This window comes from Bos indicus x Bos taurus, chromosome 1, assembly GCF_003369695.1.
Source record: "Bos indicus x Bos taurus breed Angus x Brahman F1 hybrid chromosome 1, Bos_hybrid_MaternalHap_v2.0, whole genome shotgun sequence".
Classification (NCBI taxonomy): domain Eukaryota; kingdom Metazoa; phylum Chordata; class Mammalia; order Artiodactyla; family Bovidae; genus Bos; species Bos indicus x Bos taurus.
Window position 1 is genome coordinate 143,283,746 of NC_040076.1, and position 128,721 is coordinate 143,412,466.

At 51.4% G+C, this 128,721-nt stretch overlaps 1 protein-coding gene and 1 long non-coding RNA gene across 4 annotated transcripts; one reads left to right on the forward strand and one right to left on the reverse strand.

Moving 5' to 3' along the window:
- Positions 1-27,416: 27,416 nt before the first annotated feature.
- LOC113895738 lies at positions 27,417-32,073 on the reverse strand. The gene is made up of 2 exons (XR_003511920.1): positions 31,848-32,073; positions 27,417-27,614 (listed from the first exon to the last, which is right to left on the reverse strand). It is a non-coding gene; the product is annotated as an uncharacterized LOC113895738 (long non-coding RNA).
- A 237-nt stretch (positions 32,074-32,310) lies between these two features.
- Positions 32,311-121,353, forward strand: AGPAT3 (1-acylglycerol-3-phosphate O-acyltransferase 3). Of its 3 annotated transcripts, none has more exons than XM_027547252.1 (10): positions 32,311-32,427; positions 56,859-56,920; positions 99,640-99,866; positions 105,301-105,470; positions 106,078-106,239; positions 107,142-107,295; positions 107,773-107,875; positions 110,510-110,585; positions 115,342-115,540; positions 116,136-121,353. In XM_027547252.1, the coding sequence occupies exons 3-10, from the start codon at positions 99,689-99,691 to the stop codon at positions 116,222-116,224; spliced, it is 1,131 nt and encodes a 376-aa protein (XP_027403053.1). In that variant the 5' UTR covers positions 32,311-32,427; positions 56,859-56,920; positions 99,640-99,688; the 3' UTR covers positions 116,225-121,353. The 3 variants fall into 3 exon arrangements, with proteins under 3 accessions (XP_027403053.1, XP_027403062.1, XP_027403072.1); XM_027547261.1 differs by lacking the exon at positions 32,311-32,427 and adding an exon at positions 32,858-32,882; XM_027547271.1 differs by lacking the exons at positions 32,311-32,427; positions 56,859-56,920 and adding an exon at positions 87,870-87,947.
- Positions 121,354-128,721: the final 7,368 nt, after the last annotated feature.

The window sequence follows — 128,721 nt, forward strand, 5'->3', positions numbered from 1 at the left end:
ATCAGCATCACAGAGACTGTGTTGGAAAAGGAAAAAAATCTTTGTTGGCCTGCAACCTCAAGAAGTCAGTAATTCTCACACAGGTAATGCTATTTTCTGGTGATCTGATGACTAGCTTTAGTGCTATGTTTTGATTTGTTTTTCTTTTCCGTGTGTGTTTCTATTGTAGATTTTCAGTGTGTGGTTGCCATGAAGTTTCAATACTGCACCCTGTATATAGACAAGATTCTTTAAGTTTCTGGTCCTTTAATTTCAAATGCGTTTCCAGCATCCTGCCTTTGCATTCTCTCCATCTCACGATTGCTGGTTTCGACACCACACTTGTGTGGACGATTTCCTAGCTTTACTGAGTATTTGCCTTTACCGGTGAGCTTTTCCACTCATAATGTTCTTGTTTCTAGTCGTAGCCTTTTATTTTCCACTTAGAGAAGTTCCTTTAGTGTTTGGTGCAAAGCTGGTCTCGTTGGTGCTGTATTCTCTCAGCTTTTGCTTGTTGGTAAAGCTTTTGATTTCTCCGTGGAATCTGAATGAGAGCCTTGCTGGGTAGAGCATTCTTGGTTGTAGGTTCTTTCCTTCCATCACTTTAAATACAGTGTCACTCAGGTAATTCTAAAATGTGTGTTGATATAAGTAGAATCTGGGAGGTCATATACAAAAATGAGAATAGTGTTACGTTAAGATAGCATCATTTTCTTTTTTAATGTTGTTACAGCACTTTTTCAATAAGAGAATTTTTTTAAGTAAATATAAAGGCCAAACAAAAAGCTATACAAGAAAAATATAATTAAAGTACACACTAATTTAATTCCCTGATGGCCCAGTGGTTAGGACTCCGTGTTAAATTCCTGGGCTTCCAATTCCTGGTCAAGGAACTAAAGATTCTACAAGCTTCAGGGGGTGGCCTGAAAAAAATACGTTACACCCTAATAGTGTTCTTTTCTTTAATATTTTTGTTTACTGATCTGTCTGGGTTGGGTCTTAGTTGTGGCATGTGGGATCTAGCTCCCTGACCAGGGATTGAACTCGGGCCCCGTGCCTTGAGAGTGCCAAGTCTTAGCCACTGGATCACCAGGGAAGTCCCAGTGTACCCGTCTTGGCTTGGCTTCTCTCTGTGGGTAGTTTTTAAAAAATTACTAATTCATTATCTTTACTTGCATTGACATTTTCTATTTCTTCCTGAGTCAGTGCTGGTACTTTGTGCCTTTTTAGTAATTGTCCACTTCCTCTAAGTTATCCAGTTTGTGGCATACAATTGTTCATGCATTTCATAAATCTCTTTTATCAGGTCTACAAGGTCAGTAGCAATATCTCCTCTTTCATTCCTTATTCTAGTAATTTGAATCTTCTCTCTCTTTCTAGCTAAAAATTTATAAAAATGTTCGTCTTTCCAAAGAATCAACTTTGGGCTTTGTTAATTTTCTCTACATTTTTTTCCATTCCATACTATTTCATCTATCTCTGCTCTAATCTTATTTTTTTCCTTCTTTTTGCTTTGGTTTACTCTTTTTAGGGTGGAAGGTTAGGTTATTGATTTAAGATTTTCTTTCTAAGGTATGTATTTAAAGCTATAAACTTCCTCTAAGCACTACTTCACTCCATCTCATAAGTTTTAGTATTTTCATTTTCATTCATCTCAAAACATTTTCTAGTTCATTTCGTGGTGTCTTATTTTACCAGCTGGTGATTTAGAAGTGAGCTTTTTAATTTCCACCTATTTATGAATCTCCTAAATATCCTTCTATTGAAAAATCTGAGATGAAAAGTGTTTAGCCATGTCTGACTCTTTGTGATCCCATGGACTGTAGTCTACCAGGCTTCTCTATCCGTGGAATTTTCCAGGCAAGAGTACTGGAGTGGGTTGCCATTTCCTTCTCCAGGGGATCTTCCTGACCAGGGATCGAACCCAGGTCTCCTGCATTGCAGGCAGATGCTTTACCCTCTGAGCCACCAAGGAAGCACCAATCCTTCTATTAGTGACATTTAATTTCTACATTCCCCAGACTCTACCAGAGCCTTTCAAAGTGCCCTGCGGACATCTCATTCTCAGACTTTTCCTTCTATGTTTTGGTTGACTTCTTGTTTGCCTCAACTGCAAACAGTGTCTCAGACAGCTGCCATATTAAACAATTGCCACTAACTGTTTCAAGCAATCAGTGGGTTTTCCAGGGTCTACCACACGGGGCAACCAATGACACATCAGGAGATGGACTTTTGGTGAGCCCCAAACACAATCTGTCCCCTCCAAGGGGTGCTAGGCTTCTGCCTTTCATGGCTACTTAAATTTTGAAGGTGTTGGTCTTTGAACTACTGCAGAGATGAGTGGGGGAATGGGACTGGGGCAAGCTAAAGCGCCACGAAGCTCACTGTTCTCTCTGAGCTTCAGCTGTTTTCTTGAATAAATGTTTCTCAAATTGTTGCAAGCCTTTGGTTAATTTCCACAGTTCTGAAAAAGTTCATTTTCATAATTTTTTTGGCCAGTGTTCTCACTGATTTTATGGAGGACCAGTTTTTTGGAAGTCCTTACTCAGCCATTCTGAAAGCAGCTATTTCTGCTAAAATATTCCCTGTCTCTGATTTTGATGCATGGCAGCTCTCCCTGTCGATAGCCCAGAACTGCTGCTGGGCGCCAGCTCTCAGCTCTATCGATAGTGGCTGGCCCAGTGGAGTTGGGGGAAGGGACCTGGGCAAGGCGATGGTCCTTAGACACACGGCTGTGTGTCTAGAGGTTGTTGGTCTTTCTGGCACCTCCTGGCCATGCTGTCTTCTCGCTGGTGGATGGATGATGGTCATGCTGGGAGCCCATGAGAGTGTAGCTGGGCCATCATGCTGCCAGTTTGGTGACTGTGTGAGGGTCTGTCTGTAAGGTACCCTTTTCTGACTCCTTTAATGAAATCAAACCCTGGTGCTCAAGGCTGCTTGGGAAGGAACATATGCCCAGGAGGTCCATCTCTTGCACCCCAAGTGCACCCTGTCCTTTGGGAGAAGGATATACCAAAACTTAGCCCACAACAAGCAAAACAAAGGCAGCTGCTAGTTTTGGTGTTTTTTTTTTTTTTTTTTTTAATTAATGACAATGAGGGAAACCCATCACCAACCTGGGAGTGAGAGACCATCATTTCATTAAGGAAGCCAGTAGATTTCCATCTTATTCAGAGTGGGCTAAAAGCTGGAGCACAGCAGTGGTGTTTTCACCACTTTCTTTTTATGTGGAATGTGTCCCAAAGGACCTGCCATTCATTTTACGTTCAGATCAATTAATCCAAGATGAATTTTTCATGGGGTGTTTTTTTCCTCCCTACAGTCATATGTAAGGCTTGAATCTGGACTCTAGTTTATTCACTAGCACCAAAGAATTTGTTTTTTTCAGAAGTGGTTATGAACCAAAGCTGCTTGTTAGGAGACCTCTGGCTCTGCCATGGCTTGTGGGATGGAGCTATGGTTGGTGCTGGGGGAAGCCGCAGAGGTGCAGAGAGCCAGGCCGTACTCTGGGGTCCCCTCTCCTTCCTCTGTTTCACTCTTCCTGGACGCCCGCCCTCGTATCCTCCAAGCTGCCGTGTGTACACTCTGTATATCTTTAACTCACACATTCCACCTTCCAATGTTTCTATTCTACTTCCCCTGTACTGTAAGAACCCTACGACAGTCCCTTTCCCCTCCCTGTTTACAGGAAGCCAGAAGTGCAATCCTATCGCATGTTCCCTCCCAGAGGGAAAATGGAGATGCTTGGCAGGTAGCGCCAAAGACGCACACAGAAAAGAAGCAGTATTTGGAAAACGTCTTAAGGATTGAAGCCAACGCCAAGGCCCAGGAGTCACAAGACAGGCATGTAACCAGTAAATGTACAGCAAACCACAGCTCAGACTCCCTGCCAATAAGATACACGTCTATGGAGACTGCATCACCCCATCTGTTTATTTTCTGTGTCCGATGCTTTGTCACGTTGGGGCCTTGCTGACTCTGGAGGGATGGCCCTGCCCAGGTCAACTAATTCCTAGAGACAGTGAACCACTTACCTTCCAGTGCTTCTTTCATATGTAGATAAACCAATCAGAGAGCTCACACCCCACCCCCTCCTCTACGGGACCCATCACTCTGGGCCACTGTCCCTTGTCACCCAGGGCAGGTACCCAATACCTGGGAACAGCCACTGGGCCTAGAGCCTGCTGGAATGACTCAGGCCAGCTAGTCCCAAGCCTGCTGACCCCGCCTTGCCAGCTCCTTCCTGTGGAAAACACCCTGTAACTAGCTCTTGCCCACATTCTCCTCTTACTCCTTCTATCTCCTGATGACCCTGGTGCCTGTCCATGGGGCCCTGCCTGCTCTGACATGTCTCCTGATTCCAGGGAGCTGTGTGTATAAACCTCTTCCTTCCTGGCATCATTTCTGTGTGTGTGTGTCTTAACATCCCTCATTAAAACAAATCCCGAATCGCCTTCAAACAAAGGCAGCGGTGACCACAGATGTCCGAGCACGATGCCCAGTGTTTGTCATGCCGGGCACTGGGGCATGGAATGAGCTGGAAGCACAGTCCCCACTGCTGTGGGAGTCGTACTCCACGGGAGCACAGCTGATGAGTGAGAGGACGCTGAACACAGTAACTGCAGGCCCTCGGTGCCACGGAGCTCCCTGAAACCAGGGCTTCCTCCACTGCAGACCTCTGTCCTCACGGAAGGATGTGGAAGGACCCATCTCAGGTCCTTACAGGGGACATTCACAGCCTCCAGGGGAGGTTAGAACAGACCTGCTCTAGGCCTGTCACTTCTCACCGTGGCAGAACTGCTCTCCAGGATTAGAGGCAAATCTGGTCTGGTTACATATAAACTGCAGCCTCCTTGTCCTGTTTAGGACTTAGCAAGTGGGCATCAGGCTTTGCTCCAGGGCATGAGCTCCTGGCATTTGAGCTGGGCTTTAATTTCCTCCTGGGTACCTTCCTGTCTACCTTCCGTTTGATTTTTACCAGCACAACTGTGAGGTGGATGGAGGATTAATCACTGAGGCTATATTAATAACTGCGTTTCCTATTTAATGGTACATAATTATCATCCTTTCATTGTGGACCCAGAACCACCCATGCATGTCACTGCAATTATGGATGGAAGCTAATTTCATCATGTGTTAGGAGCTGCCTCTCAGAAACAGGGTAACTGCCACAGAAACATATTTTTAGATTAAAAAATAAAATTTTAATTGAATAAAGTTGGAGACATTCAGAAAACTAAAAAAAAGAAGTAGATCAGTCTGACCACATAAAGACAATAATTCTGAGTATTTGGGCTGATACTCCTTCAATCTTTTCCCCAAATATGTAGAACTCTTTTTGTATTGTTGTAAGAAATTATTGTGGTGCTAGAGAAGACTCTTGAGAGTCCCTTGGACAGCAAGGAGATCAAACCAGTCAATCCTAAAGGAAATCAACCCTGAATATTCCTTAGAAGGACTGATGCTGAAACTAAAACTCCAACACTTTGGCTACCTGATGTGTAGAGCTGACTCATTGGAAAAGACCCTGATGCTGGGAAGACTGAAGGCAGGAGAAGGGGACAACAGAGGATTAGATGGTTGGGTGGCATCACTGGCTCAATGGACATGAGTTTGAAAACAAACTCCAAGAGATAGTGAAGGACAGGGAAGCCTGGCATGCTGCAGTCCATGGGGGTCACAAGGAGTTGGGCACAACATAACAACTGAATAACAACAACACAAGCAATTATATTTATAAATTTTAGCCTTCTTTTATCGTTTGAGATTTTATGGTAAGCACATCAATATTAATAATTCTAATGACTATATATTTTATTAAATTGATGAAACTATTCCTTTTTGATGTTCTGTTTACAATTTAAATTCCCTGATGAACATCTTTGTGTACAAATATTTTTTGGAGATACTGATAATTACCTCCAGGAAGAATCGCAGTTGAATTTGCTCAGACAGTCCAGCTTTGGCTGCCTGGCCTGCTCCAGACATTCCCTCCAGAAGCCTGTCTGCCAACCCTGGGCCCTGGGCCTGATGCTAGAGCTCTGTGGTCTGCTACTGGCAGCCTGCCTGCTGCATTCCAGCTATTTGACCTTGAGTCCCCTTGCTACTGTGGTACCTGAGTGAGGACCTCCCTCCAGGGAGTGTCTTCTGCCTCTCTGTCCCTCATGCCCATTTGTCACAGCTGTGGATGGTCTGAGGCTCGGGACTTCCCCATTGGTGCCAGCTTTGCCCCCAGACTCCAGCATCTACTGGGATTGTCTTGTTCATCCCTGGTCCCTGAACTTGTCCATGCTGAGAACAGAGCTTGCTAAGCAAATCTGCAGAGTGAATAAATGTTTCAGACAGTAAAAGTGGGGTTAGTGATTTGGAGAGAGAGGGCAGGTCAGAGTGATGTCCAGGGTTTGGTACACAAGCTCCTTGAGGACCAGGCACTAGAGAGATGGTGGAGGACCTGGGACTGATCGAGTCACTGCCCCGCCTAAACAAACCTAGTCCCAAAGCCCATCACACTGTGGGGTATTTGACCTCCTGTCTAATTGTGAGAGTCCGGAAGATATGGGAAGAGAACAAAAGATCTGAGCTGAGAGGAGCAGACTGTCTCCCTAAAGGGGAGAGTCCAGAGCTGGCCATGGTGCTGAAGTCAGGGCTCCAGGCCACCAAAGGGGAGCGTGGAGTGGAGTCTGCAGTAGGACTACCCTGGGACCAGGCCTGGACAGGGCAAAGAGAAGCTACATCTGAGGTTCTGGCCCCAAGGAAGTGTTGATAATTGAACTCTTCTGCTTTCCCCTGACATCCTGGTAGGCTTACCTGTTTACTTACATCCCAGGCACCAGCACCAAACCTCACTACAGGAAAACCCAGAAACTAAGAGACAATTAAATTTAATGGCAGCCTGCTGGAGCAGGTACTGTTCACAGCTGCCTTTTCAGATAAGGATAAAAATTAAAGCTTGGATTTAAATAGCACGTTCCCAGCTACCCTTGAAGGAGCATCACATGGAATTAACAAACTAGTTAAACTTTTCTGAGCCACACAGGAATTTGAGGGAACAGCTTAGAAGCACCCCCGTGTTTCTGACATCTGATCTTCCAAATAGCTGCCCTATTATAGGAGATGGAATAAAAATGGAAGATCCGGGTTAAAGAATCCACCAAATCTCTTCTATCCACCAGGATCATCCCAATGTCACTTGAACCTCAGGAGAGCCTATAGACCCCCAGCCACCACAGGAGCGAAGTTCTTCTGTGGGATCTCCCAGGACAGAGAGCACTGCCCAGTGCCTTGTGGTTTGTCCTGAGCCGGGCACCTTGGGACGGGCCTGGCCTGGACTCTGGCCCTCAGTCAGGACCACAGTTGAGGGAGAGATGGAATGTCACAGTGCATCTGAGGAGCTTGTTATCTGCCCCCGGCGGGGCCTCGGTAGACCTCCAGCTGACCTCCGTCTGCTGCTGCCAAGGGCTGGCAGGTACTGTGGGCTCAGGGCTGGGGTGGGGACATAACGACTGGTCTGATCTGTCCTCCTCCTTGTCACTTCTTATGGGCTGGAGTTAGGACACATGATGCAGGAAGCCACTTCGGGTGTAAAACAAGCAAGTGGAGGATTCGAGGCCTATGGCTCAGACCAGCCTGCATGGTTCTGCACAGCCCAGTCTCGTAGCATCCTGTGGACATGAGGACCCAGGTGCTTTAGCCCCAAGCCCCGGTTGCAGGGGCCCAGCAGACGTGCTGCAAAAGCCCTGGGCAGTCATCCTCAGAGGCTGGATGGACCCGCACCCCGAATTAAGTTCTGAGGTGGAGACTAAAGATGCCACAGCTGCATCTGAGGTGGGGGAAGTTTTGTTCCTCACATGCTCGGGTTTCGTTCCTCGCAGGACCAGGTTTTCCAAGCAGAACAGAGCAGAGTCCCTAGCTGGTAGGAACACAGCTCAGAACCAGGAAGGCGCTGGCTGGGGTTTACTGCAGGTGAGGGTGGGGCTGGGGGAGGTCTTGCTTGTGTGTGGACAGGGGCTTGCATGATTTCTACCTCCTGCGTGCAGGGAGAGAGCCCCTGCTTGCCCAGACGTGGGGCCTCCAGGGCAGAGGAGGGGTAGGTGTGAACACCAGCCACAGCCGGAGCCCAGGGACTGTGGCTTGGCCCTGTAGGATCTGAGGGACTGGTTTCCCTTATGTGTTTCAGGCCAAACAATTCACTTCCTGCTGTCTCATTTCCTTTTTAAAGATCTTTCGAAACATGTTAGCAGAAATGAATCACAGCTCCTGTGGGAAACAGTATGGCAGTTCCTCAAAAAATTAAACATAGAAATACCATATGATCCAGCAATTCCACTTCTGGGTAGAACCCAGGAGAAGTGAGTGGAGCCTCAGACAGATATTTGCCTACCCATGTGCACAGCAGCCCTACTCTCAACAGCCAAGCAGGGGACACAGCCAGTGTCCATCAGGGGACAGATGGACAGAGAGATGTGGTCCACAAGGGAACAGTCTCCACTGTAAAAAGGAAGGAGGTTCTGACATCTGCTACCCAAGGGTGAACCTTGAGGACACAATGCTCAGTGACATAGGCCGGACACAAAAGGAGAAGTACTGTGTGGTCCACTTACCTGAGGTCCCTGGAGGAGTCAGAGTCCTAGAGACAGGAAGCAGGATGGTGGGTGCCAGGGGCTGGGGGTGGGATGGGGAATCACTGTTTCATGGGGGCAGAGTGTCTGTTGGGGAAGAGCTGGACAGTGGTGATGGTCACAGGACAACGTAAATGGACTTAATGCCGCTGGCCTGGACACACCTCTGAGCAGACAGCATGGTAAAAAAGTGTTAGGTTGTTTTACCACAATAATAAAGAAGAAACAAACCCAATAGCAGGTGCGGGGAGCGGTTTCAGACTTTCAGGGCTCCCACGTGGGGGAGGCCTGGGAGCCCCGACTCCTGCCCTCGGTCACACTAGCCATGGAGATGACGCCAAACCTCAGATGCAGGCTGTCTGAGGAAGAAGAGGTCAAAGTGCAGACTTGTACCCTGGCCCTGCCAGCAGGACCGTGGTGTCCTTTGGATGGAATTGACTCTGGGACCCCCTGGAACTGGCTTCCTGGGGTGGAACCAATCTGAGTCCCATTTGGATTACAACCGAGGTACAAGGACTGACTCTTGCCTAAACAGTGGCAGTGAAAATAGAACTCCTTTTTTAAAAATATTATTTTATTTCTGTTGTCCTGCCATAATTTTGGCAAGGAGGGAGCTGCACCTTGACTCATGTGGGATCTTAATTCCCAGACCAGATCGAACCTGCATCCCTTGCCGTGCAAGCGCAGAGTCTTAAACACTGGACCAACAGGAACATCCTGAAAGTAGAACTTTCGATTTCTCACAGCCGTGCCTCCACTCCATCAATTTAAGGTTCAGAAAGTGCTTTCCCGCCCGGCACCAGCCCTTCTTCCCTGTCCCCAGGCCCTGAGCACACAGCCCCCTGTGCTCGAGCCTTCCTGGGCGTGAGTGACACGCAGCGCCTGAAGTTTTGGGCAGGAGGAAGGGGGCCACTGGCTGTCTTCTCACCCGGAGCCTGGCCTTCTTCCCAGCTCACACGGCTGACGAGGAATTCAGCTCCTCTCGGGCTGGCTGTCGAGTTCTCCGCCAAGTGGTCCTCTCTCTTCAAAGACAGACACAGAGCATCTGGCCCTCCTCAAACCCCTCGCACTTGTCCATCTCTACTCCTCTCCTCTGGTCTCTGCATCCGATTCAAAGGCCCTTGAGCTCAGGTCAGGCCCACTGGGTGGATAAGCCGTCTCCCACCTTACATCCCCGGATGTCAGGTGGGCAAAGCTGGGGTCCCTGGATGTGAGATGGCAGAGGCCGCAGGCTGGGGCTCCTTGGCTCCTAGTACCGGAAGTTCCAGTGCATTCAGATGCAGCTGGTTTGAGGTAGGACCCGGGCATTGGTATCCAGGAAATCCTCAGGGGCCTGGAGAGCCATGCTGGCCTTGAGGACTGTGGGCATGAAACAGACGGGTAAGCACATCAGCTGGCCCTGGCTGCTGCAGCAGAGCACACAGCTGGACAGCTCTAACAGTGGACGCTTATTTCTCACTGTCCAAGAGGCCAGAAGTCCAAGATCAGGGCTCTGCCTGGTGGGTGACCGACTTCTGTGTTTTCACTGGAGGAAGGGGCAGGGGCCTCTCGGGGTCTCTTTTATAAGGGCCCTGACCCCATTCCTGAGAGCTCCACCCTCCTGACCTGGTTACCCCCAGAGGCCCCACTGTGACACCACCACACTGGGCCTCTGGGTTAGCCTGTGAATCTGGGGGCGCACAGACCTCCAGCCTGTAGCCCTGCCCAGGAGAGGAGAGCGGGGGAGAGGTGGCTGGTCTCAGCGCTTTGGCCCGTCGGGGCTTTTAATGAGGATTGGGTATGGGGTCTGTGAGACGCTGCCTGCCCAGCTTAGACAGGGGTCTGAGATGTGCAGGATCTGGGCCGAGGTGGCTGGAAAACGACTGGACTCCGGGCGGCAGTCACTGGGCCTTGATAATTGAGAGCGGGAAGAGGTTACCTTGGGGCTTCTGTGGGGCCATGGAATCAGGTTTATTTTTGTTTATTTATTTTTAAAAATATTTATCTATTTGATTGAGCCAGGTCTTAGTTATGCCACACGGGATCTTCAGTTTCTGCATGTGGGATCTTAGTTCCTGGACCAGGCATGGAACCCATGTCCCCTGCACTGAGAGCATGAAGTCTTAGCCACTGGACCTCCAGGGAGGCCCCAGAATCAAGGTTTAAATGCCCTTATCCTTTGACCTGAAAATTCTAGAAGGCTTGATGATGTTGGGAGCCACAAAGCGAGTGCTGAGAGACATGGATGGGTGTCTGGCTGTCCCCATCAGAGGAAGGTGGACCTTCTTCGTGTTGTCACCAAGATCCCGGGGCTTCGTCAGCCCAGAGGTCAGTCCTGTCCCCAACATCGTCATGACACACGTGGTCAGACAAGATCCCACGTGGTCTCTAGGTATCTGCCCCGTAGCTGAGCCCCTCGGCTCTGGGGTCAGCACTGGCCAGTCTTGGGCTGGCTCTCTGCTGACATCCGGACCTCAGTCCAGGTGCCACATGCCCTGTGTGCTCCCAGCCAGCAGCCTCGCCAGGACCACTCAGGCATCGGACCAGGTTAGCAGCAGTGATGCCCTGGAGGAACCAAGGGGCACAGGGTGTGGCCCAGACTCGGCCCTGCCGCAGCTTCTCTGACCCGGGAGCGATGAACCTGCCTTGTCCGGCTCAGTCCCTGGACGGGCTCTGCTGCCCCTGGGCCCAGGCTCTCCTGCGTCCTCTTGCAGGCGGGAAAGGCCTTCCCCTCAAGAGGGGCTGCCTGGCTCCACCTTCCAGAGAATGGCTGTAAAAGGTTCAGCCACATGGACACAACCACAGCAAACCAGCGAGTCTCCATTCGCAGGTCTTGGTCCATATCATGGGGTATTCAGATAGGAATATTCCTTGCTGGCCACAGGCATTGCCATTGAAAATCCACAGGGTATTGTCACACCTACACACAAATCCTGGAGGTTCCAGGATACAATAGCACACGCAAAACTTCACTTAAAAGGTCTGAGGGCTCAGTATCAAGATTATATTTTATATCGGTCATATATAGGGGCTGATTTTGGGGTGACTCATGTTATTTTACAAAATTCTACCTTCCTAGAGTCGAGAGAGGTAAGAACTCTTGGCAAGAGCCATCCAGTCAAAGCAGGCACTAAAGCCCTCGCCCCTGCTGATGGCCACATCCAGACTGCCACCCTGCCCCCGCAACCCCTGAACAGCTTGGCTTTCACGAAAGCTCGTGGGGTCCCTGCACTTCTTTCTCCGTAAGACAAAGCCGCCCCAGGGACCTCACCAGCCTTTGCACCTGAGAGCCTTGCCCGTGGGTGTGGACTGGCTCCTGGAGGACTGCCTGCAGCTGCCCCTGGGGCTCTCCCTGGGGCGCAGAATGTCTTCTTCTGTCACCTGCGGGATTCTGGTCGCTGGTGTGGACCGCCCCCCGTGAACTGGCCCAGGTCTAGACACAGCCGTGAGGACCCGCCTTCCTGCATCTCCAGTCTGACGGAGGTGGGGTGGCCGTGGGGGGAGGTTGACCCCCAGGGGCTGCGTGTTTACAAGGGCCCCAAGAACACAGGAGAGAGGCATGTGGGTGTGTGTCCTTGTGGAAAATGTACTCTGGGAAGAGCACAGAGCCCTGGCATCAGAGGCCTGGGCTCAAAGGATCCCCGTGTTGGCACTCACTAGCTTCAAGAGGTTAGGCAACTTGTGTCCATGCTTCGGTCTCCATTTCCTCGGCTGTCAGATGGGAGTATGAGAGTAATCACTAAGTAATAGCTACTCACAGAGCTTCTGTGAGAGGCGTGTGCTCACGTCCACCCTGCTTGGTGTGTCTGGATCTACGGTCCTGTCCTCACGTGCGGCAGGCCCTGAGCTGTGGGAGGGACCCCAGTCCCCCTCCCCAGCCTCCTGCTGTCACAGGTTAGAGCACGTGGGGCCGAGGGAGCAGCTTGTCACAGGCACTGGTGGAGAGGGGGTCCTCGGCGTGTTGTACAGGCGGGACTGAGGTCCGCCGGCGTCACGTCCATCTTTCCTCCAAGGACCCTCAAGATAAATTCCTGCTGATCCAACTCCAGGAGAGGATTTTTTTCTCATTAGATGTACCTTTTCCCCTTATGAAGTTAGGAAGCAGAATCCACGCAGCTGTTGGCGTTTCTCTTCCTGTCTTAGCTGCCAGGAAAGGCCCAGCCAAGGAAAATGCCCAATTACTTCAGCTCAGGTCTCCTAGGCTTTCTTTACTAGAAACACTTCCCTTACATGCTTTTTCTAGCACTTTTTCTTTTTGTTTTTACAGTTGTTGTAGCATTTTCACTGTTGGAAATGATGTGACTTTTTCAAAAAAAGTAATTTTTTTTTTATTACCCAAGTGGTATAGACATTTGTTCTCCTTATAAAAGTTTACAAGTGAACAATGGCAGATCAGGGAGAGACTGGGTTGTCTCCGTGGGCACAGAACTCCACGCTCAGGGCACTCAGACCTCGTCCAGTGTTTCTTCATCTGGATACTTCTTTGTGCCCTTTGTAATAAGGTTACAACGAAGGCTGAGCGCTGAAGAATTGATAGTTTGAATTGTGGTGCTGAAGGAGACTGTTGAGAGTCCCTTGGACAGCAAGGAGATCAAACCAGTCCATCCTAAAGGAAATCAATCCTGAATATTCATTGGAAGGACTGATGCTGAAGGTGAAGGCTCCAATATTTTGGCCATCTGATGACAAGAGCCGACTCATTGGACAAGACTCTGATGCTGGGAAAGATTGAGGGCAGGAGGAGGAGGGGACGACAGAGGATGAGATGGTTGGATGGCATCACCGACTCAATGGACATGAGTTTGAGCAAACTCCAGGAGATGGTGAAGGACCTGGTGTGCTGCAGACCATGGGCTCAAAAAGAGTCAGACACAACTTAGCAACTGAACAGCAACAACGATAAGGTGAGAAAAATGAAGAAACCCCAACAGTTACAAAACAGAGTTCTAGTTCTTCGATCGGCCCCCAGTCCTGGTCTCTCCACCCCATTATTTGAGAGCTTGGGTGTAGTTTCCAGGTCTTTCTCTCAGAGTTGACATAAAGATGGGATACATAGAGTACATACAGTATTCTACAGGCTGACTTTTTTCACCCATAAATGGCACTGTATAACACCTATCATTTGGATTTTTTTTTTTCCTATTTAACTCCGTTCTTGGAGATCTCTTAAACTGTCAAATACCAAATGATATCTGAAGTGACGCCGACAGATTCAGCCCAGAGTCGAGCTCTCTTCTGACTTTCTGCTGCTCCGTCCCTGCGCACGTGCATGGATGTGTCTCTAGGGCGATGTCACCCAGCCAGCGTTTCTGTTTGTCTGTTGCCCTGTGTGCATTCCTGTGGGATCGTACTCTGAGGGCCAGCACTGTCCCTAAATGCAAGAGCTTTCCTTGAACCTAAAAGAGACGTTCGAGGGAAACAAGCATTGGGAGGAGGGTGACGTGCTCGGCGAACTTTAAGCTGAACTTGAGGGCCTCCGTGGTTCCCGAGGAGTGAACACGGGTCCACATCCCGCTGCGGGGGTCCCTCCTGGGGCCCCGAGTCAGGTGCTGCCGGGTAAGCGCCTGCTGGCCAGCTCTGCGCACCTAACCTGTGTCTCAGGGTGACCCGGGAGGCCCAGACTCTGGGGACTGTGAGCAGACAGGCGGTGCCCAGGGACTGACACTCGCCATGGTGGGGACCTGGGGGCTGGAGTCAGAGACCTGACGGCTGAGGAGCCCTCCGAGAGTGTAGGATGCAGGTGAAGGGGCTGGACCAGGAGAGGGCAGGGGGGAACCTCTCACCCCAGGGAGGCAGTGCTGGGGGAGGTCAGCGGGGATAAGAGGAAGACTGGGACTGGGTGTGAGAACCACTCTCTCCAGGGACACTCAGCACACCCCGTCCTGGGGGCCGGGGGCCTGTGTGTCTTTACTCTGCATCCCTGTGCTGGGACATGTGGAGAAGGGTCTGAATCGCTGGGCCACAGCCAGCCCTGCCCCCGGCCGAGGATTGCTTCAGCTGCTTGGCCAGACATCTGGGCCAGAGGGATTGCTGACTAATGGCCTCGCAGGCTGTCCCCCTGGGGCTCTGGGTACTGTGTGTGCTTGTTGTCACCTATGAGCACAGACGTGCCCTGGAGGCCCTGGAAGCCTAGGCCTGTTCTGAGGCTCACGTGGTGAGGCATGTACCACTTGTCAGGTGCTAAAGGTTGAACTGTGAGCCTGAGAAGGTGGGTCCTGACCCCACAGGTGGGTCCTGTGGCCTTATTTGGAAACTGGGCCATTGCAGGCATGTTAGCTAAGATGAGGGGCGGAGGCAGGGTGGGCCCTGATCCAAGATGAACCTCCTTAAAGGGTTGTGAGAAGATGTGGACCCAGAGGGAGGCCACGTGACGATGCAGGTGAGCCTGGGAGCGATGCAGCCATGAGCCATGGGATGCCCAGAGCCCCTGCACTTGGAGGGCCCCTGGTGGATTTCAGCCCTGTGACACAGTGGCTCCAAACTTTGGTCCCGGAACTGGGCAGAATGATCCTAAGCCCCAGCTACTGGTATTTGCTGCAGCCGCCCCAGGGGATTCAGACCTCAGGTGATCAGCCTCAAGGGAAAGGCTTTTCTGGCATTTCCTGAGCTGTCCCTGGGCCCTGAACATTCCGGGAATGTTGAAGCACCTGATGGGCTTATCCTTCAAGCCTGTCCTGTTACCTTAAGGACACCAGAGTCGGAAGAGGCTGAACTGGAGACAGCCAAGGAAACAGGCAACTGGCGGTGTAGACTTGGACTCATGTCCAAAAGAACCCACCTGCAGAGGCCTCCTTCCTGCCTTGCCAGCTAGGCTCCACTGGGCCCCTGGTTGGCGACCTTCTCCATCCTCAGCGGGCCTGGACCCTGCAGACTCAGGGCCCCTACTTCCGCTACCTTGCAGGCTGGTGCTGTATGGCTGAGTCTAGCGGAGGGGACAAGCCCTTTGTCTACAGGGAGCAGGGGGTGGGTCCTGATCCCCAGCACCAACCTGGGTCACAGGTGTGTTGTCAGGAAACTCCTCGGCCTTGAGGGGAGCGTGCTTTGGGCCCATGTCACCCCAAATTGGCTGGGGACTGCAGAGATGGGGGGTCTGAGGGCCCAGGTGGACTGCCAGCGTGGGAGGGGAGGCAGCGTCCACCTGGGGCTGAGACAAGCGGGCCTGTGCCAGGAGCTGCATCCTAGTTGAGGGGGCACCCTGGCCCTGGACAGGGGAAGGGGTTTACTTACTGTCTCCCCTGTGAGCCTGGAACCCTAGCCTCTTCCTTCCTGACATAGACCACATGTGCAACACACAACTCAACTCCCCTTGGGGCTTAGGTGAGACCAGAGGACCATGACCCCAACATGGCCCCAGGATATCTGAGCTGCTCTGACCTTGAAGGGGCATCGGGCCCGTCACCCTAGGACATGAGCCCTCACTCCCTCCAGACACTGTCCTTCCAGCAGCTCATGTCCACAGATGCCCTGGTGCACACACGCACACATATGCATGCACACACACACACATGCACGCCCCTCCTCATGCACACACGCACAGACACACACAGACACACACACACGGAGGTGAGAGGGGGCCTCTTCGCTTTATCCAGCCTGAGTGTGGTGCAGCTGTAGAGAAAATTTGCACCACAACCTCTCTGTATCGAGTTCTTCTCTGGTTTCACAAGCAGCATTAATTACTTTAAACACAAGGATGTTTGTGAGAGCAGGTTTCTAGCAGAGATCTGTCTTTTTATTTAGTTAAAAGCCATTTGTAAGTCATTTGTGTTGTAAGTTCTATAAAACAAACACCATTTCCACATTGGATTCTGTAACAAAATGAGACAAACACCTCCACAGGCGACACCCACGTGAAGCTTTGAGGCAAGAAGCCGGGGCCGATCAGCTCCGACTCAGGGAACAGCCCACAGGGCAGGCGAGCTGTTCCCTCCTCACAGGAGAACCAGGTGCGCACTGAGCTCAGGTCGCTCTCAGGTGGTGTACCTGCGCAGGGCCGAGGGGGTGCCAAGCCCAGCTCGGGCCCCAGACCCAGGAGCAAAGCCCTTTCTCAACAGGCAGCTCCTCATATTCAGCTCCAGGGGCAGAAAGTCTAAACAAGCAGCCTCTGATCCCTCCTGCAAATCAGAATCCTGGAAACTCACTCGTAAAATAATAGACACCTGTGCGTGGTCTCCGTCTCAACACCAGTCTGAAGGGTGGGTTCTACTGGGAGTTATTGGTTGAACTGTGTCCTTCAACAACTCACATGCTAAAGTTCTGACTCCCAGTACCTCACAAGGTGACCTTTGGAAATAGGGTCATTGCAGACGTAAGGAGTTAATGTGAGGTCAGGCTGGGGTAGGTGACTCTGATCTAACATGACTGGTGTCTTTATAAAAGAGGGGAATTTGGACAGAGATAGAAGTGCACACACAGACAAGCCAAGGAGCCCCAAGAATTGCCAGCAACCTCCAGAAGCTAAGAGAGCTTGGGACAGGTCCTTCCCCAGAAACTCCAGAGGAGGCCAACCCTGCTGACACCTTGACCTGGGACTCCAGCATGCCGACTGTGAGAGTAACCTTCTGCTGTCTCTGGGCCCTGTCCAGGGAACTCGGACAGGGCCACCGCAGGACACGTACCCTGGGATGCAGGCTCAGGCTCAAAGTGAGGCTGAGTGTGGGTATCTGTGATAATATAGAAATCATCATGTTTAGTGTAGGAAGAGAAAGGACAGACATTTCTGTTTTCTTGTGTGACCTAGGTTACTGAATTTATTTATATTTACTTTTGAATATACAGCCTTAATAGCAGCAGCTCTCAGAACTTAGGCTTGCACCAGATTCCCTGGAAGGCTTGTTGGAACAGAGATGGCAAGGTCCCACCCCAGAGTCTCTGCTTCAGTGGGGCCGGGACCACGTCAGAGACTTGCTCAGTGCCCCGGTCTAGCTGTCGGGGCTGGGGCCCGGGGTCCACCTTTTCAGAATGATCAATGCACAAATTATTCAAATCACACAAATAATTTCTGGGGGCTTCCCTGGTGGCTCAGGGGTTAAGAATCTGTCTGCCAGTGCAGGGGACATGGGTTTGATCCTTGATCTGGGACAGTCCCACATGCTGCAGAGCAACCAAGCCGGTGTACCCCAGCTTCTGAACCCGTGCCCTAGAGCCTGCAGGCTTCAACCACTGAGTCCATGTGCTGACACTACTGAAGCCCATGTGCCTAGAGTCTCTGCTCCACAGCAAGAGAAGCCGCTGCAATGAGAAGCCCAAGCACCACAACCGAAGAATCGCCCCTCCCTTGTCACAACTAGAGAAAAGCCCACGTGGCAACGAAGACCCAGTGCGGCCAAAAATAAAGAAATAAATATTTAAAAAGTGACCCATGAACTTTCCACAATGAATGGAGGTGGGAAGGGCAGATACGGCCATCAGCCCCACCCCGAGCCTGGTCCACACAGCTAATTTTGTGCAGCGCTTACCCCTTGCCAGGCACTGTGCAAGGCCCTATTGCCTGATGTTTCTAATCTTCACAATGTTCCTACAAGGCTGGTACTTTTATTATCCCCATCTGAAATGAGAACACTAAGGTGCAGAGAGTTTAAGAAACTGTCTAAGGTCACAGAGCTGTAAGTTACCAAGTCAGGATGCAAACCCAAGAAACTGGTCCAGACAGGGCAGAAGCAGGTTATTCAAGCTCTCGGGAGCACATTTCAGAGGTGGTGAAAGTTAGTTCTCCCTGGAGCCAGGAGAGAGGAGAGGACAGAGGGCAGAGGTAGCTGGGAGGGGCGGGAAGAAGTCTGAGTTTGAGGCCGGCTCACCCCTTGGCCAGGTGGCTGGAGAGTGCCATGTTCTTTTTCCAGATGCCAAGAGAAGCTCAGACCAGTATAATAGTGTTGATTATCTTAGTAAATAGATCATAATTATTTATAATTAACATTTAAATTTCTGTGAGAAGATTGCTTCTAAATTGCTTCAAAATAGTCCTCGAATATTTTAGACATTCCTTCAGCAGTTTTATTTACTCTATTAATCTATTAATTTGCAGTACTCTGCAAGAAGTACATAAAAGTGTGTATAAAGTAGAAGTAATCAGCCCAATACCCCAGTGAATGATAACAAGACCCCCAGTCTTCAGCCTGGACCATTGGCGCTGAGTCCATGAACAGGAAAGGGCTGTGCTCAGCTGCTGGGGGCATTTGGGGCTGACCCACGGGTCAGTGGGTGAACAGTGCACCTGCAGTGCAGGATGCGGGTTCGATCCCTGAGTCAGGAAGATCCCCTGGAGCAGGAAATGGCAACCCACTCCAGTATTCTTGCCTGGGAAATCCCATGGACAGAGGAGCCTAGTGGGCTACAGTCCAAAGTATCGCAGATTCAGACACAACTGAGCGACTAAGCACATAGCATTCAGGTCACAGAACGAGGATCCGGGAGGGCAGGCCTGGGCCTGTCCCTCTCCCTACCCTGTACTGGGGTTCTGGCCTTACCTGCTCAGCCCCTGTGCAGGGTTCAGTCCACTGTGGATGCTCAGCAGAGAAATGGGGGGGCAGGCCGAGGGCATTGCCCACTGACCACAGTGAGGGGCAGTGGGCTGCCTGCCAGGCTGGGGACAGGGAGGGTGTGGAGGCGGACTGCCTGGCCAAGGACCACAGCCTGGAGACCAAGACAGTCAACACTTATTGTCTCATAGTCTGGAGGCTGGAAGTGTGAGATCCAGGGGTTGCAGGGTTGTTCCCCTTGAAGCCTCTCTCCTGGCTGCATGAATGGCCATCCCCTCTCTGTGTCCTGGCACGGTCATCCCTCTGTATGCCTGTGTCCCTATTTCCTCTTGTCCCCAATCTGGGCCAGGCTGGCCATGCTCACCTCTAATTCCACAGGCCAGGGGCCACTGAGGGCTTTTGTGAGTGGAGGGAACCAGCCTTCACCTTGTGAAGATGAACCCAGCAGCAGAGGACACTAACATGCTGAAATGGAAGCTACAGGAGGCCCCATGACCATCACAGGACCAGGCAGGAGCGACAGCCACAAGAGGGGACGGGGGAAAGGGGGGACGACACTCTGGAGGGAAGTGTCCTGTGATGGATCTGAAGCAGACCCAAGGGGTGCATTTAACTCAGACCTGCTTCCAGCTGGGCTGCCCAGCCGTCCTCGTGGGCCATGCCCTATCTGCCCATGTCCTCTGTGGCAGAAAACACATCGCTGTGTCTTGGGGAGAAGTGATTGGCCCAGTGAGAGCTTATCTGTGGATAAAGTTCAAGCAGATCAAAGCTCTCACGACGCGCCTCCTTGTGAGCAGCAGTTGTACATTTGAACCTGGCTCTGACTGTAGTGCCCATGTGGTGGGAGACGTAGGGTGGCCCTGTGGTCTGTGGGTGGTTCCTGGAGCCACACTCCGTCGTGGGTCCTTCTCAGGGGAGGCGCCTGGCCTCCTCCATCCCAGGCTCCAGGGGTCGAGTGCTGTGTGGTCCAGGCATGGAGCCCTGCCTGCCAGGGGAGGCTGGCTCAGGCCATGATGGCCGTGGGACTCAGGCCGAGCTCCTGAAGCCTGAGAGGATCACGTGAGCCACGTGGGAAGCAGATGGCAGCCCTGACTCTCTTTCATTCCTATGGGGTTGGCCCAGTAGGTGGGGGCAAGTGCCCTCCTGCAGACATGCCCCCTTCCCAGGAATGAAGGGGATGGAAGTGTCCCCAGCTCAGAGCTGAGCCTGAGATTTCAGATGCAAAACAGAGGCTGCGGTTTGTATGAAACGTCTGGAATAGGCAAATCTATGGAGCCGGAAAGTGGGTGAGAGGTTGCCTAGGCAGCGGTGGCTGAGGGGGACCAACGTGGTCGATAATCAGTGGGCAAGAAGGATGCTCCCGGGGTGAGGGGACAGTTACATACCTCGCTTGTGAAGGTCACCTGCCTCGGGAGGTTTATTAAAAAGCCCCTGAGTTACACATTTGAAATGGGGCAAGTTGTGTGATACATAACATATGTTTTAAATTTATAATTTTAATAAAATTATGTAATAATTTTTAAAATGAGGCTCATCAGTGCCATCTTTGTAGATTCCACATATATGTTAATATACAATATTGTCTTCCTCTTTCTGACTTACTTCACTCTGTATAATCAGCTCTAGGTTCATTCACTCCACTAGGACTCACTCAAATGTGCTTTTTTATGGCTGAGTAATATTCCATTGCGTGTACGTACCACAATCTCTGTGTCCATTCATCTGTCAGTGGACACCCAGGTTGTCTCCATGTCCTAGCTATTGTAAAAAGTGCTGCAGTGAGCACGGGGGTACATGCGTCTTTTGAAATTATGGCCCTGTGGCAACCTAGAGGGCTGGGATGCAGGAAGATGGGAGAGGGGTTCAGGATGTGGGGGACACATGTATACCTGTGGCTGATTCAGGTTGATGTATGGCAGAAACCATCACAATATTGTAAAACAATTATCCTCCAATCTTAAAAAAAATCAGAAAACAAAAATGAGGCCACAGGTTTCAGTTCCAAACTCTCAGTAAAAGGGGCTGGACTCAGGGGCACAATGTTTCCTCTACTTCCTTCTTCATCTGAGAGTTGACTCCACGTGAAGCTTCACACCCAGTTCTTTAGCTGTAAGGACAGGAGCCTGCCTGTCAGCCTCTGCTGGTCTTAAACTTTCCTCACCTGGGAAATGGGATTAGTGATATGGTCCTCATAGTCTCATGAAAATGGACGTGATGCAGGCAGGGCAGGGCTGGCCTGGCTCCCAGGACCTGGCAGTCTCAGCAGCTCTGGGAACAGCAGCTGTTGCTGGTGGTGTGAGCATCAGTGTGGTGGGAGGATCCCACCTGGATGCGGTCTGGGGCTCTGGTTCCTTGGATGTCCCTGGTCCCCACTGTGAGAGCAGCATGTGTGTGTGTGTGGTGGAGGGCGGTGTGCATGGGTAAGGGGAGCCAGACAGCTGGGGCCAGGGTGGTGGATGGAGAGGCCCTGAGTTGGCCACCCTTTGCTCCTGGCTTATTTCCAGCCATGCTTCGCGGCCCTCTTACAGGCCACCTTCCCAAAAAGACAAGACCTTCTCTGCGCTGTGGACGGGGTCCACCTCTCCCTGCCCTGCTCTGTGACTCCTCTGTGCCCCCTTCTTCACACTCCCTGTGCGGATGGATGGTGCATGTGCCCTGGATGGAACGGCACCCTCCATGGGGCAGAACGCAGGTTGAGCTTGCCTCTTACAACCCCTGGCTCAGTGCTGGGCAGCCAGCACACGACCATGAGGGAGTGCTCCATCCATCTCACCGAGCGGGGGCTGTGCAGGCAGGATTCTGTCTCCCGCCGGTGGGGGAGGAGGCAGTGTGGGCTGGCAGGGAGTCTGGGGCCCAGCTACTTTTATAGGAACTAGAAACCCCATCCCGATTCCCCATGTTGTTCTCACTGGTACACTGCTATAAGGGAGTTATGGTCATTTAGCTCCGTGAGTTCTGAAAATCTAGCCCAGTTGGGTGTTTCTTACATTATCTTCCATAAAACTGCAATCCTCAAAGTGAGGACTCAGGCAGCCTCCTGGTGGAGTTAAGATAAATGAACACCACTGGTTTTCATGTCCTTTTAGATCAACGTCATGGGAACTCAGATGCTTAGAGCTCTTTGAAATACATCAGCTCATCACAGCTGTAAAGTAACAAGGAAACATAAGCAGTAGTTATATCTTCTCCATTTATTTTGGAAGGAGAGTGTGCTGAGACCTCTCTGACGTGAGCTAGTAGAAATAGGGTGATAAGCTGGTTATCGATTAGCTACAGCCGTGTAACAAACCACCACAAAATCTCACGGCTTAACCATTTATTTAGCCCATGATTCTGTGGGTTGGCAGTTAGTCTAGGCTCAGCTGGGCGGTTCTCCTGCCGGTTTTGGCTGAGTTTCACCAGCATCTGAAGCCAGCTGATGGTCAGTGGACTCGTGACTGGTGTTGGCTGGTGGTCGCTTGGGGGGATGGGAGTGACTTGGCTGCATGTGCCTCAGCACCCACAGGTCAGCGTTGATGTGATGAGACCACAGAGATGCCAAGAGAAGCAAGACAGACAGCCGCACGAGCAGGTCCTCTTAAAGCCATTTAAAAAAATGTTATCCCTTTTCAGTTGTGCTAAAACACACATAACATTAATTTTATTTTAGCCTCTTTAAGTTTTGGCTCAGTGGCATTGTTTAGAGACAGTTACCTTGCATGCCTTTGCTGTAGTCCTGCTGCCAAAGCAGATCTCAAGAGCAACCCAGGTTTAAGGTTGTGAGGTCATGGAGGAGCTGAACCTTACAGGAGCTCTTGGTGCCAAGGGTCACAACGGGGCCACGGCAGTGCTAAGCGGGGCAGTGCAGGCAGTTCCCAAGGGGGTGGGTGGGCCAGGGAGCTGAGGGTCACTTTTGAGGAAAGGTGGCTCAGCATGGCTCTTGTGTCTGATAGAGACAGGGCAACAGGGACCCTGGGGAGTGGCAGTAGATGGCAGGTGCTTGGCTCCAGTGGCTGGAGGCATGGACCCTGGTCCAGTGTCCCAGGGAATAGGCCTAGCGAAGCAGGTGGTCAGGGTGTCACTGGCTGGCCTGACACTGGCAGGGTGCGCCAGCCTGGCTGTGAGTAGTGGCTTCACTTGGTAAACACCAGCCACAGAGTAGGGCAAAGCCGTCACGTGCTGGGGTGAATGGAAGGGGGAGGGGGCAGAGGCAGCCACCAGGCAAAGACCCACCAGGGTGCCCAGGCAAGGGTCAGAGTGTGGGATGAGGGTACCCACCCTGGGGGCAGGAGTCCTACCTCTGGGCAGGCTCTGTGTTCCCTGGTCTGGGGGAGCCGGCAGATGCACAGGCATTTGGTGAGTGCAGGCAGCTGGGCCACAGGGGATCTTACACTCCAGACCTAATCTTCGTGAAGGCCACCTGCACCTTGCCCCCCACCACACACACACAGGCTGTAGAACAAAGGACCGCAGGGCTTGCTGAGAGATGGCTGGACTCTTGGCTGGTGTTGACGCGGCCCTGGCAAGGTTGGCGTTCAGTGTGACAGTCATTCACGCCTGGGACTGCTGGTCTCCCGAGGGTCTGCCTCTGCAGACAGCCTGGCCCGGGTAGGGCTGCTATTTGTTGGGGTTTCTGGGCAGTGACAGCACAGGATGCTCCCAGTGTTTTTCACCCTCACGACCACTCCGACCCTGCGTTCCCCCAAAGGTCAAACACTCCCAGCTGTGAAATGGGGGTCCTGGCATGGGGGGAAGGGCAGAGACCTGTGCCTAGGAGAGACGGGGGTGACAGATCCGCACCCCATCCCCGCAGGCATCCTGCTTGCCGACCAGACACCAGCTCTGTCTGGAGCTGTGGGGCTGAGAGGGCCGTCAAGACATCCAGGCTGACCCCCCACCCCCCAATGGCTAGGGCTTCTATTCCTGTCCCCTCTGCTTCTCTGCCTGAAGTCTCTGTGATCAGCAAGTGGCCGGCCAGCTCTAACTGGGGGACGTTTTTCTGTCAAGGGTTGGAGGCTCTGTCCCTTCTCCTTTCATTCAAATTATCCACCAGGGGTTGAGCACACAAGCTCTCCAGCCAAGGGGACCTGGTTTCGACACTAGCAGCTGTGTGACCTCAGGCAAGTTACGCAGCCGCTCTGTGCCTCACCTTCCTCACATGAAAACAGAGAACGACAACAGTCCCTGCCTCATAGTGATGCTGGGGACAAAGGGAGAGCACGTACCACAGTGCTGCACGCGAGGCCTGCATCAGCATCATCGTTGCTATCACGACACAGCTCTGATTCCTCTCGGCCCTGACTCTGACTAGCTGGGCCGGAGGGGCTGGGACTCCTGCTGTTGAGGGTGATCCCTGGAGAGTGTCGGAGTCATGCCCTTGGACTCAAACCATCTTTACTCATGTTCCTGTCTTCTCTTTCCTTCCAGATTCTGAACTCCCTCCGGATTCTGCTCCCCAGAGGGTAGCGGCCCCAGCTGGGTCTGGCTGCAGTGGACCGTGGGGAGGCCGTGATGGAGCGGAGGCAAGACCTGACCTGGCTGCAAGCATCTCTGTTTCTCCTGGAGAGCCGCTTCTGCTTTCACAACACCAGCTCCAGGTCCAGCTTATCGCCTCTCAGCATCTCTGATCGGGTAAGACATGGGTTACTTTTAAATGCCTTTCTGCATTATATAAGTGATACATGTTTATGCAGAAAATAAAAATAAAGCAAGAGAGGACATTTATATTTTGGGCTGAGTGTTTGAGGGGGCTATGTCACACCCAAATTCATACATTGAAGGCATGTTTTCAACACATGCTGAATGTGACGGTCTGGGGTCTCTGAAGGGGTGATTCGGGTAGAAAGAGGTCACGAGGGTGGGCCTTATCCAGTATGACAGGGGTCCCATGAGGACAGGAGAGGAAGACACAGACACGCATGGAGGGACGACCACGTGGGGACATGGGGTGGAAACAGCCATCCACATGACAAGGAGACAGGCCTCGGGAAGAACTGGCCTGCCCACACCTGACCTCCAGCCTCTCATTTACGGAATCCCGAGAAGACACATTTTTGTCGTTTGCGCCACCGAGGCTGTGGTGTGTCGCTGCAGCGCTAGCAAACCCAGGCGAGATGTGAAGTGAACAGAACGCTTTTCCCCATGGACCCCCCTCTTGAGGTCTCCGGAGAGGGCCTGCTGCGCAGCCATCCAAGTGCAAAGCAGGTTCGCAGCTGTTCGCACAGACCAGGCCCAGATGGTGGCTGGAGCTGGGCCCTGGCCCCCAGCTGAGCCGTCCCTGTGACAGCAGACTCAGGGTCCTCCCGGGACCACCACACCCTTCCCCACTGGTTCTGACAGAGGCCACTCCATTTTACAGGTCAGGGCACCTGAGGACTCAGTGCCCCCCACCCCGCCCCCCACCACCTAAAGCCTCCCATCCCTGGAGCCAAAGAACATAAACTGATGGATTGTGCAACTACTCGGTTCCCAGGGGGGGATGTGGACCATCTTCAAATTATTTATTGAATTTGCTACAATATAGCTTTTGTTTTATGTTTTGTTTTTTGGCCTTGATGTATGTAGATCTTAACTTCCTCCTCAGGGATCTAACCCACACCCCCTGTGTTGGAAGGGGAGGTCTTAGCCACTGGACCCCAGGGAAGTCCCTGCGCTTATTTTTCGCTGAGATGTTGTGACCGATGACGTTAGCAAGTCAGCCAAAAGGGCACTTCCTCCCATGCGTTTCCAGGAAGCGACCCTGAGCTTGTCCTCAATGCGCTGGGTGCTGCAGAGACCAGCTCCTTTCCTGGGGCTCAGGGCACTATCCACGCCTCTCTTCTTATTTCCAAAAACAATTCTTTGGTTATTCTGAATATCTGGGTTTTTAGACTGTTTTGTTCCCAGTCACATCATGCCATGATCTTACTTCTGTGCCTAAACCTCTGTGCAGAAGGCATTCCACGCCCCCAAACCCCTCCAGGTTCCCTTCCCCTTATACTAAGACAGTGGATGGCTTTTTTCTGGAAGCATTTCCTTGAACCCACTCAAAACATTACTCAAGTGGCTCATTCCCTCACTCCTCAGGAATCAGGTGGCATACTGGGCCTGTGAGATGAGTTAGTTTCCCTGTGTATGTTAGAAACACACAATCTGAACAGGTGAATTTTTAGAAACAGCGTGAACTTTTAAAAAACAAAACAAAACCTCAGAGAACAAATTGGAAAACAATTTGATGCAAAGAAAAAAAATGAGAATTTTTGATTGAGGCTGTGTATCTGGGTAAGGGTGGGTGTGAAGGGCAGACTGACCTTCCTTGGAGAGGCCCTGCCCACCCACTGTGTGGACAAGCCTGCCCAAGGCAGCAGCTCCCACCTTCACAAGGAGCCCCCAGCTCTGTGTGGATCTGGAGGCCCGTGGCTGCAGGTCAGGAGGACGTGAGTGTGCACAGGACATCCCCTTTGTCTTGGTCTCAAAAAAAAAAAATCAATAATCTGTGTGGCCAATAGGCACATCTACATCACTAATTACTAGAGAAATGCAAATCAAAACTGCAGTGAGGTACCACCTCACACAGGTCAGGACGGCCATCATCAAAATGTCTACAAACAACAAATGCTGGAGAGGGTGTGAGAAAATGCAACCCTCCCGCGCTGTTTGTGGGAATGAAAACTGTGCAGCCACTATGGAGATCAGCACAGAGGTTCCTTAAAAACTAAAAACAGAGCCACCATTTGATCCTGCAATCCCGCTCCTGGGCATATATCCAGAGAAAATGAAAATTCGAAAAGATATATGCAACCCAATGTTCATAGAAGCACTATTTACAATAGCCAAGACACAGAAGCAACCTAAGTGCCCATCAACAGATGAATGGATAAAGAAGATGTAGTGTATATACACAATGGAATATTACTCAGCCATAAAAAAGAATGAAGTAATGTCATTTCCAGCAACATGGATGGGCCTAGAGATTATCACACTAAGCAAAGTTAGACAGAATAAGACAAATATATGATATCACTTTTACGTAAAATCTAAAAATAATACAAATGAATCCGTATACAATACAGAAACAGACTCACAGGCATGGAAAATGAACTTATTACCGAAGGGGAAAAGAGGGGGAGGGATAAATTAGGAGCATGGGATTAACACAAATGCACTAAATATATAAAATGGATAAGCAATCAGGATTTCCTGTATAGCACAGTGAACTCTGCTCAATATCTTGTAATAAGCTATAATGGGAAAGAATCTTGAAAAGCATATAGATATTCTTATGTGTGTGTGTGCATCTGAATTACTTTGCTGTATACCTGAAACAAACATAATATTATAAATCAGATATAGTTCAGTAAAATTAAAACATAATAAAAATAAATGATAGCTCCACAAAAATAAGCAGTTTATAATAAGAATGGAAGAGGGTTTAATTCAAGTCAAGAATTCTAGCCTGGGAGTGTAACCTCCACCGAGGAAGAAAGCATAGCTTCAGGACTTCATGTGGTCCAGTGGCTAAGATTCTGTGCTCCCAACACAAGGGTCCTGGATTCAATCCCTGGTCAGAGAACTAGATGCCATATGCTGCAACAAAGAGATCCTGTGTGCCAAAATAAATAAATACATAAAAGCACAGTCTTTGGCAGCATTAGATTTTGTAAGAACAGAGAACACACATCAAACATGACAGGGATGGCTTAGTGGTAAAGAATCTGCCTGCCAATGCAGGAGACACGAGTTCAATCCCTCATCCAGGAATATACTCCTTCAAGGTTTCAAAGGAAACACAGTAGCATACACAGAGCAAGTCAGCACAGCTTTGGCAACTGAATGGGAACCTTATCTTCAAATGAGGATCAGCTTTTATCCCCATCTTCAAAGTGGACATTCTTTCTTCTAGGTAATGCGTTGTTTTCTTTAATGATTGAGGCAGGTGTAAGGCAGGTTGGAAAGGCCATAAACAGGTGTTCCAGCTCACGTAAAGTCCAGGCCAAGTTCTGTGTCAGCCAGATGGCTCCCCCACCCCCCAATTAGTCTGCAGAGCTGGAGTGCAGGCCCTGAGGGTGCCCCAGGTACGAAGCACTTCTAGGCAAAATGTGCAGGCAAGGTCTACGTATCGGGTGGGGCCTCCAAGCAGAACACAGAGAAGGGTTAGGGTGCAAGGGGCTTGGGGGCCGTTGTAATGCCTGTGAAAATACCTGAGGTCTGAGGGATGGAGCCTCAGACCTCAGAGCTGCTGACTGAGGCTTGGATGGCCTGTTTGGGGTGTCTGGCCACCGGCAGACCTGCCCCAGCACCCCGGCTGCTCCCACTGACTCTCTGGCCCAGCTGCCCTCCGTCTGGTGCACTGACTCTCCCGTGGGACTTGCTACAAGGATGCCCATGACAGTCCATGGCAGGCAGCTCAGCAGGTCCTGTGCTCAAGTCCTCAGGACAAGCGCCTCAGTCCCCAGGACAGAATGACCACACACAGCAGCCAGTCGGCCCCGCTTGGCTGAGTAGCTAGTACAAGGTGAGACCAGATTCAACCCTGGGGCTTCACCACTGCAGCCAGCTTCCCTGTATGCTGGAGGTTTGCCTGAGGTCTGTCCTGGGCTGGGCACTGGCTTCACCACTCTTGTGACCTCGACTTTGACTTGTGGGCTGATCAGGCCAGGTTTCTCCCTGGAGTCCCTCTGCCTTGCGTTCCCCACTTGTCAACACTCTTCATTTAAAAAATAAATTATGTATTTATTTTTGACAGTGCTGGGTCTTCGTTGCTTCAGACGTTTCTCTAGTTGCAGCGAGCAGGGGCTGCTCTTAGTTGCAGCGCTCAGGATACTCACTGTGGTGGTTTCTCATTGCAGAGTATGCACTGTAGGGCATGCAGGTTTCAGTAGTTATGGCACGTGGGCTCAATAGTTGGGGCACGTGGCCTCTAGAGCACAAGTTCAGTGGTTGTGGCACGTGGGCTTAGTTGCTCCGTGGCAGGTGAGATCTTCCTACACCAGGGATCGGACCTGTGTCTTCTGCACTGGCAGGCAGATTCTTTAGCACTGAGCCACCAGGGAAGCCCAAACACTCTTTTTTAATATTTACGTTTAATTTTATTTATTCAGCTGCACTGGATCTGAGTTGCAGCATGTGGGATCTAGTTCCCCGACCAGGAATTGAACCCAGGCCCCCTGCGTTGAGACCTCAGAGTCTTAGCCACTGAACCACCAGGGAAGTCCTTTGCCTTACAGACTTTCAAAAGCGCTTGAATTAGCCCCAGGGCTTGTGGCTCTCCTGGCACACTCTTGGGATCATGGAAGTCCAGGTGTGGATCTCCTGGTTTTACAGAGAAAGAATACTAAGAGTCCAGACCTCGGCTCTCAGTTCTGTGGCGGTTTGTCCAGCTACTTTAGGAGACACCTGTCAGGCGGTATCGCCCATCTCCAGACCTGCCTGGCCCCTCACCTTTGGTCCCAGCTCCTGAGATGGTCTTGACAGGAATGGTCCCGATGAGACTGTCTCAGAGCTGGAAAGATCCCTTCTGGGCCTGGGGTGAGCAGCTGTCTGCCATTTGATTTGGGATCACCTCTCAGGCTCTAGTTTCCTTTTTTGTGACATAGTATGCCAGCAAGTCCGTTCTAAGAATTAGAGCAGATAATGACCAGGACAGGCCTTCTCCTACAGCCTGGCTCATACCCATTTTCAGTGCTCAGCCCCCACTTTCTTTTGGCTTATTCATGGCGAAAATCCACCCTCCTCTTGCTACATACCTGTGCCAAATAATATTCTAGGTGAGACTTATCCTTTCCCCATTTTAATTCAGTAGGCTGGGGACCTGAGTTTCTTTCCTAGCAAGATAGCATCCTTACTGCGCTCTTGAGAAGCTCCATCCCTGTGGGTGGGTTGGGGCCTGGAGCCAGGCTGCTGGCTCTGCTGCTGGCTGTGTACCCGTGGAAAAGCTGTGCAGCTTTGCTGGGCCTCAGTTTTGTAATTGTAAAATGGGACGATAACAGTGGCCTTGTTGTGATAAGGAGGTGAAATAACAGCTCTCAGTAAACCCTCGTGGTGACCACATCTCCTGGTGACACAAGCAGGAGCTCAGGTCTGCTCCGCTCACTTTCAAGTTCCTTTTGTATGTTTGCTCTGTTCATGTGTTCAGCCGAGCTTTTCCAGAGGCAAATTTCTGCTCAGCTGGGGCCTGAGTGATCATAGATTCCCACTGAATATAGATTAGATTGCTGACAATTTATGCTGTTGAGACAAATACAGTGTTTTGAGTTGATCTAAAATCTCAGAGTAACTATTAAGGGGGCATTAAATGTCTAAGGGCTTCCCAGGTGGCCCTAGTGGTAAAGAACCTGCCTGCCAATGCAGGGGACATAAGAGATGTGGCTTTGAGCCCTGGGTTGGGAAGATCCCCTGGAGGAGGGCGTGGCAACCCACTCAAGTATTCTTGCCTGGAGAATACCATGAACAGCAGAGCCTGGCAGGCTACGGTCCATAGGGTTGCCCCAGACTGAAGCAACTTAGCACACATATGCGCAAATGTCCAAATGATGAGGTACATTTTATTCAGTTTTTAAAAAGTAATTATAAAGTGTGTGGGTATGATATATTTAAACTTTACTACCTAGTTCACTGCAGCACAGCCGACGACAGTCTGTTTATCCTTCCAGAAGTTTTCTGGGTGTGTATATTCATCCATTGCTTTTGATACAGAAAAGGGATGGTCAGATACTCAATGCTCTGGATTTTGCCTAAATCTCAGAGATTATGTACTATCAGCACGTATAGAATCAGTTACAATTTGAATGTTTTAGAAGAAAAATATTGCTAAATGAACATTCCAGAGTTTTTTTTTTTTTTTAAATGAGGTGTCTTGTTGGTTGTTTCAGGTTTATTTTTATTTTTTTGTAAATATATGCTGTGTCACACATGCTCCTGGACACACACCTTCAGGTGCCTGTGGAGCTTCAACTGTCGTGTCCAGGCGGCAGTGCAAGGACCCAGGCTTCACAGGTATTAAATTCGCATGAACGTTGCAAACATATCTCCTTTTTCAAGGATAAGGGACTGTGAGTAGAACAGGTGCAGGTCTGTTTATTTTATTTTAGTTGGTGTTTTCTGAAATAATTTGAGGAGGCTTAAAATAAGGCACAGCAGACAGCAACAGCACCTGGTATTGTAAGTAGTTTTCAAATGAAGCTCCTCCAAGCTCAGGAGGTCCACCTTGGACGCGGGGACTCAAGCAGAGGGCAGGCCACACGGAGGTATGGAGCGGGGAGGACACAGCGGTAATGACCCTCTACCTCTGTGCAGCCTGGCCGCTCCCTTGGGCCAGGTGCCTGAGGGGACGCAGGCAGCCCTGTCCAACTGCTCAGGAGAGGACAGTGTCAGTGACCACAGTGGAAGGGTTGGGCTAGCAAGGCCGGTCTGAGGTCCCCCTGGCAAACCCCACCCCCATTCGGGGAAGCTTGCTCCATTGTCAAAAGCCGATACAAGGATACAAGGTTGCCAGCCGGGAGCCAACTGTAAATAAGTCAAAGGGGCTCCACTTGGGTCTGAATCCAATGGGAACGGTGGTTCCCAGGACGTTTCCCACTGCAGCCCCCGTGACCCGCCCCGCACGGCGGTAACCTTGGACGGGGGAGAGGGGCGCGGGGGGATTTAATTCTTGGTAACACCCCCGTGCCCTCGCCGGGCCCCTGGGGGAGGGGGTGTCCACGCGATCAGCACGGTCCGTGGTACTGTCTCCCCGACCCCGTGTGCCCCGCCCCCACCGTGCAGGCCCCCCCCGACCCGAGGCCCACCCTGCACGCATGCCCTGTGTGCCCCCCACGGGTCCCCGCCCTCCACCCACCTCGCTGGTTCCGCATCCACGTGCTCCGCCGCCCCAAGACCGCCGGGTCCTCCAGCCGAGTCCGTTACTGGACCCCGGCCGTCCCTTCACAGCCGGCGTCCGGCCAGGCCGCCAACCCCATGTCGTCCTGTCTCCCTCTGCGTCCCGTGTTCCGCCCGCTGTCCCCTGGTACCTCCCTGTCCCCTTGGCTTACCCCCCCGTGTCCCCCCGCGTGTCCCCGCTCCCCTCCCCCCTCGTATTCCCTCCCCGCTCTCCCGAGTACTCCCGCGGCCCCCTGGCCGGTCTCCGCCCTGTGTCCCCTCCGCAGGTCCCATGTCCCCTCCCCGCGTGTCCCCGCCGCCCCGCGCGCCGGCGGAACTGTGGGATCGCCGCGCACAGGAAGTGGCGGGGCGGCGCGGCCGAGGGCGGAGGGCGGCGGGCCGGGCGGGGCGGGATGGGGGCCGGGGGCGGCGGGCGCCGCACTCGCTGAGGCCCGACGCAGGGCCGGGCGCGCCCAGGGCCGGAGCGCAGCGACCGAGCGGCCCGGAGCGGAGGCGACGCCGGGGCCACGCGCGCGAGGAGCAGGTGGCGGCGGCTGCAGGTGAGCGGCGCGTCCCCGAGGTCGGCCCCCTCCCCGCCGCCCGAGATCGGCCCCCCTTGCCTCCCCAGATCGCCCCCACCCGGGCCCCGCGGCGCAGCAGGCCGGCTGCGCTCCGCCGGGCGCGGGGCCTGCGGGAGGACTGGAGGACCGGGACTGGGGACGGCGGGCCGTGGGTTCCCTCCCAGCCTCCGGGGCCTCGGCCGGCCAGGCCCAAGCCTGGCCCCGTCCTCGCCGGCCGGCCTGGGGCGCTGCAGCCGGGCGCGCGGCTGGGGCCGGGGCGCCCTAGGAGGGGCGGGCTGCCGGGCTGGGCTAGGGAACGACACCCCTGCCCCTCGCCCCGCGGACTTCCTTGGGCCCCTCTGCTCCGGGTGGACGCCACGCGCCCCCGCCGGGTTTCGGGGAGCTGGCAGCGGGGACCCCGCGCGCGCCCCCGACCCTGCGCGCTGCGGCCACGGGTTAGTTTCACTTTTTGCTCTGCCGGGAGGGGAGGGCTGCAGGTGGGACCGCAGGCTGTGGTGGGGCTGAGCGTTCCGATTTGACTTTGGCGTTTGGACCAAAGGCCGACTGTGCTTTTCCACGGTTCCAGTCAGGTGATGGGGCCGGTCAATGATCCAAGAGCCGTTTGGGAGGAAAACCACCTTCACCCCCAGGGCCGGCCAGAGGGCCCAGGGACGCCTGATGCTGCCCTGCCAGGGTCTCAGGAAGGGAGGATGACTAGCAGATGAAGCTGCCTGCAAATAATGGGCAGGTCCTCTCTGTCTCTCCTTCTTCTCTCTTCTTTCTTCCTTTCTTTCAACTTTTGAAAGAAGTTGGGTGAAATAGGGAAAATGATTTTATAAATGGCTCCCCAGACTTTTTTTTAGGCACAATATAAAACCTCCTCTTAGAGAATACTGGAGCAGTTAGGTTCCTTTCTATAGGAAATTCGATCTTATGAGAAGGAAAAATGACGGTGGGCTGTTGGCCTTGTGACTGACTAGAATGAGAACTGACACCCATATTAAGGGTGGAATCACGGAGACCCCAGATCCCGGGTGGTGTGTGGCGGCTGTGTGCTGTGGGAGAGGCCAGGGGACCCCGGGGGTCTAAATGACAGCTCTGCAGGCTGGTTGTGGTCATCCCCAGGCTGGTAATCAACTTCCTCTACTGTTGAAAAGCTTCCTGGGGGTCTCAGGGAGAATCTGAACTTTTTCTAATTGGGTTATTTCCCCTTTGAGGCCATCCTGACTCCACTTCTCCTCTCCCTCAAAGTTTCAGAGTTGTCCTGTTACAACTCACTTCTGTATCCTTTTCTCAGCCCTGAGGGGACCTTCTTGATTACATTGTATAAAAAAAGAGGACCTGTGATTGCGGTTCATACGCACCATGTGGCTGACATCCACAATGCACACAAGTGTGACTGAGATTCAGCGCGCTCAGGGCCCCTTGGCCCTCGCGGCCTTGGGGGGGACAGGTGGCTCCATGTTCCATGCACATGCAGACTGGCTGTGCTGGGCCCTGCCCAGGCACCTCTGTCCAGAGGTTTGAGGCTGAGCAGTGTGGCCCAGAGAAAGTGCGGGAGCAGGGAAAGTGGCAGGAGGTGAAGGAAGAGCCCAGGGGACACTTGAGTTGCCAGGGTGTGGGCTCTAGGAGCCACCTCCGGCAAGGACTCTGTGCTGCCTGGGAGGGCCAGCTGACTTTCTGTGTGTCTGTCATAAGTCGGGGTGCCAGGGCCAGGGAAGCAAACTGAACAAAGTTTATTTTGGAAGTTAGAAGAAGTGTATCCACCAAAGTGATTTTTAAAAACTATTTATTCATTTATATAAGATCCGACTGCATCGGATCTTAGTTGTGACACATGGACTACATTGCTCCATGGCATGTGGGATCTTAGCACCCCGACCAGCCATCGAAGCAGAGTCCCCTGTGTTGCAAGGCAGATTTTAACCACCAGACCAGCAGGGAAGGCCCTGGTCTGTCCGTTTTTACTTCTGCTTCCCTTGTTTGCTAGCATGGCTCCTGATATGCAGGATCAGGCTTTTACACGTGACGCCCCTGAATGGCACTTCAGCCTTGGAGAAGAGTGGTCTGGGAAAAGCCAGAGGTTCCGTTACCTCCTGAAGGGTGGGTCACAGATCAGCATGACCAGAATCTGAACTGAGATCCTTGGACGCCCGTCTTGTCAGCCCTATCAGTCTGCTAAACATCTGTGAACACTTTTATCTCTAGTCAAATCAGAGATGGGAGGGAAATGTTGAAATCCCTATAAACAAGGAAAATGAAAACCAGAAACTGTGTTTGAGAAGAGTTGAATTTACGGGGTTTTCTGGAGTGGGGAGGGTGTTGCTGACGTGTCCAATCACATTTGACTCCAAACCACACACCTTCCACCGGCCTTCGGCCTGACCAGTGGAGCAGACTCAGAGATCAGCTTCAGCAGAGGTTAGTACCCCAACCCCTGCTCTCAGCAGTGAGGCCCTGACTCCGTCAGAGTCCACCTGGGGCAAAAGTAGTGGCTTCTGCTTCTGTCTTTTTCTCTCCTCTCTTGGGCCTCATCAAAAACTCTAATATCTCACTGTTACAAGTTGTGGCTGATTAATATTTATAGAGCAGAGCACTGGATGCAGTTGGCTGCATGTATCTATTCCTTTCTTAATGATTTGTACTGTGTGACATGGAATATTTACTCGATCTTCTCATTGATAAATGTACAGTTACAGGAAGGTTGGACTGAATTTCTTAAAACGATTGCTTGGAAGGTTCATAGATTTTACTTTTGGTTAACCAAGGAATGCTTGAGGTTTTAAATAAGTTGCTTCATGTTGTAAAGTTGAAATGACTTGGACTTGGTCTGTTGTTTCTGAAACCACTTCCTAATAATTAAGAGTAATCCTAAATTGTTGCCGTTGTTGTCTAGTTGCTCAGTCATGCTGACTCTTTGTGACCCCATGGACTGTATGTAGCCCGCCAGGCTCCTCTGTCTATAGGATTTTCCAGGCAGGAATACTGGAGTGGGGTGACAGTTCCTTCTCCAGGGGATCTTTCTGACCCAGTGACTGAACCCATGTCTCTTGCATTGCCGGTGGATTCTTCACCTCTGAGCCACCTAAGAAGCCCTAAATTGCTCATTTCAAAATGCTGGATTTTAGGCAAACACAGTACTGGTTCAACCTCGTACAGACTCTTATTTAGTTATTTAGAAGAATTCACCATGCCCTGATTGTCTGTCTCGACCAAAGTGCCAGAAACTGAAACACAGATAATCTGGCGGCAGTGCCTATGTGTCTTTTTGGAGGTGGAGGAGCAGATCCACGGGGAAGGTTGGCCCAAGTTCTCGCTGCAGGGCTGGGGCCTGTGGCCTTGGAGGCTGTGCTTTAATTGGCCACATCTTTTCCCAAGCGCAGCTAGAAGGTCATGGATAGGATACATTGTAGATGCTGGTGTTAGCAAATTGAAAGAAATGTGTCCTTTGATACTGTGACAGGCAGAAGTCTTCTCCCAGGCAGGAGAACTTGGCATCACACAGGACTAAAAACTGAAGCTGGGTGCTCATGGTGGGAGCCACCCACCAGCAGCCGAGAGGCCTGTCCCCAGGTGGCCCAGGGAGGCCATGCATCATTGATGTGGCTCCTCGGTTCCTTTCTGAAAGTGGGCGGGGAATGAAATCAGCAGCAGAAGGTTAGTAGTGAGTTCTACTGGGAGCAGCAGTAAAAGCTGCAGCAGAAACACCTTTACCGGTTCTGCTCTCCTGAGGCCTGTGAGCCCCATGGGTGCACCCCCGGGGTAGGGGAGTGGCCTGTGAGCCCATGGGTATCGACTCTCAATGTGGAGAATGTGTCAATGATTGTGTTAATGCTTTTCATACTTTGGTTTCTAATTAGACTGTTATTCCAGACTAACTGGAATGATTGGTTGAGTGAATGAAAAAAATGAATGCACCTTTTCTTAGGAAGATACACGTAATCTAATCCTTAGGTTCAGAGAGAAAGTAATTGATGGTATACCTTGCAAAATATGATTCTCTAGCAGCGATTTTCGTCAAACTAACACAAATCAGATTGTTGGATGAAGACTTCACCTGTCCAGGCTCCGTGAGAGGAGGATGCCAAGATGGGAAGTGCAGGAGGTTTGTGGGGGGCTGCTGTGGAAGCTGTAGGGAGGGGAGGAGGGGTGATCCTGCGCCTGGCCTGTGTGGGGTGGGGTGGGAGACGGGGCAGAGGACTGGGAGGACGGGCCTCAGTCGCAGCTCTGAGAAGGTCAGCCTGGGGTCCTCAGCTCCACCCTGCGTCTTGCAGCCAGGAGTGGCAGGCACCCCTCCTCTGTACCCCGGGAAGCAGCTTCTCTTTTGAGGGCCTTCTGTGTGTCAAAGTGCCGTCGCAGCCTCAGAGACAAAGTTTAGTGACTTGGACTCCACAGAAGTAGAAGGACAGTAAAAATGATCCCTTGGCCTGGGCAAAGTTTTGGTTTAGTTTTAGGAAAAGCCCTGCAGTCTGTTGGGTTCCCTTGAGCTTTTATTTTGGCTCCTTTACTATAAGTAGTGTTGATGTTGTTCAGCAGCTAAATTGTGTCCAACTCTTTATGACCCCATGAACTGCAGCACACCAGGCCCCCCATCCTACACCGTCTCTAGGAGTTTGCCCAAACTTATGTCTATTGAGTCAGTAATGCCATTCAACCATCTCACCCTCTGTCATCCCTTTCTCCTCCTGCCTTCGATCTTTCCCAGCATCAGGGTCTTTTCCAATGAGTTGGCTCTTGGAATGAGGTGGCCAAAGTATTGGAGCCTTCAGCTTCAGCATCAGTCCTTCTAATGAATATTCAGGAATGAATTCCTTTAGTTTGATCTGGCTTGATCTCCTTGCAGTCCAAGGGACTCTCAAGAGTCTTCTCCAGCACCACAGTTCAAAAGCATCAATTCTTCAGTGCTCAGCCTTCTTTCTGGTCCAGCTCTCACATCCATCCATGACTGCTGTGGTGAACTGGTACAAAACGAGAGTGTCCAGCGATGAGAGGAAGCAGACGCTTGCAGATAGATGACAAAGGCCAGAGCACACATGTCAGCACGGGGCAGTGTGTTCAGTTTCCTACAGTGGGCACTTACTACTGTTACTCAAGTTCTAGAACATTTGGTAGAAGGTGCATCTGTGGCCTGTGGTTCCAAGCTCCAAGGCAGCGGGGGGTTTTCCTGGAGCCCCAAGTGCTCTGTACCTGGCATTTCTCTTCTTTAAATTTTAATGAGTTATTGGGTATGTGCTGTGCTTAGTTGCTCAGTCGTGTCTGACTCTTTGCAACCCTGTGGACTGTAGCCCTCCAGGCTCCTCTGTCCATGGGGAATCTCCAGGTAAGAATACTGGAGTGGGTTGCCATGCCCTCCTTCAGGGCATCTTCCCAACCCAGGGATTGAACCCAAGTCTCCTGTATTGCAGGCCGATTCTTCACCATCTGAGCCACCAGGGAAGCCTGTTATCAGATATAAATGTTTCTATTTTGGTAAAAAAGCTATATGTGAAAATTCTAAACACAGATGGGACAAGTGCTAGGCCAGGGTGGCCAAGCAAACATGAATGATGACTGTACGCTTCTTCTCTCAGATGTGTCTTGCCTGACCCCCAGCCACTGACCCCACTGACCTCCAGCCAGTGGCCCCTAGCCTCTGACCCTCAGCCATGGACCCCCAGCAGACATGCCATGCAGCTATGGTACCCAAGTCGCTAGCTCTTTGGCTGCTGAAACCAGCCAGAAACCTAGATCTTTATATACAATTATTTATTTTTAACAAGCTGTGCAGGCAAATGGAAAATGTTCCTGCATGAATTTAGACTGTGGGCCACTATTTTTACAACCTCTTGTCTAAAATATTTGTGTAATTTTCAAAATAAAGTCAGTGAGCCAATTAAATGAGGACAAAATGCATGCAAGAGAAGCAAACAAACAAAAAGATGAATAACAAAACCCCAGGATCTCATGTCCAGATGAACTGTCTTTCCTTCTCAAGCATGGCTGCTGGAAACAGGGTTGGGGTCCGTGAGAATGGGTGGAGGGAAGGAGAAGCTGGTACCCAGAGAGGTGTCAGGAAACAAAGGAGCTCTGTGTGTCTCTGGGTGCCTGTAGGAGGCCCTCCCAAGGTCCATGTAAAGATGAAGTCTGCAAAACGTAATGTTTACTGATACCAAATGCATTTAGTGGAAGGCACTCCTCATCTTGCTCTATGTAAGTGTTGAAAGTGAAAGTCGCTCAGTTGTGTCCGACTCTTTGCAACCCCATGGACTATACAGTCCATGGAATTCTCCAGGCCAGAATCCTGGAGTGGGTAGCCTTTGCCTTCTCCAGGGGATCTTTCCAAGCTAGGAATCGAACCCAGGTCTCCCACATTGCAGGCGGATTCTTTACCAGCTGAGCCACAAGGGCAGCCCAAGAATACTGGAGTGGGTAGCCTATCCCTTCTCCAGCACATCTTCCCAACCCAAGAATACTGGAGTGGGTAGCCTATCCCTTCTCCAGCACATCTTCCCAACCCAAGAATACTGGAGTGGGTAGCCTATCCCTTCTCCAGCACATCTTCCCAACCCAGGTCTCCTGCTTTGCAGGCGGATTCTTTACCAACTGAGCTATGATCCCCCAAGTATAATCTTGCTCTATACTTTGATAGAATGTTCTGTGTCCACACGTCTTGGTTACACATGTGGAGCCATGCAGCCCTCTAGCATTCTCTGAAGGGTACTGCTGGGTGGGGAAGTCCGGGCAGTGATGCCTACACTGGGCTGTTTGCAGAGAGATAGGAGAGACTCCATGGAGAAGGCAATGGCACCCCACTCCAGTACTCTTGCCTGGAAAATCCCATGGACGGAGGAGCCTGGTGGGCCGCAGTCCATGGAGTCGCTAAGAGTCGGACAAGACTCAGCGACTTCCCTTTCACTTTTCACTTTCATGCACTGGAGAAGGAAATGGCAACCCACTCCAGTGTTCTTGCCTGGAGAATCCCAGGGACGGGGGAGCCTCATGGGCTGCCGTCCATGAGGTCGCACAGAGTCGGACACGACTGAAGTGACGCAGCAGCAGCAGCAGCAGCAGCAGCAGGAGAGACTCCAATTGCACAGCCACCCACAGGGTGTTCAGTGGACCCACCTGTTCTTCAGCACCCAGTGTAGTCATTCAGTTTTGCAAGTGGAGGGACTTCCCTGGTGGTCCAGCGGCTAGGATGGCTCGAGCAATGGAGGGAACCTGTTTCCATCCCTCGTCAGGGAACTAGATCCTGCATGCCCCGACTAAAGATCCCGTGTGCCAAATAAATATTTTTTGAAAGTTTTGCCAATAGGTCGGATTCAGAATGTGACTGGTGGTGGCCTGGATTTGTTTCCTGGCAGATGGAGCTGAGCCTCCCCCTGCACTTGCTGCTAGATGCCTTTCCTCCTCTGTGAATTCCTTCACCCGTTTTCCTGTTGGGCGATAGGTTTTCCTTATGTATTCCTTGCATACGGTTCTGTATGAGGTATTTCCTTGTGCATTGAGGATAATAATCTTGTCCTAATGTGTGCTTCCGGCGTCTTGCTTAGCTGGGTCTGGTCTTTTTACTTTTTTTTGATGAATAGAAATTCTTGATGTAATGTAGAGTTTATCCACCTTTTCAGCTTTTCAAATGCAGTTGAGAAGTCCTGGGGTCACTTGTGTGTTCTCCTGTGTTTTCTTATAGAAGTTGGACTGTTTGCTTTCCACGCTGAAGCCCTCCATCCCTCGGGAGTGGCTTCTGGGTGGTGACAGGTAGGGGCTCTGTCCCCATGCAGAGTACAGTTGTCCTGATTCCAGCCTCCGCCGGGTGGCCCTCTTTCCCTGCTGACCTGTGCGGCCACTGCAGTCACGTGTCCAGGTCCCTCCACTGGGTTCTCTGCCGCTCTGGTCGATGTGTGTGCATGGGTGGCCCCTCAACCTGACCCTCTTGCTCTCTGGGCATGCACCCCACTACCCCTGCCACCCGGGGTCTCTAGAGCACCTGGCTGATCTTGCTCTTTGTTTTCCTGTGTATGTGTTAAAAGTAGTGTGTCAAGTTTCCTGAAAAACTTTGTCAAGGATTTAGATCAAAACTGCACCAGTTCTGTAGATCATCTGGGGGGTGGATTTCATCTCTATGGTATGACGTCTTCCTGCCGTAGAGGTGATGTGTTTCCATTACTGTCAGTCTTCTTACATGGCTTTTACTAGGGCTCTCTACATACTATTCTGCACACTATCTTATACTTTGTGGTTAAATGTATTCCCAAGTGTCCTTATTTTTGTTACTTTTATAAGTGGTGTTTTCACATTTTATTTATTTTTTTACTTAAAAAAATTCTAACTCTTGTTGGTGTTGAGCAGAAAGGGAGTTGATTTTGGATATTGATTGCTATCCGGGCACCTTGCCAATCTCTTTTTCTTATAAATTCTTTGCAGCGTTGGGGGATTTGCTGCATGGACAGAAAGTGCTTGTTTCTTCCTTACACCTTTAGCATTGTCCCGTCCTGTTTTGCTGCCTGGGCCAGGGCGTCAGGACTGTACTGCAGGCAAATGTGATGCGGCGCTTTGGTCATTATTCCTGGTTTTCAGGGAATCTGTTCAGTTTTCCCGTTTGGTGTTGGTACAAATATGGAGGCTGCTTAGTTCCGAATCTTCCTGTTGCTCCTCCTGGGAACAAAGGAGCTAGCAGATGGAAGGAAATAAAGAGGTGAAGAGATTCAAGACTCACCTTCACTGGTTATCAGGGAGATGCAAAAATAACAGCGTGGTGAGATGACGGCCTTCTCCACTGGGGTGGTCAGAATGTAAAGAGAGTGCCTGGGCCACGTGTGGGCGCAGATGTGAGCCAAGGTGCGCTAATGTGAGTGTGAGCTGCGGGGTGTTACAGAAGCACGGCCATGTCTGCAGAGCGGCTTCCACATCTAGGCGCACTTGGTGTGTGGTCCCACATGGGCAGGATGGCCACAGCAGCTTGTGTGCTGTGTCCCGAGGCACTGCTGGGGAGAGGGCGGGGTTTAGGGCAAGTCATATGGAATGGGGGGGGTGGTAAGAACCCCTTCCTAGTGTTGGAATGAGGACATACTGGGAAGAGACTCAAGGGGTAAGTGGTTACTTCTTACAAGGGTGGGATAGTGTAGCTGGGAGGAGTTACAATGTATTACTGTATCTCCTCAGATTACCTTACCCATTTAAAACAAGTCACAAAAAATAAAATGCTTTTGTGAGAATGCTTATTTTTCTGTAGACTCCCCCCTTTCCAGTTAAAAGAGTTGTCATGTTTATACAAATATTTGACTTCTTTCTGAAATACAGGAACCATATATACCTTTTTCCCTTGCTTGCTTCTTAAAATTTCCTTTGGAGCGCAGTGAATTCACAGTGCTGTGTTAGTTTCGGGTGTGGAGTGAATCAGTTATGCATGCACACAGTCCCACACTTTAAAAGTCTTTTCCCAATAGGGCATTACAGAACACTGAGTGGAGTTCCCTGTGCTATATAGTAGGTATTATTAGTTATCTATTTTATTAACATATGTAATAGTTCATATATGTAAATTCTAATCTTCCAATTTATCCCTTTCCCCCCTGGTAACCATATGTTTTCTACATCTGTAACTCTATTTCTGTTTTGTAAATAAGTTCGTTTGTACCATTTTTTAAGATTCCACATGCAGGCGATATCCCATAGTATTTGTCTCTCTCTGACTAACTTCACTAAGTATGACAGTCTCTAGGTCCATCCATGTGGCTGCAAATGGCCTTATTTCCTTCTTTTTATGGCTGAGTACTGCTCCACTGTTTACATGTACCACATCTTCTTTATCTGTTCCTCTGTTGATGAATATTTAGGTTGCTCCCATGTCCTGGCTGTTGTGGACAGTGCTGCTGTGAACACTGAGGGGCTTGTATCTTTTTAAATTATGGTTTTCTCCAGATAGATGTCGTGAATATTTGACTGAAGATGTTGCTTTATCAAAGACTTTTTCCGTGTGTGTTGAGCTGATCGTATAAAATTTTCTCCTTTTATCAGTTAATATGGTAAAAGAACACGAGTAGATTTTCCTGCTTTTCAGGAAATACCCCATCTCAACCATGACGTATTTTACTGTGTTACCGTACTTGGTGTGTTGAGATTTTGTTTAGAATTTGTTGCACCTTTGTTTAGAAGTGTGCATGGCTTGTAACTGTCCTCTCTTGCACTGTCCCAATGGGTTTGGGGCCAGGTTACACTCATCTCATCATCCAAGTGGGTGGTATTCCCTCCCATGTGAGATTGAGGTGATGTGTTTCTTGTCCTGGGCCTGGCTTTTGTATGGACAGATTTTTACATTTTGATTGATTCTTTTACTAGCTACTGATCTGTTCAGCTTTTCTAGTCTTTTGAAAATAAGATTTGGTGTTATTTTTCTAAGGAGTGACCTGCATTGTTGCTATGTAACAAGTGACCCCAACACTTCCTGGCTCTCAACAACACTTTCCATCTCACCGTTTCTGTGGTCCAGGAATCCAGGCTCAGTGTAGCTGACTTCTCAGGCCCAGGTCTCTCATGGGCTGTGACCGGGTGTCACAGAGGCTGCAGTCTTATCTAAAGGCGAGACAGGGCAAGGGTCCTTCTTCGGGTACATTCACGCTGTCAACAGAATTCAGGTCTTTGCCAGTTGTTCTGTCCATCCTGGCAGTTTGTCCATCAGAGCAAGACGGGGAGAGAGTGTGAGCCAGCTAGTCGAAGACTCAGTGCTGTAAACCCCATCTTGGAGGCCACCTTCCACTACTTTTCTTGAAAGCCAGTCACTAGGTCCAGCCCACACTTAAAGGTGTGAACCTTGGAGCCATCTTAGACCTCTCTACCCTAGGGCCCACATCAATAACATTGTCAATTTCTTGGTAAAAAGGTCTTAATATTTTCTTAATTTTTTAATCTCCATGGTATCTGACATTAAGCTCCACCTTTCATTCCTAGAATTGTTTTTGTTTTTCTTTTTTCTCAATTTATCTCAGCAGAGGTTTATCTGTTTCCTTGCTGCTCACAAGAGCCGACTCTCAGCCAACTCGCACGTCCATCACGTTTTTGGTTCTCCTGTCGTTAATTTATCCTCCCATTGTCATCATTTATTTCTACTCTTTCTGGGTTTTTTTCCTGGTGATCTCTTTACAGGTTATTGAGTTGAAAGCTTAACTTCCTTGTTATTTTTGTAAGCATAGTTTCTTAATTTTCAAGCTTTATTTCTTTCGTAAGAATTTAAAGTTAAACGTTTCTTCCTGGTTCTATAGTCCTGTGTCTGGTATATTTTGGAGTGTAGCAGTATCATTGTTTGGCTTCCCTGGTGGCTCAGATGGTAAAGCATCTGCCTGCAATGCAGAAGGCCTGGGTTTGATCCCTGGGTCTGGAAGATCCCCTGGAAGGAAATGGCAACCCACTCCAGTACTCTTGCCTGGAAAATTCCACGGACAGAGGAGCCTAGTTGGCTACAGTCCATGGGGTCGCAAAGAGTCGGCCACAACTGAGCATCTTCACTTTAGTATTATTGTTCAGATTTTGAGCATTTTTGTTGTCCAGTTGCTAAATTATGTCTGACTCTTTGTGACCCCATGGACTGCAGCATGTAAGGCCTCCCTGTTCCTCACTATGTCCTGGAGTTTGCCCAAGTTCATGTCCATTGAATCAGTAATGCTATCAACCATCTCATCCTCTGCCACCCTCTTCTTTTTTGAGCATTTAAATATCTGTTTACTCTTCTGTGACCCATGAATGATATGGAAGGTACTTTTATTTTCTAAGTGCATGGGGATTTTAGCTTATACATTTATTATTGATTTCAGCTCAGAAGGCTTGTGGGCAGAGGCACAGACGTGGACGGTCATGTCACCGCGTACTGTCTCCAGGGGCCATCTGCTGGTCCCTCTGCCCTTCCTGCGTGAGCGATGTTCCCTCTCCACTGTGTTTGTGGTCCCTTTTACATCCAGCGTTCTCTGTTTTCATGGTGGCATCTCTAGAGTGGGTTTCTTCTTATTTATCCTGCTTTGGAGTCAGTGTGCTTCCTGAGGATAAAGTTTTGTGTCTCTCGGGAATTCTGGAAAAATTTCAGCCATTCTTCTGTTGACTTTTGCTTCAATTTACCTTATGCCTGACTTTGTCACACCATTTTCCAAGTCTCATACTCTTGCTCATGTTTGTCTTTTAGTCTTTTTTTTTATCACCATGTTCTCGGTGAATTCCTCCACTTTCCGCTCTCGTTTTCCAGCTGTATCTTCATCTCTGTCTTATCTGCTACTTAACCTGCACATTAAACTCTTCATTTCAGTGATCCTAATTTTCATTCCTTTAAAAAAAATATTTTATCTTTATTCATTGATTTATTTGGTTGCACTGGGTCTTAGCTGCGGCATGTGGGATCTTTAGTTGCAGCAAGTGGGATCTAGTTCCCCGACCAGGGATCGAATCCAGGCCCCCTGCATCAGGAGTTCAGTTCAGTTCAGTTCAGTTCAGTAGCTCAGTCGTGTCTGACTCTTTGCGACCCCATGAATCGCAGCACTCGAGGCCTCCGTGTCCATCAACAATTCCCGGAGTTCACTCAAACTCACGTCCATTGAGTCAGTGATGCCATCCAGCCATCTCATTCTCTGTCGTCCCCTCCTCCTCCTGCCCCCAACCCCTCCCAGCATCAGGGTCTTTTCGGTCTTACCCACTGGACCACCAGGGAAGTCCCTGTTTCTCGTTCTTAAATGTCCTCGGTAGTTCTCTCCAAACCTGCCTCTTCTCTTGCTTGGTGCTCTTTTCTTTGCATGTGTTCCAAGTTCTTCTCTTATCTCTAAGCATACTTATTTTATATGTGTGCTCAGTTTCATGCAACTCTTCGTGGGCCCACCAGGCTCTTCCGTCCATGGGATTTCCCAGGCAGGAATACTGGAGTGGGTTGCCATTTCCTCCTTCAGGGAATCTTCCTGACCCAGGGATCAAACCCAGGTCTCCTGCATTGCAGGCAGATTCTTTTTGACTAGTGCCACCTGGGAAGCCCTACTTATTTTATATACTGCAAAGAATAATGCCAACATAATAAAAACACACAAAATAATACCAAAGTCTAAATTTCTTGAGCATTTTGCTATGCTGCCTCTCACGCCCTGAAGCCCAGTTCTCATGTGCTTTGTACCCTGGGCTGTGATCTTGTGTTCAGGAGACTTTGTCTCCCTGGAGGGGCTGTGCTTCTCCCAGGAGCCCAGGAGTGGGGCTGATCTAGAAATAAACCATTATAGATTTATTTCCTGGACTCATAAGAGGGGACTTCTGAAGGTGCCATTGACAAACTTGATCCCCTAAACAGAACTCAGAGCTTGAAGAGATTGCCAGGGTAAACCTACACAAATCCTGGTGAAGAAAGCAATTGTGGGAGTTAAGGAATGCTATGGTGTGAGTAGCCCTGAGGGACTCAGCTAACCTGGGGGGTTTTGTCCTGGCCTAGGACTGCCTCGCCAGGGACAAGAGCAGTGTCCAGGATGCGGAACGTCGGAGGCCCTCGCTCCCTACACATCTCCATTAAGCACTTTATTCAGTTTGGGACACAGTTGCAAAACGTGACTCTGATTTTGTCCTCAATGAACTTAACTTCCCATTGACTTCTCTGTTGTCCATGTGATGGAGGTGGTGTCTGTGGTTTTAGAACAGGCAGACCATCCAGACGTTATTGGTAGCTGAAAACTGCCATACGTCTTGCAGTGCTGGCATATACCAGTAAAGGTGAAAGAGCATGATCTTTTAAAGGGGGTTAGTACATGTTACATGTCAGATTTCAAAGCTATTAATAGAAATTAAACATGAATGGAAAGACCGTCAGGCACTTGGAATGTTGTTGTCTGGTGGGGCGGGGTCTGCCCGCGTTCATGTCCACTGTGGGCCTCCAAGATCCCCTTGTGTTTTAATTACCTGTGAGGCCGTGACCCCAGCTCACTGTCCTCTCAGCTCTGCTTCCTAAACCCTGGGCCCACAGGGTCCCCTGCTGGTGCGTCCCCGGACCAGGCACCCCGACCTGAGCAGTCCTCTCCTGTCCGTTTCTCCCTTACCCGTGAACATGCCTCTTGGGGTGACGTGTCCAGGCCAGGCCCTGCCCCACCCACGACCCCCTCCTCCATGTTTCTCATTGCCCCCTGCCTCATCCAAGACCGCCTCCAGTCCCCCTCCCGTCAGATCCCTTCCCTGTGGCCATTGAGGTTCTGTCTCAGTGAGCCCAGTTCTGTTCCCGTCCTTGCCCGCTCTAGCCGCTGCTGATGGTGGTGACGCTCAGAGGATGCCATCCCCTCTGCTTGGTCCTCACTGTCCCCTCAACACCCGGGCTCGGCTTCTCCCCCGAGGCTGCGCCCTGGACCTTTGCCTGGTGGGTTCTTGCTCATCCTCCAGCTGTCAGTGTGCCAGGACACCTTCCCCAGCCCGAGACCCAGCTAGGATGCACACACATGCACTCAGAGGCTCACACGTGTGCACACACACACACACGCACATACACAAGCACACACACCACATCATGCAGGCTGTCTTTATGGGCTGCTTTCCTCACTTCGCGTCCCACTGCTGACCTTCACCATCTGCCTGCCCCGTCCCTGGGTAGAGACCACAGGGCTGCACTTGGCCCTGTGGTGTGGACAGTGAGGTCAGCAGCCAGCCCTGGAGCTTTTTCCGTTCCCTGTGGTGAGTCCTGTGGGCACCATGCTCCCCTGGGTGGCTCGCTGAGCGCATCCTGCCCGTCCCAACACTGCAGACCCACATAGCAGACTTACCGTGAAGAGACCACACCTGTCTCCACACCCACCAGTGATGATGGAGAGAATAACACCATTCTGGGTGCCTGGTAGTCTTATGTTTCTGCTTTATTTCTGGTTTTGAAATCCAGCAAGCAGAGGCTTTGTCCCTGCTCTACGATGAACCTCGGTAGCATTGCAACCCACACTGTCCCCTGTGCTTCCGCAGCGCGAGTCGGGGCTTCCCTGGGGGCTCAGACGGTGAAGAATCTGCCTGCACTGCAGGAGACCCAGGCTCAGTCCCTGGGTCAGGAAGATCCCCTGGAGAAGGGAATAGCAACCTACTCCAGTATTCTTGCCTGGAGAATCCCATGGGCAGAGGAGCCTGGAGGGAACAGTTCATGGGGTCGCAAAGAGTTGGACATGACTGAGCAGCTAACACACAAACACGCGCACACACAATGCAGATTGGCGGCAGGTAGACTGATTTTCCCCGTGGAGGCGTGGGATGGGCCACAGGCCTAAGTGGCCCCAGCTGGTGACTTCACACTTCTTAGGGGTGGCCCTCTGCTCCTCATTGCTCCCCAGGGGCTCATGAGGGTTAGAAAATATCACGTGTGAAGACGGTTTGTAAGGTGGTGTCACACGTGAGGCACCACGTGTGTATCAGAGCAGCGATGCCTCATGAGGGGTGATGGTGAGTCCTGGCGGGGCTGCCAGGGATGACAGCATGTGGACAGGAGACCCAGGGCCATGAGCCGTGCAGGGGGTACAGAGATGGACACAGCTGAGACCCATGCCAGCTCATCCCCAAAGCAGCGCACGCGTCCTTGGGTGGCTGACAAGGGTCCCAACCATCTCTCACCCGATGCTTCTCCCCTCTGCCCCTCAGATGCCAAGCAAGAGGCTGGTGGGTCCTGTTTCTGCAGAAGCCACATCCTGCTGTGTTCGGCCCTTTTCTGGAACATGGGAGAGGCCGCTGCCCACCAGGCTGTGGGCAGCCCGGGTGCTGGTCTGTCCATCTCAGAAGTGCTGGCTTCCGTGCCAGCTTGACAACCCCCCTCACCCTGGTGCTGGATCTTTTCATGGCTCAGCACATCACAAGGAGCTTTGTTTTCCTCTAAAGCACCCCCGAGGGCATCAGAAGTGCTGGCGGCCTGCCCCAGGGAGGCAACTGCCGGCTGTGCACCCAGTGCGGGCAGTGCGCCTAGCCCATCCATCCTTGTGTGGCTCCGAGGCTGCTCCTCAGGGCATGAAGCTGTGTTTGTGAGTCTTGGGGAGACCACGCGGGGGCTCTGCAGGGACCCCAACTGTTTATGCCGTGAGTTCAGTCTCTGAGCCACAAGGGAAGCCCAAGAATACTGGAGTGGGTAGCCTATCCCTTCCCTGGTGGATCTTCCCGACCCGGAATCAAACCGGGGTTTCCTGCATTGCAGGCGGATTCTTTACCAACTGAGCTATCTATGCCATGGGTTCAGTTTCTGGTTTTGGGTGAACTGGGCCTGTCCTGCTTTGTTCTCAGGGACTCTAGTGGGCTCAGAAGGGATTATCTCCCTGTCTCAGCAGTTTCATTTATTGCTCTTTGTGTGTGTGTGTGTGTGTGTGACACACACATACCTGTGCCTGGGCTGAGCTCTGGGTCATCCAGGGCTGACCTTGAGTGCTGGCCTGGCTTGGATCGGCAGCAGCTGCTTATTGTACATTTTGACTCTTATGTCCCTCCCCTAGCTCCCCTGTGCCCCTTAACAATTGGCTAACAATGATGCTCTGTGATGCCTTCACAAACATAACCTTCAGCCCCAGAGACCTTGTTGGAATGGGAGCTCTGGTCTTCAGATCAAGGATTTGTCCTGACCCGGTTCTGGGCGTGGAAGCAGGACTGGGGTCTGGACAGTGTCCCCCGGCACCCCTGCAGAGGGGCCCCATGGGGTGGGGCTCAGACCCAGGCAGGAGCTTCCAGTGTCTGGACACCACGCTCACGCACAGCCCGCTCTGTCTCCAGTGCGCTCAGGTTGCCTCTCTGAGTTCACACTTGGTTCTCGAGTAAACGCTTTCAGTTAAATGTCTTCTCCACTTGTGGCTGCCAGTTTCTCACACAAGCCAGTTTGAGAAGGCTCCAACCAGGCCTGCCCGCGGGTGCTGGGCATCTGCGAGGGTGGCAGTCCCCCGAGGTGAGGGCACAGGCAGGGGCCCTGGTGTCCAGGGTTCCTGGGGTGGCTTGTGACTAATGCTTCAGGGGTTTAAGGTTATGCTGCACTTTCGGTTTTCTGTAGCTCCTTCAGGATTTGGTGGTCAGCTGTTATTCCTATGAATCTGTCCCATTAGCTGTGTTTGCACATCCGGAGCTGCTCAGAATCGGCTCCCGATTCCCTCTGGAAAGATCCCGCAGCGTCTGCTTGCGCCCGCCTCTCCGTCCTGACGCTGTCCACACAGGCTGTCACTGTGTCCTGATTCTCTTGCCAAAACACAGCCAATTTTACTCATCCTTTCAAAGACCCACTTTTGTGGGTTTTTGCATGCTTTTCATTTCATTAATTTCTGCTTTCTAAGTTATTTCCTGCCTTCCTCTTAATTTACTTTGTTTTTCTAACATGTTTTATGTCATCTGTTTTCAGCCTTCTGAAAATTTCTCCCCTAAAGTATAACCTTTGATCCCTTTAAGAACTTTTAGCTGCAGCCTAAAGTTGCAAAATGACATGTTTTGCTACTATTTGATTCAACAGATTTGTCTAATATAGTATCTTAATTGATTTTTTAATTAATAACTTTTTTAAAATTAATTTTTGTTGGAGTACAGTTGCTTTACAATGTTGTATTAGTTTCTGCTGTACAGCAGAATGAACAAGTTATCAGATCAGATCAGTCGCTCGCTCAGTCATGTCCGACTCTCTGCGACCCCATGAATCACAGCACGCCAGGCCTCCCTGTCCAACACCAACTCCCAGAGTTCACTGAGACTCACGTCCATCGAGTCAGTGATGCCATCCAGCCGTCTCATCCTCTGTCATCCCCTTCTCCTCCTGCCCCCAATCCCTCCCAGCATCAGAGTCTTTTCCAGTGAGTCAACTCTTCCCATAAGATGGCCAAAGCACTGGAGTTTCAGCTTTAGCATCATTCCTTCCAAAGAAATCCCAGGGCTGATCTCCTTCAGAATGGACTGGTTGGATCTCCTTGCAGTCCAAGGGACTCTCAAGAGTCTTCTCCAACACCACAGTTCAAAAGCATCAATTCTTCGGCGCTCAGCCTTCTTCACAGTCCAACTCTCACATCCATACATGACCACAGGAAAAACCATAGCCTTGACTAGACGGACCTTTGTTGGCAAAGTAATGTCTCTGCTTTTGAATATCCTATCTAGGTTGGTCATAACTTTCCTTCCAAGGAGAAAGTGTCTTTTAATTTCATGGCTGCAGTCACCATCTGCAGTGATTTTGGAGCCCAGAAAAATAAAGTCTGTCACTGTTTCCATGTTTCCCCATCTATTTCCCATGAAGTGATGGGACCAGATGCCATGATCTTCGTTTTCTGAATGTTGAGCTTTAAGCCAACTTTTTCACTCTCCACTTTCACTTTCAATAAGAGGCTTTTGAGTTCCTCTTCACTTTCTGCCATAAGGGTGGTGTCATCTGCATATCTGAGGTTATTGATATTTGTCTGAGGCAATCTTGATTCCAGCTTGTGTTTCTTCCAGTCCAGCGTTTCTCATGATGTACTCTGCATAGAAGTTAAATAAGCAGGGTGACAATATACATCCTTGACGTACTCCTTTTCCTATTTGGAACCAGTCTGTTGTTCCATGTCCAGTTCTAACTGTTGCTTCCTGACCTGAATACACATTTCTAAGAGGCAGGTCAGGTGGTCTGGTATTCCCATCTCTTTCAGAATTTCCCACAGTTTATTGTGATCCACACAGTCAAAGGCTTTGGCATAGTCAATAAAGCAGAAATAGATGTTTTTCTGGAACTCTCTTGCTTTTTCCATGATCCAGCGGATGTTGGCAATTTGATCTCTGGTTCCTCTGCCTTTTCTAAAACCAGCTTGAACATCAGGAAATTCATGGTTCACGTATTGCTGAAGCCTGGCTTGGAGAATTTTGAGCATTACTTTACTAGCGTGTGAGATGAGTGCAATTGTGCAGTAGTTTGAGTGTTCTTTGGCATTGCCTTTCTTTGGGATTGGAATGAAAACTGACCGTTTCCAGTCCTATGGCCACTGCTGAGTTTTCCAAATTTGCTGGCATATTGAGTGCAGCACTTTCACAGCATCATCTTTCAGGATTTGGAATAGCTCAACTGGCATTCCATCACCTCCACTAGCTTTGTTTGTAGTGATGCTTTCTAAGGCCCACTTGACTTCACATTCCCGGATGTCTGGCTCTAGGTCAGTGATCACACCATCGTGATTATCTGGGTCGTGAAGATCTTTTTTGTACAGTTCTTCTTAATGTCTTCTGCTTCTGTTAGGTCCCTACCATTTCTGTCCTTTGTCGAACCCATCTTTGCATGAAATGTTCCTTTGGTATCTCTGATTTTCTTGAAGAGATCTCTAGTCTTTCCCATTCTGTTGTTTTCCTCTATCTTTACATTGATCTCTGAAGAAGGCTTTCTTATCTCTTCTTGCTGTTCTTGGAACTCTGCATTCAGATGCTTATATCTTTCCTTTTCTCCTTTGCTTTTCACTTCTCTTTTTTTTGCAGCTATTTGTAAGGCTCCCCAGACAGCCATTTTGCTTTTTTTGCATTTCTTTTCCATGGGGATGGTCTTGATCACTGTCTCCTGTACAATGTCACGAACCTCATTCCATATATCCCCTTTTTTGGGTTTCCTTCCAATTTAGGTCACCACAGAGCACTGAGTAGAGTTCCCAGTGCTTAACAGTAGGTTCTCATTAGTTATCTGTTTTATACATAATATCAATAGTGTATGTGCATCAATCCCAGTCTCCCAATTCACCCCACACTCTCTTTCCTTCCTCGGTATCCATACATCCATATGCAACCATTCTCTGCATCGTCATCTCTATTTCTGCTTTGCAAAAAAGTTCATCAGTATCGTTTTTCTAAATTCCAGAAGTGATACGTTAACAGTGTTTTTCTCTTTCTGACTTCCTTCACTCTGACGGTCTCTAGGTCCATCTACATCTCTGCAGGTTGTACAGTTCTGTTCCTTTTGTGGCTGAGATCCCATCGTGTATTGGCACCGCATCTTCTTTATCCATTCTTCTGTTGATGGACTGTCTAAGTGTATGAGAATTTTCCCCAGTGTCTTTTTTGTTACCTTTTTCTTTTGCATCAGTAAATTTTGGTCAAAGAATATACTCTGATTGATGCCTGTCTTTTGAAATTTGTTAAGACCTGTTTTATGGCTAGCATTATGGTCACATTTTAGAAATGCTCTGTGCATCTTTGAAAAGACTGTATTCTGTGATTGGTGAGATTAGTTTTGGTAGGTTCATTAATCGTGTTGTTTAAACCTCCTATATTAGGTCTTTGCAAAAGTATAGCCCGTAAGCTTAATCTGGCTTGCCACCTATTTCTAGAAATAAATTCTTTTTTTTTGCTTTAACTTTTATTTTTTGGTCATGCCACATGGCATATGGGATCATGGTTCCCTAATTACCAGGAATCAAGCCTGCGGCCTCTGCAGTGGAAGCACAGAGCCTCAAGTACTGGACTTACTAGAGATAAATGCTTATGGGATCACATCCACTCCCTTGGTTTATGTGTTGCTGTGGCTGTTTTTGCACCATGACTTGGTTGAATAGCTTCAATAGAGACCATTTGCCCTGAAAAATCTAAAATATTTACTCTTTGGCCCTTTCCAGAACATGTTTGCCAACTCTTGTATCTTCAGTCATTTATTTTATCTATTTTACCAAATACAGAGAGTGGGTCTGTTAGAATCTTCAGTCATCACCGTGGATTTGCCTACTGATTCTTGCATTTCTCTCAGTTTTTGTTTTGTGTGTTTGGGGCTGTGTTATGAGTGACACAGGTTAAAACCGTGGCATCTTCTTCACGCCTGACGTGTGTGTCACATGGAGTGATCGTCTGTCCCCACCAGTGCGTCTTGCCAGCAAGTCGGCTTGGTCTGAGATTCGTGTGGCTGAGCCTCTGGGTCGTATTTGTCTTGTGTACTCCTTCTGTTCTTTTATTTTTAACTCTTTTTTATTTTTAAGTCTTAGATGTACCTTGTAAACACATACATGTTGGGTCAGCCAGAAAGTTCATTTGGGTTTTTCTGTAACATCTTACGGAAAAACCCAAACAAACTTTCTGGCCAACCCAATATAATTAAAGTAGTTTTTTTAACATGGTATTTTAAATTGAAGTTTGATATTCTTTTTTAAAAAATTCTGACAGTTAAGAATTTTTTAACCAGAGCCGTTGTAAATGTAATTACAGATGGATGTGAGTTTAAATCCACCATCTTATACTTTACTATTTTATCTGTGCGGTGTTTCTTTTTTCTTTCCTTCTCCTTTTTTTTGAGTTGGTTATTGATCCGTTGGTTTTTTTTTTTTTTTTACCTCTACCACCAGGAAGTTATAGACTTTTTCTGCACCTTTGATGGTTTTCCAGAAATTACAACATTCTAACTTATCAAATGTCTAAAACTAACTTGTACTTTACTCTTGGGGGTAACCCAAGGACCTGAGATCACCCCACTACCCCTTCCGAGTGTTATTGTATACTTAACTTTTTTAACCCACTAGTCTTTGCCGCTGCAGCCTCAGTATTAGTCTTATTTAGATTTGTAGACATACCTGCCTCTTTCTTTGCTCTTTATTCTTTTTGCATCTCTGACATTCCATCTGAGCTCACTTGTTCCTGTTCAAGTGTACATGCGTTAGAAATGCCTTTCATCAGGTTCTGAGGTGGCAAGCTTTCCCCACTTTTGTTTGGGTTTCCCTGCTGCTCTGGAGATGGGCTTGCCGATTGTAGAATCCAGGTTGGCTGTTGGGTCCTTTCAGTACGACATTGTGTGCTGGCCTCTGGCATCCTTTGTTTGCTAACAAACCGTTGTCAGGCTATCTCTTCTTTGCAGATGATCTGACTTTTTCTCTGGCTTTTAACATCAAAATTAAAAGTCTTTGTGCTTCAAAGAACGCCATCAAGAAAGTGAAAAGACAACCCACTAGATGAGAGAAAATATGCAAATAACTCATTTGACTAGGGGCTTGTACTAGAAGGTAGAGAGAGCTCTGACGAGGCTGTACGGCCAGTACCTGAGTGCCAGTGATGCTCTCGAGCAGGAACAGTGAGTGGGGAGGTCCTGCCCCCTGCCGCTGGTTCTGACCGCACCCTCCTGCCTGTGCTGTCACCCACCTGGACCACCCCTCCATCCGCCTGGGTGCAGGAGAGTCGCCAGTCATCTCTCCAGACGTCGTGAGCGTCACCGTTCTATACGGCTGCAGCCTCTGCCTCCGATATGGTCAGCGCCTCTCAACTAAATGCAGTGGTGCCCACTTGGATGAGTGAGAAATGGAATGCAAATGCGGGATCCCAACATCCCTTCTAGCCATGATGGGGTGACGTGGACCAGATCTTACATCCTGTGTTGAACAGCAGGAAAAACCAAACAGAAGCATGTAAGGTTGTAACGTCAAACACCGCACGGCAGGAGTGCTGGACAGTGACCCCACAGGAGGGGCGCCCCCTTCAGCTCATCCCCTGCAGCTGCCAGCTGAGCACAGGGAGGGTGGTGGAGGCGGAGCCTGGCGACCCGGGCTCCAGGGAGGCTGGAATCTGTGGGGGAAATGCTGGAGAGGATAGGAGTGCATGAATCAGGAGCTCTAGGAAGCTGAGAACCCCCATCCCGCGCTTAGACTGTGTTGACCATCGCATGTGTGGGGGATGCCCCCAAGGTCAGGGGACCTGGAAGAGTGTGGGTATCACTGTTTCCTCAGTTCACATGGGCTGTGAGTGAAGTCGCATACTCAGCAGCCAGGTGGAAAGACCTCACAGTTCAGAGGGCCTCGAGCAGGGTCCTCAAAGGCCGTAGTCTCCTCCCCAGACGTGAGCCTGCTCAGGACCCATAGACACAAAGCCTTGAAGGAAGCCTGGAGAGAGTTGAACAACTCCTGAGTAAGTTAACGACATCCACTAATGAGGCTGACAATATTTGAGGGATGACAGCAAACTCAGCCCCCAACACGCCACGTTCACAGTGTCTAGTAACCAGGCAGAAAGTATTCGTCATGCAAACAGGTGGGAAAATGTAACCCAGAAGTTGAGAAAAATCAATTAGAAACAGATCCAGGTGGATCCACGCTATCCAGATGGTAGAATCAGGATAGAAGGATGTTAAAAATGTCTGTTATAAATATGGCCCACGTGTTCAGTGACACAGAGAAACTATGCACAAGATGAGGAGAAAATGAATGGTGTAAAAAAAGACCCAAGTCTCCTCGAGAGGAAAGCCCTGCACTGGGTGGGTTCATAGTGGGTCAGACACTGCAGACACAAGATCAGTATTCTTGAAGACATAGCACCAGAAACTTTCTAAAATGAAACATAGGAAAGAGGCAGGAAAAAAAAAAAAACATCATCAGTGTAACCATAAAGAAGGATAAAAATAGGAAATTGAAAAGGATGTATGATGAAAAATATTTGGAAAAAAATGGCTAAAATTTTGCAAATTTGATGAAAACTGATTTTCAAGAAGATCCACAAATCCCAAGCAGAAGAAAACTATGCCAACTGCAGTATTCTTGCCTGGAGAATCCGATGGACAGAGGAGCCTGGAGGGCTACTGTCCTTGGGGCCGCAAAGAGTCGGACACGACTAAAGCAACTTAGCATAAAACAAAATCTGACACATGCTACAACATGAGTGAACCTTGAGGACAGGATGCTCCATGACATAAGTCAGACACGAAGGACAAACACTGGAGTGATCCACTTACGTGAGGTCCCTAGAGGAGTCAAGTCCCAGGGACTGCAGGCAGGATGGCAGGGCCAGAGGCTGGGGAGGGGGAGGGCAGTGAGCGAGTGATGGGGCCGAGGTTCAGTGTGGGAAGATGGACAAGGTCTGTGAATGGGTGGTGCTGAGAGCAGCCCAACGGTGTGAATGCTCTTCAGGCCACCGAGCTGGACACAGCACAATGATTTAAATGGTGACTCTTACCTGTAGTTAAAAACAAACACACAAAAACAAGGACTAAACTTAGCCAGTAGGCCTGGTTTTGGCTTCCTTGATCACAAGTTAAGCCGTACTGGAGGAGGGCTGGGCTGACCTGGAGACGAGCCCGTCTGCAGGGTTAGTGGGTTTGGAGGAAGGTGAGAGCTGCTGAGGTCAGCACGGTCATTGTCCTGGGAGCTGGAGCCTCATCGCCCAGAGGCCAGAGACCTGAAGGCTGTTCTGCTCCTCTTCCAAGGCAGGAGGCAGCCCACCTTCCGCTGCTCCTGCCAGCCCCCCATGGAGGTTGAAATTGCTTTGCAGCCCTTCCTGGGGTGTGCGCTCTGCCTCTCTCTGGGTATGTTCATTTATGGGCCATCTGTCAGGCCTCCTTAGAAGGCAGAGGACAGTAGCAGCTCTCGGAAAGGCCCCGCGAGGCTGTGTCCCTGGTGTTTGCCTCAGTTAGCGGACGGTTCAGTTCATCAGGAAATCAGTTCATTCATAACCGTCCGCCTCCCTGACGTGCACTTTTTTGATCAGGGTAACAGCATGTAGTTCGTTCGCTGGCGTTTTTCTAATCCTGCCTAACTATCCTGTGTTGTGTCTTTCACTTTCAGGCCTTGAAGTTAGAAACCTCCGAGGACGATTCTCCCGCTGACCCTGCTGACCCTGGGCCTCGGTGAGTCCAGAGAGGGAGGTGCCTGATGCTTTAGCCGCGTGTGTGTGCGCATGTGCGGTTGTGTGTGTGCGTGTGTTTATTTCTGTCCCCTGGAGCAGTCCCAGCCAGACAGGGTCCCACCCCAGTCCTCTGGACCTGGCTCCATTGGCAGACACAGAAGTTCCTTGCTTGGAGAGCCAGGCTCGCTGGCCCAGCCTCAGTGACACTGAAGGGACGGAGTGGGCACAGTTGGGCCTTAACGCATTGCTGGTTGATTTTCCTAAAGGAGTCCAGCAGGGCTGTGGGGGGCACCAAGAGCTTTCTGATCAGCGAAGCACATTGCTCTGTGCACGGCAGCCGTGTGTCGTCAGCACTGCTTTGTTTCTGGGGGAGAGTGGCCAACGGCACCCATCATCAGCCAGGCCTTTCCCGGAAGGACAGAACTGGGGAGGTCAGAGATGGAAGTCAGTTTGGTCTCCCTCTTTCTGGGTACGGGGCCTCAAGTTCTGTAGCCATTGAGGGCTGGGAACAGGAGCGGGAAGAGGAGCAGCCAGTCAGAGACTCAGTGCTCTTCAGCTACTGGACAATTCCCAGATCAGACTGATAACCAAGCACCCAACAAGATTAACTCAGCATTTACAAGAAGAAACGACGTTCAGTTACCTGCATACAACGGAACAGTTTTTAGAAACAGGAAAGATACAGCACCCCCCGCCCCCACCCCCCCACCACAATAAGCTGGTACTCATCAGTGCTGAAAGTTAAAGCAAATCGTCTGTTTATGACTTGAACCGGCACCTCTCAAAAGGTACCCGAGTGTCTAATAACGATAAACATCTGGAAAGATGTGCGACTTAGTCATCAGAGAAATGGCAGTTATAGACCACGGTGTGCTGGTGTGATGAGTGGAGAGAGGAGGCAGGTGGACAAGGGTGGGAGCAGGGGGCTCATCAGTCACTCTTCCCTCTGTTTTCCTGCAAGTCGGCTCCTAGCTGAGCACTTAAAAAAACCCTCATCATTCAATCCTCTTCCCATCTGTGAACAGCGAGTCTTACCTGTGTTTTTTGAGAAGGACACAGGATCACGATGATTGCTTTGCTCTGAGGGCAGGGGTGTGTGGTCCTGTCCCTGCCGCTCCTGCTCCCATGCCCTGGTGGACTCTGGTGCTGGTCATGGCGTCCTGGCCCAGCCCTGCAGGAAGCCGGGAACACGCTCAGACCTTGGCTGCGTGGATTCTCGGGCCCTGGGGCCTGAGTGGTCATGAGAAGCACCCCACCTGCCACACGGCCCCAGGCACAATGATGGTCTCTGGCTCTGCACCCCCGCCCCGCCCACTGATGAATGGTAAAACAAACACAACATCTCTCCTACGTAGCTTACTGCAGTTTTAGCTCCTACGAGTTTTCCATTAGCTTTGCTTACAAGTTTTAAGGTGATTAGAAGGTTTTCTTTAGTCTTTCTTAGGTACTGATGCTGAAACAATGCCGTTCCCTGCCTGCTCCCATGGCCCACGTGGATCTCAGAACTCAGTCTGGGGTGGGGGTGGGGGGGTTGGGGTGCAGAGGGAGGGGCTGCGAGGGCAGATAAGGTGGGAGGCCCCCCCACTCGGCCATGTTTGGGGACAGGTCCTCTTTGTTCTAAAGGAGACACGAGGGGACTCGCAAAGGGCTCAGACTTTGACCGGCCAAGTTGTGTCTGGAGGAGGCTGGTGTCCTGCAGGGCAAGCTTTTCCCCTTAAACACAATCTTATTCGGGTTCAGCCTAATTGATTAGGCCTTGTAATGGTTGCAAAGACATAAGATTGGAGCTTTATAAACCAGCAGATAACTTTTTGTTAATATTTACATTTTAATTAAAGAAGTGATGTATGCTTGTAAAAATTAAACACAGAACCAAACCTAATAAGTAATCAAAATTTCATTCTTTCCTCCATCCCAAATCCCACCTTTTTTTTTCTGGAGGGAGCTGACACTGTAAATGGTTTGTGCTTTATCCTTCCAGAACTTGTCAACATACACATGAGAACACTTATGCAGTTTCTGAAAACGTTTATGTGTCATGACGTCTGTCTGTGGGACTTGATTTTAACCTGCTTGGGGTCTTTTAGCATACACAAACCTACCTTGTTTAAAAAGACGTAGCCGCCTCTTTCATGCATGTTCTAAAGAGCATGATTGGACATACATGTACGTACAAACATGTGCACACGTGCGCACACACACACAAGCTTTGTAAGAAGTCTGGCTGATGATTCCAGAGCGTGATGCCTGGCTCTGGTTTTCAGTTTCCTAGACCCAGAGTGTGCTTTCATGACCTGAGATATGTGTGTCTTCTCAGAAAGTGTAACTGGCGTGCTCATCCTTCTGTTCAGGGGCTGGGTGAAGGGGGTCGGGTGAGCGCAGTGGGCACAATTGGCAGAGAGCAAGGCTCACCCTCTCGGACACTGCGTCAGTGTGAGCGGCCCTGCCTGGCCCAGGCCGCCCCCCTGCTGGAAGGTAGACTTTGCCCCCTGCCCGTGTAGAGCCCCTGGCTGGTGCTGTTTGTAGGTTGGGGGTGGGGTGGGGTAGGCTCTACAAGAACAGTGGCCTAGGCCGGATTCCCTTGCCACCCAGGAGCGTCTGTTTTTTGGAACATTCCACACTGTGTTCCTCTCGTTGGGACACATGTAAGGGTATGTGCACACGTGGTTACATTCAGCTGGTCACCAGAGTCCAGTAACAGAGCCGTGTCCTTCCAGCACATAAAGAGCAAGCACAGCAGAGGCACAAGCAGGCGGAGGCCTTGGTCTGACTCTGCTCCACCACGAGGCCCGGTGTCCCCGAGACACCGTCTGCCTGACAGCCCCTTGTCTCCTGGTGAACAGAGCCGAGGCTAGAGAGTCCTTTGGAGCCCTTGCGGAGCCTGAGCACCCACATAGCTCACTCTGCTCCAAGGGGTCTGGCTGCCCCAGGGACGGGCGTCAGGTCTGGAGCTGCCTTTCCACACTCGGTTCCGGCCTGCCTGAAGTGGTCTCCCGCTGGCTTGTGTGTTAATTTACATTCAGGAGCATGTCCTTGGAAGCACAGGGACCCCAGGGCCAAGGCAGGTGGGTGCTAGACAGAGGCTGGCCTGTGAGTGCTGGTTGCATTGTCCACCTGTGGCCCCTTCTCAGCTTCAGCGCTGCTTTGCTGTCCTCCCGGTCCCCCAGCAAAGTGAGCTTCTCTCAAGGGAACCACTGGCTGCAAGGGGACCCGGGAGGAGGGAGGCCCTGCCCAGCTGCCCACCTATCCCTCGCTATCACAGATAACTTGCCTTAAGAGCTTCTTGGATTTTGTAGACAATCATATCACCTACGGGTTATGATTGTCTAAAAAGAAGGAAAGCTGGTTTCCTTCTTTTTCACCCTGATTTCTGTTACTTCTTTCCTTGTCTCATCACGGAGGCTGCAGTGAGCTCTCTGAGGATTAGGGGCCTCAAGGGTGGACGTCCCTAAACAGTCATGGATGGCACTGTCATCGGGGGCTTTTCCTGAAGCTCATGACATAATCATGTTTTTTCTTTTTTAGTCTCTATTGACAATGATTAGATCAATTGAATTTCTGTGGTAGATCGTCCTGTGTCCTGCCATAAACCAAACTTGGTCATGACATTTTGTTTCCGTTAACTACATGATGAAATCAGTTTGCTAAGATATATTTATTGCATATGTCTGTGTTCACACATCTGATTGACCTGTTAAGTAACAGGCCATGGATAGAGGAGCCTGGTAGGCTACAGTCCATGGGGTTGCAAAGAGTCGGACACAACTTAGCAACAAAACAGCAACAGCAAACCGTCAGACCATCCTTGCATTCTTGGAGCAGACCCCGCTGGGTCCTGCCGTGTCCGTCCTTGCATTCTTGGAGCACACCCCGCTGGGTCCTGCCATGTTGTCTTTTTAATGTGCTGTGAGATTCTGTTTGCTAATTTTTAAAGGAAGTTTTGTATTTATTTTCATAAGTAAGGAGTAATGGTTCTCAAAGTTTTGGTCTCTTTACACTCAAAAAATTATGGGGGACCATATAAAGCTCTTGCTTTTGTAAGGTATAACTTCCATTGTTCTCAGCTGAGGGTGATCCTTCCTCTACACAGGGGTACATTTGGTGATGTCAGGAGAGGTTTTTGGTTGACACCGCTGGTGTGTTGGGTGTTTCTACGGGTGTCTCGTGGGTAGAAGGCAGATGTCCTGTGATGCACAGAACAGCCCCACAGCAGCCCTATGACAGAGGTCCCAAATGTCAGCAATGCCACAGTAGCACAGAACATTTAAAAATTTTATTTAATGATTCATTCACTTAAAAGAGCAGCAATAAACCCATTACATGTTAACATAAAGAATATTTTTTAATAAAAAGTATATTTGAGCAAACTCCAGGAGATAGTGAAGGACAAAGAAACCTGGTATGTTGCAGTCTATGGGGTCACAAAGAGTTGGACACCGAAAAACAATATTTTCCAAAACTGAAAAAAAATATAATGAGGAGAGAGAGATTGTTTTATATATTCCTTGTTGGTGGTGGTGTTCAGTCACTAAGTTGTGTCTGACTCTTTGTGACCCCGTGGACTGCAGCACGCCAGGCTCCTGTGTCCTCTGCTATCTCCTGGAGTTTGCTCAAACCCATGTCCATCAAGTCGGTGATGCAATCTGGCCATCTTATCCTCTGTTGGCCCTTTCTCCTCCTCCCCTCAATCTTTCCCAGCATCAGGGTCTTTTCCAGTGAGTCAACTCTTTGCATCAGGTGGCCAAAGTATTGCAGCTTCCGCATCAATCCTTCTAATGAATATTCAGGGTTGATTTCCTTTAGGATTGACTGGTTTGATTTCCTTGCAGTACAGGGAACTCTCAAGAGTTTTCTTCAGCACCACAATTTGAATGTATCAATTCTTTAGTACTCAGCCTTCTTTATGATCCAACTCTCACATCCATACGTGACTGCTGGAACACCATAACTTTGACTATATGGACTTTTGTTGGCAAAGCAGTGTCTCTGCTTTCTAATATGCTGTCTAGGTTTGTCATAGCTTTCCTTCCAAGGAGCACGGGTCTTTTAGTTTCATGGCTGCAGTGACTATTCACAGTGATTTTGGAGCCCAAGAAAATAAAATCTTGTCACTGCTTCCACTTTTTCCCCTTCTCTTTGCCATGAAGTGATGGGACTGGATGCCATGATGTCTGTTTTTTGAATGTTAAATTTTAAGCCAGTTTTTTTTCCCACTCTCCTCTTTCACTTTCATCAAGAGGCTCTTTAGTCCCTCTTCACTTTCTGCCCTTAGAGTGGTATTATCTACATATCTTAAGTTGTTGATATTTCCCCCAGCAATCTTGATTCCAGCTTGGGATTCATCCAGCCTGGAATTTCAGATGATGTACTCTGCATAGAAGTTAGATAAGCAGGGTGACAACATACAGCCTTAACATACTCATTTCCCAATTTTGAACCAGTCCATTGTAATATGTCTGGATCTGAATGTTGCTTCTTGACCTGCATACAGGTTTCTCAGGAGATAGGTAAAGGGAAGTCGCTCAGTTGTGTACGACTCTTCATGACCCCATGGACTGTAGCCTGCCAGTCTTCTCCTATGGAATTTTCCAGGCAAGAATACTGGAGCGAGTTGCCATTTCCTTCTCCAGGGGCTCTTCCGGACACAGGGATCAAACCCAAGTCACCCGCATTGCAGGCAGACTCTTTACAGTCTGAGCCACCAGGGAAGCTCCTTTCCTTAAAAATTTTTCAACTGTTTGTTATGATCCACACAGTCAGAGGCTTTAGCACAATCAGTGAAGCAGAAGTAGATGTTTCTCTTGCTTTTTCGATGAACCAGCCGATGTTGGCAATTTGATCTCTGGTTTCTCTGCCTTTTCTAAATCCAGCTTCAACATCTGGAAGTTCTTGTTTTGCGTACTATTGAAGTCTGGCATGGAGAATTTTGAGTATTAGTTTGCTAGCATGTGAAATTATATGGTAATTTGAACATTCTTTGGCATTGCCCTTCTTTGGGATTGGAATGAAAACGGACCTTTTCCGGTCCTGTGGCCACTGCTGAGTTTTCCAAATTTGCTGGCATATTGAGTGCAGCACTTTCACAGCATCATCTTTTAGGGTTTGAAACAGCTCAGCCGGAATCCCATCGCCTCCACTAGCTTTGTTCGCAGTGTTGCTTCCTAAGGCCCACTTGACCTCGCGCTTCAGGATGCCTGGCGCCAGGTGAGTGATCACACCATCGTGGTTATTTGGGTCATCAAGACCTTTTTTGTATAGTTCTTCTGTGTAGTTTTTTGCCACCTCTTAACCTCTTCTGCTCCCGTTAGGTCCTTACTGTTCCTGTCCTTTATCAGGCCCATCCTTGCATGAAATGTTCCCTTGTTACCTCCAGTTTTCTTGAAGAGGTCTCTAGCCTTTCCCATTCTATTGTTCCTTCTTTTTGGCATTGTTCATTGAAGAAGGCCTTTTTATCTCTCCTTGCTATTCTCTGGAACTCTGTGTTCAGTTGGGTATACCTTTCTCTTTCTCCTTTGCCTTTTGCTTCTCTTCTTTCCTCAGCTATTTGTAAATTTATATTACTACAATGTAGTAGATCTCTCAAGCATATGACCCAATAGGAGACCCCTGAAGTATCTGCAGATGGTGAAGGACAGGGAGGCCTGGTGTGCTCCTCTCCATGGAGTCGCAAAGAGCCAGACAGGGCTGAGCGACTGGACTGAACTATCTGGCTCTGCACTCAGTTCGCTTTACTGTGCAGTTTGGTGGGGCTAGTGACGAAAACTCCGCTTTACCAAGAATGTGCTTGGAAAACAGATGAGTCTGATCCCACGACAGGGTCTTAGGGTCCCCTGGGCTTCCCAGATCACTCCTGAGAACCGTTGTTTAGACAGATTCCCCTTTTTCTGTGTTCATTCTCACATTGTGAATTCAGGGTCACACTTCCTTCATAAAAAGGCACTTGGAAATTTCCTTCTCTGTGTTCTGGAGAAGGTTAGATTATGTTAAGACAATCTGATCTTACAGGGTTGGTAAAATTCTCTTCTGAGTCATCTGGGTTTGGTATCTTTCATTAATTTTTAATTCTATAAAATTAGGTCTGCTCAGACTTTCTGTCTTTTCTGTGGTCACTGTTTTTATAAAGAAAAAAAAATTTTTTCTCTTAGAAAATTCTCTATGTCACCCAAGTTTTCAAGTTTATTTGCATAGAGATGTACAGTTATTTCCATGATTTTTTTAAAACTCTATTTTCTTTTGATGGTTATTCTCATTCTTTGTGCATTCTTTGTGCGTTCTGCCTTTCCTTAGTTTATTTTTCTTGCTATAGGGAACTTACCTGTTTTATTGATTTTTTTCCAAAACCAGCTTTTAAGCTTTAGTCATTAATTAGAATACTTTTTTCCTAACTCATTTTTGCTTTTACTTTTATTAATTCCTTCAGTTACTTTTTAATTTTCTTCTAACTTTCTGAATTGGAGGCTTAACTCTCTTATTTTCATGTTCTCATTTCTAAAGATTTAAAGTATTTAATGTGATAAATCTTCCTCTTAAGTGCTGCTTTCGTTTTCATTGTGTTTTCTAGGAATTTTGCAGTTGGGGGTCTCTACTTTCCCTGGAGAGTAACTTGTCAGGGGAGAACACTGACATTTTGGGGCAAGGGAGCAGGCCTTTTCTGTTTCCTGATTTTGTTATTCATTTCTAGGCAATATTGTTTGCATCTTACTTCCTGTTTAGGATTGGTTGAAAATGTCTTCGTTGCTTAATTCATGGGCACTGTTTGTGAACGCTTCTGTAAGCAGCTGAGAGAAAGTGCATCCTGTCTTATCAAGTACAGGCCTGGCTGCTTGTCCTCCAGCTGCACATCAACGGGCGGCATAATCTGAGGTCTCTCTTGGTTCTGAAACACTATTCTTTCCTGGATTCAGAGCAATGTACTGACATCTCCTATTACCAGGAGATGCTTTGATTTGTTTCTGTGGTATCCCCGTGATTTCTGCTTCCTGAAACGTGAAGCTGCATTGCTTGGTCTGTAGATCTAAACTTACATCTCCCTTGAGAATTTTAGTTTCTAGCATTATAAATAGTCCTGCTTTGTGTCATTTAATTTCACTTGCCTGACATTTTCTTCTCCAATATCAAGATTTTGGACCCTATTTTTTGAGCATTCCTCATGTATATTTATTCATTGTTTTCAATCCTGCTGAACTGTTTTGGTTGAACTATTCTCTTATACCTAGCAGAGCTGAACTTTTGAAAAATTTTATTTTTAATTGGAGAATAACTTCAATATTGTGTTAATTTCTGCCATACATCAACATGAGTCAGCCATAGGTATACATATGTGTCCTCCCTCTTGAGCCCCCCTCGCCATCCCACTCCTCTAAATTGTCACAGGGCACCAGATTTGGGTTCCCTGCTTCATACAGCAAATTCCCGCTGGCCACCTATTTTACATATGGTAATATGTATGATTCAGTGCTACTCGCAAGAAAGTGCTTCCCTTTGTGTAACTGATCTTCATCCATTTGTGCTGACCTGACCCGTGTGTTTGGATTAATGCCGTCAGTATTCTATGTATTTGGGGGGTGAATACGGATGGAATGGTACCCATACACAGACACATTCCCCTGTTCTCTTTGTGGTGTCTGTTCTTGGCCTTTCTAGTATCTCGTTTTGTGTTTGGTGATGCTGACCTGACAGTCAGGAAAGTGCTCTTGGCATTAGTGGTTACCTAGGTGTGAGCAGATTTATGTCAGATCCAGAGTCCCCTCCTTTCAGATAATGTCTATTGTTTTTCTCCTGAGAGCAACAGTAAGATGCCCTGTGGCCTCCCTCCCCGAGCCGTTCCCTTCCCTGGCACCTGCTCCCGACCGCCCTGCACACCCGGGCAGGTGTACCTGCTGCTGCTCGTGGAGTGATGGGATCACCCTGCTTCTGCCACGCCTCCTCCACACCCTCCCCTGCCCTGCCTGGTTGTTGAGCGCACAGCGTGTCTTGTCGGGTCAGCCCCCTGTGCTCGGACTCCTCTGTCCCCTGCAGCACATCGGAGCCCCTCGCTGGGCCTTTTGGTGGCCCGGGCACGGCCTCCAGTCCTGTCGCAGGCACAGAGCCACCTGTCCCCATGTGCCAACCCTCTTCACGGCTCCAGGACCTCTCTCGGCTCCTAGTCTGTGTCTCGATGTTACTCTCTCAGGCCAGCGTTCTTCCTGTGGGTGTTTGTGTGTCTTTCCTTTGCCTGCAGTTTCTGTCTTTCTGTGGTACTGTGTCTTAGCTTTGCTTATCTCCTGTGGTCTAGCACGCGACTGGACCTGTAGACTGCTGTGTATGCTTGTCGCGATCACTGACGAGCTTGGACTTTCTGCTCATAATCATCTCGTTACCATCCTTCTCCTTTGCTTTCCCGCCTGCTCTTGAATTTTGCATGTTGAACCTGTTCAACTCACTCCTCCCCATGGTACCCCTCCTTCTGACTCTGGGATGCCTGAGACAGAGACAGAGTGTATTCACGTCTCAAATAATGTGAAAACCTGAGGACCAGGATTTGGGCACACGGTGTTTTCACGCCCGCTCTCTGGCACATGCGGTGCCATGCCGGGTGTTTGCCCTTGTGCCCTCTCAGAGTCCCTGCTGTGACCAGACAGGCTCTGGGCATCATCTGCAAATGAGGGATAGGGAGCCCCAGGGGTGACACTGGAGTGGGCAGCAGGGCACGTGGGCCCCAGCTGTGGCGCTCCCCACCTGCTCCTCACTCCCCGCCCCTGGCCTCCCAGGACCGTCAGCTGGCCTTTTTATCCCCTTCCTTCTCTGCCATAGATGCTGACAGTTATTGCAGCAGCCCAGCGGGTGCATAAGTCCCTGCTGGTCACCAACCACAGCCACCACACTCCTGCTTCGCACACCCCCGAGCACAGGGCCCTTCCTGTGGCAGCTCCTGCACTGGCTTATGCGTGTGTGTGTGTGTGTGTGTGTGTGTGTGTGTGGCTTCCTCTGTGAGGGTGGGGCTCAGGGATGCCGGGGACACCAGGAACTTGGCTTTATCGGGGCAGTGAAGGACCTTGCAGCAGCTCCACTGTTTGGCACCTTGACAGCTTTTTTCAGTTGTCGGCTGTGCTTCTGTTTATCAGTAACTGGCCCCAGGTGGTTGGTTCTCTGAGTGAGTCTCCAGGGATCTTGCCTATCGTTTCCCGACCTCTGGAGTCTCAGGATGGGCCAGTGGGTATCGGGGGAGGTAGGCATGTCCCACAGCCACAATGCTGGGTGGATGTGGTGGGGAACGTCCCAGAGCACGGGGCGGGGTGGGGGGACATCCTGGGAGGTCAGCAGAAGGTGCAGGTGTGAGGATACCTCTGTGTCTTGATGCCGCTCTCGTGAAGGTTTAACGAACACTTGGTGGGTCATTGTGAGAAAGTTGGCTTCTTTGTTTGAGGTGAAACCAGAATCCTTCCCCCAGGATCTGGGTGTGAGGAGCTGAAGCCCGAGGAAGGAGGGAGCATTGGTGGCTGGTGCCAGTGAGCTGGGGGCCAGGGAGGACCATTTGGATGTTTTCTCTCTGCTGTAGGTACTTCGTGTCATACGCACTGGAAAAATGCTGTAACCAGCGACATGTGTTATCTGTCTTAGAAGTCAGGTTGCTTATAAAGAACCTGCCTGTCAGTGGTTGCGGAACAGGCCCTGGTCTGGGCTCCGGTGGCTGCTGGGAGGGTCTGCTGCTCTGTGGGTATGGGCCGTTGGTGTCCACTGGGGTTTGTCAGCTTGGAGAGGACCTGGCCACCATGACCGTGGACCTGCCCAGGCCCCCTAGGACGGGCCGTCCCAGCCAGAGGTCAGGCGCCCAGTGGGGAGGGTGAAGCACTGAGCCTGGAAACAGGTTCAGCTGAGATCTTATTCAACAGTCGCTAACTGCAGGGAAGGGCCAGTCACGTCCCTTGTGCTGCTCGGGTCAGGGGTGGGCGAGCAGCCTGCAGACCTCTGTTTGGTGAGGGCAGAGGCTCCTGGGGGGTCAGAGGCTCCTGGGGGAGGCGACACAGAGAAACATGAAATGTGCTAAAGACCCATGTTGGGACCCTCTGTCCTTTGCCAATTTCTAGGGGTCCTTCCCAGCTTCCAGGGTTGCATTCCAGTGGGCAGTGGTGGGATGGGGGCTGAGGCGACAGCAATAAACAGATGAACACCAAAATGCCAGGTGACAGTTGCTGACAGGAGCCTGACTGGGGGTGTGGCAGGGTGGCAGGTGGGGTGAATGCTGCGGGAGAACAGACAGCCCCTCCCAGGGGGCCAGCAGGGGACAGTGGGCCCCAGCAGGAGTGGGCTGGAGGAGGGTCAGACGGATGGAGGGACAGCTGGTGGACACAGTGCAGCTGGTGGGGAGTGGGGGGTGTGTGGACGGCAGGCCCAGCAGCCAGGGGGTAGGGGATTTGTTCTCGGTTCATTGGGGCCCCCAGCAGATGCCTGGCATGGTCACAGCCTTTGCTGGACAGGGAGGCCCCAGCTGACTCAGGTTGGCGGGGGACTCTAGTGAAGGTCGGGAAGGGGTGGGCTGGGTGGCAGCACTGGGCAGAGAGCAGCTTGGCTTGCAGGGGGGTGAGTGGGTGCATGTGTGGGATGCATGTGTGGGATACATCTGTGGGTGTGTGCGGTTCACCCATGTGCGCGCGCACATGTGTGGTGCACACGTGTGGGGTACGTATGGGTACACCTGTGTGTGTGCGTGTGGGATGCACATGATGCACACACATGTGGGATGTATCTGTGGGCATGCGTGTGGTGCACACGCATGTGTGGAGGAGGAGGGAAGGTGGGAGGCAGGTGTGCAGTGCGCCAGCCCCCAGCCGCAGCTGAGTGCCGTAGGAGATGTGGGGAGGGCACGGTGCTAATCCTGCCTTGTGCTCCGAGCTGGAATGTGTGGGAACATGCCTGGGCCAGGAGGGTGGCCCAGGGCGGTTGTGTTTCACCAGGATTGGGTTTGGCCTGGCGGGAGCCTCTTATCTCAACCCTGTCTTCAGACACCACCTGTGACCCTGGTGGGGGGAGTCACAGGCTCTGGGGTCCAGGGCCTTGGGGGCGCCTGCACCAGCCATCCTCCTGCAGGGGAGGAGCCAGAGGCTGGGTGTGCGTGTCTGTGTTTGCACGCGTGTCTGCATGTGCACATGTGTCTGTGTGAACGGTAGCCTGTCCGAGGCTGATAGTTCGGGTCCCTGGAGCTGCCCTTTTGGACTTGGGGTCTGTCTCAGACCCCGCCCTGCGACCTGGCAATGTGGGTACAAGGGTGTCTGAGACATTGTTTTCTTGCATTTGACTTTTTAGAGTCAAAAACCTGTGCAAGTGGCAGAAGTTGTAAAGTGTTGCCCAGAGACTGGGGCTGGGGCTCCTGTCCTTGGGGGCGGGGTTGCAGGGTGAAGGGGGCCCTGGGGCTCCAGTGAGGGGCTGGGGAGGCAGTTGCTTGGGTGACCAGCCTCCAGCCGTGGATGGATCCCAGGCCTGGTTGGCATGACTGGGACCAGGGTGCTGTGTGCCCAGCTGGGCCCTGGTGGGTGAGCTCTCCTGTTCTAACCACAAGCCTCTGCTCTCCTCCCAACACTGTGGGGGCATCAGGACCCATGATGCAACTGTCCCCGAGAGGACCATCTGTCATTGGGTATTTATGCTGCGAAAGGACACATGAGGGCAAGAGAGCACGGGTGTGTGTGCTCAGAAGGGTAGTGTGAGAACCCAGTGCATGCTGGGCACGGCCTCCACAGCTCCCTGTTCAAGTGTAGACAGGATTGAAATGGGAGTGCAGAAGCCAGAGCCACATTCATGAACCGCTGGAGAGTCGTAAACTGATCAGGTTAATTTGTAACAGTCTCAAGATCTACTCTTTAATCACCTTTGCCCCAGATTTCCACATCTGCTGGGAGCAGCTTCAGCCCCTGCGCAGGTGCTCTAAGAAATCAGCACAGGTCAGTGTTTGTCCTGTTAATAGTAAGACAGTCCACAGCAGGGGTGGTAGCTCCATGGAGCCACAGGGACTCAGGACTCTGACTCCTCAGTCCACAGCTTCTGTCCTCCTGGTTGTGACCTGCTGGTCTCAAGAAGGCTGCTCCCCTCTTGCCATTTCATCTTCATTCCAGGTAGGAAGGAAGAGTGCATATCTGGGCCATTTCCTTTTAAAGGGCTTTCCCCCAAGTTCCCCTCAGTGGCCTCCACCTCCCTCTTCCTGGCCAGACACGGGGTTCCCACTGGTCCCCTCTCCTTCCTGGCTGGGCCTGTGCCCGTGGACAGGATGTCTGTCCAGTTGGTACAGAAGCAGCTCCTTCTGCCACTTGGCAGAGCAGTCATTTTCCAGGAACTGTGTGTGTCCTTGACCCTTGGCCTGAATTTGGATTCTCTGTCCTCCCTCCTCACTGCTCTGCACGTGGGTGGCTCTTCACCGTGGACTTGCACTTCTTCTTTCAGTGTGGGGGCTGGTCAAGTCCCGGCTTCCAGCCTCTGAAAATAAGAAAAAGAAGGAGGCAGCCACAGTCTCTGGCTCCTCTCCGCACTTGGGGCCAGGCCAGCAGCCGTGGCAGCAGTGCACTCTCCCCTGGGCCCTGCAGCGCCGTCCCAGACCACTCTCCTGGCTGCTTCTGCCTTCCTGGCTTGCACAGAGTCTGAGTCATGGGTGAAAAGCCCCCATCTCCAGGCACAGGCAAGAGGCAGGATCTTTTTTCCCATCCTCCTAGGAGCTCCTGCCTCGCCAATGGGGCGGGGCTGAGGGCAGGATAAAAGCCACCTCGTGGGACTTAAGGGCCTTTGGGACTTGTCCTGCAGGCTGGCGCCCAGAGCCCAGGTAAGGGTGGCTGGGAGCTGCTCCCCACAGGGCCTCTCTCCTTCCTTCTGGAAGAGGCTCCAAGTCCTCCTGGGGAGAGGGGACAGGAGGTCAGGGCCACGCATCTCAGGTCTCCAAGTCTGTACCCTCTGTGGGCTCACGTCTCCCTGAGCTCCAGCTGCAGGAGAGGGGGCTGGGTTAGTGGTCTATCCAGGGTCCCTCCCCGCCTCTGCTGGCCTCCAATTTTGAGAACTTGCTCCTCATTAATGTGCTGAAAATTTTCATGGTTTGTCTGTCTTCACCCTGAGCTTCAAAAGACAGGCAAGGACCAGGGACCCAGAGGTCTTGTGTTCACCCATCCTGTGTCTGCCTCCAGCGCACCACACTTGACCCTGCTTCCATCAGGCTGTCATGGCTGAGTGATTCCTGGGTCTGTAGTGTCTCCCAGTCAGGGTGATCAGAAGCTTTCATCTGCCACAAACATTACACAAGTAACCAAACGGCAGAGCTGACGGTCCAATGTGCGATGCCTCAGACCTTGAAAACTAAGTAGCCATGAGAGCTAAAAACACACAGGCTTCAAAGACTTGGATAAAGGGGTAATACAAAACATCTCATTACTGCCTTCTTAATATTGATTGCCTGTTAAAATGATGACATTTTGACTGTACTGGGTTAAATAAAATACATCACTAAAGTGAATTTTACCTTTCACTTTTTAAATGCAGTTTAAGATCCCCCCAGGCTCATGGTATCACCCTGTGCCAGCCTGCTGGGGTGCCACCTCCCTGATTTGCCTGGGACAGACTCTGAGTCTGCAGGGGAGGGCGGGGTTGGAGTTGGGGGGGGCGGTGATTGGCTGTCACTTCTGCCTTTCTCCACAGCCATATCTTGGGGATTATGTCAGGTTAACATGCAAGGGCTGGAGGAAGCTGTTCTGAAGGGTGAGGGTGTGTTCATGCCCTGGCAGAATCAGGGGTGTGAAGCAGGGAGATCCCAGAGGGTGGGTCCCTGCCCAGGGGCTATGATGTGGAGAGGATAAACCTGGACCAGTAAGTACTTAGGTGTGGTGGGTTTTGTGCTACAAAAGAAACACAGAGACAGTTGAGAGAAGCATTCTGGGTGGTCTCGATGGTGGCTGAGTTTCCCTGGAGCTGACATTGGTCGGCCGGACCGGGCAGAGGTGAGTGTTGGGCAGGGCATCTTGTCATCTACCCCTGTGAACTCCCCCTGGCCTCAGCGCCCATGACTTCCTGATCTGATTGTTTCAAGGAGTGGTGAGCTCTTCCAGGTACCCGGCCTCTCTAGGTGCCAGCCGTGGGGAGGGCCAAGGCCTGGGCTGTGGAGGTGCCCCGGAGGCCTACACTCCTGGACGCACAAACAGCAGGAGCCCGCGTCGAGGTCAGGGTCACTGGAGAAGTCTGACGCTGAGCACGTGAAGTGTGTGTTTGGAGTCAGAACTTTCTCCTGATGGAGCTGGTTCTGTGAGCCAGCTTGCAAAGTCTAGAAAACATGCGTTGTGTCTGGGTGCTCAGGGCAGGACGAGACTGTAGCTCCCATCACGACGAGACAAGACACTGTGAAGCGAGAACGGTTGTTCACTAGGGGCTTACGAATGGCAGCCCGTTTTCCTGCCTGGTATGGAACCGGGGGAGGTCAAAGTGACAGCCGTGTCACTGATCTGTTGAATGTGACTTAGGTGTCCTACAAAGCCGGACTTCCTGATTCTAAGCCCCAGACTTGCCCACCACCCATGGGCGACTGCAGCCCCCCACTGTAGGGCAGGGCCACCCCAGGACACTCAGGCTGGGCAGGCCTGAGGACGGGCAGTCTGCAGGTCGGGGCAGGAAGGAGAGGCTGACACCAAGACCACTCGTGCTCAGAGGACGGGGGTGGGAGCAGCCGGAGGCCTGGCATGTTTTCCCAATGGTCAGAAAATGCAAGTTCAACTGCACAGGGCCCCAGAGCCTGACCAGTAGATCAGGAGACACCAGGGTGGCCCCACAGTTAGGGCATCCAGGTGGGAACCGGAGGGCTCCTATCTGAGCCCCAGAAACTGGGGAGGGGGTAGTTAGCTTTGTGGGCTCTTGATAGCATGTGTGTGCCCATTGGAGAAGACGTCTTTTGATCACAGATGGGCAGGAAGGTCCCTGAGAGAAGGCTCCTAGTAGTCTGGCATCCCAGGCAGGGACGAGCCTGCTCATCGGTGTCCCTCCACCCGCTGTGCCCCTAGGTGGTGGCGGGGACGGTTCATCCACAGCCTGGAGGCTAGCACATGGTGTGGTGCAGGAGGCGGGGTCACGCCCTCGGAACCGTGGAAGCCTGTGCTTTCCCAGGAGGAGCGGACGGTCTGGCTGTGTTCACACGCCCCCGGTGAAGGATGAGGCTCCACTGTTGCCACACTTGGTCGGCCCGTGAGAGTCAGCCCGGCAGGGGGGATGCAGGCCAGCTCGCCATCACACCGTCACCGCAGGGCTCCGGGACGAGGGCAGTAAACAGCCTGGGACAGCCTGCGGGGCTTAAACAGGAGCGGATTCGGGCCAGAGACAGGCAGGTGCCGCAGCAGTGGGGTGCCTCAGGCTCTCCAGACGCCAGGGCTGGGAAGAACGCTAAAAGTCACAGGAGTGCACGGACGTCCTGGGCACACTGGCAGCTGAGCGAGTGTGGGCCAGGCTCTGCGGCCAGTGTGACCGCAGCCCGCGGGGATACCCAGTCCCACCGAGGGCCCACATCTCGCAGAGACCAGGTTGTGAGCGCACAGAAGTGTGTGTTCGAAGGCGGTTTCTCTTGTCCCATTAGACACCCTCTCGGAAGGCACGTGTCAAGTGATTAAAGCACTGTCCGCAACTGGGCTGAGTGGAAACTGCTACGGCTTTTTTGAGGACTAAGATGGCAGTACCTTTTAAAATATAAAGTCTGTTTACGCTTTGACCAGCCTTTTTTTCTGGGGACTCTATCTAACCGAAATACTCAACAAGGGCTCTAGGATCCATGTAAGGAGGCTCAGTGTAGCATCGCTTGTAAAGGAGAAACATCGGAGGTGACCCAAGTGTCCTCAGAAGGAGAAGGGTGATGTGGTTACCACATCTGTACAATGAAATACCCTGCAGCTGACTTTACCAGACTGAACGCAGTGACGCTGACACCAGCGGTACTGGGCCCTGGGCTGCCCACCCCCACCCCACCCCTGCCACCTCCCCAGTCGAAGTGCTTTGCAAGAGTCGCTCGAAACCTGGTGACTTAGAAACTGCCACTGTATAGAGGAGGACACGGAGGCCCAGGGAGGCACGTGCACTTCTCAGGGGCACGCAGCGCAGTGGTGCCAAGACCAGGTTTGATCCCAGATGGTGCTGTCCGCGGTCCCCACTGCTTTTGAAGAGGAGAGGTTTGTACTGACCCGAGAGTCTCCTGCTACCATGCTCAGGCCACTCAGGCTGCTGCCACAGACTCCTCTAGCCTGGGGGCGGACACAAGCAGGCCTTCATTTCTCACAGTTCTAGAGGCTGGAAGCTCAAGATCAAGGTGCTGGAAGGTTTGGTGTCTGGTGAGAACCCACTTCCTGGTTCCCTCCCCACTGGGTTTCCAGCCCCTGGTGCTGCCCGGGGAGGTGGGAGGTCCAGGTCCAGCCTGGCACCCTCCTTCTCTTCCTATGAGACGCTGCTCTGCCCCGGGGCGGGCATCCTGCCACGAGGAGCAGTGCGTCTGTGTGGTGCCGTCGCATTCTTGCTCTGCTTTCGCTCAGCACACGCAGGGGTGAGCAAGCCCTGCCCAGCTGCTGCCCTGAATGGATGTAAACTATTCGGTCACTCGAGCAGGTCCTTGGTGTAGACACCTGGCTTCTTCCTGTGCCCCAACATCTGTAAGTATCACAGGAAGAGCCTTGATGCTCACGGTGTCATGGCTTTCACAGCCTCTCAGGTCTGTTTTCTTGCATCAGGAGATCACGAAGACCAGAGTGAGGGTCGTGTACATGCCCGCCTGGGAATGGCTGCAGTGTACATGTGGCAGTCACTTAGCTGAAGGTTAGAAATGTTAACAGCAGGTTTAGTTGAAATGGTTAGGAAAAAAGCAAGCTGATTCATATGAGTTTTTAAAAATCACGATAATTGTTCAAACAGATTTCATGATTGAAACTATATTTTGTTTAAAAATTGCCTTCATCCTAGGAGCTTTCTTTGTGGGTGAGTGTCCAGTGGGTGGTACTAGTTCCTGGAAACCAAGAGATTCACTAAGAGGGGTGTGCATATGTGTTTCAAGTCCATGCAGAATACTGGGCTGCTTAAAGTTATCTCCTAATGAACCAAAGTTGTCCACATGCCAGTTTCCTTTTTTCCTATGCTGTCATCTTGCTTCAAGGACCAGCAGGTAGTTCTACAGGTGCTTCCAAGCACTGGACTCTTAAGTGCCTCTTGAAGGCCTGACAAATAGTCCCCTCGAAAAATAAGTGTGTTCTCATTGTCTGAATGCCTGAGGTGGCCAGGGGCTGCCAGAGAGCCTGGTCCCAAGTCTTTGGAAGGCTTTGCAGGTGGATCCCATGTTATCCTGGGCCACCTACCACGCTTGCCTCTCTGCCCGTGTTCACTGATCAGCCTGTACAGACACCGCTGGGTCACTGCCGCTGTGCAGACGGCACTGCTGGAGGTGCCAGGAGGCAGGAGGTGGAGGTCCCGGGCTCCTCCGAGGCCCTGGAGACCTGGATGTGGGTTTTCCTGGGCTCGCGCCTCAGGCTGTTTACTCGTGTTTGGTTTGCATAGTAACTTGTGTCCTCCAAGGGCCCCGTGTGGTTTGGAAGGGCGTGGTGTCAGCTGGTCCCCGAGAGCACTGGCCTCCTTCCTGGGGCCTCCGCCACCGCCGGCTCGTTTACCCGGGAGCTTTTCACGTGTGGGGATTATTTTTGTTATTTACGTATTTATTCATGTATTTAAAGCTGTGGGAGGGCAGATCGGGTTGAAGAGTGAAACACAAAACCTCCAGGTGTGCGGGTGGGAGGTGGCCCGCCACGGTGCCGCCCTGTGTGTGCGGGTGGGAGGTGGCCCGCCACTGTGCCGCCCTGTGTGTGCGGGTGGGAGGTGGCCCGCCACGGTGCCGCCCTGTGTGTGCGGGTGGGAGGTGGCCTGCCACGGTGCCACGCTGTGTGTCCGAGGCCGGTTCCCAGCAGAACGTGGCCCTGGGCCCTCCGGGCACGCAGACTGGAGCTGGTGAGAGCATCCTCTCTGGGGATGCTGGGGCTGCAGACGCCACCCCTCCCTGCTTCCTCTGGGACCCGTGGAGAAGGCCCTAGAAACTCACGCCCTTTCCAGTTTCGTGCTGCAGGAAAGCACCAGGAGCTCCGTGTCTAAGCGGTCAGCGGGGAGGTCGCCCTGGGCGGAATATAGGGTGCGGGTTAGGGGACCCTGTGAGGAGGGGAGCCCAGAGAGGCCTTCGGGCCAGGGAGTCGTGGGTGAGCACTTCTGGCAACGCGTCCCTTGTTGAGGGTGCTCCCCCAGCTCTGGCGCTGAGCTCACTGGATAAACAGGCTGCTGTTTATAAACAGCCAGGCCTCCCCAGCGGGCGGGCGGCCTCTCCTCAACCCGTTAACCCAATAAATGCAGCCAGTCAGTGAGCAAGAGGCCCTCCTGGGGCAGAGGTGTCCGGACAGCTGAGAACTGGAGGCAGGGCAGAGAACCTGGAGCGCCTCTCCTCTGAGACCAACGCCTGTTGCTGCCCATTGCCCTGAGCGCAGGGCACCAGGGTTGACAGTGTCTTTGGGGAACCAGGGTAGAGGGTGGTGGGCTGAGATTTCGTAAGTGTCTGAGGCGTGGAGCTGTGTGGACCAGCTCCAGGACACCCGGCCCCTGGGGACTGCTGGACAGGCCAAGCTCAGCTCCTCTCTGGGCATCTGGAGTACAGCCAGCAGCTGGGGACAGCGACCGGCTCAGAGGCCGCGTTAGCCAAACTGATTTCCAATCCTGGCTCTGCCAGTAGCATGGAGCCCTGGGACAGTGTTCTGTGGAGTCTGCAGCAGCATGCTGGTCCTTCAGTGAGTAATGCCTGTACAGGGCCCGGCACTTAGCATGACGCCCCCACCACTGCGTGTCTCCATGTGTCCACTTTCCACTTGACTCTTGGCTCCTAGTTTCCAGGGTGGAAGCTGGTGGGCTTGTGGATGCCGGGGAAGAGGCCTAACTCTCACAAGGGTTCTGTCTCACCTCCTGCCTCATGGGCCCTGTGGTCATCCTCAGGGGCCGCTGCCAGACTCCGGGTGTTCAGGGACACCACCTCCCCCAGCTGCCCACCCACCCTCCGAGCTTGGCTCCAGCCCTGTGACTGCGGCAGGAGGCTGGGGACAGGACAGGACTTGGGAATGTCTCCAAGGCCTGGAATCGAAGGTGACCCTTGGGATGCTGGCAGCGGTGATTTGGGGGGCCATGGCCTGATTTGTGCTTCAGATGCATGGTTAGTTCTGGCTGCATGTGGAGAGGCCTGGGGAGCCTTTCTGGAGCAGGGCAGAACCAATTGAGGCTCAGAAGGTCCTTACAAATAGCTTTTTAAATGAGAACAGGCTTTAGGGCAAAGGTCAAATCCAGGTGCTGCTGGTCAAGGGTCAAGGCAGGGCTGTCTGTGCCCTTCCTGGAGGTCTGAGGGAGACCTCAGCTCAGTGATGGGTCACAATCACACGAGCAGATGCACCAGGGGCCCTGCCGGATGCTGGGGGCTTGCTCTGTAGCCATAGGTCAGTGCACAGCTCTGGGGAAGGGGCTGGGTCATTCCTCATCAGGAGGGCAGAGGCTGTGTCCTCTCCTGAGCTCCAAGTGTTTCCCAAGGAGCCAGCCTCCCAGGTCAGCAGTTCCTCTGCCTTGGTGGGGATTAAGGGCTGGAAAGCCTTAGCCAGTGGGGATGGTGCTGGGCAAAGCTTGCAGCCCCGCCCATGTGCTCAGCGGACAGGTGATGACCGCTTTCTCCCCTGAAGCTCCTTGGGCCAGGAGCCCGAGGCTGGACTGGCAGAATGATGTGTCTAGAAGGAGCCGTACAGTAGCCCGTCCAGAGGCACAGGACAGCCGCCTTGGTTCACATGGGGCTGTCCACACCCTGAAGCCTCACGGTGGAGCTCAGACTGATCAGGCTTCTCCAGCTGTGTATTTACCAAGCAGGACACAGGGCTGCGAGGGGGCCAGGCTGGCAGCCAGAGTGGCTAGGACAACAGCCGGTTCAGGAGACGGTCTTTTATGCTGAGTGCTGCAAAGATGTGGAAGGCGATGACTGTCCTTCCACCCCAACACAGCGTGAAGAGCCCTCTGGAAACCCCTCTTCCGTGCCTCGTGCGCCTGTGTCTGTGCAGGCCCTGTGTTGCAGGGCCACCTCTGTCCCTGGGTCATCCTGTCTCACCTTGGCCGCTCACAGCAGGTTCAGACATCCCAGACTGGGGAGGCTTCAGGGTCAGAAGACAGGCCCCCACATTTGCTTGTGCAGGGGTCAGGTTCATTCTGCACCTCTCCCTAGGATAAGAGGGGCATCTTCCCCCATGGTTCTTTACAGGGACCTGTGCCCACAGCAGCGCTGGAGCAGCCGTGCCCACCTGGTACCCAGGTTTGACACTGGGCAGTGCGTGTGGTCTCTGGGCCCTGCCTGGAGTTCAGGACTCGGCCCCACACAGAGGACATCAGCCCGAGGGCCACGCTTGACCGGCTAGCTCACCGCAAAACCCGCCCCAGGCTGAGTAGGGGGCTGTCAGGCCACTGGGGTTCCTGCATGTGCCCTTCATCCACAGTCCAGATGGGGGGCTGGATGGGGCCCGCTGACCTGTCTCCTGGCCGAGCCCCGTGACACCACCTGCTTACCGTGGCTCCAGGTTGCAAGCCGCTTACTGGATTAGTGGGCTCCCACAAAGCCCCCGCGGTGGCCGAGGAGAGGCCCGAGTTTTCTATGCAGCTCCAGTTTGTCTCTGAGTTGGCCGCTGAGACCCACAGGCTGTTGTGGACGGCGGGACCCAGAAGCTGGGTCTTTGCTGGGCAGATGGTCCCGGTGGCCGCAGCCCGACAGACCCCGGCAGAGCGGTCTTGGCCGTGATCCCTCCAGTTAACCTTGGGTTGGAGGCTGACCCACACCGGCCGCCAGGCTCCTCTCACCAACTCTCAAGAAGGACCCGAAGATGCTGGCCAGCTACTCGGCCTGCCTATTCTGGGGCGTCTGCACCGCCCTGCTGGCCATGGCTCTGGCCTACTACTTCTACTGGTGAGCATGGCTGGTGCCCGGGCTGAGCTGTCAGGGCGGGGGACGGGGGGCCACACTTACTTCTGCTTTTGTTGTGGCTCTGCACGCTCTGTTCTCCAGGCTGACAAGCGGTCCCTTGCGGCAAACAAAGGGAAGGTTGGCAGAGTGTCTCCCTGAGGTGGGAGCTATGCACACGTAGTCTGTAAATTAAGGGGGAAAACCATGGTTTCCATCAAAGGGATGGCACTTGTTGTGGCCATAAATGTTGAGCTGGTTTATGGCGGCTCCCCTACATCCTGGGCACAGCTGCAGCGGGCGTGCCCTCCAGTTCTTTTGGTGAACACAGGGAGGTTCTGGGTGCCCTCTTCCAGTCTGGCCCCTCACAAGGCTGGGGGCCTGGGAGCTCCGAGCCCTGTTTCCGTCTGTAGAGATAGGACACACTGATGTCCCGTCCCTGCAGGCGACGACCTCATAGTACACAGGGCTGATGGTAATGGCACCTCCGGGGGGAAGCAACCCACACAGGACAGCACTCGCCTGATGGGAGCTGTCAGGGCAGCCGTGTGGAAGGCCAGACCCTAGATCCAGAGCTAACTTTACGTGCTAGATCTGAGAACGGGGTAACACCCCATGGAGAGACGTTGCCCCTCTGAAGGTTCCATCCCGGGTTGGTTTCCTCAGGACACCCTTAGTCTGGTTTGGAATTGAGTTTCCTGGTCTGGAAGGTCCCTTTCCTGTAGATCGATTAGTGCTGCTTCTGTTTCTGAGGAGAAGGGGCTGGGCCTGCGGCCAGGTAGGCGTGACCCCAGCCCTCCAGGCCACCGCCCTCCCCTCCCAAACTTAGGGTGAATTCATGCATGGAAGTGTTTGCACTCGGAGCTTCTGCAGACAGGGCTGGTGCTGTTTACAGGTGAGGATTACATGGAACCAAAAGATAAACACATTAGTGCAGGGAGGAATTAGCCCTAATTCCTCATTAGACTTGTGTCCCTTATTAAATGGGTTTCTGGCCTCTTTGAGGGTGGGTAGCAGCAGTCGCTAGTCTGGAGTGGCCCCCCATAGGAGCAGCGGCCACTTACTTTATCACAGACTCCGGGACACTTGAGGGTGAAGAACCACAGCACAGGTGTGTAGTACCACTGCCCAGGGAGCCTCCATGTGGGCCGTCTTCGTGCCCCAGGGGTGGAGTGGGGGTGTCTGTCACCCCGTGGTGGTCGGTGGTGAGTCCAGGTAGGGACGGGCCAGCCAATGCGGGCTCTGAGGCTGCAGGCCTGCTGGGCATGGGACCGGGCTGGGGGTGGGGGTTGGTGGCCGCCCTGGTCAGAGGCTACATGGGCAGGGGAGGAGTGGGCTGCCTTCTAGTCTGGTTTGTCCTCCAACCTGCCCTCCTCTGACGCTTCTCCTGGCCACCGAAACGTTGCTTGATCCATAAATAGGCAGAGACACTGTTCCAGGAACATTCATGAAGCAGCAGCAGTCTGACCAGAGAGTCTGACAGCCCCCAGTGAGTCCCTGAGGCTCAGAACTGGGAGGGATGTCAAGGGTTTCCTTCTCTGGGGCTGTGGAACCACCCTCCCTGGTCAGTACTGGGTGGGAGCACCGCCTTTTCCTTGTCTGTTCTCCCCAGTGACCCTGCATCCTGTTCCGGGCGGGCACTGGCTCAGGCCCCCTGCAGAAGGCCGACTGGGGCCCAGAGCTCACTGTTCAGACAGACTCAGCTCAGCTGTGTGTCAGAGGGTGTTGGGGAGGGGGTTCCGCTCGGGAGAGGGCCCTTCACCTTCGTGGGTGGGTGCGATCTCCAAGGACAGGGTGGCGGCCTCCATGCGTATCTTGGACGCCTCCTGGGAACAGCACAGGGAGTCCAGCTGGAGACGCTACCCCTGGCGGGACCTGGGTGGTGCAGTCACAGCAGGCCCTGACACATCCCAGCACCCAGGACAGAGGCCTCGCTTCCTCTCATCCTCTCCATGGGCTGGGACTCTGGTCGTAGCAGGCTCCGACTCAAGCCGGGTGTGAACCTATCACTGACAAGGGTGCTGGATGTGGCCAGCATGGTCTGGGGGAGAAGGGGCCCCCGCCTGGCGAGGGGGCCCCTTTATGAGGGGAGTCTGGTCTGGCAGCGCAGTGCAGTCATGGGAAGTGCTACATGGAACCTCTGACTGGGGAGTGAGGTTGGGGACTGTCACCACATCTGGGCTCCGTGGCCAGGATGGAACCTGCTTTTCTCAGGAAGCCTTGCTTCAGACCCAGGGGGAAGATCCCAGGACCCCACTACAATGTATAAGAAAATGCTGGGTCGGCCTGATGAATCCATTTAGACTGTATCCCACTGCCCAGGAGTGGGTCACGCAGGGGACACTGCGGGAACAGGGAGGCTGTGGTGGAGGCAGAGGCGGGGGCAACCTCGTTGTCTTCGGAGGAAAATAGGAAGACTGTGTTGCCCTTCTCTCGTATTGAAAATATTTTGTGAGTTCCTTAACCTTACTGCGAAAACTGTTTGATCCATCAGCTCAGGAATTTTCCTCATTTTTAAAGAAAAATGTTCCTGCCACTGAGAAATACCCTAAGAGGAGAAAGACATTTTAGCATTTTGTGTGTAGCATATGCAGACTCACAGTGGTTGCCCTGGTGGAATTCTCACTTTTTGTGCTCAGTCCCACAATCCCACTGGTCCCGTCTGGGCAGGTGTAGTTGGAAGCCTCCTAAACCTGGCTTGGTGGTAAGTTTCCCTCCTTGCCATCTTAGTTAAAGTGTGGTTATCGCTCTGGGCTTTTGGGATGTTTCAGGGAGGAAAAACCCTAGCACCAAAAACCTTGTTTGAACTTATAAAAGAAGTTGTTTTTCATGTTGGTGATTTATAACCATGTCAAATAATCAGATTCCAACCATACTCTTAGAAATGAAATGTGTAAATAATAATTAAAACCCCACTAATGTAGAGTGAAAAGACCCTGATGCAGAGAAAGATTGAAGGCAAAAGGAGAAGTAACTGGCCAGACCATTTCTTCCCCGCCCAGCTCCTCAGAGTGCATATCAGTTGCCTTCCAGAGGGAGTGCGGCACTGAGACATTCCCAAAGTAATGTGACAGTGAGACCCTGTTGTACAAGCCGTTTCTTGGGATTAGCAGTTGAAGTATGCGGTTTTACAAATGCTCAAAATGATTCAAATATCTGCTGTTTGTAGGGAAAATAGCACCTTTGTTTGCTCACCTGGGAACCTGAATACCCTTTAAAACTTGGCTTACAAAGGATCTTTCAGATCTCAGCTATTTATAAGCATGAGAGGGACCCTTCTCAACCCTCAGAGCCACCATATGCTACTGGGCTAAAGGTTGCCTTATTCTCATCTTCAGACCAGAAACTGACATTCAAAATGACCATTTCATGTGCCAAGGCCACAGACAGGCGAGACAGGGGGCAAGAGTCCAGTGTCGGGAGCCCCGGGCCCAGCACACTGGCCCAGCACAGGCTCCTCCTTTTTGGTGGAAAAAACCTAAGCAGGTGTATGGGGTCCTGGGCGCTGAGGGGGGACACTGAGACACTGATGGGATTGAAACTTTCTTCAGGTCCTTTTTGCCTGACAAAGTGCCAAGAGGATCTGTTTTTCGTCTTTAAAGATGTTATCATTTCATTATTGTTCAGTCATATCCGACTCTTTTCGACCCCAATAGTCAATGTTAATTTATGCACTGAGATGTCTTTACTTTTTATGATGATAAGAATAGCAACGTGCACTGGTTTAAAAGAAATCAAGCAGCAGAAATGGCTGAAAGGACAGGTGGTTCTCCAGCGGCCTCCCGGCAGCTCTGCTGCTCAGAAGAGGAGCCCCAAGACTGAGTCCTGGGGCTTACTCTGCAGTTTGCGCGTGCCTCTGTTTCGTCACCTAAATTTCATTCAGTTCTCCGACAGATTTCCACTGAGTACCCGCCGTGTCCCAGGCACTGTTCGAGACTTCTGGTTCTCAGTGTGTAGGACAGATCACGCCCCACTCTCAGCAGCGGGACCTGTCCAGTCCTCGCTGCAAGTGATGAGGGGTTTAGTCAGCTTACACGCCTCCTGTCTTCTGTCCTTCGCTGTCACTAAGTTTTGTTAGTTATACTGTTATTTTTAGTTATTTTACTGGCCCCTTAAAACTTTAATATACTCAACTTATGACTTTTTGTTGGATCAACTTAGAAATCTCTTATGTAAAATCTCCATTATGTAAAAAATTTGGGTTTAGGATGTTCATATTCTGTTGTATAATTGCAATTAAATTCTCCATGTTTATTTTATGGATTGATTATAAATATTGAAGGTCCAGAAATAGAATTCACAGTAAAATTTTAAAAAGTTTTTGTTCCTGCAAGTGCCACAAAGGAGAAACTAGAAATCTAAGCCATTAAATCTTTGCCGCTTGGAGGAGGAAGTTTTAGGTACCTCGTGAAGTGATTGTGGGAAATCGTGCCCCCTGTTAATTTGATTTACATTTGGGTCACAGTTGCCTTGCACAGCATTTTTTATTACTTGAAAATCTTAATTGCTTTTTTTTTTTTTTTTTTTGAGAAAAGAAACATTCCTTCTTCAATATCCAAAACTTCTAGCTCCTTAATTGTATTCTTTGTTGAATAAATTCTGTTTTCTTCTTGAAAGATTTCCTATGTTAATTTTGACCAATTTCTTTCCAGGCCATTTATAAAGGTGTTATCCTGGCATTTCTTTTTATTGCATAACTGGTCTGTTTTTTCTTTTTCTTAAAAAAAGGAACCTTCATTAGATTCCTTCTTGTTTTGCTGGACTACATCCTCAAGTAATCTTTTCACAAAGGATGAGTAGAAGTTAAGTTTTCTGAAACCTTGCCTGTCATGAGGTTGCCATAATCTTTGTCTTCATTCTTTGTATGAGTCAGCATCCCACTAGAAAACAAATGTGTGAAGCCAAGATTAGTAAAGGGGGGGGTGTTTACAAAAGTGTAGGCAGAGATTAAGGAAAGCAATAAGGAGGTTAAAAATAGCTTGAGTTAACAAGTTCTTGCAAATAGTGTGACTTTTTTCAGCCTTTTCTGTGTGTGTGCAGTGGATGGGGGAGTAAATGGTCCAGGGGACAATAGGAGGAGAATCATGGAATTAAATTTTGCTGTTCTTGGTCCTAGGGTTCAAATTCTGTGAAATTTGTAAGGTGACCACATTTTGGATTGTGCTTAAGCTTCAAATCCTGGAGGAAACACCTGTTGTGTTCCACGGCCATTGACCTAAATAAAGGTTTCAACCTGAAAGCACTCAGGAAGAGAATGCTACTGGCAGTGAACATGCTTAATATGAAAATAAAGTATCTGTAGTACGAATGCATTATTATTTCTTGGTTTAGTCAATAGACCCATCCTTGGTCTATATGTTACAATTTAGAAAAATCTGTGGACTAGGAGTGAGAGAGTCATGCAGGAAAGAAGAAAGAGCAACTCAGGATAATCATTCCTGGTCCTTTTCCCAAAGGGAACAGGACAGAGTGTGGGGCCGTTCACAAGAGGTGGGGAGCGTTCCAACCCCGGCAGTGCCAAATGCAGAGGGCTTGGAGTTTCTATGCTGACCAGAAGAGGCTAAAAATTCATAAGCAATTTGACATTTTAAATGTTGTGAAATCATTGCCACTGTAATAGAGATCACTTAATAGATTAAATTAATCCTTAGTGAGTCTTTGCCATTTCATGGATTTAATTTTCTTTTCTTGCACTCAGTTCATTTTTCTATTTTGCTACTTGGTCTTTATGTCAAGTAGAGCATCGTGTCCTGAACATAGGTGGTCTGTGACATCGTCTCTTAGGATACAGAAACAGTGACTGTCCACAGCAGGTGCTTCGTAAGCATCTATTGAAAAAGGAGAAAAGTCCAGCTCTAGAAAGAGCTAGAGAGGTCATCACGTGGCCTCTTGTTCAGGCGTCAGTGTTAACTCTGTCACTGCTGGACAGATCTGTACTGCCCACCAGACTCCCTGGGCACTCTTTCCACAGCTGTATTAACAGTCAACCCAGGAAATGCTTGTCTAGCATGCCTTTTAAGTGTAAGTAGGTGTTGTTGTATCGCGCATCTTTGGGAGCAGATGTTGCTCACATAGTGGGGCTGTCAGTAGGAGACGTGGCTGTACCTTCACCTGCTGGATTTGTCGTCAGTCCCTGTGCCGTTTCCACTGAGTGCTGGGTGCTGGGTGGGGACAGGGCAGTCAGGCTGCTGCCTCTGGTTTGCCCTGACGTTTAGGGAAGGACGTTGTGGAACAAGGTCTGCCCTGGAGGCAGCGCCTCCCTCAGCCCCTGACCTGTCCTCCCTAAGCAGGATGATCTTAAAGGGATCACAGAAAGAGCTTGGTTCCCCCAAAAGAATAGAAAGCAAGGCCTGTTCCTCAGACACAGCCCTGCTCTTTCTGGAGTGCCCAGCAAGCCTCTAATGGCATCTCATCCAAGGTCTCGGAGTCTCCTTCCCCCCAAGGATGCGCCTTTCATGGGCACCAGTGCCGTGGACCCATCCTTGGACACTGCTGTCGATCTTGCAGGCTACAGAGAGGCATCCTTAGGGGTAAACTAGAGACCAAAGGGGTGTGGTGTAAACCTAGGTGGATTTGAGGAAAACGAGGAAGACAAAGCCAGCAGAGGTGGGACCCCCCCCCCCCTTAAAATCTCATCAGACTCCACAAGCATTTCATATCTTACTGGAAAAGCTGACTTCAGGGTGAGAAGCTTGTTGTAGGGGTGCAGCAAGGAGGGGATGGCCATCAGTTCTCAGTACCTGCCCCCCCAACACGCACACACAGGAGAGGTCTCCCCAGCATCCAGCATCCCCAGGCTTCCCCTGGGCAGCCACTTGTCACCGGATCATCCCAGTGGGGCTGCTGTCCTTGAAACTCCAACCCCAGTGATGCAGTGGGATGGAGCCTCCCTGGGGGCGGGGAGTGTGCTACGGCCTTGAAGGCAGCATGTCCACCCCGACCCACACTTCTCTTACCATTTTCCAGTCAGGCTACTGGTAGGAAAGAGAGGAGCAGCATACTGCTTGCCCTCTGGGGTCCTAACATCCCAGGGTGGCACCTTGGCTCTGCACCAGACCAGGAGGCACCTCAGGGCACCAGCCCCCACGGGAAGTAGGTGTGCAGTGTTCATGGCAGTCTCCGTTTCACTTTCTACCTAACGTTTCACGGGTGTGATTATGTCCTTTGAAGCATGTGTATATCTGAGATGCTCTGAGTTGGTGTTCAGGCAGGAAACTCAAGTAAGAGGCAGCTGCTGCGTGACGGGTGGCCCTCCTCCTCTGATTTGGGGTGAGTCTGGCCTTTTCCAAACCATCCTGAATCTGGGCTGCCCGGGAACCCAGGAGTGGGCTCTTCCACCGCCCTGGACAGAGGCCCAGATGGACATTTGAAACCCATTGAGTTTACCCCTTGGAGTCACGGTGTGTCTTCAATGGGAAACGTGACAGGATTTTTTATCTTTGTAAATGACCTTGTTCATCTTTTGAGGTTTGTGTTCTGCTTACTAAAAATCTCTTGTTAATGACCTGCAGACTCTAGAGTGTGTAGGAGAAGCTTTCCCAGGCTTGCTGCATGGGGTTCGCTGGGGGTCATGGAGGAAAAGTCTGCAGGAGGGGAGACCTTCCCACACTGCCCAGCTGAGCTGCCTTTGCTGACCAACTCCTCACATGTCTGCCCTGGGGGCTGGGTCTCAGTCCTGCCCCTGCCAGGCATCCACCTCGCTCCACATTTCTTGTTAATTGGTTGTCCTATAACCCCACATCTCTGATGGGGTCAAGAAAAGTCATGAATTTGCACTTTGTCTGGCATTATCTCGTGGCAGGGTGGGAGTGATGAGCTCTCTGCATTCCTAAGGGGACACCAAGACTCCATATAACTTTTTAAATTATGAAATATATTGTCCATGTAGAAAAGTGAATTAACAACCAATTCATTGAATAATGGGCTTCCTTTGTGGCTCAGCTGGTAAAGAATTGCCTGCAATGTGGGAGACCTGGGTTTGATCCCTGGGTTGGGAAGATCCCCTGGAGAAGGGAAAGGCTATCCACTCCAGTATTCTGGCCTGGAGAATTCCATGGACTGTACAGTACATGGGGTTGCAATAATTATAAAGCAAACACCTGTTTCTCTAAGAATAAAACGTTGTTACTAAAGGGCAGACCATTGTCACAAAGTGACATCCAAGTGGCTTCGCCTGTTTCGTGCATGTGCGTGTCCACGTGTGTGTCTGTGCAGGTGGACAGCTGCCTTGGTGTGCGGGGCACCTGCAGTGTCCTCAGGCCCAGAGGTTTGTCACAGGCCTATTGTGCAGTCATCAAGCTGGGAGCTCTTCACCTCCCTCCCACCTCCTGCCCCAAAAGTCACCACTACCCAGACCAGTAAGACCATCAGGACACCTTAGGAAAGACGGTCGATTCTGGAGCTCAAAGAGTAGGGTAGGTGGGGTTGTAGGGGGCCCGGAGGTCCCCCTCAGGCCTCTGTCCCTGGGCATCTGTCCCAGCCCCTCTCCTCAGCCAGCTACCCCACTTCCTGCCTGGGGGCACTGTTTCCACAGTGGAAGCCCCCCGGGGACATGACAGCACTCCCCCCGCCCACCTGGTCCTTGGGGTGCGGTTTGCAGGCCCTTCTTCTAGGGCCTGGCAGGAGCTTCTGGCCTCCTTTGGCGGTGGCCCAGGGGCACAGCGACCCTTTAGTCCATGTGGCCCCTCTGGCCTGTGGTCAGGAGGGATGCTGGCTGTGCAGGGTGCCTGCCTCCATCCTGGGCAGCCAGAGTTGTCTGTCCAGCCTTCACCAGCTGCAGTGATGCCCCACACATCTCCCACAGGGCTGCAGACATGACAGTTGCCTCTTCCTGCATCCCAAGCCCTCTTCCTCCAGCCTGCACAGACCCTCCGCAGCCAGCAGCACCCGCCCATCCAGAGTGTGGCAGGGTGTTGAGAGTCTCCGATGAGACTGTCAGGTGAAGGGCTTCATCGGCTGTCCCATAACGTTGTTCTTTCAGGAAGCTTTTCCTGAGGTGGCTCGTGATGACATGTGAGTGGCGCAAGCTTCAGGAGTCATGCTGCCGCACGTCACACACGTACGTGATAAACACGGCGTCCCCTAGTCAGCCTTGCTGGAGCGCCGTGTGTGGTATGCCAGGCCTGCGTGCACAGCAGGAGCGGACGTGGTGAGGGTGCGCCCACGGGTTCGGGTCACCGGAATGCCCACTGAACTGCTTGTGACTTGTGTCCCCTCTGCCTCTTGAAATGGCGGCTGCTAGCGGAGTCTCAGCTGCTCACCAATGCCACTGCTGGCAGCAGAGGTCCTTCCTCCTCACGTGGATCCCTTCATGCTCCTGAGATGGCCCCACGCCCATCCCTGGAGCAGTCGCTCAAACTGGGGGTGAGGTTACCTTTATGGCTTAGATCTGGGGCTGGCGGTCCCCTCCTGGGCCCAAGGATGGGCGCTGCTGCCACGGCAGAGCTCTCGGGTGGGGGAGGATTGTTACGGAAGCCTGAAGGAGCCATTCAGCATATCCTTTCGTGGTACTTTTCTTCCCCCTTTGGTTGAGAGATACAGAACACCAAGAGTCTCGTGAGCCCAGTGATGGTTTTAGGTTAACTTTGTATCCTCGTTATTGTACACGCAGTAGAAATACAAGTTTGCCTAAAGGCAAGTGCAAAGGAACGTCTGCCGTGTGAGACGTCATGTGAGACATGTCCTGCGTCATCTGCTTAGTTGGTAGCAACACTCAGGACACTCGACTGTCTGGTCTCCCCCTGGCAACTGCAGGGTCGCCTGGCCCAGCTGCCTAGGGCTCCAGGAGGCCCCTCCTTGTTAGCCGACTGCCCACCAGGCTGTTGGTCTGTGTCATTGGCCTGATGTCTGGTCACAGGCCGGGAACACACCCTGAAGAGCAGAGGCTTCGTCATACGTGATGGTACCTTGAGGCCGTTCCAGGTTCTTTTTCATGGTTGTTTGGTTTTCTTTGCTGTTTGTTTTCCCATGTGGACCATAGAGTCAGCATTTCCAGTTCCAGGGGTGAGGGAGAGAGGACCTCTTGGTGTTCCATTTAGGGTTCGATTACATCTGTAAATGAACTTAGAAAGCATGGCTTATGTGTTATTTATGTGTTACTATCTAACAAACCACCTCAAAAAGTCATGATTGAAAACAACCCCCATTTTCTTATCTCGCAATTCTGTGGGCCAGCGCTCTGGGCTATGCCCAAGAGCGCGGTCTGCTGCTGGTCTCACCTGGGGTCTCGGGTAGCTGCAGTCAGCTGGCAGCCTGCCTGGGGCCGTGGGTCCATCTTTGCTCCCTGGGGGCCCACCTTCCAGCTGGCTAGATGAAGTCTCTTCCCCTGGTGCCTGGAGGGTGCAGGGAAGCTGTAAGGCCTCTGAAGGCCCAGGCTCAGGATGGGATGTCACCCCATTCTGTTTAGCGGTGAGCTTTGCAGCCAGCCCAGGCTCCAGGGGCCGGGGAGCAGACCCCCACGTCTTGATCGGGGAGCAGTGCTGGTTTACTGGGTGTGAGCACAGGGGGCACTGTTGCCCTACTGCACGGCATCTTCCCATTTGGTTAGTTGTGCTTTCGTCTCCTTCTGGTCCTAAGGTTTACGCGTATGAGCTCTGTTTATTTCTTCTGAAGTTTGTGAATAGGTATTTTCATTTTTTTTTTTTCCATCTTTTTTTATCGCAGAGGTACCCAGGGCCTTCTCCACTGTGTCTTCTGTCTTTGCGTGTTCACCTGGAGGTGTGCCCACTGGCCGTGCTTGCTGGCAGCCTGGACGTACAGCAGGGCTCTGTGTCTTTCTGGTCACTGAGCACTTGTTGCCACCCGTCTTGCTTTAGAGGGAATCCCTGGTACTGAAATTCCAATTTTATTCCTTTCTGCTAGAGAGGAACTACAGAGCAGCCCAAAGAGACATGCATTGAAGATGGCAGAGCTCCCAACAGCCTGGGCCCCAGATGACCACAGGGGGTGGAGCTGCCAGGCTTCTGAGCTCTAGATGACCACTGGGGTGGAGCTGCCATGCTACCTAGGCCCTGGATGATCACAGGAGGTGGAGCTGCCAGGCTCCCTGGGCCCCAAATGACCTCAGCGGGTGGAGCTGCCAGGCTGCCTGGGCCCCAGATGACCTTGGGGGGAGGAGCTGCCAGGCTCCCTGGGCCCTGGATGACCACAGAGTTGGAGCTGCCGGGCTGCATCTTCAGTGCATGGCTTCCTAGGTTGCTCCATTGTCCCAAATGACCATCTGGGACCAGTGGCCTGAAATCTGTTAAGTCAGAAATAAACAAACTTCTGTACTGGGCCTCTTCATCACTTCAGTTATAGCAGGTTATTGCGGAGAAGGCAATGGCACCCCACTCCAGTACTCTTGCCTGGAAAATCCCATGGACCGAGGAACCTGGTGCGCTGCAGTCCATGGGGTCACTAGATTCAGACAGGACTGAGCGATTTCACTTTCACTTTTCACTTTCATGCATTGGAGAAGGAAATGGCAACCCACTCCAGTGTTCTTGCCTGGAGAATCCCAGGGATGGAGGAGCCTAGTGGGCTGCCATCTATGGGGTCGCACAGAGTCGGACACGACTGAAGGGACTTAGCAGCAGCAGCAGCAGCAGGTTATTGAACACTATTATCAGTAGAACATTGACTTCAGGCACCGTATTGGTTTTATTCCTTTCAACGTGACCGTAACCACTTATTGGTTCCAGCAGCGCTTTGGTTACAGTGGGTTCTCTCGAGTCTACACAGCATACACCTTCTACCTGCAGACATTGCTGGTTTCACTCTCCTTTTCAGTTCTTAGGTGTCTTGGTGATTTCATATCCTGATGAGGGTCGGACCAGCAACAGATGATTATTAGCAAAGAAATACATCGAATTTCTCAGCCTTATTGAAACATAAGGTGGTCCCTGTAAGTGAATTTACCCAAGAACTGAAACCAGCCCCATTAAATCTCAAAACTAGGATTAATCTAACTTTTTGTTGGACTTGTGAAAGTGCCTCCTCTGATCCCCAGCTGCCTTCAGTGCCATGGTGACCGTGACACAGCCCCTGGCGCCAGGACAAGGTCACCGTGGACAACAGTTGCTGCATTCTGTTCTCATCTGTGATGTCACCATGGGTCCGCTGGGTCTGCGAGCTGGCCCCGCACCGGACGCCCTCCGAGGTGTGCCGTCTCAGGTCGCAGGCTTGTCTTTGCCCTTGTGCTGCCGTCAACAGGATGCCTGCCCCCAGTGCCCCCTGCCCCTCCTTTTCTCATCTGGCACTTCGGCTTGGCTGTGGGCCAGGAGGCCACCCAGTCCTGTGTGTCCGAGCTGTGTTAAAAGCGAGAGTGAGGAGGAGCCCATCCAGGAGCTAAGGCATCTGTTGTGAGTGAGGGTTCTGCCTCCCTGGTACCCTGGCCAGCTGCAAAGAAAGCAATGGGGTTTATTCTTGGTTTTGGTTGTGTTCAGAACAGTAAATAATTGAGATTATTTGCCAAATTAAGATAAAATTAGTTGGCAAATTTGCCATCTAAATTATCTTAGGATAACTTAAAAATATCTGAGATGGTATCTCTCTACTGTCCTCTGTTTTGAATAGTCGGTCCAGTTCATAGACTTTTTCCTCCAGTATTTCCTGACTGGAAACAACAGAACTATCAACATGCAAAACAAAAATGTAAGGCTTGCCCTAGCATAACCCACCCCCCAAGCAGTCAGCCAGCATGGCCTTTCTGTCCTGCACCTTCATAGCAGACCAGGTCTGCTCTGTTTGCTCTGCATATAGGCACTCAAATGTGGGGCCAGTGGATAAGTGAATGGATGGATGAGTGGGTGGGTGGATGGCTTGGTAGATGGATGGATGGGTGGATGGCAGGGTGGGTGGATGGATGGGTGGATGAGTGGGTGGGTGGATGGGTGGATGGATGATGGATGGATGAGTGGGTAGGTGGATGGCTGGGTAGGTGGGATGGATGGCTGGCTGTCAGGGTAGATGGATGGATGGGTGGATGGCAGGGTGGATGGATGGATGGATGAGTGGGTGGATGGATGAGTCGGTAGGTGGATGGCTGGGTAGGTGGATGGCTGGGTAGATGGATGAGTAGATGGTAGAGTATGGATAGGTGGATGGATGGATGGATAGCTAGATGGGTGGATGGATGGATGGATGATGGATGGATGAGTGTGTAGGTAGATGGCAAGGTAGGGGGATGGATTGGTGGATGGATGGCATGGTGGGTGCGTGGATGGATGGATGAATGGGTGGATGGGTGGGTGGGTGGATGGATTGGTAGATGGGTGGGTGGATGGATGGATGGATGAGTGGATGAGTGGGTGGGTGGATGGATGGATGAGTGGGTAGGTGGATGGATTGGTAGATGGATGGGTGGATGGCAGGGTGGGTGGATGGATGGATGGGTGGGTGGGTGGGTAGGTGGATGGATGGGTGGATGAGTGGGTAGGTGGATGGATTGGTAGATGGATAAGTAGGTGGATGGCTGGGTGAATGGGTGGGTGGATGGCTGGATGGGTAGATGGATGATGGATGGATGGATGGCTGGGTGGATGGATGGTGGATAGATGGATAGGTGGATGGATGGATGAAGGGATGAGTGAATGGATGGATAATGGATAGATGGGTGAGTGAGTGGGTAGATGGTAAGTGAGTGGATGGGACAGAGGAAGAGAAAGAAGAAAGAAGGGAAGGTAACAGCCTTGGTTCCCTTTCATCGTGGGCTTTGAATTTGGATTGCATATAACTAAACAGCTCTTTTTAATCCTGTAACCCAGACTTCCTATCTAGAACCACAAAAATGAGGCACTTTTGGCGTGTTTAATGTCTTTTCCCTTTACTAACCACTGTGCTCAGGGTCAGCCCTGCTCAGGACAGACTGCCCCAGCAGGGAAGGATGAGGCTGCCAGCCTTCTACTGCAGCTCTTATCAGGAATGGGGCAGCAGGGCAGCTGAAGTGGTGCCCCCAGCGCTGGCCAGTTCCTGCCCCCGCACAGAGTCAGACGGCTGCCCATGGGGCGGCACTGGATGCTAGAGGCTGGGGGTGCAGTTTCCTGTCTGCACCGCTCTTCCAACTGTCAGGGTAGACTGCATTGGCAGAGGCTGGAGGGCAGGCGTGGGCCCTTGTGTGTGAGTAGAAAAGCGGTCATCCACATGCAGAGAGGCATTCACCTCCCTGCAGGGAGCAGAGCAGCTGTCTGGGTGGTGTGGGAAAGAGCAGGCTGGAGACTTCAACTTCAGTTTCTGTGGGAAGGGTTTGTTGGAAAAATGGTGGGGGGGAGGGGGGCAGAGGTGCCTGGGAGGGAAATCTGAAGGCCGCGCCGCCTGACTGGCTAGTTCACGAGGAAGAGAGACAAAGGGACCAGTACCAGCCTGACGAGCATCTGGTGGTGCCTGAGGCTGGTGCAGGGGGTGTGAGCAGGGTGAGGCTGGGCCTCCTGGGCAGCAGGGCATGGGCATTGCAGGATCTGAGAATGAGGCCTGAATGTTTGTCATGGGTGTGTTCCTCTGCTGGGGGGACCGTGACACACACCACAGGCCAGGGGCTTAAACAGCAGTCATCAGCTCTCCTGTCCTGGAGGCTGGAAGGCCAAGGCCAGGGTGTTGGACACTGTGAAGGGAGAAGCTGCGTGTGGAGGCTGCCTCCCCCATGTGCTCTTGTGGTCATCCTTCTTAAAAGGATGCTGGTCAGATTGGATTAGGACCCACCCTAGTGACCTCGCTTAACTTGACTGCCTTTGTTGAGACCATATTTCCAAACACAGCCACTCGCTGGGGTGCTTGGGGGTGGTTAGGACCCCAACACACCCTTGTGAGGGGATGCAGTTCACTCGTAACAGAATGCTGACGTCAGGACTGGCAGTGGTCAGTGGGCTGGGCCCTTCTGGGCATGGTGGTGAGCTGGTCCCGGTACTCCTGGCTCTGGCTCTCACCCTTACCACCCTGAGCCCCGAGCAATGTGGCCACGGGAACCCCAGGCTCAGAAATAGTGGGATAACCCTGGAGGGGTGGTGTCAGAACCACAAGGGGCCTGCTTGTGAGCCAGGGGCCTGGGGCGGGGCAGGGGCTAGGAGGAGAGTCTGGTTCGGCTCCCAGCCCTCCCTGCTGTATCAGAGCTCCGGCGACTCCTGGGCGGCTGGGGTTAGAGTCTGTCTGGGATTCACCTGCCCTGGAACCATGTAAGCACAGCCTTGCGGAGCCCCTGGCCCCGCCCCCTCCCCACCTGGCCACCTCTGCTCTGCGCCTCTTCTCCCGAGTGAGGGGCAATACTACCCTGTGTCTCCCCATTGGGGAGCGTGAATGCAGCCCCTCCCCTGCCCTGAGAAGGTGGGGTCCTGGCGGCTTGTACGGGACCACAAACCCCTCAGGACTGGGCTGTGTAGGTGCCAGGCTTCTGGAGCAACCTAAATCTTATCCAGTGAAGGACTTAGGCTCAGGTTTCTTCTCCAGCTCAGCAACAGCATCTGAGAATTAATGAAAAGGTGCCAATATATTTTATTTTTAATTGGAGGATAATTGCTTTACAGTATTGTGTTGGTCTCTGCCATACGTCACCGTGACTTGGCCATAGGTATACATTTGTCCCCTCTCAACTTCCCTCCCACCTCCCACTATAGTTTATCTTAAAACTTTATGGAATATTAGTGGTTACCTTGGTCAGGAAAATCCCCTGGAGAAGGAAATGGCAACCCACTCCAGTACACTTGCCTGGAAAATCCCGTGGATGAGGGATCCTTGTAGGCTACAGTCTATGGGGTCAAAAAGAGTCGGACACAACTGAGTGACTTTTTTTCTTTCTGGGGGCATTAGGGGATGAATGGATACCTGTTATGCCTCATGTTCTCTACCCTACATGCATTCTTTTATTCCAGGACACACCATGTGTTTTCTAAAAGCACGTACCAGCCTCAGTGAAAGAGCTGTGTATTGCTGTGGTTTGAAGCATCTCGCTTGTGTCATTAGGCTAAGCACATCACAAAGGCAGGCATGGTCCCTACAGCATCCATTACAGGGGGGCGGTTCTGGATCAGAACAGGCTTGGCCCGTGAAATAAGAGCTAGGCAGGAGGAGGCGTTGACTGAAACTGTGGGGTCAGAGGCAGTTGGAGATGGCTATTAACTCAGCATCTCCCATCAGATGGTGGGCTCAGCCCAGCAAGCTGAACTTCTTCCTGCAGACTCCTGGTGGCCCTGCCTTTACCAGGTGGTGGCAGGGACGGGAAGGTGCAGTGCGCTGGTGGGTGCAGCCAGAGCCCCCAGCGACACTCTGAACCTGAATCAGTCACGAGGGAACAGCCAGACATCCTGTAGAGGGATGTCCTGTAGACATCAGGACAGCTGGCCCGGGCTCTCAAGTGGGTGGGCAAGGGGGTTAGGTCAGAGAACAGGGGCATGTGATCGAATGTCCCACCACCCCTCAAGCAGGGCCTGGATGGAAAGAAGTGGTACAGGTGGTTTGGGGACAGTGGGTGAAACTGGGCTACAGATGGGATATTCAACAATATGCTTATGTTGGGGTTAAATTTCTCAGATATGATCATGGTATTTTATGGTCAGTCAAATGCCCAGATTCTGAGGAAAAATAGGCTGAACTGTTTCAGAGTGCATTTTCATCAAATATTCCAGAAGGAAAATTTAAATTTAGCCCATAAACATGAAATGCAAAAATTAAATTTAAATATTCATATGTATTTTTGTTATATAATGTTAGGTTAATGTGATTGGTAGAAGACTTTCAATCATAATAAATTATATTCTAATAAGTTTCTGTAGAGGAGGTACAGTGGAAATACAAAATCAAGGAGAAAATGGAATGCATTTCTTGACTTTTAAAGAAAAGCTTGCTTTTTTTGTATTTTGAAAATGTATGGGGGTGGTGGCTATCAAGTCACAGTGGCATTTCGATCCCACCGTCCACACTTAAGAGGAAAAGGTCCCTGACTTATGGTGATTCAGATCATGATTTTTGGACTTTCCAATGCACATTGGGTGAAAACCATACTTCAGATTGTGAATTTTAACCTTCTGGGCTGGGGGCGTGCGGTCAGGCCCTCTCTCTGATGCTGGACAGTGGTGGCCACAGCCCCGTCAGCCCCACCATCACGCGGGTGAACAACCCGCGCTGGACCCAGATGGCTGTCCTGTTTTTTACTTTTAGTACAGTATTCAGTAAATCACAAGAAATATCAGCACTTAGTTATAAAACAGGCCTTGTGTCAGGTGATTTGGCCCACTGTAGGCGAATGTGGGCATTCCAAGCACAGTTAAGGTGGGTGGGGCTCAGCTGTGATGTTTGGGAAGTTAGGTGTATTAAACATATTTCAACTTAATGACGGAGAAGGCAGTGGCAACCCACTCCAGTTCTTGCCTGGAGAATCCCAGGGATGGGGGAGCCTGGTGGGCTGCCGTCTATGGGATCGCACAGAGTCGGACACGACTGAAGTGACTTAGCAGCAGCAGCAGCAACTTAATGATATTTTCAACTCATGGTGGGGTTATTGAAATGTAATCCTGTTGTAAGTTAAGGAAGATCTATATATTTAGGCTTTCCTTTAAGTGTATGTATGTATTTTTCATCTGGCTGAGCTGGGTCTTTGTTGCTGTGTGTGGGCTTTCGCTAGTTGCGGTGTGCAGGCTTCTCTTTGTGGGGCTTCTCTTGCTGCGGAGCACAGGCTCTAGGCCCACGGGCTTCAGTAGTTGCGGCCTGTGGGCTTAGTTGCCCCATGCCGTGTGGGATCTTCCTGGACCAGGGATCGAGCCTGAGTCGCCTGCATTGGCAGGAGGATTCTTAACCACTGGACCACCAGGGAAGTCCAGATCTGTATATTTAAAAAGTGAAACTTCACAATATACCAGAATTTATACCCCTTGCATATTTAAACTTGGGTTTAAAAATGTAGAAATCGACTTATAGTTTGTCTGGTGATATATTTTTTTTATTTAACATTTTTGATGTGGAGCATTTTTAAAGTCTTTGTTGAATTTGTTACAACATTGTTTCTGGCTTATGTTTTGGTTTTTCGACCATGAGTCATGTGGGGTCTTAACTCCTTGATCAGGGATCAAACCTGCACCCCCTTCATTGGAAGGAAGTCTTAACCAGCAGATCACCAGGGAAGTCTTGTGATATATATAGTTTTGAAAATATTTTCAAGGGGCAGGCACAAGCCAGTGCTCTTGGGGGCTGCAGAGTTGATGCTTTCCCCCTTGCCGGCCTGCAGGCCTTGGGGGGAGCTGGGGAGGGTGTGAGCTGAATGGGCAACAGGCTTTCTTCTGCAGGGGGCGGGGCTGGTAAGCCCACTGTCATCGAAGGCCCCCCAGGTTAGTGTATGTGACTGATGTGTTATTAAAGCATTCAGGCCCGGGTGGCCCAGAGGTGGTGGGCGAGAGGCAGGGATGCCTAAACAGATGGTGGCCACTCTGTGCTCTCATGGGGGTGGGTTGGTGGGGGGCCTGAACTGCAACTGCTGATGCTCCTTAGAACAGGGTCTGGCCCACATCCAGGCACTGGAGACAGACTGACAATCTAGGCCAGTGGCCAGCAGCAGGGGGGCAGTCAACTCCTGGTCCACCAGAGTTCCGGGAAGGGGGTGGGCGGCCATTCCAGACAGGGGTGAGCACTTGCAGCAGCCAGTCCAAGAAAAAGGTGTGGCTCATAGGGCCTCTGTGGATGGACGTCCTTGACCAGAGATTCAGGGGCTGGACTGGGACTGGCAGGTGTTAAACGGCTTCCTGAGTGGAGGGCTGTGTCCATGCAGAGGCTTGCAGGGAAAGTGTGGGGCCAGAGATTGCACACCTGCTGCCGTCAGCAGGTGCACAGGTGAGCGGACAAACTGGAGATGGTGCTCCCACCAGAGACTGGATGGCAGCCGGGCTGGGCCCACAGATGGATACCCTGTGCGCCTCTTTATGTGAACCTTTAGAAAAGGAAGACTGATCCAGTGCCTGAATGCCAGGAGGTGCTGGCAGGAGTTGGGGAGCGTTGACTGGGAGGCGGGGCATTGACGGGGAAGGGGGCGTTGATGGAGAAGGTGGCATCCGGCCTCGGGTCCTTCCTTGTCCTCCTAGTGCCCCCCACGTGGCCGCAGACTTCACCCCCCCACACCCTCATGCAGCCACTTGGCACCCAAGGGCAGACGGAGGGCACCGTCTAGAGTCATGTGGCCTGGTCTCCCACTCAGCAGTGGAGCTGCTTGTGCCCCGGACAGCCTGGCATGGCCCACCCTGGAGGCCTCCCAAGCCTGTTCCACCCTCACCCCAGAGTGTGGGCACCTCTCTGGAGGACCTGGAGCGGCGGCCAGCGGCTGCCAGCTGTCCTGTGCCCAGCTCTGTTGCTTCTGTCCACAGGGGGATTTCAGGGCTGCTCACAGAACAAGTACAGCCGTGAAATGTGAGCTTCTGGTTTCACGTTTGAAACCAAGAAACCAAACTGCTGTTGATGGGAAGCGGGGGAGAAGCTGACTAGGTTCCTGGGGGTCACCCCTTCCACCTTAGACCAAAACAAAAGCTTTTCAGCTAAAAAAGTCCACAACGGCTTGTGAGTTAAAAGGCATTAGTTGAATGTTTTATAGTGATTTCATGTGTAGTTTTGATTTTTTAAATAAGATGCTAAAACAAGAAAAGAAAAATTACCTATCATGGCTTTAGCTAGAGATAACATGCTGTGCTGCACTCAGTCGTCTCAGCCATGCCCAGCTCTTTGTGGCCTCATGGACTGTAGTCCACCAGCCTTCTCTGTCCGTGAAATTCTCCAGGCAAGAGTAACTGGAGTGGGTTCCCAACCCAGGGCTTGAACCTGTGTCTCTTACGTCTCCTGTGGGCGGGTTCTTTACCACTAGTGCCACCTGGGAAGCCAATCGCTATTGATATTTGTATGCATTTTTCTAGTCTTTTCTTTCTTGTATATATGAGGGTGTGTGTATGTGGTATGTGTATATGGTGTGTGCATGGTATGTGTGTATTTGGTATGTGTGTAGTGTGTATATGTGGTGTGTGCATGGTATTTGTGTATGTGGTGTGTGTGTGTACATGGTGTGTGTGTATTTGGTATGTGTGGTGTATGTGGTGTGTGGGTGTGTACATGCTGTGTGTGTATGTGGTGTTTGTGTACATGTGTGTATATGTACATGGTATGTGTGTGTACATGGTGTGTGTGTATTTGGTATGTGTGGTGTGTGTGCATGTGGTGTGTGTACATGTGTGTATGTGCATGGTATGTGTGTGTACATGGTGTGTGTGTGGTGTGTGCATGTGCGTGTGTGTGTGCGTGCATGGTGTGTGTGTATATGTACATGGTATGTGTGTGAACGTGGTGTGTGTGTATGTGGTGTGTGCATGGTGTGTGTGGTGTGTGTGTGTACATACATGGTGTGTGTGTGTGTGGTGTGTGGGTGTGTACATGGTGGGTGTGTGTATGTGGTGTGTGTGTACATGGTATGTGCATGGTGTGTGTATATGTAGTGTGTATGTGTACATGGTATGTATGTGTGTGTGCATGGTGTGTGTGTGTGCATGGTGTGTGTACCTGGTGTTGGTGCGTGTGTACATGGGGTGTGTGTGTATGTGGTGTGTGTGTATGTGGTGTGTGTGGTGCCTGTGTGAACCATGTATCAGCTCCCCCTCCACCCCACACGTCCATCCGTCACTCTCAGGAGGGAAGGGCCTGAGGGTGCTTTGGGAGCCGCGGATCTGGGCTCTGGCGAGACCACTGTGGACCCCTTCTCCACTCGCCGCCCCTCACGCTGGGGTCCCTGCGCCCTCCTAACCGCTGCCCTGTCTTTGCAGGACGGCCATTCTCAGTGAAGGACCCTGCACTCGCTACTGAGCTGTGGCCATGGGCCTGCTCGCCTTCCTGAAGACCCAGTTCGTCGTGCACCTCCTCATCGGCTTCGTCTTCGTGGTGAGCGGGCTGGTCATCAACTCCATCCAGCTCTGCACGCTGGTCCTCTGGCCCGTGAACAAGCAGCTGTACCGCCGGCTGAACTGCCGCCTCGCCTACTCGCTCTGGAGCCGTGAGTGCTGCCTGCGGTGGGCATGGCATGGCGGGGGGAGGGGTCTGGGACAAGGACAGCCACCTTTCTGCTGGACAACCCCAAACAAGCCAGTGCAGGGTTCCGTGGGGTTAGTGCTTGTGACGATGAAACAAGATGGCCGTGGGCTCCACAGCCGGGAACTAGGGGGCCTCTCCTGGCCGCGAGGAATGTATGCGGTGCTCAGCCTGAGCCCTTCACTGGGCTGAACCACGCAATTTCCCCATACCCGAGCCTCTGGACCCACAGAACGGTGGCTCCATGTGGTCTCACACGGTACCCTGGATACCTGAAAACAAGCACCGTGTCAGCGCACCATGAGTAGGCCCGACGCCTGCCGGCACGCAGCCGTCATAGGCCTCCAGCCCCCAGGCCTGGAGCACTCCCCTCGAGTGGCCTGTTATCACATGTAATTACTTCAGCATCTCTCTCTGAAGAAAAAGGACCTACCTGTCTCTTAATTAAATGTTTAGGCATGCACAGATGTTACCTGTGTGCACTTGTGATGTGCGTGCATTTGGGTGTGTAGTCACCCTCATCTGTCAGAGACTAGGAAGCTTGGTGACGACCCACGGCTGGCGAGGGGAACACACTGCAGGTTGGGGTTCCCAGGCACTTCTTTGGACCCATAACAATCAGCAACTTAAACAGTTCTATTTTTTGACCCTAATTATTCCACCAAATAAGAATGTAACCCAGAAAGATATCTATAAAAGTACGTATATGCACAGATATATTCATTTTTCCAGGTTTATATTAACTAATATAAAAATGAGCAGCCAAAATGCCCACTAACTGTGCTGTGTCCACTGGATGGAGGCCCACACAGCCTCTAAGACCAGCAGGGGCTCTCTCTTTCCTGGTATAGAGAACCAAGTTCAAGATACATTTTTAGGTGAAAACAGAAGCTAAAAGCAAAGTACAGAGGTGCTACCATGATTTACTTTTAAAGACGCGTGTGATGTGTCTGCACTGGCGTGTGGCCGTCCCTCCTTAGAAAGTGTGGAAGTCAGAACAGAAAATGTGGCTGTCCTGGGAGTGGGGATGGGAGGGACTCTGCTGTTTTTTCCTTACAATTTACTTAGCATAAGAACACCTTTCTTCTACAATGAAGAGCAGGTAGTACCCATTTTATGTCCTATGGGAAACGGTGAGTCTGTGCAGCTGCCCCTGAGACCTCCCCCTCCCCAGAGTAGGAGGGCAGCTGAGCAGGCAGTGAGGTGTCCAAGCCCAGGTGTGCGTGCCCCCAACAGGGGACAGCAGCCCCGCCCATGCTTCCAGCCATAAACAGGCGAAGGTTTCAGTTCCCAGCTGCTTTTTTCCTAAATAAAAGGCCACCTTCCTGTGTGTGAGAAGGAGAATTAGAAATACTGCCATGCAGAGCAGTTAGCAGCGTCACCAGGGCAGATGGGTGCATGCCCAAAGGGCAAATGCTGACTTGTGAAAATCACAGCCTCCACTGGCAGTAGCGTTCTCAAGTCAAAGCACTTCCGCACAGCCAGACTCTGAGTAAAGCTGGCTTTTTTAAGGCTGTAAATAAAGGAAATCCCTCAGCCACACCCCTGCCTCTCCGCAGAAGAGAGTACTAAGATGGGGTATCAGCACTGCTTCCCAGGGCCCCGCCTTGGCAGCTCCAAGAGACGGGCTGGGTCTCAGCCAGGACCTTGAAAGTTTGCTGAAATGAGCAGACTGGCAGTGCCCATGGGGTCAACAGAGGCAAACAGAAATGTGCTTTTGGCCTGAATTAGTCTCTAATTCAGTAGAATCACATAGACTGAAACAAGTCATATATGAACTCAAAACAATAAACATACAACGGAAGATTTAGACAAAAGACTACCCAAAGTCCCCAGATTTGAAGAAGAATCAAGGAGCACTTCTATGCATGAAAATTGTAATTATAATAATTTTTTACAGTAAAAACTTAGTGAATCTTATATCAGATTAGACACAGCTAGTAAGCAAGTGGGTGGACTGGACAATAATATGAAGAGCTCACCCCGACTGCAGTAGAGTGACAAGATGAAGAATAGGAAACAGGAGCTAAAGGAGGTAATGAGAACATGCAGGTCTATGAAACGGGTGTTGGACTCTGTCCCTGAGGAGTGAATAAGGACAAGCACTGTTGGAGGAGATGGTGGCTGAGAATTTTCCTGAAGGGAAAATTCAATGGTCAGGACTCAGCACTTTAGCTACTGTGCCCCAGGTTCAATCCCTGGTGGCCATGCTGGCCGTTGGTGGGACAGAGCATCCTCAACACGCCGCCTTTCCACAGGCAGCTCTGCTAGACCCACTCTCCCGAGGGCTGCCTGTGTCTGTCTGTCTAAAAGTTGGTTCCTCCTCGCGGCCCCCACCTGGGCCAGACCTCTTGTTCTGGCCAGAAAGGCCCGGGTCCTGAGTGCTGCCAGGTGAGCGTGTACACTCAGCATGGCTTGTTCACAGTAGCCAGGATGTGGAGATGGCATCCACGTCCATCAACAGACCAACAGACAAGCAAAATGCCGTCCATTTGGACAATGGAGTACTATTTAAGAGGAAGGAAATCCTGCTGTTTGTGACAGTATGGATGAACCTGGAGGGTATGACATGGAGGGAAACCAGGCAGTCGCAGAAGGACCAAGACTGCCTGATTCCTCCTTCAAGGGATCCACATGACCAAGCTCAGGGAAGCGGAGCAGAGAACGGTGGTGGCTGGGGCTGGGGGAGGGGAAGTGGCGAGCTGCGGTCCGATGGGTGGGAAGTGTCTGTTACCCAAGAGGAGTGAGTTCTAGAGCCCGCTTAGGGCCTGGAGCCTGCAGTTAACAGGACTCTGCTGTGCACTTGGACATCTGCACAGAGGGAGGCCTCAGGTTGAATGTCCTTACGGTGATAAGGAAGGACACCTCCTCGTTCCCAGGCAAACTGCTCTAGAGGCAGCAGCCTCAGCCACCGGCTCTTCCTTGACCAGCTGACACATGGAGGCTTCCCAGAAGGAAGCCGAGGAGGTGCAGGAGCAGGCCGTCACCAGGATGCTCGTGGTCTGTCCCAGCCCCAGGGCCCTGCCGCCTGGGGAGGGGGTGTGGGTGGGGGCGTTGGCAAGTCCCCAGCAGCCACCAGTGCTTTCAGATGGACAGGTCAGCCTAGCCTTGGACCTCTTTCTTCTTAAATAGCAATAAGGAAGTGAAATTCACCCACTTAGAGCGTGGAGTAGTCCTCCCCATGTTCCCCCCGCCATCTCTCCCCCACCAAGCCCCACTGTCACTAATCTACTTCCTGTCCGCATGGCTTTGCCTGTCCTGCGTGGTCCACGTGATGGAAGCGTCCACTGCGTGGGTGTTGTCTGACTCCCCACACTCAGAGCTCCGTGTTTCCCAGGTTCATCTGCGTCCTGCTGCGTGTCAGGCCCACGTCCCCACTTTGGCTGAATGATGCTGCCCTGTATGGATGTGCACTGCCCATTTCTTCATCAGTTGTCACCCTTCTGGGCTGTTTCCACTCTCTGGCTTTGTGAATAACACTGCCAGGAACATCCATGTTCAAGTTTCTACACCGACATCTGTTCTCATTTCTACTGGGTATCTTCCTGGTGGTGGAATTGCTGGGTCATCTGGTTACTCTGTTTGGAGCATAGACGCAGCTGCCCTGTTTACATCCCCACCTGCAGCATTGGGCATCCCAGGCCCTCTGTTCCTCGCTGGCACATGCTATTTGTCATCCATCTGTTGGATGGCAGCTGTCTTGTGAGTGTGACGCAGTGCCTGGCTGTGGCTTCGGCCTGCACTTTCCTGATGACCAGAGATGCCAAGCATCTTCTCATGTTGGCCATCTGTAAATCATCCGTGAACAATGTCTGTTGAGGACCTCTTGTGTTTCCATTCCTTGGACCTTTATTCACAACTTGACTGTTGGATGGAAGTGGCCAGGCTATCCCAGGGGCATAGTTTGCCCCTGTTGGTGGGCCTCCATCTCCTCAGGGCCCTGGTCCCTTGATGGAGCTTATGGCGAGTGTGTCCTGGAGCTGACCCCTTCATGGCCCGTCCTCTCCATGGTTTGAGAGTGTGCAGGTGTCGTCTCAGAACTGGCCTTCCATCCGGTCCCACCTCATGTAAAAGAGGAATTTGAGAGCCCAATACATGGGGGGAGCTGTATGTCTCCTCACTTCTGTCTGGGCTGGTGGGGACCCTCATCGGGAAGGAGAAGGCAGCCCCCGTGCCAAGTCCCATCCAGTGCCCTGGCAACCTCTGAAGAAGGCACAGTTGTCTCCTGCCAACAGGGAAGCAGGCCAGGAGCCCACTGTCTAAGTGCTGGGCTGTCCTGCTTCATTAGCCTTCCCAGGGCTGGTCCTCTCTGAAAACCGATAGGTTGGTGTCCAGCACGCAAAGGACAGGTCTCTGAAATCCATCCTGAGCCTGGGAGCTACACTTCGTGGTCTGAGGCCACCCTTCTCAGGATGCCTGGCCATGGTGGGTGTGACACTGCCTGGCTAGGTGCCCACTGCCTCCCCAGCCACCTCATCTGGGGACAGAATGTGTGCCGCCCCATGGGTCCAGAGCATGTGTGAAGACCATAGTCGTACATGATGATACTGGTGTCCACCTCAGCCCTTTGTAAAGAGTAGTGTGGATGAGAGTAACAGTGCTTAACACGTGTCAGCCAAAGACCCCCCCCGAGGGGGACCCTGGTTTTATTCACTTCTATATTTTGGAGCTTCCTCTGAAACTTTCCACAGAGCCCCAGACTTAGTTTTGGGGGCTGAGATTGGAACTCCACCACTTTTTCTCTGAGCTTTGGGAATAATAATAACTCAAGTTGTCTGCTAGAATCTGATGTCATTTATAGGCAGAGTGCCTGGTATACAGTTGGTATTCAATAACTTGTAATGAAATAATAATAATATAATTATGATGCTGTATCCTCTTAACAAGTGAATGTTTTGTTCACCATCTCATCCAATGGGTTATTTGATTTTTAAGAAAAGTGAAGATCTGATTTTTTTAAATATATATTTTAAATTAAGTCCTTTAGATATGTTGATTACCAAAAACAATCCACCTAAAATGGGTTTCCTCTTCCATTTCTTCTGGTTTTTTTTTGGCTGCTCTGGGTCCTCGCTGCGGCACACGGGCTTCCTCTAGTTGCTGTGTGCCAGGGCCGTGTCCCCTGCATCGCAAGGTGGATTTCTAACCACTAAGCCACCGGGGAAATCCCCCTTTTTTTCGGCTTCCATTTGACTTCTTCCCTGACTTTTGCTTAGAGAGGTAATTATAGGTTTAGAAAACTTAATTTATTACACACACACCATCGAAACTCATTTCCAGCAGAAAATCCCAATCTGGGTGATACTGTGCAAGCCCCGCCCACGTCAGGGAGCAGGGAGGGAGGGCTGGCGAGAGCATGGCGGTCTACACCTGGCTGACGTCCCCGCATGTGTCCACAGAGCTGGTCATGCTCCTGGAGTGGTGGTCGTGCACGGAGTGCACCCTGTTCACCGACCAGGCCACGGTGGACACCTTTGGGAAGGAGCATGCAGTCATCATCCTCAACCACAACTTTGAAATTGACTTCCTCTGTGGGTGGACCATGTGCGAGCGCTTCGGCGTGCTGGGGGTGAGCAATGTAGGGGTCCCAGGAGGGTGTGGGGCGAGCGACATGGGGTCCCAAGGAGGGACTGGCATGGCTCCCTGGGCGGGTCTGGAGTCTCCAGAGCTCTGAGTTTTCGTTTGCTCTGTGTTTAGCCCCTGGTCCCTCTGGGCTAGGCATGTGAGCATGGCTGACCACATGGGTTCTGGGACTGCAGGCTGCCCCAGGGCTCCCTCCTGAGTCAGGTGTTACTGCCTTTCCTTTGCAATCCTTCCCCGTCGGCTCAGCTGCCTCAAATGAGAAAGGCTGAGGGGTCCCCTGCAGGGAAGCCCAGTGGGTGGTGGCCCTGGCATCATCCTCAGCAAGCCCCCAGCCTGGCAGCCGGAGCAGCCCTGAAGGCCCAGTATACCCTCTAGGCTCCCCTCCCGCCCGCGCGCCCGCCTACCAGCGTCGGCTAGATCTGCCCATGGATTCTCACCTAGTGGCACCCACACTCTGGGGCCCTGCCCATCCCAATGGCATCATACTCAGTGCCAGGGTCTCCCGATGACAGCCAGTGCTAAGGGCTGCCTGCAGGGCGCTGCCTGTGGGGACTTCGTGGCCATAATGCACCAGCTGCTCCCCCTCTCTTCAGAGTTCCAAAGTCCTGGCAAAAAGGGAGCTGCTCTACGTGCCCCTCATCGGCTGGACATGGTACTTCCTGGAGATTGTGTTCTGCAAACGGAAGTGGGAGGAAGACCGGGACACCGTCATCAAAGGCCTGAAGTCCTTGGCCAACTACCCCGAATACATGTGGGTGAGTGAGGCAGCGGGGCAAGGCCACACAAGCTGTGCTACCTTGGGCATCAGGAACGCAGCCAGGTTGTTAGTTGTAAAGCCAACAAGAGCCTCTGAGCTCCAGGGCCACGGCCCCGCCCCATGCACCTACGGAACCCCTCTTAGCCCACCTGCTTCCACCTGCCCCAGGTGGGCCCCGCACATCTGGGCCCACACAGAGGAGATCCTGCTGGGCTGAGTTGGGAGCACCTCTGGAATGTTAGCGGAGAGTCTGCCCAGGCCCCCAGGCTGTTCTGTGGAGTCAGGTGTCAGGACAAGCCCTGTGAGCCGCAGTTCTGTGGGTCAGCGTGGACTTCAATTCCTAGGAGGTTTGCACCGCACTTAGAGCAGCCACCCTTCAAGAGCAGAGTGGAGCCTGGGGGTCCTTTCTGAGCCCCTTGGTTGGAGTTTGACTGACAGCCATCTGAAATGATCGGTATCAATCAGTTTGAAATCAGTTCTTTGTGATTCTTCTTTCTGGTCTCTGATGGCAATTATTTGTGAACCGGCTGTTTATGTATTTGGTGTCTGTAACTCACGTTGTGGAGAAGGAAATGGCAACCCACTCCAGTATTCTTGCCTGGAGAATCCTATGGATGGAGCAGCCCGGTGGGCTACAGTCCCTGGGGTCGCAAAGAGTCGGACATGACTGAGTGACTTCACTTCACTTTCACAACTCACATTGAGGCAGAGGGATGGGAGATTTTGCTTTCCACAGGCCACCTGGAGGCTGGCACCCAGGGACACCGAGTCTCACTTCTCTCCAGGAAGTGTCTTTTCAGTCCCTGGGAGTAAGTGCGGTGCTACCACTGTCTGTGAGGAGTCGTGTACAGACGTGACCGACGCATCTCTAACTGGCCTTTGTCCCCCACCACGCCCTAGTTCCTCCTGTACTGTGAGGGCACACGCTTCACGGAGAAGAAGCACCGCGTCAGCATGGAGGTGGCCGCCTCCAAGGGGCTGCCCGTCCTCAAGTACCACCTGCTGCCTCGGACCAAAGGCTTCACCACCGCAGTCCAGTGCCTCCGCGGCACAGGTAAGAGCTGCCCGCCCTGACCACCACCACCCCACTCCCAGCACAGTGGGAAATGAAATCCGTGATTTGCCAGAAACCAAATCAGTGAGTTCTGTGTAAGCTACAGAATGCCAGTGGCATTAAAAGGAGATCTGAGTTCGTGGGTTTACGTGTTGTAAGATTCCTGTGTCATTTTTTGAGGTGATAAAATACTAGTTAATGGAAAACAACTAAAGTGATCATTTTTTCAAAGTATGTAACTGAAAACCTGATAAAGGAAAAAATATATATCCAGTTAATCCAAAAGGACGGCAAAATCAAAGAAAGGGACAAAGCATAGGATGGATAGGAAACAGCCAGACATTAGCTTTAAACACAAGTGACTCAACTACACGCCCCAGTGAGAGATGGGAACCCTCACAACGGGCATCCAGGTGAAGAGCCACAATGGGCCAAACTGCTGGATGTCACCTGTCACCCTCTGCACCCTCCCTGCAGTCACAGCTGTGTACGACGTCACGCTGAATTTCCGAGGAAACAAGAACCCGTCTCTGCTGGGGATCCTCTATGGGAAGAAGTACGAGGCGGACATGTGTGTCAGGTGAGCTACTGCCGCAGGCGGGGGCGGGCGCGGGGCCGGCGGGGGTGGGGGCGGGGCCGGGACCGAGCCAGCCTGCACCTTCTGCGCGGCTCCTCCCCTCTCCAGGACGCCCCCACGTGGAGGTGCTGGGGCATTCCACCATCCAGGACCCGCGCATGATGGGGCCTGTACAGAGCAAAGGAGGCTGCGCCAGGTGCAGGCAGAAGGTTCCAGAAGCTCCAAGGGAGGCGTGATCCCTCCCAGTGGAGGGAGCAGAGGCTTTTGGGAAGAGGCTTTAGAGAGCTAAAACTTGCCAGTGAGTAGGCTTTTCATAGGCAGGAGAAGGACAAGCTGTCCCATCCTGAGCAGCATGCCCATGTGATGCCCTTTTCATGGTGTACAGCCATCTAGACCACCTGGGAGTGATGGTGGGGTCAGGGCCATGTCCTCCGCCTCCCTCTCCTGGTGATCGCGGGCTGAGTCGGCAGGTTCTGTGCTAGCCAGCCTGAACCCCCTTGGCTTAGAGGCAGCCAATACAGAGGCACATCAAGCTGAGTAACACAGGGCTGCTTGGGATGGTGCGATCCATGTCTGTAACGAAAGATCAAGGTCGGGGACTAGAGTTGTGTTGCAAGGTCATTCCTGTCTCACAGCCACACTCTGACCTCCACATTTCTCTGCCTCAGGAAAGGAAGACAAATCACCCACAAAGTCTGGTGGGGGCGCGGGGGGGTTGACACAGTAGTGGCCACCAGGGGCTGGTGATTTTTCTGGGGCCCTGGAAGGTCCCGTCCTCCTCAGGGAGCCCTCGAGGCAGATCTTGGTCTAGCCCCTGGGTAGTAAGGGGCTCCAGGCGTCCCAGATGTCCATGGTCAGAGCCAGCAGGTTGCAAAGCGGTTGGTGGAGAGGGGACCTACCTGGTCCAGCTCCAGACTGGTGCTCACGCCTGCCCCCAGGCTGCACCGCCCTCCTCGTGGACATTCAGCTCCAGTGGGGAGGACTGGTGCTGTAATCTGCTCTTTTTCTCCTTTGTTGCAGAAAACGAGGGGCTGTACTCAGTATCTTAACAGATATATTCTTAGAATTTTGGAAGGGTTCAACTTACTGCTTTGTATTATGTACCGTTTGGGTGTTTTGGGCAAAAGCAATATTCCGTTGTAATACAGGTATTACACATACCTGTAATCAAACAAGTCAAGGTTCGCACGACCCAGTGGAGTTTTGCTTCATTTTCCCATCCCCTACTGAAGATGCCCCAGGGGCCTGTGATTAGGCAGGGCCAGGGCCATGGGGACTGTGGCTTGAGGCTCTCCTGTGTCCATTCTGGCAGTTGGGGCCAGCATCCTCAAAGTGGCTTGAGTCGACTCTAGGAGATAGTATTCATATTGATCTCATCATTTAAAATTCTTATATATTTCATGCTTCATACATCAGACATACAACAGAACCTGTATGTGGTATCTGTGCAGTTAGGGGAGAACAGTCAGTTGAGTTTGACGCTGTGGGCAGTCATCTCTCTGCAGACAAGCCTCTCCTGACTTCCTTTCCTTCCCGAGGTGGTGCCTGTGATGAGTCCTTCAAGTGATACCTCTCTGTGTGGTCTGGGGACTCCTGCAGTGCCCCGCACCTTCCGGGTCCACAGAGATAAACCGTTTTGTTTACTAAGGGGTTAGCAGTCTTATTCTGTCCTCTCAGTGCACAGCGGAGTCTCCCGGAGGCTGCGTGATGTGTGGTCAGATGTCTGATTGCATGTTCTTGTAAAAACCCTCTTTTCATTTTCACCCACAAAAACCAAAGTCCTCAACTTTTAGAGGAAAAAAAAGGTTGATATTCCTTCAACATAGAAGATTTGCCTCTGGCTGTGGAAATTTCTCCTGTCTCTTCTCTCACCCTGGGCCCTCCGAGCGATAGGCAGTCAGGCCCGGCAGTGACCGCGGTCCGCTGGTTAAGTGCGCTCGGCGGCCCCTGCTGGCGATCCTCAGGTATTGCAGTGCCCTGGAAAGAGGTGTCCCGGTCTTACCCGGTAGATACCTCCCATCCTGGGGCTGGTAATTCAGCTGGTGATGTGGTTTATACACAAGCCACTGTCCCAATTGAAGTCAGCAGTTTGTTAGGTGAGATTAAATTTTCAAAATCTCTTCAGCTTTTCAGGCAAGTAGATTTCATTTGTGAAAGATGAAGTTTTCTTTGCCTCATGAAAGACACTCTCAGCGATGATCACATCCAAAGACGAACTGAAAGACCAAACCTGCTGCTGAGGCTAATGAACAGTCAGCCTTCCCAGTGGGGCTCACTGCTCCTGTCCGTGGGGACACTCCTGAAGTGTCTCCGTGCAGTGCTTCAGTGCTCCTGCACATTTGAAGCGCCTGCCAGGGCCCTCCGTGATCCCCCGCCGTCCTCCGAGGCACGGGACACTGCTCGAGGGAAAGTTACTTTGATGTTTGTGTGTTCTTAGAAATTGAGAGTCAGATTTGAATAGAAAAGGCAGGACTTCATAAACTGTACCAGGAGAAGGTGAAGGCGCCCAGCTCCACACCTACAGCCCTACCCCTGGGGCCTCACAGAGGTTCCTGATGCACAAGAAATTACTTTCCCCTGTTTCAGTTTGATGTCATCTGGTGATTCACTTTGCTTTCAATCTTCTTAATGAAACAGGAGATTTCCTCTGGAAGAGATTCCACTGGATGAGAAGGAAGCAGCTCAGTGGCTTCATAAACTGTACCAGGAGAAGGTAAAGGCACCCAGCTCCCCCCACCTCCACCCCTACCTCTGGGGCCTCACAGAGGTTCCCAAGGGGCAGCTAACAGGGCAGGCAGGTAGCACGTGGACTGCCTCTAGAGACAGGCGTGCTGTGCCACTCTCAAATTCTTTCCAATCCTTTTCTGCATCTTTCATTTTTCCTAACTTTCAAGAAATTAACAAACTAGAGGAAAGTGTACTGGATATTACAGTGCTTATATAACCATTGCCGATAATATCACATTTGTTTCATTTTGTGTAAAAGAAATTGTAGGTATGCAACACACATTGTATGTGTGTGTATACATATGATTTAATATGTAAGAGACACACTATAGATGACACGACAGCTTTTTTGGTGACCCCACCCAGTCCCTCCTCCATTCCCCTGACATGTCTCACGCCTGACTCTTCGGTTTGTTTTATACACACGAACATACAGGGCACTAGGTTCTCATCTTCAGCAACAGAGAAGCTCAGATAATCAGAAAGCCCTTCTAGTATAAAACACATACCCTTTTATAAGGGTTTTAGCCAAGTAACAGGCGCTTCCCAGGTGGTGCAAGGGTAAAGAGTCCACCTGCCAATGCAAGAGACACAGGTTCGATCCCTGGGTCGGGAAGATCCCCTGGAGTAGGAAATGCAGCCCACTCAAGTCTTCTTGCATGGAGAATCCCATGGACAGAGGAGCCTGGTGGGTTCATGGTGTCGCAGAGAGTCAGGCATGACCGAGCACACGTGCAGCAGCAACCAAGTAATGTGCGAAATCTTCAGAGGAATTTAAGCAAACTTTTAAAATTAAAAAAATACAATGCATATCCTTTTAAATGCACTGACAGGTGCTAAAAAAAAAAATAAGGGACCTCTCTCAGGAGCAAAAGAGGAGGTGGGACTGGGAGTCAGCCGGGAAGACTGTGAGTGGAAGCTCTCGGAGTCTGTTGGCCCGCCCACCCTGTGGTCTTGAGTTCTGATGCCTACATGGAAACAGAAGACATGGATTTGACCTCACTCGGGGCTGGAAGTTAGAACTGAAGACCCTGATGAAGCTGGGACCCTGTCGGACTTTCATCCTCATGGAGGCTTGAAACTGGAAACTGAACCTGCCAGCACAGGAGTGACTTTGAAGCTTGCCTTTCCCCTCTGAGTCTTGAAGCATCTCCCTGGTGATTCATAATCACAGCACTGTCCTTAAACAGGTGCGGGATTGACGTCAGACTAACAACATAGTTCAAGAACAAAATCAAAATATCAGCATAAAACAGTGGTTCCAGGTGAATCTCTCTAGACTCCCTGAGAGAAGCACATGTAAAGCTAGAAGAGCACGGCTCCAGACTCAGCTGCTGAGACTTCTGCTGGAGACGCGCTCGTAACCGAGACCCGCCATGCTCGGGCACGACAAGCAGACAGAAGATTAAAGCCTCCTGAAACTTCAGCTGTGGAACCACTACTTGGCAGAGACTCAGATCAGCTTGCTTGAAATGACTAAGCGAAAAAGAAGGGATTGAGGACTTCCCTGGTGGTCCAGTGGGGAAGAATCCACCTGCCAATGCAGGGGTCATGAGTTCAATCCCTGGTCCGAGCAGATTCCACGTGCCTTGGGGCCACTAAGCCCACGTGCCACTGCTGAGCTCATGTGGCACAACTACTGAAGCCTGTGCGCCCTAGAGCCCACGCTGTGCAACAGGAGAAGCCACGGCAATGAGAAGCCTGCACACCGCAACCAGTCGCCCCCACTCACCACGACTGGAGAAAGAGCACGGGCAACAACAAAGACCCGGCACCGCCAAAAATAAAAAGTGACAAATAAAAGAAGAAGGGATTGAAAACAAAAGAATAAGACCTATTAAAAATGGAACAGATTTGAGGAAACCCAAGTAAGATAGACAGGCATGAGAAATCTAGTAATTGACAGTAAAATCTTAGTTAACAGATTAGATAGAAGATTTGATACAGCCGAAGAGAGAATTAGAAGCTGGAGTCAAGACTGCTGGGAGAAATATCAACAACCCAGATATGCAGATAACACCACCCTCATGGCAGAAAGTGAAAAGGGACTAAAGAACCTCTTGATGAAAGAGGAGAGTGAAAAAGATGGCTTGAAATTCAGCATTCAAAAAATTAAGATCATGGCATTTGGTCTCATCAGTTCATAGCATATAGCAGGCGGAAAAGTGGAAGCAGTGACAGATTTTATTTTCTTGGGCTTCCAAATCACTGCGGATGGTGACTGCAGCCATGAAATTAAAAGATGCTTGCTCCTTAAAAAGAAGGCTACGGTAAACCTAGACAATGCAGAGACATCACTTGGCTGACAAAGGTCCATATAGTCAAAGCTAGGGTTTTTCCAGTAGTCATGTAAGGATGTGAAAGTCGGACCATAAAGAAGGCTGAGCACTGAAGAATTGATACTTTCGAGTTGTGGTGCTGCAGAAGACCCTTGAAGAGTCCCTTGGACTCCAAGGAAATCAAACCAGTCAATCCTAAAGGAAATCAGTCCTGACTATTCATTGGAAGGACTGATGCTGAAGCTGAAACTTCAATACTTTGGCCACCTGATGCGAAGAGCCAACTCATTGGAAAAGACCCTGATGCTGGGAAAGACTGAAGACAAAAGGAGAAGAGGATGGCAGAGGATGAGATGGCTAGATAGTACTACTGACTCAATGGACGTGAGCGTAAACTCCAGGAGATAGTGAAGGACAGAGAAACTTGGTATGCTGCAGTCCATGAGGTCCCAAAGAGTTGAATACAGCTTAGCAAATAACATCAACAAAGGTTTCGAGGAAATTACGCAGCATGTATCACAGAGGAAGTGAAAACATAAAAGGAAAGTTAAAAGATCCAGAGGCTACACAGATGTCCAGAAGGTAACAATTATCCCACCAGAGGATCAGGTGGGAAGAATGATAAAGCGCAGTTGTCAGGGATAACCATAAGACTTCCAGAGTTGAAGAACACGGGTTTTGTCAGGTTCAAGAAACACAAGTCAGGGATGGGATCAATAAAAAGAATGTATGTACATACATATGTGTACACATGCACACAAACATATATTACAGAAACATACATGAAATAGGATAAACAGGGAACAAAGAAAATAATAACAGCATAAACTATTTAAGCAGAAAACAAAGCTACAAAAGAGGAACCAGTGCACCAAAAGATTTCTTTAAGCATATTAATAAAATGGAAAACCTCGGGCAAGGCTGACCAATTAAAAGAAGGAATACAGTGTGTGTGCATCCCATGGTGGATGGGCAGAAAGACGTGCATGAGGGTGCAAAGGAGAGTGTGTCTCCGGATCAGGGTTAGTTTTTAAAAGTTGGAACCTCTTACAAAGAAGAGTGACATCTCCCAGAAACAGTATTTGCTTATTTAGCAGGAAGTGAGAAATAACCTAAAAGTGCATTATTAGAACATAGACACATTGTTTATTCATTTTCTGGGATTCAGTTAAAATGAATGAACTGCAGGCATATTCTAACTGAATCTTGAGAAAGGTGTATGAAAAGCAGACTGCGGTAGGCGTGTGATGTGATGCTACTCACAGAAAAGCACACAGCACAGGAGCGGTCCCGGACGTTGTCATAGAGGTGCCCATGCACGGGGTGCAGGCGTAAACCCTCCTGGGGAAGGAGACCGCACTGGCCTTTGGGTGTGTGAGGAATGGCTGACTGGTCGGGACGGGAGAGACCACCACCATCTGCATCGTCTGCTTAGGGGCAGGCGGGCAGAGTAGAGCGGGCTGAACAAACGGGCTTGAAAATGTTCTGGAACCCCACGGGAAGGGCCCTCGGGGTTGGGGGGCACGTGTGGGCACCCTGAGGTATCCTCACAGATGTAAGGGTTGCAGCTGCTCCTGAGCTCTCAGGACTATGGTGCCCGCCCCATGCCCCCTGGGTTGGCAGGGGCAGCTGGTGTCTGACCACACACTGGAAGAGGCTGTGACACTGGGTATTTGTCAAGACCCCTGCCCTGTTTGTAATGTAATGCCAAACATAGCTGAAGAAGCTAAATGCAGAAAATAAAACAGAAAAAGGTGAGAAGAGGTGAGACCCAAGCCCCTGAGGTGATTAAGATCACGTGGGTGTTCATCTTTTTCCAGACTTGGCCCCAGACACATGCCTCATCATACATATTTTTATTTATATGGAATTGTATGGCACTTAGGTTCTTCAGAAAACTCAGACTATCGTGAGTGTATGTCCTTGCTGGCACGTGACATGTCGTAGCTGCAGAGAAGTCTGTCTCGGCATCTCGGCCGCTCAGTCAGGCAGCTGCTGCTCGGTGTGTAATGTGGCCCCATCTCCCTGTCGAGGATGCTGTCACATCCTCACCTGCTCCCTGTCCTGCCATCATTAGCCGCCAGGACACGGAGGAAGGAGAGGTTAAGCAGCTTTCTGTGCATGACCCAGCCGGCGGGCCATGGACTCCCAGCAGCGGTGGCTGCCATCCTCGCTCTGGAGGTGTCGCCAGAGGTGGTGCAGGGCCCAGCAGATGCTGCAGTCCTGGGGCTTGGAGGTGCCTATTGTGCCCAGGCACGGGCTGATCATTTTCCTAGGAAACTTGCCTGATCGAAGGGTTTATGTTTCTCAAGCTTTTGATATAAGCCAACCACAGATGAATGTCATGTCAGCTTCATCCCGTGGCCCGTGTCATGTGGTCCATCCACTTTAGGTAGAGTCATTTCTTGCTTTTGGGTTATAACAACAGCACAGGAAGGCCACTGTTCTGGTTGACTCTTTCAGGATGCGCTGCAGGAGATATATAACCAGAAGGGTGTGTTTCCTGGGCAGCAGTTCAAACCCACCCGCCGGCCATGGACGCTCCTCAACTTCCTCTTCTGGGCCACGCTCCTCCTGTCTCCTCTCTTCAGTTTTGTTTTGGGCGTCTTTGCCAGTGGATCCCCGCTCCTGATCCTGACGTTCCTGGGGTTTGTCGGGGCAGGTAATGAAGGGGAATGATGGCATGGCTCAAGGGTGGGAGGGAGCCTTCCGTGTGCTGGTGGCCATGCCCAGGCCTGGAGACGGTCACCCGGCAGCCGGGATCCAGGCCGAGCCTTGCCAGCCTCAGAGAGCATCTCTGACCACTGAGCCACGGGGCCATGACGACCTCCACCAGATTCCAGAAGGCTGGCCAGCCGGCCTGCCGCCTGCCTGGCATCTCGGGCCAAGAGCTGCGTGGGGAGGGTCCTGGCCACTGGGTCTGCACTTGGGTGGCTGGGGGCGTGGGCTGGCATGCTGGGCCGAGGTTCCCCAGGACACTGCCATTGCTTGCACTGTAGCAGTCGCAGGGGCACTAAGTGTCAGGCACTTCAGCCCCTCAGCCCTGGCTGAGAACTGCAGGCCTCAATGGGCCCACACCCACCGCTGCTCCCCGCTACCCAACCCCACAGGCTGACTGGGTGGGAGAAGGGCAGAGGACCCGCCGCCCCTCGCTCCCAGGAAAGTCTGAGGTCAAAGGCAGGCCCCTCCCCCCATAGCGACTTTTCCAGGTTGATGGCAAGGCGATCAGCTAACCTAGCCTTTTTCCTGTTTTAAAGCTTCCTTTGGAGTCCGCCGACTAATAGGAGTGACTGAAATAGAAAAAGGCTCCAGCTATGGAAACCAAGAATTTAAGAAAAAGGAGTAATTAATGGCTGTGATTGAGCACACATAACCTGACGGTGGTATCCAATTAACTCAATTAAAAACAGAACAACGCACCTAGAGCGGGGGAAAAAGACACTTAGAAACTATTTTTCTTATTAACTGGTGACTAATATTGACCAATAAAACTTGAGCCAAGAGTAAAGCGGTCGGCAGACCTGCAGATGGAGACGCCAGCCTCGCCCCTGCGCAGGAGAGCCGGGCTGAGCGCCTGCTCTGGGGGGCGGCCGCTCCCGCCCCCAGGGATATGGGGGCTCCCCCGGCCCGAGGGAGGCTTTGGAAACGTTCTCTTCTCGCGCTTAGATCCCGTTTTCGGTTTTTATCGATTTTCTTGGGAATTTACCCCGGCCCTCGCCTCTTCCCCTGCACCCCCTGCGGACTCTACCCTGCTCCCGCTGAGAACTGTGTGCCTGGGTCCCCAGGCCCCCAGAGCACCTACCGGCCGCTACCAGCCCGCACCCGGCCTCCGGGCGGCGGGGACGTGGCCTGGCGAAAAGCACACTGGGCGGGGCTGCGGCGGGACACGCCCCCTCCCCCGGAGCGCCTACCTGCTGACACCTTGAATCCGTTTTAAAGCGAGTGGAGCCAGAGAAAACGCGGTGAGATGTCCAATTCTGCCCATGCCCGGAGCTTAGCTCCTGTCCCCCTTGCTCCCGGCGGACAGCGGCCTTTCATCCCACCGGGGACAGGGCTGCAGGGGGCCGGCCCCCCACCCCCAGCAGGGCCGGTGCGCCAGGGGCGCTATGCACTGGAGAGACCTCGGCCGCAGGGCTGGCAGATACTTTGAAAAGGCGGTGTCACATCACCCTGTCTTCTAAAGGTGATTGGAGACTGTTAACACTGAGCTTTTTAAAGGTTTTGTTTTCACAGTTGACCTGATGGAAACCAGAGGTGGGGAGCCTTCCCCACTCCGTCACCTCCCTTCTGAGCAGGTGCGTGTGTCCAGGAGGATGTTGGCCTTTGGGGGAGGCAGGGGAGTCCCTAGTGTCCGGGCAGCATCCTCTCCAGCCTGCAGCCAAAGGGAGGCGTTTCCTGCACTCTTGGGCCTCTTGGCCTGGCGGGGCTGGAAGCCTTGGGGTTGCCCAGCAGGGTGGACCTGGGCCGCCCCTCCAGCTCCGCCACCCGCCTGCATCCAACTTTCTTCTTAAACTTTCAACTTGCTTTTTTAAAGTCACACTCCCCTCATCTTTTTTAATAAGGGAAAGAAAAATAATGGGTGTTATCTCTGCTGTCCTGTAACCAGCATTCAAAATAGAGGCAGGTTGAATTTTCTGGGGTGGGGGGGGTGGAATGAAAGAAAGAGGAATGGGCAAAATTATAAACCAAACTGAAAAAAATAATTATGCATTGGCCCTAAGTCTGAATTCTGGGGAGACCTGTGGAAACAGCAGATCGCCTTTATAGTGACACTATTGAATTTTGGGTCGGTGACCTTGGTAATGGCACCAAGGTCGCAGGGACGTGCCCCGCAGTTCTGTGCTCACTCACAGTGACCCCGAAGGCACACATGTCCTCTCGAGGCTGGGCACTGAGACAGTGTGGAAGCCAGCCGCCCTCTGCCCCAAAGCTTGCCTCCCGCTTCCCTTCGGGCGTGGAGCCTGGCACGCAGTAAGGCCACTTCCACCTGGGTGAGCGGCTCCCTTAGATCTTGTTTTTCTTCACATAACATGCTGCTCACCTGTGTGTGTGTGTGTGTGTGTGTCATTTGCTAATCCACTCATCCCTGAAGAGCTTAAAGGAAGAAGTTGAAGGGCACTACTGTGAAGCTACATTACCTGGAAAGTGCAAATTTAGATCTTTTACCATTTAATTAATAGTTCTTGCTTCCTAGCCAAGTTCCCTCCCCTTGAAATTGATACACAATATGTAAATTCTATACTGAGTCAGTAACCAGCTGTGAAGACTCCTGGGTGAATGGAGATTGAGACCACGTGTAGGTTTTAAATCTCAGTGACTTCCTTCTGATTTAACAAAGATTAGCTTGTGCATTTGAATACCAAGCCCTTTGAGAGCAATAAAAATTACACCATGAATGTTTGCTTTTTTTTTTTTTTGGAGGGGTGGATCTTGCTTTTCATCCACTTCAGAGGGAAGAGGGGGGAGGCTCCTTTAGTTTTTTTTAATTAATAAATCTCAGAACAGTGCTTTTCTTACTTCTTCTCCTTTACCCCCTTTGTTACTGATGTTCTCATTGTCCAGAATCAGGCTGAGTGTTGGGACAGTCCTCCTGGTCACCACCGGGGAGGATGCACTCCAGACCCAGCACATGTGGCCCCAGGTCGGATCGGGCGGGACCAGGAATCCACGGTGTTGGGTGACCGCTCTGCCAGGGGAGAGGTTTGCTGAGCCTCTGGAGGTGTAGCTTTGTTGCTGCAGCAGCGTCCAGAGCCAGCCCCACTCCCACTGGAGAGACGAAAGGCAGCAGCTCCAGGCCTTGGGTCCCTCCCACAGGTGCCCGGTGAAGGCCGAGTTCTGAGTCCAGGCCGCGGGATGGTGTATTTCTCAGCTCAGGCCCCGGTGCTGTGTCTTCTGTTGCCGACACACGTGTCCTGGTGCCGCCTGGCAAGTAGAGTCTGGGTCCTGGGCCCTCCTTGTGTGTCCAGCCGTCCCTCTGGGGGGTTCCAGGGGCTTCTGGGGTGCCTGCACCACTGCAGCACGGTGGCCGTGTGATAGGTGCCCCTCTTATGGTCCTGTGACAGCCCTGGAACAGGTGAGCAGACGCTGGGGAAAGGCTTACCTGCTCAGGGGAGACCACTGACAGGATTTTTAACCCCAAAGAAGTGACCCTGGTCATCAGCTCCTTGGTGACAGTGTGCTGGACGCACAGCCCTGTCTGAGCCACAGCCCCCCGCTGAGAAGCAGAGTCAGACTGAAGAGATGGTCTCTGCATGAACTGCTCAGTAATGACTTGAATCAGTGACATGAGTAGTACTTGCTTGTAAAGGTGACGCAGGCGTGACCGCCTGCCAGGGCAGTTTGGAATCTCCGCCTTGTTTGCCCGGTCACCCCCCACCCCTGTGTGCGCCGTGGCATGTGCTCTTTTTCACTCTAACTCAGCCGCTGAGCACCGATGTCCACCTGCAGAAGAGTGGTGCATGCAGTCACGTGCAGGTCAGGCGCTGTCTCCAAGCTGTCCACACCCATGTGACCCCTGTTCGTGTCAGATTTGAAGAACAAGTCCCTCTCTGCATGTTGCTTTGTCTCTGCCTGAGACACCTAGAGACAAGCCACATAGAGTCTTCGGAGCCCGACTGACTTTCAGCTGAGCTGACCCTTGTGTACCGTGTGCTGTGAGTTTCTCACCACAGCTGCATGCAGCCCTGGCACGCACCGTGGCAGGCAGTGGTACCTTGTGGTTTCCCCTGGCAGTGTAACCAGGCTTAGGGGTTAAAATCGTCAGCCCAACGTGCCCACCTGCTTCCCTCTGAAGACAGCATGTCCCCCCTCTACGTGCCTGCCCCTCTCTAGCAAGTTAGCTCCTGGGCAAAGGCAAGCCTCTCCCCAGTGCCCTTGGGGCCAGCCACACCCCTGACACCCCCAGACTTGTCCTGGGCCGTGAGTGGTGCTGCAGGCAGGCAGACTTTCCTGTGGGTTCCGCATCCTTGCATGTCAGGGCCAGGACTCACATAAGCTGGGACCTTTTTGGGGTAGGTGATGTCACACTACATTCTGCTTGATGCAGGGGTGGACATGCATGAATTGAGTTCACCCCCAGCACTGGCCACTAGCTGACTCAGTGCAATGGAGGCATTCCTACAAATGCCCCGGAAGGAAATAAGAGCCCTCGGGGGAACCCAGGAACTCAGGGCAGTTGATTCGTCAGGCTGGCGGCAGCCGCACCCTCCTTTCAAAGACAATTGAAATGCTTTAAAATCTGAAGCTTTGTGATGACAAGTTCACTGGGAATTTTCTTTTCCTATAAACTTTTCAGTTTCTTAACTTTTTGTTTGCAAAAGTATTTTGGACAGAAGTGGAACTGTGAATGACATACTGAAATGCACTAAATTGTGTTAACTGGAGTTACTTGATGCCATGAAGAAATGCATCTGATCTACTCGTATTTATTGTCTCAGAATTGTACGTGGTGACAATCAAATGTTCCTTGCCTACATACCAGGAAATTCAACTGGCTTCTGAATCATAACGATCGTCAGCAAGTACTGTAACTGTAAATGAAAATCTCTCTCTTTGGAAAACAACACAAACCATCGACCGAAATGTGCGGGACAGATGTCGGCATTCTTTTTCCAATATTGATCCTCTGCCGTACCTGACCGTTGGCCAGCTTCAAAGGGTGATAAATTGTATACAGGGTGCAAATGTACTATATGGATGCTTCCTTTTGTACACTTCGTTTTTACAATTTTGCTACTGCTTTGTGTAGTGGAGGAGAGCGGTATTTTTGGTCTATGGGAGCCTGTCGGGGGTGGGGGGTGGGGGTGGGAGCTAACTTCGACTCTAAACGCCTGTATCCCGTGAGAACTGGCTGCACTTGCCGTGTGCTGCAAAGGTTGCTTTGTGCTCGGGTGTGCTCGAGCCTGCCTGAGCGGCGGTATTTTCTAGATAGAATGCTGTGGGCGTCATGCTTGTTTATTGAAATTGCTGCTGTGAAAGCGAGGGATAAAATATCCACACTATGAGACAGTGACTGCCTGCCTACTCCTGTCCCTGTGCTGCTGGCCCGCGGAGGGTTTTCCCTGGGCACTTCTGGCCCTTGGGTTCCCTGCCTGCAGGCACCCTGAGGCTTGGACTGTTTCTCGAGACCATCCTGTGATGACACTCTATGAGCCTCCCCATCTTGTGAAAGTTGCTTTTGAAAGGGAACTCAAGCAGAGTGATGGTCAGGCGAAAGCAAGGCAGAAAGATCAGCTGGTGCCTAAAGCATGCTCACTGACCCCTCTGCATAAAAACCAGTCTGAAAAGCCATCTAGGACAAAAAGGTTTCCAAAGTAGGCATGTATATATCAAAAACTATTTTTTTGTAAAAGCAAATTCACTCTGTGGAGAAAACCCAGGAACCCTTCTTTATAAAGAAAAAAACTCTTGTCAGAACCAAGAGCTATTCCAGGGTCTGATTTGTCTGTCTTGTGAAAATAAATCGAGCTAAAAGACTCATGGTGTCACTTATGCTCTGGGCAAAGCCCCGAAGACATGCCTCTCTGCTCTGGGGCCAGTGCCGGTGGTGGGCATCTGCCCTGAGACCTGGGAAAGCCAGGCTCCGCTAGGCTCTCCTGACCCACATGTGTCTACCCATGACTTGGCTTTGCAAGTATATCCTGAACTCAGAGCATATGTGGACCGGTGCATGCCTACAGGCCCCCCATACACATGTGTACTGGTGCACGCGCGCACACACACGCACAGGTACACACATACCCCAGACAGCAAAGGGAGAGCTTGAGGTGGTCATGTAGGAACAGCCCCATTAGGAAATGGGATGAAACCCCAAGCCTGCCCTGGGCACTCCCCTGCCCCGTATCTCCTCCCTGCATGGAGCCTGAGCACAGCCTGGTCCTGGCAGTTGCACAGGTATGGGTTTGAAAGTGCTCCCTAGAGGCTGAAACCTCAGTGGGGAGTTGAAAGTGTCCTGTGGTAGCTCAGAGGAAGGGGGCGAGGACGGGTGGTCTCTGGGCTCCAGTTCCACCGACTGGCAGGGTGTTCCACTCATAGGAGCCAGACCTCCTGCCAGGGCTTGGAGGCTTAGAGGGACTCTGGGTCCTGTGGGTCTGAGAGTCCCGGGGAGGGGAACCCTGTCTGGGAAGGCGCAGCACACCTGCCCTGAGGGCTCTCCACCTCCCCCGGGGTCTGGGTCACCACTCAGGACTGAGGGCGTTCCTCCTCCCCCGGGGTCTGGGTCACCACTCAGGACTGAGGGCTCTCCACCTTCCCCGGGGTATGGGTCACCACTCAGGACTGAGGGCTTTCCTCCTCCGCCAGGGTGTGGGTCACCACTCAGGACTGAGGGCTTTCCACCTTCCCCGGAGTCTGGGTCACCACTCAGGACTGAGGGCGTTCCTCCTTCCCCGGGGTATGGGTCACCACTCAGGACTGAGGGCTTTCCTCCTCCGCCAGGGTGTGGGTCACCACTCAGGACTGAGGGCTCTCCACCTTCCCCGGGGTCTGGGTCACCACTCAGGACTGAGGGCGTTCCTCCTCCCCCGGGGTCTGGGTCACCACTCAGGACTGAGGGCTTTCCTCCGCCAGGGTGTGGGTCACCACTCAGGACTGAGGGCTCTCCACCTCCCTCAGGGTCTGGGTCACCACTCAGGACTAGGAAGCTCTGGATCATAGCCCCATCAGACTGTGCTAAAATGTTACCACTTACTGGTAAAGGACTTCAGTGACACCTCTTATTCAACGGTCAGTCCCTTCTGCCCAGGACTGTGTAAGAAAACCTGACCCACTGGGCCTACCCACGGCCATGGATGTCCCATCAACCCTATGAATGGCAGGGTGGAAGCTGCTGCCTCAGGCCCCTGCCTTCTGGATGCCACACGGAGCTGTGCAACTGTCTTGGGATGGCCCTTCAGTGCCCAAAGCCAGCCGGGCAGGTAGGAGTTGTCGGCCCCTCCTGCTCAAGCCCTTTTCTGTGGCTTCCAACCAGAACAGAGGCTGAGACCATTGCCCCTCTTCAGTGAGAGACTTGGTGCAGAGGGAAGTGGGTGCTGTGCGCCCTGGTAAGGCTCAAGGTCTGGAGGAGTGTGCCCTGCACGGAGCCGCTCCCAGGGCCAGGGGGTTGGAGAGACGCCCACCTTCCAGTGTGGGAGGTATGTAGTCCAGACACCCCTCCTCGGCCTCGCTGGCCTGTCTCCTGGGGACAGCCTGGCACATCTGTGGTGTCCTTGGCACGAGGGTGAGTGCTCACCGTGCTGAGTCGGGACAGCTGTGAGCAATGCACTGGCGAGAACTGTTTCTTCCCGGTGGCTCAGTTTCTTGCACACACCCCAGGATCTGATGAGCTCAGGGTTGCTGCGGGTGGGAGGTGGAGGCACATGTGTGCACCTTCCTGCCAGGCCACGCGGCAGACGGGCCTCAGAGCCCAGCGTGGCCACTGAAGCTGAGCTGCCCCTTGCGGTATTCCTGTGTCCTGTCCCCAAGAGGGGAAACTCATTTTACTATTCTGAACGCTGTTCCCGCTTTGACTTTTTTTTTTTCCGCACTGGCTGGTTGGATCTTAGTTCCCCGAGCTTGGATTGAACCCAGGCCCTCAGCTGTGAGAGCTCAGAGTCCTGACCGCTGGGTCTGTTGTCACAACCGTGTGTTAACAGGTCAGCATGTGGAATCTCCTCAGGAGACTCCCAGAAGACTCCTCCCACTGGTAGATGTAAGTGACCCACGAGGCATCACTGGGCCTTCCTCCTGCTTGTCCTTCATCCCAGAATGAGCACCCAGAATAGCCAGCCAGGCACTGGAGAGCAGTCTGAAGATTGAAGGAGGCCATCCCTCTGGACAGCAGCCAGCAGAGTGGATGCCTCTTGGCGGGACAGCCAGGTCTCCAGAGTTAGGGGAGGTGGGGAACTGGAAGGTGGACCTGGGGTCTCAGCCAACAAATGGTTTCCAGGTCCTCCAGGCCTGCTGAGCTCAGCTGGCCACCCCTCCCCATGCCCACCGGTGCCCCGAGAAGCAAGAGAGCTGACCTTACACCAGTGACCCAAGAAGCAAGAGGGCACACCTGCCGAGTCCCGTGCTGTCAGCTCCCTCCCAGAGGGAGAGACAGAGGCTGGCTCACCCAGTTAGGAAGGGGAAATAAGGGCTGGTCACCTGTCAAAGGCAGGTTTTCCTGCTGTACAAGGGAGGAGAGCCAGGGAGGCTTGAGCCCTAATCCCCGTGCCAAGGCAGGGGCTCTGGAAGGCTGGGTGCCCTGAAGGAAGGGCACAGGGCAGGGGTGCGGGCCATGGCCGGGCCACCAGGGTGAGCTAACTGGACATGCCAAGGCTCCCCAGGACAGGAGGTGGTGTGTACATTGGAGCGAGGGGCCCAGAGGTATCGACTAAAAAAGTACAGCTTAAAAACTTAGAATTATATTTATTTATGGGAATGTTTAGGGCTTCAAGCCTGGGAGACAGGTCCCAAGTAGTCCCAAGAAACTGCTCCAAGGAGGTGGAGGAAAGAGTCAGGTTATACAGAAGCTTGCAACAAAGGGAGGCAGGCGCTCTGAACATAAGAGGCTATTTTAATTAAGGAAAACCAGATACGTCAAGTTAAGGAATTTAGTAGTTCTTTTCTATGTATTGGAAGATGCAAGCATCTCAGCTCAGTTCAGTTCAGTAGCTCAGTTGTGCCCGACTCTTTGCGACCCCATGGACTGCAGCACGCCAGGCCTCCCTGTCCATCACCAACTCCCGGAGTTTGCTCAAACTCGTGCATTGAATTGGTGATGCCATCCAACCATCTCATCCTCTCTCTTCCTCTTCTGCTCCTGCCTTCAATCGTTCCCAGGATCAGGGGCTTTTCTAATGAGTCAGTTCATCACATCAGGTGGACAAAGTATTGGGGTTTCAGCTTCAACATCAGTCCTTCTAATGAATATCCACGACTGATATCCTTGGATCTTCTTGCAGTCCAAGGGACTCTCAAGAGTCTTATCCAACACCACAGTTCAAAAGCATCAATTCTTGGGCACTCAGCTTTCTTTATAGTCCAACTCTCACATCCTTACATGACTACTGGAAAGACCATAGTTAGCTTTGACAAGACGGACCTTTGTTGGCAAAGTAATGTCTCTGCTTTTTAATATGCTGTCTAGGTTGGTCATAACTTTTCTTCCAAGGAGCAAGTGTCTTTTAATTTCATGGCTGCAGTCAATATCTGCAGTGATTTTGGAGCCCCCCCAAATAAAGTCTGTCACTGTTTCCAATGTTTCCCTATCTATTTGCCATGATCTTAGTTTTCTGAATGTTGAGCTTTAAGGCAACTTTTTCCCTCTCCTCTTTTATGTTCATCGAGGCTCTTTGGTTCTTCACTTTCTGCCATAAGGGTTGTGTCATCTGAATATCTGAGGTTTTTGATATTTCTCCCTGCAGTCTTAATTCCAGCTTGTATTTCATCCAGCCTGGCATTTCTCACGATGTACTCTGTATATAAGTTAAATAAACAGGTGACAGTATACAGCCTTGATATACTCCTTTCTCAACTGGGAACCAGTCCGTTGTTCCATGTCCAGTTCTGACTGTTGCTTCCTGACCTGTGTACAGATTTCTCAAGAGGCATGTCAAATGGTCTGATATTTCCATGTCTGGAAGAATTTTCCACAGTTTGTGGTGATACACACAGTCAAAGGTTTTGGCATAGTTAATAAAGCAGAAATAGATGTTTTTCTGGAGCTATCTTGCTTTTTCAATAATCCAATGGATGTTGACAATTTGATCTCTGGTTCCTCTGCCTTTTCTCAATCCAGCTTGAACATCTGAAAGTTCACAGTTCACATACTGTTGAAGCCTGGCTTGGAGAATTTTGAGCATTACTTTGCTAGCGTGTGAGATGAGTGCAACTCTGCAGTAGTTTGAACATTCTTTGGCATTTTCTTTCTTTGGGATTGGAATGAAAACTGACCTTTTCCAGTCCTGTGGCCACTGCTGAGTTTTCCAAATTTGTTGGCATATTGATTTGCTGCAGCACTCTCACAGCATCATCTTTTAGGACTTGAAATAGCTCAACTGGAATTCCATCACCTCCACTAGCTTTGTTCGTAGTGATGCTTCCTAAGGCCCACCTGACTTCACATTTCGGGATGTCTGGCTCTAGGTGAGTGATCATACTATTGTGATTATCTGGGTCGTGAAGATTTTTTTTGTATAGTTTTTCTGTGCATTCTTGCCACCTCTTCTTAATATCTTCTGCTTCTGTTAGGTCTATGCCATTTCTGTCCTTTATTGAGCCCATCTTTGCAAGCATTTTTTTTCTTTTATGGAAATGAGTATACAGCAGAAGTTCAGAATATTCAGATATCTGGATCACAGACGTCTTCTGGAGATAGATTGATTTTTACAAGTAAATCAGTGTATGAGTAAATGAAGAAATGTAAAGATGGGTAAATATAAAGAAAGCTGGGAATGGACCAATTATGTGAGTATGTAACAAACATGGATTATTATTATACATTATTATAGCACTGAATGGAGAAGGACATGGCAACCCATTCCAGTATTCTTGCCTAGAGAATCCCAGGGACAGAGGAGCCTGGTGGGCTGCTGTCCATGTGGTCACAGAGAGTCGGACACGACTGAGTGACTAAGCACATAAGCACAGGCTTACTGAAATCATGTGTTTCTTATATACCTCATCTATCTGGAACCAGCATTCTGTTTCTTGATTGTATTACTTCCTTAGCTCCTTGTTCATGCTTCCCTGGCAGCTCAGACATAAGAGTCTGCCTGTAATGCAGGAGATCCAGCTTCCACCCCTGGTCCAGGAAGATCCCCTGGAGGAGGAAATGGCAACCCACTCCAGTATTCTTGGCTGAAGAATCCCATGGACAGAGAAGCCTGGCGGAATACAGTCCATGGGATCGCAAAGAATCAGACACAACTTTACAGAACAACTTAGTTTCTGGTTCACCAGTCGGTTCACTGAAGGGAGGGGCGGCAGCTGACAGCTGCTGGATCACAGGCATTGTCCTCCCATTTGGGCATCCTCTGGGCTCAGTAATTCACATTTGGAGGCCTGAAGTCACTGATGGCTGTGACATCCTCGCTTACTGATATGGCAGGAAAATACTTCATTTCGCAGTGGTAGGCCCTGACCTCCCCGGGTACAGGGCAGGGAGAATGAAGAGGCTCATTGAACATTTGCTCCCTGGCCCTTTGGGCAGGGGAGGTTTACATATAAGGGCGGAGGAGGATTTGCCTAAGCAAACTGCCCTGAGGGGGCTCCAGGGGTCACCTGTCTAGCACCAGGTGGAGCTGGAACTGGCAGGACATTCTCCTGGCAGAGCTGAGCATTTTAAGGTGGGGTTGTTTCCCTTCCTTGGTAGCTCAGATGACAAAGCATCTGCCTGCAATGTGGGAGACACAGGTTCGATCCCTGGGTCAGGAAAATCCCTGAGTCGGGAAGAGCCTCTGGAGAAGTAATTGGCAACCCACTCCAGTATTCTTGCCTGGAAAATCCCATAGACAGTGGAGCCTGGCAGGCTACAGTCAATGGGGTCGAAAAGAGTCGGACATGACTGAGCGATTAACACTTTCAACTTTGTCTCAGGGCAGGGCCCCGAGCTGTCAGCAGCTGCCAGAATCAGATCAGTCTCAGTGAAAGGTCTGGACGGTTCTCAGCACCCTGCAGACAGGGGACAAGGGACAACCTCCCTGCCCTCATCCCCTGGCCATTATGCTGGCTCTCCCCTGGTGTGGCCTGGAGGAGCCTGGAGTTTATGCAGCAAGGGTCATGAGAACTGGAGAGCAAAGGAAAGCCAACCTGCACAGAAGCTGCTGGAAGGAACTTGGGAAGGTCAAGGCCGAATGGTGGGGGACAGGGAATTTCCAAGGGGAGTCCCGTGGTGACACTGGAAGTCTCCAGGCAGCACTTGATCAGAACTGTCACTCGCCCCTGGGTTCTTCTCTCTGAGGCCTGGAGGCAATGGAGGTGGGTGGTGAGGGAGGGATGGGGTTGTTTGGAAAGGAAGTCCCAAGATGAACTCTTCCAAGGAAAAAGAGCTGAAGTGAAAACAGAGCATCACCAACAAATCAACTGTCAACCAGAAAATGTACAACATGAGAGTTGAGAGTGGAGTTTTACCTGGGGCCAAATGAGGACTGCAGCCCGGAAGACAGCACCTCAGAGAGCTCTGAAACACTGCTCCAAAGAGGTAGCGGGCGAAGGTCAGTATAAGGAGGGAGGGGGGAAGGTCAGTATATAAGATTTTGGTGAAGGGAGAGTTCAGTGCAATCAAGCACTTACTTTACAAAAGGTTCTCTGCTAGTCACCAAGAGCCGATGTCACCAAGAAGGGATTTAGTGCTTTTCTAGATATGAAGAGATGGAAAGATTGGGCTTGTTAGGGGAAGCACACCGCCCACGCTGGCCAGGCACCATAGTAACCATTTGTGTGAGTTATTTTACGACTGGAAGTGCTAGTAAGGAACATGGAACTAACAAGCTACCACTAGCCAGAAGAGTCATATCTTTTTGCCTTTTCCTTCTGTTTATGGGGTTCTAAAGGCAAGAATACTGAAGTGATTTGCCATTCCCTTCTCCATTAGATGGAAGTTCGTAACATTGTATAGGAGGTGGTGATCAAAACCATCCCCAAGAAAAAGAAATGCAAAAAGGCAAAATGGTTGTTTGAGAAGTCTTACAAATAGCTGAGAAAAGAAAAGAAGCTAAAGGCAAAGGGGAAAAGGAAAGATATACCCATCTGAATACAGAGTTCCAGAGAATAGCAAGGAGAGATAAGAAAGCCTTCCTAAATAAGTGATGAATGCAAAGAAACAGAGGGAAAAAAATAGAATGGAAAAGACTAGAGATCTCTCCAATAAAATTAGACATA

What these genes read in the sequence shown, in the direction of transcription:
- AGPAT3 (XM_027547252.1), top strand. Translation starts at nt 99,689, where the DNA reads ATGGGCCTGCTCGCCTTCCTGAAGACCCAGTTCGTCGTGCACCTCCTC. An exon ending in ACTACCCCGAATACATGTGG is followed by an intron (nt 106,240 to 107,141) that starts GTGAGTGAGGCA and finishes ACCACGCCCTAG; the next exon opens with TTCCTCCTGTACTGTGAGGG. An exon ending in CCAGTGCCTCCGCGGCACAG is followed by an intron (nt 107,296 to 107,772) that starts GTAAGAGCTGCC and finishes CCCTCCCTGCAG; the next exon opens with TCACAGCTGTGTACGACGTC.